The sequence below is a fragment of the Euleptes europaea genome, chromosome 5 (assembly GCF_029931775.1).
Source record: "Euleptes europaea isolate rEulEur1 chromosome 5, rEulEur1.hap1, whole genome shotgun sequence".
Lineage (NCBI taxonomy): Eukaryota > Metazoa > Chordata > Lepidosauria > Squamata > Sphaerodactylidae > Euleptes > Euleptes europaea.
Window position 1 is genome coordinate 111,494,334 of NC_079316.1, and position 144,179 is coordinate 111,638,512.

At 47.3% G+C, this 144,179-nt stretch overlaps 1 protein-coding gene across 1 annotated transcript; it reads right to left on the reverse strand.

The window, feature by feature from the left end:
* Positions 1–65,974: 65,974 nt before the first annotated feature.
* Positions 65,975–117,575, reverse strand: FGFR3 (fibroblast growth factor receptor 3). The gene is made up of 16 exons (XM_056849454.1): positions 117,421–117,575; positions 108,670–108,723; positions 99,851–100,020; positions 93,696–93,819; positions 91,843–92,033; positions 83,792–83,936; positions 81,758–81,942; positions 79,082–79,230; positions 78,849–78,970; positions 77,482–77,592; positions 76,455–76,645; positions 75,566–75,688; positions 71,407–71,477; positions 68,829–68,966; positions 67,291–67,396; positions 65,975–66,172 (listed from the first exon to the last, which is right to left on the reverse strand). Exons 1-16 carry the CDS (start codon positions 117,449–117,451, stop codon positions 66,011–66,013), a joined length of 2,073 nt encoding a protein of 690 aa, XP_056705432.1. The 5' UTR covers positions 117,452–117,575; the 3' UTR covers positions 65,975–66,010.
* Between the last annotated feature and the right edge of the window lie 26,604 nt (positions 117,576–144,179).

The following is a 144,179-nucleotide window of genomic DNA, read 5'->3' on the forward strand; positions in this document are numbered from 1 at the left end:
GCAGGGAGTTCCTGCTTTCCAACCCACTTGCAAGGGTCGGATTGGGGTATCTATGTACCCCAGAAATAACGCAAACTTGGATTTCTCCCAGGACAGCCTGGGGAAATGGAGTGCTCTCTCCAGCGGCACCACCGGAAGTCCCCTCTGGCTCTTCCTTCTTGCTAGTGCGGGGGCCTCTGTCCCCAACGTCTGGGCTTGACTCCCGTCTAGTGTCGGTGACACGTGTCTCCAGGTAGCACAGGCTTGGAGGAGGGCCACTGCTTGGCTACAGTGGGGCGGTTGATCGGTGTAATAACGACACTGCCAGGGACACTCTAGCACATTCCTCCAAAAAACTCTATGGCAACTAGGGTTGCCGGCTCCAGGTTGGGAAATCTGGAGATTTTGGGGGCAGAGCCTGAGGAGGGCAGGGTTTGGGGAGGGGAGGGGAGGAACTTCAGTGCCATAGAGTCCAATTTCCAAAGCAGCCATTTTCTCCAAGGAAACTGATTTCTATCACCTGGAGATCAGTTGTAATAGCAGGAGATCTCCAGCTACTACCTGTGGAGGTTGGCAACTCTAGGAATTTCCCATAGCTGAAGCCAGTAACCCTAATTGTTTTTTGTCATTGTTTGTTTGTTTGTTCATTTAGGGGGTTTTACCCTGCTTATTCTCCCCAATGATGACCCAAAGCAGCTTACCAAAAATAAAATTTAAATTATCAAATAAAGGGGGGGAATCCAAGAGTGAAATAAACTATCCTGAATCTATAGGACTGGCTCACTCAAGGCCACAGGCTGAGAGCCAAGGGAAAGAGAACCTCAGCCCAATTTTATGCATCTGGCAAAGATGTGCCCACAAATCCCCCTCCCTTGCTAGAAGAGCCTCCAGCCATGCCTGGATTTTTAATACCAGCAACAGGAGGGGAAAGAGAAGCTCAGCTGAGATCATTAGGGTTGCCAGCTCCGGGTTGGGAAATACCTGTAGCTTTTGGGGACAGGGCCTGAGGAGGGTGGGGTTTTGGGAGGGGAGGGACTTCAATGCCATAGAGTCCAGTTGCCAAAGCGGCCATTTTCTTCAGGTGAAATGATCACTATCGGCTGGAGATCAGTTGTAATAGCGGGAGATCTCCAGCTAGTAGTATTGAGCCTCGTGCTGGTTGTTGGCTTTAGCAGTACCTGGAGCTTGGCAACCCTATGAATCAGGGTTCCCCAACATGGTGCCCATGGGTGCCACAGCACCCACCAGTACTTCTCTTGGTGCCCACAAAACCTTTCAGAAACTCAGTGGGAGCATTGTAAGGTAGGGTTGATGGCTCTGGGTGGCAATAATTTTAGAAGATTTAGGGGTTGAGCATGAGGTGGGTGAGATCCCATGGCTAGTAAAATCAGAACGAACTGGGGTGTTGTGGAATTTGTATTTTGAACATGTGAAAATTAAAAGAACCTCATTTTTGTTTTTTTTATTTGTTTGTTTGTTTGCGATGGGGGAAGATTCTCATTTGGAAGAGTATAATTCCGATGAAGAGCCGAAATAGTCGCTGGTGTTAGACCAAGGCAAATAATGGGGAAAGAAGGTGAAGCAGATGGGGGAAATGCCAATAACAAGATTTATGCGACTCCAAGGTGATTAAGTTGCAATTACCGAAGCTGACTTGCAAATATTAGCATAAAGTGTCCTTCCCAAAGCGCTTAAATGCCTAAATGCACCGTTCTAAATCTCTTTAGGTGTTTCACATTGGCCGCTCGTGCCCGCATTCCAAATCCCAAGCATAAATTTTTGTCTTGCTATAGATTTCTGAAGGCTGACAGTTGACTACCTGTATCTAGCAATGAGCACACACACACACACACACACACACACACACATACACACAGACCAACACATCTGATTAAGGTATCTGACGAAGGGAGCTTTGGCCTTCTATGCAGGGACATTTCCCCACGGTCACTCCCGCCAACTACTTCGGGACTTCCTTGTGATTATGCATGCCTTTTCCACCCGTCAGAGTTCACCTTGCTCTCCCCGTACGTTTTGCCCGTGTTTTCCAAATTCTGGCTAAAACAGCACCTGGAAAACATGTGCAAAAAGCGCAGGGAGAGCAAAGCGACCTCTGACCGGCGGGAAAGGCATGCATAATCACAAGGAAGTCCCGGCGAGGGTGACCGCGAGGAAACATCCATGCATAAAAGGCCATTGATTCTCAAAAGCTCATACCCTGAAAAATCAAGTTGGTCTCTTGGTTGTGACTGAACTCAAATCCAGCTGTTCTGCTGCAGACCTACACGGCTAGCCTCTGGAATATACCGACACAGGGTCTCTTCCAGAAATAATCTAGGCAATCAGATTAACTTCCTGGATGTCTTCTGAATGAGATAGATAGATAGATAGATAGATAGATAGATAGATAGATAGATAGATAGATAGATAGATAGATAGATAGAGTAATGTATGTATATAGTTAGGCGACATGCAGGGGGAAACTTAGGAGCTTGAGTCCTGGACGAAGGATCCTAAGTCCTGCATGCGCCATTGGTCCAAACCGGCTCGCGCCATTGGCCCTAAGCCAGCACGCGCCATTGGTAACCCGGGGTTGTTTCCCCCTATCACGGATCAGGGGGGGAGTGGCGCGGGCTGGCCAAGGGAGCATATAAGCAGGGCCGTTTGCACTGAGTTCTCCAGTTCTGTTCTGTTCTACAATAAAGCGTTGTTGTTGGAACTCCATCTCGACCTCGTGTGTCCTCCCCACGCTGACTTAACAGTGGCGACAAAGGCTGGTAGGCAGTCCGGCTTGCTACCGAAATCACTCTCGCTGAATTCACTCTCGATTCGCCGCGACTTCATGGTAGGCAGTCTGACTCGCCTTGCTGAAATCCCTCGACACACCTGAGACGCAACACTTAGCTACGATGGCCACCCGAGGATTGCTGGAAGCGTTTGACTCCACCAACCCCAGCGAGTGGGGGAGCTACGCGGACCGGGTTGCGTGTTTCATGGACGCCAGCAACATTGACGACGAGGGCAAGCAGCAGTTGATGTTCCTCAGTATGTACGGGCCGAAGACCTTCTAGCTCGCCCAATCCTTGATGGCCCCCACCAAGGTGATCACGGCGCCATTAAAGGACATACTGGCCACGCTGGGGAACCTTTTCACACCCCAGCCAACGCTCGCTGCCTGCAGTTCCACCTCCGGGACCAGGAACCAGGAAGTCCGCCGCCAACTTCCTCGCCGCACTCTGACAGTTGGCCCATTTCTGTGAATTCCCAGACCTCAAAAACTCCCTCCTAGACAGGTTCGTCTTCGGCCTCCGGAGAGAGATGGTGCACTGCCGTCTCATCGCAAGAAAGGACGTCACCCTCATGGCGGCCGTCGAGGAGGCCACCGCTGCTGAGGCCTCCGCCAGGGCCGACCGGGGGAGCTGCCGGAGTGCCGCACCTCCGCCACCGATGCCGGCGACCACCCACCACAAAAGCGCCAGCGAGGAGGACTGCAAAGTGGAAGCCCACAAAATGTCCGCCAGACTGCACCGGTTGCAGGGCCCCATGGCTCACTCGTGCGCCAGCTGTGGCGACCAACATGATCACCGTTCCTGCTGGTTCCGCGACACCAACTGCCAGGCGTCATCGCTAAGGTCTGCCGCTCGGCAAAGAAGGGCCGCCCGGCGGGCCCAGCCAGAAAAGATGGCCCTGCCCTGCCCGTCCACGACCTGGTCGATGTCGAGCACGCCACCTCTTGCCGTTGCCGGCACGACTCGCAGCTGCACAGCATCACCCTCCACAAAGTACATAGCGTGGAGAAGGTCATCTCTGTGGAGGTCAGAGGCGCCCCCTGCGAGATGGAGGAGGACTTGGGCTCTGCCCTCTCCATTATCTCAATGGACACATTCCGTGACCTGGGCTGCCGCGCCTCCCTCCCCAAGCTGCAGCCGACCAGCGTCATTATTTCAAACTACCAGCAACGTCGGGTCCCGGTCCGGGGAGAAGCCCACATGCCTGTCCGATTCCAGGGTCGTTCCGCCCGCCTCCGCCTCATCATGGTCGACAGCTCCTGCGCCAGCCTCCTGGGCCTCGAAAGGTTCCCGGCCCTTGGGATCCATCTTGCTGGCATCCACCGCATCAGCCAGCCCACCCTCCATGCCATCTGGTCAGAGTTTGAGGATGTTTGGAAGGGCCCGCTGGGCTGCTACAAGGGACCACCGGTCCAGCTCCATGCTGACCCCACCGCCACCCCCATCCGCCTCAAGCCTCGCCGGGTCCCCTTCGCACTCAAGGACCGGATCGACGCTGAGATTGACCGCCTCATCACTCAAGGCGTCCTGGTGCCGGTGCCCAATGCCAAATGGGAGACCCCAATCGTGACACCGTTGAAGGCGAACGGTGAAGTCCGCATCTGTGTGGATTACAAATGCACGGTGAACAAGGTGCTCCAAAGCCACGCGTACCTGGTACCGGTGGTCAGTCACTTCCTGGCTTTTCTTGCTGGGGGCCGGGTCTTTGCAAAGCTCGACCTGGCCCAGGCATACCAGCAGCTGCCTGTGGACTCTGAGTCGGCAGAGGCGCAGACGATTGTCACCCACTGGGGTGCCTGCAGTTTGGGGTCAGCACGGCCCCAGGCATCTTCCAGAACCTTATGGAAGACCTCCTCAAGGGGTTACTGGGCGTCGTCCCATATTTTGACGATGGAGCGCGTCCGCCGGGTGCTCAGCTGTTTCCAGGACGCCGGGCTGACGGTCAAGTGGGCCTGCTGCAGGTGGAGTTTCTGGGATACCTGATCGACGCAGATGGCATTCACCCCACGCCCGACAAGATCAAGGCCATCCACTGCGCCCCGCCGCCCCGTTGCAAGTAGGAACTCCAGTCATTTCTGGGGCTCCTCAACTTCTACCACGCCTTCCTGCCCAACAAGGCGTTGGAAGTGGAGCCTCTTCACCGCCTGCTGGACAAAGCCGGCCCGTGGTCCTGGGGCTCGATGCAGCAACGGGCCTTCGAGGCCACCAAGGGTCTTCTCTCCTCCTCAAGCCTCCTCGTACACTTCAATGAGCGCCTGCCGGTGGTACTGACTTGCGATGCCTCACCCTACAGCATCAGTGCTGTCCTGAACCACCTGTTGCCAAGCAGTTGGGAGGCCCCAATCACCTTTTACTCCCGGACCCTCTCCGCGGCAGAGCACAACTATGCCCAGATTGACTGGGAGGCCCTCGCTGTCATGGCCGGCATAAAGAAGTTCCACGACCACCTGTACGGTCATCCCTTCACCATAGTCACAAACCACAAGCTGCTGTTGGGTCTGTTCGTGCCGGATCACCAGTCACCGCAGATCCTGTCCCCCTGCATGCTCCAATGGTCAATTTTCCTGAACGCCTACGAGTTCAGGCTGCTGCATCGCCCCAGGACCAGCATCGCGGACGCCCTCAGCCGCCTGCTGCTCGAGGACACTGATCCGGACCCGTCCCCTGCCTAGGACGTCATGCTGCTGGAGACCCTACCAGAGCCGCCCCTCCATGCCTCGGACATTGCCGCCCACACTGCTAAGGACCGTACCCTCGCCCGTGTTCTCAACTGGGTGGGGAAGGGGTAACCGGCCGCTAAGCTGGACGGTGAGTTCAAGTCATTCGCCACGCGCCAGCACGAACTTTCACTCAACAAGGGGTGTTTGCTCTGGGGGAACCGCATGGTAGTTTCTGCAAAGTTGCGCACAAAGGTCCTGAAGGCTCTACATGCCTGCCACCCGGGAATTGTGCGCATGAAGACCCTGGCACAGAGCTACGTATGGTGGCCAGGCATCGACACGGCCATCGAGGAGTGGGTGAGCCGTTGCCGGCCACGTCAAGAGTCACAACCAGAGATGCCACGAGCTCCGACCCACCACTGGGAGTCCACACATACACCCTGGTCCCGCATCCACATAGACTTCGCGGGGCCTTTTCAGGGTAAGACTTTCCTCATCATCGTGGACTCCTACTCGAAGTGGCTGGAAGTGGCCAATGTTGGATCCATAACATCGCATGTTGTCATCTGGGAGCTGCGCAAAGTTTTCGCCACCCACGGCTTGCCGGACACTGTGGTCTCCGACAACGGGGCCCAATTTATGTCCTCGGAGTTTATGGAGTTCCTGGACAAAAATGTAATCCGCCACACAACCTCAGCTCCGTTGCACCCCGCCACCAACGGTCAGGTGGGGAGAATGGTCCGGACGACCAAAGAGGCGTTACAATGCACTGATTGCCATGATTGGGACCGGAGACTAGCAGAATTCCTCCTCATCCAGCACACCACTCCCAACTCCGCGACCAGGAAGTGTCCTGCAGAACTCCTCATGGGCCGCCAGCCGAAAACGCCGCTCAACCGACTGCACCCCGACCTGGCACCAGAGTGTCCCCGTCACAAGTCCCCAGTGGCCGCCCCAAGAGTCATGGCACAGGATGCTCCAGTCTATGCCCGCAACTATGGGGCGGGACCCACATGGATCCCAGCCACCATGCAGGAGTCAACAGGACTGGTGTCTTACCGGGTCACCACCCCGGAGGGGCAGCTGCTGTGCCGGCACATTGACCAGCTCTGCCGCCGCCCAGTGGACCTGCCCATTGTTCCTGTCCCAGCGACACTGACGCGTCCTGATGGCCCAGCTCAGGAGCCAGCGGAAACACTGGACCACGAGCAGCTGGGGAATCTATCGTGGCCCAGTGATGCGGCCCCCATGGACGACCCAATGGAGGATGCCCCTGCTGCCACTGAGGCAAGCCCCGAACCAGTTTCCTCGGTGGCAACTCCCGTTCCCGTGCCATGCCGTTCCCAGCGCACTCGAGCACCCCCAAGCCACCTGAAGGACTTTGTGTGTTCCTGCATTGTCCAGACTTAGGGGGGGAGGGGTATAATGTATGTATATAGTTAGGCGACATGCAGGGGGAAACTTAGGAGCTTGAGTCCTGAACGAAGGATCCTAAGTCCTGCATGCACCATTGGTCCAAACCGGCTCACGCCATTGGCCCTAAGCTGGCACGCGCCATTGGTAACCCGGGGTTGTTTCCCCCTATCACGGATCAGGGGGGAGTGGTGCGGGCCAGCCAAGGGAGCATATAAGCAGGGCCGTTTGCACTGAGTTCTCCAGTTCTGTTCTGTTCTACAATAAAGGGGTTGTTGTTGGAACTCCGTCTCGACCTCGTGTGTCCTCCCCATGTGGACTTAACAGATAGATAGATAGATAGATAGATAGATAGATAGATAGATAGATAGATAGATAGATAGATAGATAGATGAAGGGCTGTGGCTCAGTTTGTAGAGCATCTGCTTGGCATGCAGAAGGTCCCAGGTACAATCCCCGGCATCTCCAATTAAAGGGACTAGGCAAGTAGGTGATGTGAAAGACCTCTGCCTAAGACCCTGGAGAGCCGCTGCCGGTCTGAGTAGACAATACTGACTTTGATGGAGCAAGAGTCTGATACAGTATAAGGCAGCTTCATGTGTTCATAGAGAGAGAGAAAGAGATTAGGGTTGCCAGCTCCGGATTGGGAAATACCTGGAGATTTTTGGAGTAGGGCCTAAGGAGGGTGGGGTTTGGGGAGGGACTTCAATGCCATAGAGACCAATTGCCAAAAGCGGCCATTTTTTCCAGGTGAACTTATCCCTATCGGCTGGAGATCAGTTTCAACAGCAGGAGATCTCCAGCAAGTATCTGGAGGTTGGCAACCCTAGCCATGGAACTCTGACTCTAGGAGTTGAGACAACTGGATTGGTCCTGCTCATACACCTCTATGCTGAAATGAGACCCACTGAGACTTTTGTTAGACTTTTGTAATTCTGCTGGTCATGTACCGAATAAAATTGTACTACGACCCACTGAGATCTCGACAGCACTTACGCTCAAGTAAGCGTATTTAGAATTGGTGCCTAACATTCTGAGCTGTTCGTGGACTCAGTGAAGCACAGAGCAGCCCTGATGTAGCTACAGAGACTCCATTTAGCAAGCAGGGAGTAGCCATCCTACTAACTGGAACACTTGCTAGATAGGTTTGAGTGCTAAAGTGGCTGCGGTGATGCGGCACATCCAGGGGTAAACCCAAAAGTGACGTAATCGCATCACACATGCAATCACCCCAGCCCCGCCCCCTAAAACCTCCCATTGATAGAAAGGAAGGACCTGGCAACCCTCCCCTTGACCCACCTCAAACCCACAGCCTGGCTCTTGTAGGGTTCCTTCCACAGATTATTCTGACAGTTTGAGAGCCAGTGTCGCATCATGGTTTACTAGGGTTGCCAACCTCCAGGTGGTGCAGGCAATTATATCACAAAACATGTATTCATAAAAAGTGCAAAATATTAAATGACAGCAGTGCTTGTACAAAGAATCACAAACATTCGCAATAATACAACTATATACAAAGCCATGCACAATGTGAAGGACAATATTTCAATAAAGCCCAAAGGCTATCTTCCAACATGACAAGTTCAAAAGACAAGTCCAAATACAAGCTTCAACAAGCTTCAAGAGTCAATGACTACTGGAACACCTCTTGCTGCTCCAAATAGGTGACAGAGGGAACGCTATCCCAGATATTTATAGCGCTTTCACCAATAGTTTGGCTTCATCAGCCTGAAATGTTAAAATATATTTTAAATTGTATATTGCCATGCCGACTTAGCTTGTCCTTTAAGTTTATCCGTTAAGGAATTTAGTTCTGCTTCCTCCAACTTTAAGTTACAGCATTTTTCTAACTGTGCCACGAGCCGTGTCGTGTACGCGGTCACGTGTAAATGCTCGAAACTTTACATAGGCAGCACGACACGCAGATTAGACTGCGCATAGGGGAGCACAGATCTAGGATACGTGCGGGAAATCTAGAAGCTCCCCTTACAAATCATTTTCTAGAAAACAAGCATTCGGAGAATGACTTAAGATTCTTTGTGCTATGGAAATATAGAGATCATCCCCATGATACTAAAGATATGCAAAAAAATCCTTCTCCAACACGAAATGAGGTTCATCCATCTTTTTAATATCTTGACCCCCTATGGATTAAATAATGAAAGTGATCTGTCCTGTTTTCTTTAGGTTGTTTTCTTTAGGCTTTTTTCTTTACAAAATGGATCTGGTCCCCTTTAAGAACTTTAACCAGAGAGTGAGTTACCAAACACGTGATCGGACTCAGGAAGTGTATGTGCTTAACGCCACAAAGTGATTTCTAAACATTAGCAGCCCATTTCGCTGGGATCCAAGAAGTAAAAATAAAAAATAAAATAAAAACGAATAAGTTGAAGAACTGTTGAATTCAACCAGAACATATCTCCTATAAGGAATGTATACTAGTGGGCTTTAACCTAATTGCTGAGGTAAGAATGACTAGCTATAGACACTTACCGTGTATTTTGTATCTTGTTTTGTGTAAGCTAAGTCGGCATGGCAATATACAATTTAAAATATATTTTAATATTTCAGGCTGATGAAGCCAAACTATTGGTGAAAACGCTATAAATATCCGGGATAGCGTTCCCTCTGTCACCTATTTGGAGCAGCAAGAGGTGTTCCAATAGTCATTGACTCTTGAAGCTTGTTGAAGCTTGTATTTGGACTTGTCTCTTGAACTTGTCAAGTTGGAAGATAGCCACTGGGCTTTATTGAAATATTGTCCTACACATTGTGCATGGCTTTGTATATAATTGTATTATTGTGAATGTTTGTGATTCTTTGTACAAGCACTGTTGTCCTTTAATATTTTGCACTTTTCATGAATACATGTTTTGTGATATAATTGCCTGCACTGTTTTCTTCTTGCCAATACTACGTAACAGTATTAATTGAGTTGTTTTTTTGGTTGTAACCTCCAGGTGGTGGCTGGAGACCTCCTCCTATTACAACTCATCTCCAGCTGATAGAGATCAGTTCCCCTGGAGAAAATGGTCGCTTTGGCAATTGGACTCTATGGCATTGAAGTCCTTCCCTTCCCGAAACCCTGCCCTCCTCAGACCCCCCCCCCAAAAAAAAATCTCCAGGTATTTTCCAACAAGGAGATGGCAACCTTACTCTCAACAGATCTCGTGTTTTTGTTTGAAACCTTCTTAGGCAGACTCTCCCCATTCTGATATATTCAAAGGGATTCAAATTCCACTGAATCAGTTGCCTGACCCTCCACCGTCTACGGTTCATCACTCAAAAGCAAGAGCGACCTGCTATCTATTAGGGAAATGCATCCATGTGGGTTTACTGCTGATACTTTAACAGTATCAAATCCCAGCACTTTCTTGATCTGCATGCTAAATTATCTTCTGCAAACAGAGCATCCGGTTCAGAATTTTAAGTAAAGAATTGTTGATAAAGGCTACGAGCAGAGACACTGTGATACAGTATACTCTCAACTCTGGAACTCCAGGGAGGTGCTTTGAATGTACTTCAAATGCAAGGCTTTGCAAGGACCTCAATATCAGGCCTGCTGCATTTACAAGAAAGCTGAATGCAACTCACCAGACATTCATACATGGTGCCATCAAGGCACAGCCAACTTATCGAAAACCCCTCAAGGGGTTTACAAGGCAAGAGGCAATCAGAAGTGGTTTGCCACTGCCTTCTCCCGCATAGCTACCCTCGACGTTCTTGGTGGCCTCCCATCCAAGTACTAACTAGGGCTGACCCTGCTTAGCTTATAAGATCTGAAGAGATCAGGCTAACCTGGGCCATTCAGGTCAGGGCAGATGAACAGAAGTTGTTTGCCATTGCCTGCTTCCACGTAGCGACCCTGGACTTCCTTGGTGGTCTCCCATCCAAGTACTAACCAGGGCCAACCCTGCTTCGTTTCAGAGATCTAATGAGGTCAGGCCAGCCTTGGCCATCCAGGTAGGGCTGTTGATTCGGTTCGGCCCGAACTGAAAAACAGCCGAATTTCCCCTGATTCGGTGGTTTTTAGTTCGGGAGGAACCGAACTCAAAAATGGCGGGGAACCGGGGGGGCGAATTCAGCGAGTTCGGGAGTTCACGAATAAATCCGGCAAATTCGGCCGTCAGTAAGCAGCATAACCGTCAGTAAGCAGCATTCTCCTCCCCCGGCCAATCGGTGGCCAAGCTGGGTCTTCTTCTGGCCAATCAGTCAGGATTGAGTACTGGAGGAATCAGCTGATGTGCGGCCTGGCCGGGGAGAGAGAGAGAGAGAGAGAGAGAGAGAGAGAGAGAGGGAAATCTTCATATGTGTGTGTGTGGGGGGGGTGCTTGTGCACATTTGCTCTTTCTGTGGCTGCAGGGAGTGTATTTTTTGGGGTACAGACACAAAACTTTCAGCAGAGATTCAGACAAGCCTTCTTAAGAGGCCAACCAAGTTTTGTAAACATTGGGTCAGGGGGTCCCGAGATATGGGCTCCCCCCTTTTTTCTTTCCATGGCTGCAGGGGGCGCATTTTGGGGGGTACAGACCCCAAACCTTCAGTGGAACTTCAGATGAGCCTTCTTAAGATACCCCCCAAGTTTTGTAAACATTGGGTCAGGGGGTCTCGAGATATGGGCTCCACCCCTTTTCCCTTCCCCCCTTTTCCATTTCCGTGGCTGCAGGGGGCGCTTTTTTGGGGATACAGCCCCCAAACTTTCAGCATAACTTCAGACAATCCTTCTTAAGATACCACCCAAGTTTTGTAAAGATGGGTTCAGTGGGGGCAGAAATATCGGCTCCCCCTTTTCTCTTTCCGTGGCTGCAGGGGGCGCATTTTTGGGGGTGCTGATCCCAAACTTTGAGCAGAGCTTCAGACAAGCCTTCTTAAGAGACCACCCAAATTTTGTAAACATTGGGTCACGGGGTCCCGAGATATGGGCTTTCCCCTTTCCCCTTTTCCCTATTGGGATGAATGGGATCCTGTATGCATCTCCTCGAGCAAAACGTCCAGTGCCTAAATGGAAACGTCTTGGATTACCCAGTCCTCCTACCAGCCCCTCCTGCTGGAACAGAAGACAGCCACAGTAAGACCCCTTTGGGGGCTTTAACCTATAATTTTTCTCCTGTGTGTGTGTGGGGGGGGAAGCAGAGTCTGTGTGTGTGTGTGGGGAGGGAGCAGTTTCTGTGGGGGGGGGAAGCCAAAGGGGGCTTTTGCCGGTTCTGCCTGGGGTGTGTGTTCCCCCTCGAGTCTCTCTCTCCCTGGTTTGAGGGGGGGGGTTTCATTTGTGTGTCTTCAGGTTTTCCCTCATTCATAAGAGCGGTTAGTTCTATTTGGATGCTTGCTCAAAACTTGTTTTCAAATGGTGACTTAAAGAATGCATTTGGAGTCCCATGCAAAAGGGGAAATTCCACCCCTGCTCATTATGCATAGCTCTCTGTCTCTTTCCATGGTTTGCAAACTCCCAGGTGTCAGGTGTTGCTTTGCACAGTTGCAAAGGTGTTGCTTACAAGGTTGTGTTGCTTTTGCAGTCGTGTTGCTTGCAGTTGTGTTGCAATGCTTTGCAAACGTATCAGCTGTTTGTCGGGGCTGGGAGCTTTGTGCGTGGGCGGCAAGCTCTTCTCAGAGATGCACATTAAAGGTGGGGGGACCCCTTTCGGGGCCCATATCTCAGCCCCCCCTGACCCAATCTTTACAAAACTTGGGGGGTCTTTCAAGAAGCGTCCTTTGAAGCTCCGCTCAAAGTTTGGGACCTCTACCCCCCAAAAATGCCCCCCCAGAGCCGTGGAAAGGCACGGTTGTGTTTTTAATGGCTTTATTCGGCCGAATTTTTTCCCCGAACTTTGAATTCCTGCCGAATTGCATGGACCCGAAGCGGGGGAGTTCAGACTTCGGCATATCCCGAATCTAAATGGGCCAAATTCAGCCGAATCCGAACTATACCGAATTTTTTTTAATTCAACAGCCCTAATTTTGATACCACTTGGGTGGTATCTTAAGAAGGATTGTCTGAAGTTATGCTGAAAGTTTGGGGGCTGTATCCCCAAAAAAGCGCCCCCTGCAGCCACGGAAATGGAAAAGGGGGGAAGGGAAAAGGGGTGGAGCCCATATCTCGAGACCCCCTGACTCAATGTTTACAAAACTTGGGGGGTATCTTAAGAAGGCTCATCTGAAGTTCCACTGAAGGTTTGGGGTCTGTACCCCCCAAAATGCGCCCCCTGCAGCCATGGAAAGAAAAAAGGGGGGAGCCCATATCTCGGGACCCCCTGACCCAATGTTTACAAAACTTGGTTGGTCTCTTAAGAAGGCTTGTCTGAATCTCTGCTGAAAGTTTTGTGTCTGTACCCCAAAAAATATGCTCCCTGCAGCCACAGAAAGGAGCAAATGTGCACAAGCACACCCCCCCCACACACACACACGAAGATTTCCCTCTCTCTCTCTCTCTCTCTCTCCCCGGCCGGGCCGCACGTCAGCTGATTCCTCCAGTACTCAATCCTGACTGATTGGCCAGAAGAAGACCCAGCTTGGCCACCGATTGGCCGGGGGAGGAGAATGCTGCTTACTGACGGTTATGCTGCTTACTGACGGCCAAATTTGCCGGATTTATTCGTGAACTCCAGAACTCGCTGAATTCGGCCCCCCGGTTCCCCGCCATTTTTGAGTTCGGTTCCTCCCGAACGAAAAACCACCGAATCAGGGGAAATTCGGCTGTTTTTCAATTCGGACTGAACCGAATCAACAGTCCTAATCAAAATAGACCTAACCGTCGTATGAATGAGGGAAAACCTGAGGACATGCAACTGAAGCCCCCCCCCCTCAAACCAGAGAGAGAGATCTGTACCTGTTGCTTCTTCAATAAAGTTTACCTGCTTCTTACTTGACAGCCTGAGCGAGTGGCTTTTTGGGAATTGCCCAGGTTGGCTGGAGAACCTGACACTCAACACCCCTATTTTTGAAGTCCCAGGTAATCAACAAAATGATAGGGCTGTCAATCAGTTTCCATACATGGCTTGTGGCTTATGGACCATGTTCAGCTTGGTCAGACCCAAGTTGTGTAGCCCTACGATTCAGGTTTCCACATGGGCAGGAAAAAATATCCCAGCCCTCAAAATTCAATATGCAGAAATTGACAATTGAATGTTTTAATGGCATGGAGCTAAATAACATCACCTGATAATTCCTGCAGATCAAACTGATATTGAAGGGACAGCTAGGGGGGGTTGCCAACTGCAGGTTCAGAAATTCCTGGAGATTTTGGGGCAGAGCCTGAGGAGGGTGGGTTTAGGGAAGGAGTTTAGCAGGGATGTGATGATATAGAGTCCACGCTCCAAAGCTTCCATAATCTACAGGGGCATAGATCCCTGTACATAAGAACAGAAGAAAAGGCCATGCTGGATCAGACCAAGGCCCCATCAAGTCCAGCAGTCTGTTCACACAGTGGCCGACCAGGTGCCTCTAGGAAACCCCCAAACAAGACCACTGCAGCAGCATTGTCCTGCCTGTGTTCCACAGCGCCTCATATAACAGGCCTGCTCCTCTGATCCTGGAGATAATAGGTGTGCATCCTGGCTAGTAGCCATTTTGACTAGTAGCCATGGATAGCCCTCTCTTCCATGAACATGTAGCTGGGAGATCAGTTGTAATTCTGGGAGATCTTTAGGCCCCAACTGGAGGTTGGCAACCCTAGCCAGAGATGTCAGTTTAAAAGTGACAAACCCTACATATGATACATTTTTTAAAAAATCTCTGTTCTCTGTGTTATTATCATTCTGTCATTATTAGCTAAAGGGAGCTAATATTTATTAGAACGTTTAGAATGAATATGTGGTTTAAGACACATTTTCTTAAAAAAAACTTTGCATTTGTGATCAGTTGACATTCGTATTTAATTTAATGTAGCCTGCAGATTATTGCCTGTGCTTCTTTCAGGGTTTTTTTTTTTTTTTTAGATTTATTAAACAAAGGTGCTAGAGGGTAACCTTTTGCACACTGCATTTTAGGAAACGGAAGCAAGGAGGAAAATATATTCATAGACACATCCTGCCGAACCATCTCTTTGTCCCCCTCGCCTCCAAAAAACCCCAAACAAAAACAGCCACTGGGTTCTAACAGGGCTCTGATTTAATATTCTGTGCCATAATTTATGCAAAAACGAATCCCAACAGGAATCAGGGACTCTGAAAAATCTGTTGTGAAATAATTATCCTGAATGACATTGTCGAAATGGTCCGCCAGGATGTTGTCAATAATACATTACACAAAATCAGTTGGAAATAAACCTTGGAAATTACACGATATTCCCGGAACCCTGAAAGAATTATCAGTAAACAAATTTAATCAGTTTGATGTTATGCGTCCCACTCAGCCTCTTATTATCTGATCATCTCGGTTTTAGGACGCTACGGGGAATTGAATGACAATGAGCTGTGAGAGAGGACGAGGAAAGCATGCGTGCCAGGTACTCAGCTACCTGATCCGCCTTAATTTTTTCCTTTGACTGGTTTATCATTTGCATTCCTGCCTTGTTTCCAGAAAGTTGTTGGTGACATCCACCGATGGAGGCCCCGGTGTTTGCTTTGCTCCCTTGACAAGAGAGGAACTTGTTGCCCAGGAGTGTAAAATTGTTCAACAGAGCTGTCGTGGGCCAAATTAATCAAGACCTTCACTTCTGCATGTCACTCTCCCGTTGATGGCTTATTTGGACAAAGATAATCTCCCCTGAATGCTGAGATATAAGGAGGACGTTTAGTATGCACAGTCAGGACACAGTCCTAGGATTCATGTTTAAATACGAAAGCAACTCTGATGGTTTTTTTTTAAAGAGTTGAACAATCTGCAAAATACGGTGTAACAATGGTCTTTTATGCCTGGTCTGTTTCTGCTGGATCTGCCGTTCTCTAACTGCACAGTATTTGCAGTCGAATTCTCAAAACACTATGCACAGGGGCTTTTCACCCCAAAGAAATTCCAGGAGTACCTTGTGATCAATTATGCATCCCCAGCAAAAAATGGGGAGATTCTGAACCACATGGGAGTCCCTCCCACCTAAAAACACTGCTTTGTAATTAGCTGTGGTATATTTTTTTGAAATACATCACAAGCCCCTGCCAGCCCTTGCCACAGCGGGATTCTTTCATTTGATCTGAACCAAGTGGCCAAAGGTGTGGACACCCCCCCCCCAACCAATTTGTTTCTGCATAACTTAATGCAGGGGTCAGAAGAACAGAAAAACACTCGCACCGTCATTTGTGATATTCGTCATCCCATCGGTAGTCTTGCACTCACAAACAACAGCCCAAAAAAGGCTTCCATGCCTATAAGATGACGTGTATGAGGGTGGCAAATCAGCCCAGCTCTGTTCCATCCTGCCAAGAACTGAAACTGACCCACACTCACTGTGTAACTGACCAAATAAGCAACCTCATGGTATTCCAGCATTATTCTCTCACTAGTGCACTTCCAAATGGCTTCAAGGGGAGGGGTTGGATGAGGGGGACAGGCACATGGGAGGGAGAAGTGAAAATGGGCATGGGGAGAAAAACCCAAAGTGACAAGTACATACAAGATTGGCTTTTGATTTGGGATCGAGGCAGACTTTAAACTCGGGGTAAAACAGCAACCTGAAAACACAGGGAAAATGCAGGTGACTTCTGGAGTTTGGCAAATATATGCATAATTAAAACAACGTCCTGAAGTAGTCAGGGAGTGACTGCAATAGGAACAACCCGTGCATAAAAGCCCAATATGTCCCTTGATGGTTGAGGTAACTGGAATGAAATCTGATGTTCATGGTCAGGAACCCAATCTATGTTAAGACAGCTGGGGTGAAAGCAGTTAAGAGAACTGGAATGAAACGTGGTGTGCATGGCCAGGTACCCATTCTATGTTGAAATTTGAACCCAGCGCTCATTTTCAAGCAGAAGAAAGATGCAAAATGCATTGTGAAAACAGCTGGATTTGACAATCAATAGCTTTTGCCAGGGCAAGTTTGATCTCAGATCACAGAAGCTAATCAGGGTCGGGCCTGGTTAGTACTCGGATGGGAGACCACCTAGGAAGTCTGGGGTCTCTAAAAAACAAAAGGCAGGCAATGGCAAACACCCTCTGCTCGACTCTTGTCTTGAAAACCCTACGGGGCAGCCATAAGTCAGCTGTGACTTGACGGCACTTTGTACACACACAGGAACAGCGATTGTCATAAGGTCATCATAAGTCGGCTGCAACTGCACCGCGCTTTCCACCACTAAGAACACTTTCCTGAGTAGTGGGCCTGTGTAGGATTGGCTGTATTGGCCATTCATCATTTTAAAAACCTAAGTCCAATTATAAAGTTTCCACTGGGAAACACATTTCTGGGTATACATTTCTCCCACTTCAGTTGGCTCCGAAGTCAGGGAGGATGGGGGAAAGTGATAAAACATCAGAGTAACAGCACAATCTTATGCAGAGTTACTTCTGTCTGAGCCTATGGAAATGAATAGTGTTAGAAGAGTAAGTCTACATAGGATTGCAGAGTAAGACACTGGATGGGACATGGTTTGGTTCTCCTCATCCGTGCACTTTGGTTTTGTGTTAAAGAAGACTCACCAGTTTCTTCACACCCCTCTCTTTTTCCTACCAAGGCTAACAGACCTGGAGGAAAGGTTGTCCCAGGGAAAGCATAGGAGCTACTTTGTGCTTTGGCAAGAGATCCTCACATGAAATTGCAGAAATGAGGAGCTCTCCTATCCTCAGTAAGCAGCCAGGGCAATTTTGTCCATCTATAATCTTGCAGAGAAGCTGGCTCATGAGAGCCAGCATGGCATAGTGGTTAACAGCAGCGGACTCTAATCTGGAGAACTGGGTTCGATTCCCCATTCCTCCACATGAAGCCTGATGGGTGACCTTGGGCCAGTCGCAGTTCTTCTTCTTCTTCTATCAGTCAAGGCTCCAAAAATAGTTACATTGCACTTTTGTATCTTGGCACAAACAACAGAAAATTCTTCTTTTCAGTTATGCTACGTGACCCTTAGAGCATCACGATTTTGCAAAGGGGAGTGAAATGGCACTTTGTTTCAGCAACGTAACTTGTGAACAGAGCGTTACAGCAAACAACCTTGGTGGGCCCTTCTCTTGCAATTTCGCCAGAACTCTTAATTTTGTTATTATAGATACACTTTTGTCAAACAGGCTGACCAAAGTTTAATCGGGCTACCAGCCTTTCATACAAAATTCCAAGCTGGCCTTTAAGTTACCAGTCACGTGGTGACTACGCTGGAGGTTGCCTGTACTGTCCATGCCTGCTATATTATTTTTTTCTCTAAAATCTCCTGCTCGATACCATGGAAAGAGATGGCATTCTTTGCACCCTTCTTGGCTAGGATTACCAGCTCCGAGTTGGGAAATACCTGGAAATTTTGGGGGTGGAGCCTGAGGAGGGCAGGATTTGGGGAGGGGACGGACATCAGTGGGGTATAATGCCAAAGTGGCCATTTTCTCTAGGTGAACTCATCTCTGTTGCCTGGAGATCGGTTGTAATAGCCGGAGATCTCCAGCCACCACCTGGAGGCTGGCAACCCTAATTACCAAGGATTTCTTTATTACTTATGAAATTCACACTTCGCCTTTCTGTCCTCATAAGGGCAACTGAGGTGGTTAACAAACTAAAAACGTACATTATAAAATCACAGCTTAAAAACCATTACAACCATTAAAAACCACATAATTATTTCAATTAAAACCAGAGCTAAATTCACAATCAGAGACATAAGAACAGTAATTAAACATTGATCAAGATGAAGCGGTCACTGTGGGAATGCCAAAGGAAACAAAAAAGTCTCCTCCTCCTCCTCCTCCCCCCACTGGTGGAAGATGGCAAGAAAAGGGATGGATGAGTCTCCTCAGGGAGGGAGTTAGAGAGTTTTGGTGCCATGACCGAGAAGACTCTCCCGAGTTGCCACCTGCCAGATCTCAGAAGGCTGGGACACCCAAAGCAGAGCCTCCAAAGATGAGTACCGTGTAGGGTTGCCAGGTCCCCCTTCACCACAGGCGGGAGATTCATTGTGGTGGGGATGGGGAGGTTGATCAGTGTAATAATGCCACTTCCAGCGAGGCTCTAGCACATTCCTCCTAAAAACTCTACAGCTACTAGGGTTGCCAGCTCCGGGTTGGGAAATACCTGGAGATTTTTGGGGCAGAGCCTGAAGAGGGCGGGGTTTGGGGAGGAGAGGGACTTTGGCAGGGTATGTTACCATACAGCCCACCTTCCAAAGCAGCCATTTTCTCCAGGGGAGCTGATCTCTGTCACCTGGAGATCAGATGAAATAGCGGGAGATCTCTAGCCACCACCTGGAGGCAGGCAACCCTATTCTTAGCTAGGCCGCTACCTGCTTCTGTGGCTGAAAGAGGTCCGCAATGGGGACTCAGCATCTGATGAAGGATACTTATCATAAAGAAGGTTGTTGGCATGGTTAATGCTTATGTCATCCAAATAATGGGCATTTGGTGAGTCCTGCCCTTTGCTGACCCCAGCTCCATCATGGGGAATGTGATAGATAAAAGCAATAAGGCAGGATAATAACTCAGGCACCTATTTGCCAACCTGTGGCCACCTATGGTTGCGAGAAAGGGGATGAGAGTGGAATCGATGCCCTCCTTGCTCACATGGACTGAAGAATGCCTTTGATAAGCAGGAACAGCAGTGGGTTTTGTTGTTCCATTTGGGCTGACTTCTTTACTGTGTTGACCGCCATCATCCCATGCCATGTCTTTCCATGCATCCCAAGGTGAGAGCCATGTTTCCTATTACCTAATAAAGGTAAAGGTCCCCTGTGCAATCACCGGGTCATTCCTGACCCATGGGGTGATGTCACATCCCTGTTTGGCTTGGAAAGAAGGTGGCTAAGGGGAGACATGATAGAGATCTATAAAATTACACATGGTATGGAGAGAGGAGACAAGAAGAAGCTTTCCCCCCTCTCTCATAATACCAGAACCCGGGGTCATCTGCTGAAGCTGGAGGGTGAGAGATTCAAAACAGATAAAAGGAAGTATTTCTTCACACAACCCAGAGTTAAATTGTGGAACTCCCTGCCCCGGGATGTGGTGATGGCTGCCAACTTGGAAGGCTTTAAGAGGGGAGTGGATATGTTCATGGAGGAGAGGGGTATCCATGGCTCAAAACGGATACTAGTCATGATGCATACCTATTATCCCCAGGATCAGAGGAGCATGCCTATTACATTAGGTGCTGTGGAACACAGGCAGGATAATGCTGCTGCAGTCATCTTGTTTGTGGGCTTCCTAGAGGCTCCTGGTTGGCTGCTGTGTGAACAGACTGCTGGACTTGATTGACCTTGGTCTGATCCAGCATGGCCTCCTTCTTATGGAGGATGGGGCTATCCATAGCTACTAGTCAAAATGGATGCTAGTCATGATGCATACCTATTCCCTCCAGGATCAGAGGAGTATGTCTATTATATTAGGTGCCATGAAACACAGGGAGGATAATGCTGCTGCAGTCATCTTGTTTGTGGGCTTCCTAAAGGCACCTGGTTGGCTGCTGTGTGAACAGACTGCTGGACTTGATTGACCTTGGTCTGATCCAGCATGGCCTCCTTCTTATGGAGGATGGGGCTATCCACAGCTACTAGTCAAAATGGATGCTAGTCATGATGCATACCTATTCCCTCCAGGATCAGAGGAGTATGTCTATTATATTAGGTGCCATGAAACACAGGGAGGATAATGCTGCTGCAGTCATCTTGTTTGTGGGCTTCCTAAAGGCACCTGGTTGACCACTGTGTGAACAGACTACTGAACCTGATGGGCCTGGGTCTGATCTAGCAGGACTTTTTGTATGTTCTTATACCTATTCCCTCCAGGATCAGACGAGTATGTCTATTATATTAGGTGCCATGGAACACAGGCAGGATAATGCTGCTGCAGTCATCTTGCTTGTGGGCTTCCTAGAGGCACCTGGTTGGCCACTGTGTGAACAGACTGCTGGGCTGGACTTGATTGGCCTTGGTCTGATCCAGCAGGGCTTTTCCGATATTCTTACGGATCATGCAGAATCCATTTATTTATTTACTTCATTTGTACCCTCCTCAATGGGGGCCCAACATAGCTTACACCATCATTTCCCCTCCATTTTATCTTCACAACAACCCTGTGAGGTAGGTTAGGTTGAGACCGTTGGAAATACAATGTCTAGCGCACAAAGATTGATTAAAGAAAGGAAGATCAGCAGGGGGCAGCAAGTGTGAGAGTTGGACAGATAGAAAGGTTGTGATCCTTCTCCCTTCTCTTCCTGTGTTCGTTTGTTCCCATAATGCACTCTTCCTTCTAGTTACAGTGAAAGAGAGGAGTAACAGGCTGCATGTTGCCCTGTTAGTTATGGACCCTAGTTAGAAATAAGCCTGTCTCTCAGTCATTTACCAAGTTTGTGATTTCTGAATAAACTCACTTTGTTTAGTCCTTAATCAGACTCAGGATCATTCTTAAGAAAAACTCCATTTCCTTCATGGTAGCAGAGGATGGTTGTGGATTGATCTCTAAGTAAAGGAAAGAGCTCACAAGAGGCAAGATGGCTGCCTACAATAATCAGCATGCTGCTGTGATAGAAAGACTGAATGAACAGAACTACTTAATCTGGAAAGCCGGTATGCAGACTCACCTCATGGAGCTGGGAAACTGGAGTGCGATAAAGGATCCAAGACCAGCAGATGCCGAGGGAGAAAAGCAACGCAAATGGGATGAGCATAATGACAAAGCAAAAGGAGTCCTGTTCAAAGGTTTGGAAGACAGGGACATTTTGAGGGTGATTCATTTTGATAAAGCTAAAGAAATCTTGGAAGAAGTTCAGAAACTTTATACAGATATCTCTCTGAAAAGTAGAATGTTTTTGCAAAGAAAGTTATTCTCCATCAGAATGAGAAATGATCAGAGCTTGCGTGCACATTTGGACAATTTTCTGAATTTAGTGCAGCAGCTCCACTCAGCTGGAAAAGACTTTCTTGATGAGGATTTGATAATACTGTTGTTGATAAGTCTGCGCCCAGAGTATGAAAATTTTATAAACCAAGTTGAAACTAAGAAAGACTTAACCTTGAGTCAAGCAATAAGTATGCTGGAAGAGTATAATAGATACAAGGAGTTTAAGAACTCAGACAGGGGGTGTGAACTGAAACATTGTGAGAATGCAATGAGTGCTGTAAAATTAAAAAAGAAAACTGAAATCATATGCCATCAGTGTGGGAAGTGTGGACATATTAAAAGAAATTGTCCTTTAAACAAGGAAATCATTTCTCCAAGAAAGAAGGAGAAGAAAAGGGGAATGTCTCATATGAGAAATCAAATAAATGTTTTGTGCTCGCAGATTACAGATCCAGTAATCAAGTATGGCATATAGATTCTGCATGTACTGAACACATGACAGGAAACAAAAACTTTTTTGAAATATTAAAGGAAGAAAAAAGGGAGGTACTGCATGTTGGTGATGGCAGGACTGTAGAAATAGCAGGTGTTGGGTCAGGGACTTTGAGATGCAAACTTCCAAATGAAGAAATTAAAGAAATCCTAATAACAAAGTGTTTTTATGTGCCAGCCTTGAAGTCTAACCTGATTTCTGTGAGTTTTCTTATTGAAAAAGGCATGAATGTGTCTTTTGGAAAAGAATGTGTTATTGAAAAGGACAAAGAAATAATTGCAATAGCTAAGAAAAGAGATGGACTGTATGTACTGGAAACATGCGAACAAGTAGCAAGCTTTGCCAATGCAAAGGAAAGTTGCAAGCACAGATATTGTTCATTAATTTGGCACCGACGTTTTGGTCATCGTGATGCAAACTCAGTAAACCAGCTGCAAAGCAATGACTTAACAAAAGGGATTCAATTTACAAAATGTGTTTTAGAAAGAAAGAAAGAAAGAAAGAAAGAAAGAAAGAAAGAAAGAAAGAAAGAAAGAAAGAAAGAAAGAAAGAAAGAAAGATGTGAGTGACCAACCACTGACAAAGGAAGATGAAGAACAGCACCTACAAACAACAAAATTCTACATTATGGACCATGAACCTGAAACAAATGAAGAGCCAGAAGGGGCTACAGAGCCAGAAGGGGCCACAGAGCCAGAAGGGGCTACAGAAGCCAAAGAGTCAAGCATCAGGCAGGCAGTCAGAACAACCAAAGGGATTCCACCAAACAGACTTTCCTATTTGGCTAGAACAGAGACTGTATCTGAGCCTTCCACATGGGAAGACATAATAAGAAATATGCAAGAGGAAGGGCTTGTCGAGTTGAAATATTGCTGCACAGAGAAAATGATTGCAGATATACTTACACAGCCTCTCCCACAAGACAAGCTTAAAGGTCTATGCCAGAACCTCAATCTTGTAGACTTTGTACGCTAGACCTTGAGAAGGGGTGTTGGAAATACAATGTCTAGTGCACAAAGATTGATTAAAGAAAGGAAGATCAGCAGGGGGCAGCAAGTGTGAGAGTTGGACAGATAGAAAGGTTGTGATCCTTCTCCCTTCTCTTCCTGTGTTCTTGTTTGTTACCATAATGCACCCCTACTCTTCCTTCTAGTTACAGTGAAAGAGAGGAGCAACAGGCCGCATGTTGACCTGTTAGTTATGGACCCTAGTTAGAAATAAGCCTGTCTCTCAGTCGTTTACCAAGTTTGTGATTTCTGAATAAACTCACTTTGTTTAGTCCTTAATCAGACTAATCAGATCATTCTTAAGAAAAACTCCATTTCCTTCAGAGACTTTGTGACAAGCCCACCCATCCAATTGCTATGTCATGATAGCTATCAGCTAGGTGGTGGCTGGAGAATCTCTTGGTGACAGAGGTCAGCCCTTGGAGAAAATGGCTGCTTTGAGAGGTGAGCTTATATCCTGCTGAAGTCCCTCTCCTCCCCAAAGCCTACCCTCCCTAGACTCCACCCCCAAAATCTCCAGGAATTTCCCATCTAGGGTTGCCAACCTCCAGGTGGTAGCTGGAGATCTGCTGCTATTACAACTGATCTCCAGCCAATAGTGATCAGATCGCCTGGAGAAAATGGCCACTGGCAATTGGACTCCGTGACATTGAAGCCCCTTCCCAAAACCTGCCCTCCTCAGGCTCCACCCCTCATAATCTCCAGGTATTTCCCAATGTGGAGCTGGTTAGGGCTGTCGATTCGGTTCGGCCTGAACTGAAAAACAGCCGAATTTCCCCTGATTCAGCGGTTTTTAGTTCGGGACGAACCGAACTCAAAAATGGCGGGAAACCGGGGGAGCCGAATTCAGCGAGTTTGGGAGTTCACGAATAAATCCGGCCAATTCGGGGCCGTCAGTAAGCAGCATTCTCCTCCCCCGGCCAATCGGTGGCCAAGCTGGGTCTTCTTCTGGCCAATCAGTCAGGATTGAGTACTGGAGGAATCAGCTGCTGCGCGGCCGGGCAAGGGAGAGAGAGAGAGTGAGAGAAATCCTCATGGGGGGGTGCTTGTGTACATTTGCTCCTTTCTGTGGCTGCAGGGGGCGCATTTTTGGGGGTAGAGACCCCAAACTTTCAGCGGAGCTTCAGACGAGCCTTCTTAAGAGACCCCCCAAGTTTTGTAAACATTGGGTCAGGGGGTCCCGAGATATGGGCTCCACCCCTTTTCCCTCCCCCCTTTTCCATTTCCGTGGCTGCAGGGGGCGCTTTTTGGGGGGTGCAGCCCCCAAACTTTCAGCATAGCTTCAGACGAGCCTTCTTAAGAAACCCCCCAAGTTTTGTAAAGATGGGTTCAGTGGGGGCAGAAATATGGGCTCCCCCCCTTTTCTCTTTCCGTGGCTGCAGCGGGTGCATTTTTGGGGGTGCAGCCCCCCAACATTTAGCATAGCTTCAGACGAGCCTTCGTAAGAGACCCCCCAAGTTTTGTAAACATTGGGTCAGGGGGTCCCGAGATATGGGCTTTCCCCTTTTCCCTATTGGGATGAATGGATCATCCGATACTGTATGCATCTCTAGAGCGGCAAAACCTTCCGTGCTTAAATGGAATCATATTGGATTACCCAGTCCTCCCAGCCCCTCCTGATGGAACAGAAGACAGCCACAGTAAGACCACTTTGGGGGCTTTAATCTATAATTTTTCTCCTGTGTGTGTGTGTGGGGGGAGAAGCAGAGTCTGTTTGTGTGGGGGGAGGGAGCAGTTCCTGTGGGTGGGGGGGGAGCCAAAGGGGGCTTTCGCCCGTTCTGCCTGGGGTGTGTGTGCCCCCTCAAGTCTCTCTCTCCCTGGTTTGAGGGGGGGCTTCAGTTGTGTGTCCTCAGGTTTTCCCTCATTCATAAGATTGGTTAGGTCTATTTTGATGCTTGCTCAACACTGGTTTTCAAATGGTTACTTAAAGAATGCATTTGCCTGGTCCCGGGTCCTATGCAAAAGCGAAAATTCCACCCCCTCCTGCTCATTATGCATAGCTAGCTGCCTCTGTCCCTTTCCATGGTTTGCAAACTCCCAGGTGTCAGGTGTTGCTTTGCATGGTTGCAAAGGTGTTGCTTTGCAGTTGTGTTGCTTTGCAGTGCTGCTTTGCAGTTCTGTTGCTTTGCAAACATCTTAGCACCTGCCCCGCCCTTGCTCTCAGCTGTTTGTCGGGGCTGGGAACTTTGTGCGTGGCCCACAAGCTCTGTTCAGAGATGCACATTAAGGGTGGGGGGACCCCTTTCGGGGCCCATATGTCAGCCCCCCCTGACCCAATCTTTACAAAACTTGGGGGGTCTTGCAAGAAGGGTCCTTTGAAGCTCCGCTGAAAGTTTGGGACCTCTACCCCCAAAATTGTCCCCCCTGGAGCCGCGGAAAGGCGCGGTTGTGTTTTTAATGGCTTTATTGAGCCGAATTTTTTTCCCGAACTTTGAATTCGCGCCGAATTGCACGGACCCGAAGTGGGGGAGTTCGGACTTCGGCATATCCCAAATCTAAACGTGCCGAATTCAGCCGAATCCGAACTATACCGAATTTTTTTTTTCAACAGCCCTAGAGCTGGCAACCCTATTCCCAATCCAGAGCTAGCAACCCTAGCGTCAGCACTGCTTTCAAAATACATACTGCTTGAATGAACAAATTTGTATGTTTAAATTGCAGGCTTCCCCCCAACACCAACACCTTTGCAGTGTTTTCATTCCTCTTAATTCTGAGACTCATGTAATATGTAAGAGTTGCAAATCCTCCCCGTTGTCAATCCCCTCCTTCAGCATATTTAATATGTGTTTGTAAATTGGTCTCTGCATCGCCTGCTATCTTATGCTGGAGGCCTGAGTGTTGATAGAGTAATTTCTGATCTCTTCCACTGCATCAATAGACGTTCCCATAAATTCATGTGGCAGTTTAGAGCCAATTAAAATTTATAAGCCACAAGGAGTGAGTGAAATTCGGAGGATTAATTTACTCACTGGAGTATTAATCTGTGTAATGTAGTAGGTTATCCTCCAGTAATCTTGGCTATGCAGAGATAGGGAGATACATTTCCTTGCATGTTTTATTGTAAATGCAGTAATTAGTCCCACTGGGCCAGCGAACTTGAACGGCTACGGCGGGCGCTACCGGCGCAGCCTCAGCATGAACTCTGGGTAAAGAGGAAAAGAACCAAATCAGCAACTTGAAAAAGCCAAGTCAGATGCATCTGGAAGAAACCAGTTTGCTTTCCGTTCTTCACTGCGAGGGCACCATTAGTAGGGTTGCCCAGCCCCAGCTGAAAGAGATCAGTTCCCCAGGAGAAAATGGCAGCTTTGGTACTTGGACTCTTATGGCATTGAAGCCCCTCCCCAAACCCCGCCCTCCTCACACTCCGCCCCAAAATTTCCAGGTATTTCTCAACCCAGAGATGGCAACCCTAGTTGCCAACCTCCCAGTGGGGCCTGGAGATCTGGAATTACCACTCATTTCTAGATGACAGAGATCAGTTCCTCTCAAGAAAAATGGCTGCTTTGAGGGTGGACTGCATGGCGTTATAGCCTGCTGAGGTCCCTCCCCTCCCCAAGTTCCACTACTAAAATCTCCAGGAATTTCCCAACCCTCTGTTGGCAACCCCACATAGGGTTGCCAACCTCCGGTACTAGCTGGAGAGCTCCTGCTATTACAACTCCCCTTCAGTGGATAGAGATCAGTTCCCCTGGAGAAAATGGCCGCTTTGGCAATTGGACTCTATGGCATTGAAGTTCCCCTCTCCCCAAACCCCGCCCTCCTCAGGCTCTGCCCCCAAAATCTCCAGTTATTTTCCAACCTGGAGCTGGTAACCCCAGTTATATATGTTAGCCACTCTGCATCCGGCTTGCTCGGGGAGGGCGGGTTATACTTCTGCTATAAGAGTTTGCCTTCCATCCCCTCTATCCTAAGCCCCAATCTGCAAAGGCATGGCATCAACAATGTGCAATGATGTTCTTGAACTACCAGTAAGGTTGGCAGGTCCCCCTTCCTGATCGGCAGGAGGTTTTAGGCATTTTAGGGGGCGGGGCTGAAGGGACTTCAATGCCATAGAGTTCAATTGCCAAAGCAGCCATTTTCTCCAGGGGAACTGATCTCTATCAGCTGGAGATCAGTTGTAATAGCAGGAGATCTCCAGGCTAGTACCTGGAGGTTGGCAACCCTACCCGGAAGTGACGTTATTGCGCCAATCACCCGCCCCCCCAGCCCCATCACAACAAAGCTCCCACTGGTGGCAAGGGGGAACCTGCCAACCCTAATATAAGGTCTGAAATAAATCTGCCCTCTTGTTTGTATCTGACAAAGTGAGCTTTGATTCACATAAGCCTGTACCCTGGAAAATTTCACTGGGCTTTAAGGTGCTACTGTAGGGTTGCCAACCTCCAGATAGTAGCTGGAGATCTCCCGCTACTACAACAGATTGGCTGCTTTGGCAATATAGAGTCCAATTGCCTTGAAGTTCCTCCCCTCCCCAAACCCCACCCTCCTCAGGCTCCGCCCCCCAAAATCTCTAAGTATTTCCCAACCTTCAGCTGGCAACCCTGTGCTACTGGGACTGGTTATTATTCTGCTACTACTCACTAATAGGGTTGCCGTGTCCCTCTATGCTACCAGCAGGAGATTATGGGGGTGGACCCTGAGGAGGGTGGGGTTTAGGGAGGGGAGGGACATCAGCACCATAGAGTCCAATTGCTAAAGCGGCCATTTTCTTCAGGTGAACTGATTTCTATTGGCTGGAGATCAGTTGTAATAGTGGGAGATCGCCAGCCACCACCTGGAGGTTGGCAACCCTAGCTACCCACCTAAGCAGGGATATGTAGGTGGTCCCGAGAAGGAGACAGTGGGAAGGGGAGCCACTTGGTCAGAGCAAGAAAACTGATTTCCCACACTGTAAGAGAAGGGAAATGGGAGTGATCATGAGAGTGTTTCCTGGAGTTGTTCATGAAACCAAGATTATTTGGCTCATTTCTAATTTTAAAAGGGGAGGGTTTCATTAGCAAGACCAGAATGGCTCGTTGGCTCTGGCTAAGAAAGGCTATCAAGCAAACTGCTGGAGACCTTCCTTTTTAATTGCAGAAAATGCATATATGGCTCCTTGCTAGTCTTTCTTCTCTGGGTGGCTTCCTTCTCTGCCCTAGTGCCAACTGTCGGGGCTTGCAACAGGTTCAGGTGCCTTGTTGAAATGGGCCCTGAACGACCCGACCTGAAGGATCAGGAAAAGGCTAGACAATTCTAGTGGTCCCATGCCTCTTCCATAGGGTTGCCAGCTCCAGGGTGGGAAATACCTGGGGAGGGGAGGGACTTGGTGCCATACAGTCCATCTCCCAATGCGGCATGGTGCCATACAGTCCACCTCCCAATGTTCACCCGGAGAAAATGGCCACCTTTGGCAATAGGACTCTATGGCACTGAAGTCCCTCCCCATCCCAAACCCCACCCTCCTCAGGCTCCGCCCTAAAAACCTACCCCCGTTTGGAAGAGAGACCTGGCAACCCTATCCACCAGTTCTCTTAGGCTTCCTTACAGAAAAGAAATTCAGATCTCTGAAATCTGCTTCTGAGTGAACATGCTGAGGAGCAGAATGCTATGGAGAACCCTCTGGTGGCCCTAGCCCAGGCTCTTCACTGAGAAGGGCCCATGGAAGCCCTGCCCCACTCAGTCTTGTATTATTCTCAATGCAAATACCACTCATAATGCCCCAACCTGGATGGTCAGGCTAGCCAGATTTCATCAGATCTCAGAAGCTAAGCAAGGTCAGTCCTGGTTCATACTTGGATGGGAGACCACCAAGGAAGTCCCAGGTTGCCATGTAGAGGCAGGTAATGTCAAACCACCTCTGTCATCTGACCTCACCTGGATAGCCCAGGCTAACCTGATCACCTCTGATTTCGGAAGCTAAGCAGGGTCGGCCCTGATTAGTATTTGGATGGGAGACCACCGAGGAAGTCCATGGTTGCTACGCAGAGGCAGGGAATGCCTTGATCCTTGAGCACCCAACGGAGTCACCATAAATCAGATCTCCTGCTATTACAACTGATCTTTCTGTGACACATCAGTTCACCTGGAGAAAATGTCCACCTTGGAAGAGGGAGTCTATGGCATTATGCTCCATTGAAGTCCCTCCCCTCCCCAAACCCCACCTTCCTCAGGCTCCACCCCCAAAATCTCCAGGTATTTCCCAACATGGAGATGGCAACCTGATAACCCTGATCAACCAACACTTGCAAAGAACAACTGTTTGGGATGAACATCATCTGGAGTTTCTGGGCTAAATGAGCAAGTGAATAATGTCAGTTATAGAGAAAACAGCTGGGGTGGAAGCCAATAAACAGACGAGCATTACCTGGAGATGTTTTTGCTAACTGTCCCTGTTCAAGGTCACTTTATGCCTATATTAGCCTTTGAATCTTAACATTCACACACTGCAAACAAATTCACACAGCGGCCTAAGAACGCTTTCCTATAGGGTTTAGGGTTGCCAACTCCAGATTGGGAAATTCTTGGAGATTTGGGGGGTGGAGCCTGGGAAGGGCAGGGATTGGGGAGGGGAGGGACCTCTGTGGGGTATAATCTCATAGAGTCCACCCTCCAAAGCAGCTGTGTTCTCCAGGGCAACTGGTCTTTGTCATCTGGCGATCAGTTGTAATGCTGGGAGATCGTCAGGCTCCACCTGGAGGCTGGCAAACCTAGTAATGATCCCATCTTCAGGTGTGACCTAGAGATCTTCCAAAATTATAACTGATCTCCAGACTGAAGAGATTGGTTCCCTTGGAGAAAATGCCCTCTTTAGAGGGTTTACCGTGCTGAGTTCCCTCCCCTTCCCAAGCCCCACCCTCCCCAGGCTCCACCCTCAAATCTCCAGGATTTTCCCAGCACACAGTTGGCAGACTTAGTGTGCTCAAAGTATGCCCCATTCTTAGGGTTGCCAACTCCCAGGTGGGTGAATTGTAATAATGGGGGGAGTCAGGTACTAAATGTGCAAGACAAACAATTTATCAACTGGTACCCAACTCAATTGCTCTATTATCAGATAGAAGCATTATATAAGGATCTGAGGAAACTCTATATATGTACTAATATATCCCATTAAGATAGGGTTGTCAGGTCCCTCTTCACCACTGGTAGGAGGTTTTTGGGGTGGAGCCTGAGGAGGGTGGGGTTTAGGGAGGGGAGAGACTTCAATGCCATAGAGTCCAGTTGCCAGAGCGGCCATTTTCTCCAGGTGAACTGATCTCTATCGGCTGGAGATCAGTTGTAATAGCAGGAGATCTCCAGCCACCACTTGAAAGTTGGCAACCCTACATTAAGATCCAATTCAGGTACAATACTGTCATACATCATTCAGAATGTGATTTGTTTTCTGTAATTTTGTTAGAAAGAAGTTTGAGAATGTTCTGAGGAAGTTAACCTCTATGAAAAAAGGGAGACCTAGGAGCTTGTTAACACAGAGTTAACCTGCTACAAGAAAGAGGCAACTTGCTGCACATAGTACTTGAAGAATTGTTGTATAAAAGAAAGAAAAAGCAACATACCGGTAGCCTCCATTTATTTTGTATTTAGTCTGGATTAAAAAGTGTTCATTTGTAAGACTTGTATTACAAATGTAATATGTACCTTTGTTACTATTGAATTGATGTCCATATATACAAATACATGAATACATTGTGAATCTTGAATATAATTTCATACCATAACGTGAGTACCAGTTGATAAATTGTTAACCCCCAGGTGGCAGATGGAGATCTCCTGCTATTACAACTGATTTCCAGGTGATCAGTTCACTTTGCAAGGTGGACCCTGTAGCATTGAAGTCCCTCCCCTCCCCAAACCCCACCCTCCTCAGGCTCCACCCCCAAAATCTCCAGATATTTCCCAGCCTAGACCTGGCAACTCCACCCATTGTCAAGAGCAGAGTCAGATTCTCAGTATGCCTCTCAAGTTTTGCGATGGTGGAAGTCCTTGTGCATATTGTTCCTAAAATGGGAGAGGCATTTTAGCCATGATACATATATTTTTACTCTTTAGTCGGAGATATATAGCCTGAACTCTTAACAGCACCTTAATGTTATTTGTCTGGGACTAAAGAGCTGAACTCTGAATTGATGGGGTTTTCATTTCCTCTTACCGAGATATAATTAATGCTTCCTGAAACCAGCCAGGCTCAGGATATTTTAATTTAATTGTAGCTATGCAAGACACTCCACAATTAACTCTGTGAAGCAAGGCTGGCCAACTGGGATCTTTAGTACTATGTTTTAAACCAAGGACGATTTTTTTTTCTTTTAGAGAGAGGGAGAGACAGAGAGGGGGAAAGTGTACAGAAAGAGCAAGTAATTAACTCTGATGGAAGAATATGGCATTATCTCCCAACTTTCTGTAAAACTTGCATTGAATGATGGATGAGAGGGACCCAATTAGTTGCCTTAGTTGAAAAGTGACTGTGGTTCAGTAGTAGAGCATCTGCCTGGCATGCAGAAGGTCCCAGGTTCAATCCCCATCAGCATCTCCAGTTACAAGGTCCAGGCAGTAGGTGATGTGAAAGAGAGCGTCTGCCAGTCTGGGTAGACAATACTGACCTTGGTGGATAAGTGGTCTGATTCAGTAGAAGGCAGCTTCATTCGTGTTCATGTATTAAACACTGTTTTAGGGGAAGGGCTGTGGTTCAGTGGTAGAGCATCTGCTTTGGAAGCAGAAGGTCCCAGGTTCAATCCCCAGCATCTCCAGTTACAAGGTCCAGGCAGTAGGTGATATGAAAGACCTCTGCCTGAGACCCTGGAGCGCTGCTGCCAGTATGAGTAGGTGGTGCTGACATTGATGGACCAAAGGCCTGATTCAGTATAAGGCAGCTTCAAGTGTGTCAGGAGCTCCCATTCCCTCCCATCTGCCTGTGTGTAAGACCACCTTCCTTGTTTCCTTGTTCTTTGTGTGCCACAACAGTTTCCACTGAGCCACAACCTCTCTTCTATAACATCTCTGTGGGGGTAAGGAAAGCTGTCTGGTAGGGTTGCCAACCTCCCAATGAACAAAGCATGTAAAAATCCCAGAATTTTTGGACAGAGAAAGGAAGAATCAGCTTACAGATGATACACCCTGGCCAACTCTTCACCTAATCATTACTGCACTATACACATGCACACGAGGGTTAGGGTTGCCAACCTTCAGGTGGTGGCTAGAGATCTCCCACTATTACAACTGATCTCCAGGTGACAGAGATCAGCTCACCTGAAGAAAATGGCCGCTTTTGAAGGTGGACTCTATGGCATTATATCCCATTGAAGACCCTCCCTCTCCAAACCCCGGCCTCCACAGGCTGTGTGTGTGTTAAGTGCCGTCAAGTCACTTTCGACTCATGGCGACCCTATGAATCCGTGTCCTCCAAAACGTCCTGCCTTTGACAGCTTTGCTCAGATCTTGTAAACTGAGGGCTCTGGCTTCCTTTAGAGAGTCAATCCGTCTCTTGTTGGGTCTTCGTCTTTTCCCGCTGCCTTCAACCTTTCTCTTGCATGATTGTCTTTTCTAGTGACTCTTGTCTTCTCATAATGTGACCAAAGTACGACAGCTTCAGTTCAGTCATTTTAGCTTCTTGGGTCAGTTCAGGCTTCATTTGATCTACAACCCACTGATTTGTTTTTGTTTTGGCACTTCACAGTATCTGTAACCCTCTCCTCCAACACCACATTTCAAAGGAATCTACTTTCTTCCAACCATCTTTCTTCACTGTCCAGCTTTCACACCCATACATAGTAATAGGGAATACGACGGCATAAATTAATTTAGTCTTGGTGGCCAGTGACATATCCTTACACTTCAGAATCTTTTCTAGCTCCTTCCTGGCTGCCCTTCCCAGCCTCAACCTCCTTCTGATTTCTTGGCTGCAGTCTCCCTTTTGGTTGCTGATGCAGCCAAGGAATAGAAAGTCTTGAACAATTTCAATTTCCTCATTGTCATCCTTAAAGCTGAGTAATTCTCGTATAGTCATTACTTTTGTCTTCTTAAGGTTCAGCTGTATTCCTGCTTTGGCACTTTCTCCTTTAACTTTCAGCAGTAGTCGTTTCAAGTCTCCTCAGGCTCCACCCCCAAAATCTCCAGGTATTTCCCAGCCCAGAAGTGGCAACCCTACCGTATGGGCGGTTTCCACTTCCTGCTCCAGTGATTTGACCGCCTCCCAGTCCGTCCATGATGGGAAAAGAAAGCCGACATTTTTATAGGGAAGGGTTTTCACTTTCTTCCATCTTGGTGACTTATGAGACACGCTGCCAAGTGATGGAAACCTCATTGCTCACCCTTATCTTAGGGATATCCTCTAATTTGAAAGGAAAGTGTTTTGAAAAATAGATCTCGGCACAATTTACCGCAGATGCCCTTCAAGCCTCTGCCAGAGGAACCATTCATCAACCATGCGGGGAATGTGTCACCGCAAGGATTTTCTGAGCCTTATCCTAAATTGCGTTTTATATATGGATTAATGAATGAAGTAATAAATCAGGAAAGATTGCCGATTGCTCTTGGTTCAGTGGCTATGGCTCCTTTTCAACATCCTGTCCCGCAAAGCTGGGAAAGAGAGAATGTCGGGAAGACAAAGGCTGAAAAAGATCCATCCCTGCTTGCAATGGAGACTGGCCGTACTGCTCTCTCTGTCTCTTTGTGAGTACAGATGTAATATTTGTAGAGCAGAGAGGTCAGTTTGGGAGCTCTCTCGCTGAGTTCGACACAAAGTTAGCTGTTCCTCTCAAGGGTTGAGGGTAGGTGTCAGCCCTTGGCCCACAGAACCAGAAATCACCACAAAGTCATATAGAGTCCAAGCAGATGGCTTTTACTGGTCAAATAGGCATACAGTGCAAACGAATAAAATGACAGCTATGAGAGACTCAGTAGCTGGGAGATAATATAAAGCAGAAAAGGCGGGAGATTACAAGCATAGGCAGAATACAGTTTCCCAGGAGCTGAGTTCCCAGGCCTAGGTATGCGACCTTGAGGGCCAGACAGTACAGCGCAGAGACAGAGGCAATAACGAAACCGAGATAGCAGCCTGACATTCTGCTCCCCTCAAGGCCCCCTCCCAGTTCGCAAGGGGGCTGGCTTATCCGGGTAAGCAATGTGAAAGGCGTTGACGAGGTCGGGGGCGGAGACATCCCGTGCGCGCACCCATTCGTCATAGGCAGGGGGAAAATGTTTCCAACGGACTAAATACTGCAGGTTGCCATGGTGAACACGGGAGTCAAGGATCTTGGAGACTTCGAAGTGTTCCTCCCCCCCCCACCATGATGGGTTGCGCAGGAGGTGGATCCGGATGCCACTGTGGAGAAGCAACATGGGGTTTGAGGAGGCTAATGTGGAAAACAGGATGCACACGCCTCAAGGATTTGGGGAGAGCCAGTTCCACCGTGACAGGGTTTATGACCCGGGTGATGGGGAAAGGGCCAATGAATTTAGCACTGAGCTTATGGCACGGACGGGTGGAACGGAGATTTTTGGTGGAAAGGTAAACCAAAGCACCCACTTGCAGATCACCCCCGGGGGAGCGATGTTTGTCAGCTTGCGCTTTGTATTTACGCTTGGCCCGGTCGAGGTTGCTAACGAGCCAGGGCCAAGTGGTACGGAGGGCGTGTGCCCAGGAGGCAATGTCGGGGTTCCCCTCCCCCTCTACATCATCTGCAGGAGCAATAGGACTGAAATCTTGTCCATACACAGCAAAAAATGGGCTAAAACCTGTGGATTGATGCATGGCATTATTGTAGGCATATTCTGCTAAAGGTAACAGTTCCACCCAGTCATCCTGGTGGTAGTTAACATAACAGCGTAAATAACATTCAAGTACAGCATTGACACGTTCAGTTTGACCATCAGTTTGAGGATGGTATGCACTAGACAACCCTTGTTCCACTCCCACCAACTTGAGGAAAGCTTTCCAAAACTTAGAAACGAAACCACTTCCGCGGTCACAAATTATCTTACGCGGAAACGAATGTAAACGAAAGATATGCGTCACGAAGAGGCGGGCCAGTTTCTGAGCAGAGGGGATCCCTGCGCATGGAATCAAATGTATTTGTTTAGAAAACAAATCAGTAACAACCCACAACACAGTTTTACCCCCACTGAGAGGGAGATCAGTCATAAAGTCCATAGCAATCACTTCCCAAGGTTTGCTGGGCGTTTCAAGAGGTTGTAGCAGTCCCGGGGGTTTGCCCTGCGATCGTTTCGCAGCGGCACAAACGGGACAGCTGCGGATGAAGGAGTCAATGTCGGAACGCATTCCCCCCCACCAGAACTGTCTGCGCAATAAGTGAAGGGTTTTCAGAAACCCAAAGTGCCCAGCTGTTTTGGCTCCATGAGCTAAATGTAAAACGTCCTTCCGGAGAGCTTTGGGTACATACAATTTCGAGTCCTTGTACCAGGACCCTCCCTGTTCCAAAACACCAGGAGGTAGGGTATGAGCGGAGCGTTCTAAAAGGCACTGGTCCCGAAGGACATTTAAAAAGGACTCGGAGATGGGGATTTTGGAGGGGGCCCCCCCGTCGGTCATGGTGATCTTAGAAACAGTTATGGGGCTAGTGCTTACGTGCGGCGGCGCGCAGACTGCAGGCGGCTGGGCGGCCGGAGGGGTAGGAAGGGCGGGAACGCCGGTCTGTTGCGGTGGCGGCTGGGCAGCCGGTTGGGCTGGCGGAGCTTGTAAGTTGGGTAAGGCGTGCTGATGCTGGGATCGAGTTTGCACAGCCAGCACAGGTAGGGCCCCACGTTGCATAGGGGTGAACAGAGAGTTGGTGGGTCTCTCGAGTTTTACCGGATATTGTGGTAAACGGGAGAGGGCATCCGCGAGAACGTTCTGCTTCCCAGGGACGTGCTTCAGGGTGAAACGGAACTGAGCAAAGAACTCCGCCCACCGTTGTTGTTTCGCCGACAGCTTATGGGACCCCGTGAGGGCAGCTAGATTTTTGTGATCGGTCCAAACCTCAAAGGGGACTTTAGACCCTTCCAAGAATTGCCGCCATAGAGTCAGTGCATGATGAACTGCTGAGGCCTCTTTCTCCCAGATGGGCCAGTTTAATTGAGCGTGCGCAAATTTTTTTGAAAAGTAAGCGCAAGGGTGAAGAAGACCATCCGGTCCTTGCTGGAGGAGAGCCCCTCCCATGGCTACATCGGAAGCATCGACTTGCACAATGAACATTTGATTTGGGTCTGGGTGCCGTAGCACCGGCTCCGAAGTGAAGAGGCGTTTGAGGGCCAGAAAAGCGGCTTGGCATTGCTCAGTCCATAGGATTTTTGCGGAGGGCAAGGCAGCCGAGCTTACTTTTCCCTTAGTTTTCAGTAGGTCCGTAATGGGTAGAGCCACCTGGGCGAAGTTAGGGATGAATCCCCGATAGAAGTTTGCAAATCCCAGAAATTGTTGTACTTGCTTACGGTTGGTGGGGGGAGTCCAATCGAGGACGGCTTGGACTTTGGCGGGGTCCATGCGAAGACCTTGGTGGGAGATGATGTATCCCAAAAACGTGAGTTTGCTTTGATGAAATTCGCACTTAGCTAGTTTTGCGAAAAGTTGATGGTCACGCAGGCGTTGCAGAACTTCCCGGACCAGAGCCACATGCTCGTTCATAGTTTTCGAATAAATGAGAATGTCATCTAAATAGACCACCACCCCACGATATAGAAGGTCATGTAGGATTTCATTGATGAGTTGCATGAAGACCCCCGGGGCCCCTTTTAATCCGAACGGCATCACAAGGAATTCATACATTCCGAAACAGCTAGAGAAGGCAGTGAGGTGCTCATCCCCTTCGCGGATACGGACTCAGTAGTAGGCTTCCACCAAGTCTAACTTAGAGAACACACGGCCTTCCTGTAATTGTCCCAAAATATCCGATATTAATGGGATAGGATAGGCGTTGGTCTGGGTAACCGCATTGAGCTTTCTGAAGTCAATGCACAGGCGAAGGTCGCCCTCTTTTTTCCGGACGAAAAACGCGGGGGCCGAGTTTGGGGCATTCGAAGGGCGAATGAACCCTCTGGCGAGGTTTTTGTCCAAAAAGTCCCGGAGGACAGTGCGCTCGGAAGCGCTCATAGGGTAAATCTTACTCTTGGTTAATGTGCAGTCCTTTACCACTTCAATCGCACAGTCTGAGGCCCGGTGGGGGGGTAAGGCATCACATTCCCTAAGGTCGAAGACATCTTCAAAGTCCCGGTATACAGCAGGTAGAACCGGTGGTGCTGGGGCAGTAGAGGTTAATGCTGGAACGGGCGGATATAGCAGAGCAAAGTTCTGCCGATGCTGGTCGCAGGTGGGACTAGCGAAGGAGATAGTGTTTGTTTCCCAATCAATACTGGGACTATGTCCTTTAATCCAGTTAATTCCCAAGACCACTTCAAATCGGATAGGGGCTATAGTGAAGTCTATTTGTTCCCAGTGGGAACCAATTCCCATCGCTACCCCTACGGTTCGGTGATCAACTGGACCCCCCTGGAAATCGCTCCCGTCCATTTGGGCAAATTGGACAGGGTTTGGCAAAGCCTCAGATTCGGCTTTGAGAGCAGCAAAAGTGGCCTCGCTTATGAGAGTGCGACAGCAACCGGAGTCAATGAGTGCTTTGACGGGCAATTGGGGGCCACCTTTATGGTGTTGTAGAACTGCGTCCACGTAGACAGTGGTGTCCACTTCCTTGATTTTAGTGGGAGCATTCAGTTTAGCAGGGGAATCTGCAGAGGTCTGTGGAGACGCTCCATTCACCACAGACCGAAGCCGTTTTTTGACAAGTCGAGGGGAGATTCTAGGTTTAAGGCTGGAGAATTCCATGGGTCTCCTTCATCCGAGGATGGAGAGTTGTCCCCCAATGGGGCACTTGTAATCCGAGACCCGGCAGGGTCATCAGTAGTAGGCAGGGAGGTCGGGTCTCCAACGTGAAGTGCAGAGGGTGTGGGTCTTCCCGGCGCTGCGCTGCGGGTGGCCGCGGTGCCTCTGCGTGGTGGACGACCTCTGGCTCGGGTTGTCGTGCTGGGGCGAGATGCTTCCGGGCGGTACGGGCAGACAGCTGCAAAGTGACCCATTCCTCCGCAAATAAGACAGGCCCCCCTCTGAAACCGGTCTTCCCGTTCCTGGGGCGGGCGTGCGGGATTCCGTGGAGTGGGCGGTGGCGCCTTGGGCTGAGGCTTTTGGGTGCCTTTTTCCCTGTGCTTTTGGCGGACATGGGAAACATAGCGTCGGCGGCTTTCCACTTCCTCGGCTAACAGGATCCATCCCTCAAGAGTATCAGGATCCCCTCGCATGTAAGACCAGTTCAGAATATCAGGGTGTAGGGATTCCCTGAAATGATGAATTAGGGTGGCCTCGGGCCATCCCACAATTTTACTCGCCAGTCTCTGAAATTCATCGGCAAACTCTCGAACCGGAGTGGAGCCTTGCCTGAGTTGTAACAGTTCTGATTTGGCTCGTTCCCCCAGGAAGGGGTCTTCAAACCTCCTCCGCAATGCAGTCATAAAGTTGTTGAGGGTACGGATAGAGCGGGAACGGGTGTCGAACTGGAGGACCATCCATTCCGCTGCTTTACCCGTTAGAAGGGAAGCCACATAGCGCACCCTGCTATCCTCTGTGGGGAACAATTGTCCCTGTTCCCGCATATAGCTGTCCACTTGATGTAAAAAACAAGGTAGAGTCTCGAGGGACCCATCGTAAGTAGTTCTCAATTTGAGTTGCTTCCAAGGTCCGGGTACAGGCTGAACCGGTTGAACAGGCGGTCCGGGTGGGCGTACAACGGGAGCTCCGGGAGGCGGAGGCAGAACAGGCACGTTAGCGGGTGGCTGGCCGGGAACCCCCGGACCCGGGGGTAGAGCGGGCTGTGCCTGGGCTAAGAGAGCTTGTTGTAACTGTCTATTGTCCTGAAGCATACGCTCCATTAGTTCTTGGAGCTGATCGACACGGTCGGAGAGTTCCCGATTCCGGGCATGTAAGAGGTAAACGTCCTCACCTGGGCCGCCAGTGCGCTGAGGTTTACTTGTCCGAAAACTCGTGGCCCATTGAGAGGTGTCTTCATAAAGGTTCTCTTCCTCAGACTCCTCTGGATCCTGACGTCGGCCAGCAAGGCGGCGTGCGCGTTGGGTTGTGCGCGACGGAGCAAAAATTGGGGAGAAAGAGAGACCTAACGGGCCCCCTGTTCTGTCTTTGGGACGGGTGTCCATTGGTGCCCGCTCCTTAGCCCTGGCAGCTTGAGCCTCGGCCTCCTTAGCTGCTTCAGCAGCTTCCTTATCCGCAAGAACCTTGGCGTTCTCAAGTCTTTGGGCTATAGCTGCAGTAACACGCGGTAACAGCTCCGTTTCCAGAAGTGCAAGTATGGGATCGGGGGCCCCGCCCAGTAGTGGCTGTAGCCGAACTGCAATTGCGGGCGCATCGGCCTCGAATGTTGAGGCCAAATGTTGGGCCAAGGTGGCCACCGGGGTGTCCTTTGTACAGTCCACAAGGAGGAGAGCTGTGTGAACGGCAATCCGCTTGGCCTCAGCCTGACAATCGGCTGCATTAGGTACCAGGGAAAAAACTTCCGGCGCGGCTCCTGCCATCGTAGCACTTTCCCGGGTAACAGAGCGCGTCAACGTCCTGGATGGGAGAGACTCCCGAGAGATGAGATTGTCCAAAAGTTCAGTCAGTATTTGTAAATCCTCGGATGCCAACCGGGCATCATCCAGTAATTGATCAAAATCCTGAAGGTCTAAACGAGTATCAGTAGCTTCCGAAGTTAACATCCAGAGAACCCCCTTTAGAGACTGCCACTGTGTCTGCACCAGTCTCCGCAAGCGGCAAACCTCTAGGGTAGTCCGGAAAAGTTCAGCGATTAAGTCTTGTAACAGAGTAGGATCCTCAGAGAAGGGCTCCAGGGTAGTAGATCACCTGGAGAGCTGCACAGCTCCCATCCAAGTGGCAGGCGAACCCTCCTGGGCTCCAGCCTGGCTAGTAGAATGGTGAAGAGATAGCTGTCATAATGTCAGCCCTTGGCCCACAGAACCAGAAATCACCACAAAGTCATATAGAGTCCAAGCAGATGGCTTTTACTGGTCAAATAGGCATACAGTGCAAACGAATAAAATGACAGCTATGAGAGACTCACTAGCTGGGTGATAATATAAAGCAGAAAAGGCGGGAGATTACAAGCATAGGCAGAATACAGTTTCCCAGGAGCTGAGTTCCCAGGCCTAGGTATGCGACCTTGAGGGCCAGACAGTACAGCGCAGAGACAGAGGCAATAACGAAACCGAGATAGCAGCCTGACAGTAGCGTTGCCAACCCCCAGGTTCTAGCTGGAGATCTCCTGCTATTACAACTGATCTCCATCCAATAGAGATCAGTTCACCTGGAGGAAATGACCGCTTTGGCAATTGGACTCTATGGCACTGAAGTCCCTCCTCTCCCCAAACCCCGCCCTCCTCAGGCTCCACCCCCAAATCCTCCAGGTATTTCTCAACCTAGAGCTGGCAACCCGACTGGTGCTGTGTCTCAGATGTGGCAGGCCAGAATTCGAAGTATTGCTGTTGTCGTCGACATTACTTTGGAAATGGTAAAAACAGCAATGCAATATTTCCAGTTCTGAGTAGCAGCGGACCTTACACTGTTTCTATGGAAATCACTACTGATCCAAGATGGGGGGGGAAGCGTAGAACCATTATCTAGCTGCTAGAAGACAAAGCACCGCTATACCCACAGCACCAGGCTGGTTTTGTCCCCACCCCACCCCTTTGTTTCCCTCATTTGCATCCACTGTTTTATCCGCATGTAAACAGGAGCGCGGCGTTCCGACAGGTTGTCACCCGTGTTCATCTTTATCCTACGGGCTATGACCATGGCGTACGACTGTCCCCTATGGGTCCCTTTCATCTTGTCTATGCAAGAGTTCGGGGAAGGGGTGGAAGGGTTTTGCCATGAGAAGACCGCAAAGCTCTTTTGAGGCATGAATGTGACAGTCCTGGAAGAGATGGAAATAAGAAAAGCACCGAGCGGCCTCCGTCGCGACATCCTTCAGCGGGCCACAACGCAGCCTGCCTCGATACATGTGTCACCGGTCCCCAAAGAGGCTGATTATCACATCAAGTGCGTGTGTGTGTTCTTTTTCCCAGCACTTGTCTGCGTTTGTTATGTTTGAGGCGATGAAAGGGGGAGAAGAAAGTCTTTGCGTTCCTTGAAGGAAGCCAGAAGAACCAAATAAATATCCTTTTTTTGCATTTTGTTCCTTTGCAATTTAATCGGCATTCAGGGAGGCTGGAAAAGGGGATCGCTCTCTGTAGTTCACCCCGTGAAATAGCAGAATGGGCCAATTGGAGGTATGTAGGATTATCTTCCTCCACTAGGGTTGCCAACCTCCAGGTATTAGGTGGAGATCTCCTGCTATTACAACTGATCTCCAGGCAACAGAGATCAGTTCACCTGGAGAAAATGGCCACTTTGGCAATTGGACTCTATGGCATCACACCTCCTCCCCTCTCCAAATGCTTTGTGGCACCTGAATGCAGCCCCTGGAAGAAAGAGGAACCCATACGTAAACAATGGGTTGGATCCAGCCAGCTTTTTCACTCAATTTTGCTCAAGATGCAGGCTATTCCTTACTACAGTTCACATCTCATGTGCTTTTCATAGAATCATTGAGTTGGAAGGGATCACAAGGGTAATCTAGTCCAGCCCCTGCACAATGCAGGAAATTCACAACCACCTCCCCTGCTCACACCCCCAGTGACCCCTACTCCGTACCCAGAAGACGGCCAAAAAAAACCCCATCCAGGAAGGTCCCATGATCCCTGGACTAGACTTTTGGGGTGATTCACGAGCAGAAAAGCTGGTTGGATCCAACCTAATGAAGTGAACAGAGTGAACTGAAAGAGTGGAAACAGTTGCATCAGACAGTGGGTTTAGTGGTTAGAGTGTCAGACTAGGATCTGGGAGGCCCAGCTTTGCCTCCCCACCTGCCATGAAAGTTGCTGGGTGACCTAGGGCCTAGGGTTGCCAGCTCCGGGATTGGGAAATACCTGGAGGGAAGGGGAGCCTGAGGAGGGCAGGGTTTGGGGAGGGGAGGGACTTCAATGCCATAGAGTCCAATTGCCAAAGTGGCCATTTTCTCCAGGTGAACTGATCTCTATTGGCTGGAGATCAGATGTAATAGCAGGAGATCTCCAGTTAGTACCTGGAGACTAGAAACCCTACTTGGGCCAGTCACATGTTCTCAGCCTAAACCACCTCACAGGGTTGTTGCGAGGATAACTGTAGTTAGTGTGACTATCTGAATTAGGGTTGCCAGATCTGGCTTAGGAAATACCTGGAGATTTTGGGGGTAGGGCCTGAGGAGGGTGGGGTATGGGGAGGGGAGGGACTTCATTGGGGTATAATGCCATAGAGTCCACCTTCCAAAGCGGCCATTTTCTCCAGGCTAACTGATCTCTATCGCCTGGACATCAGTTGTAATCCTAGGAGAACTCAAGCCACCACCTGAAGGCTGGCAGCCCTTGTCTGAATGCAGGCCACTCTACCAACCTTGCTTGATTATGGCCCATCAACCCTGTTTCTGAAGTTGGTTTCATGACAACAGTTTTTACTATGGTTTAATGTGATGTGTAAATGCTAGACCTCTCACCCTTGCCCTCCAATTCCCAATGAGGCAGCAGGAGAAAAATGGCGGAGGAGCGCTGTCAAGCACCGTCATGCCATCACTTCCAGTCGCGTAACTGAAAATGTCCTCATGCATCACTGCAACACTCTAGCAATCCCCACAGATCTCTATGATAGAACTATAGAGACCTGGGAGATTTTGAAAATGTCCTGGTGATGCATGACATCATTTCCGGTTACTCGACAGGAAGCGATGTCACGGTGTTGAGCTCTGACCCCCAAACCTCTCAGGGGGTTGCCAGCCCTTATGAACAATGACATCCAGGCTAGTTTCCTGGAGACCCTTTCCCATGCTCTATAGTGAGCGTGCACACAATCTGTGTACAGTAGACACGATCTCTCTATATGTATGTTAAATAATACATTCTAAATAATTCTTATGCCCCATGCAACACATGTACAGCTGAGACTGTACTGGTCCTCAGTTTCATTTGTAAAGTGAATGCACATTGGCTCTTTCTTAAAAACAGATGTACATGTATTCCCTGAAATGTGAACTGGGCTACTGAATGACAGCATTGGTTCATCAAGAACCATCTGGATGTCCTAGGGTTGCCAACCTACAGGTACTAGCAGGAGATCTCTCCTGGAGAAAATGGCCACTTTGGCCATTGGATTCCATGGCACTGAAGTCCCTCCCCTCCCCAAACCCCATACCCCTCAAGCTCTGCCCCAAACACCTCCCGCCGGTGGCAAAGAGGGACCTGGCAACCCTAGGCTTTTTTTTGGCTCTGGCCTCTGTCTGGAGATGCCCCTTCCGTCTTTTGCCACTTTTCTTGGGAATCCCTGCCCTCTTCCTTTGTTTCTCTTCCAGCCGCAGGAAGTCCACCGTGGCCTTTTCATCAGGGGCCCAAGACAGAACGGGCCGTACCAGCACATCCAAATCTAAGAAATCCTTGCCGCCGCCACCGATTCCAGCCGCCGCCGTACCGCCAGCAATATTTCTCCTCCTTAAACGGTGTCGCGTCAGTCGAAAACGCTTTTCAGTCTTAATTACAAAACAACAACCACCACCAAGCTCCCACCAGCCTCTCACTGTACGCCTTTATTTACTCTCTCATCTGCTCGAGCATTTTAATATCCCCGGGTTTCGGCTCGAAAACAGATGCCTCTTTTTTAACACCCTGGTTCTAACGGCTTAATCCTCTAGGTAGGGATCGGGAGATGCGATGTCGGGGGGGGGGGGGAGGAAGGGTAGAAAGTCGCATCCATGCAACTCAGGAGCAAATGGGCCTGAATATTCATCGCGCAACATTTAAATTAAACACCCCAAACTCGGAAAGCGGCAACATATGGCCTGCTTTATTTCACATCAACCGGATAGGAGGTTGCGCCATTAGTTTCCACAGACATAACGTTCATTACCGATGAAGTATGTGTTCCTTTAGGGACTCTGCCACCATTTCGATGGCGCTCCCGTTTCCCCAAAGGGGTTCTGCGTACTTCATATGTGAAGTATCTTCTGCCACGGCTCTTCAAAATGTAAACAAAATTCCCATCAATCTTCTGCCGAGGGGGCTGGGGGGAGGAGGCCCGAACAAACAAGATTCTTTAATAGCATTTTTTAAAAAAAACAAAAGAAAAAGAGATGGTTTTCAATTGGCAATAATTCATTATGGATTGGTAAATTGTGTTAACCCTCTGCGAATAAGCCCCCCTCCCCAGCCCGTTTTCTGCAAGCACACGCATCTTCCCGACTGGGTGTCTGGAGCCTCCATGATTCCTTCTTGTGAGGCTCTGGAGTCCCCTGCTGGATAAATGTCTGCTTTACACACCTCGAAATTCCATTGCAAGTCGTTTTCCAAAAACCCAAACCAGGGGAAATGAAATTGGTCTACAGGCATGGTTGTGCATGCATGATGTACATGTATTCCCTGAAATGTATGAACTGGGCTACTGAATGACAGCACTGGTCCGTCAAGAACCATCCAGATGTCCTTGGGTTGCCAACCTCCAGGTACTAGCTTGAGATCTCCCACTATTACAACTAATCTCCAGCCAATAGAGATGAGTTCCCCTGGAGGAAATGGCCCCTTTGGCAATTGGACTCAATGGCACTGAAGTCCCTCCCCTCTCCAAGCCCTGCCCTCCTCAGGCCCACCCCGAAAACCTCCCACTGGTGGCGAAGAGGGACCTGGCGACCCTACGGTCACCCCTCCGATGACTTCGGGACTTTTGATTGTTCCAACCGTCAGAGGTCGCCTCGCTCTCCCCCTGCCTTTCCCTGTGTTTTGCCCCCATTTTCAGGGACCTGTTTTATCTCAAATTTGAAAACATGACCTCTGATGGTTGGAAACGGCCGGCATAATCAACACAAAGACCCAAACTCATCGGAAGGGTGACAGCGAGTGAAACAGCCATGCATAAAAGACCATTGTTAAAGTCCACACCTGAGTGGGCTTGCCAACTCTGGACGGGAAAATTCCTGGAGAGTTGGGGGTGGGGGTTGAAAAGGGTGAGTTTTGGGAAAGGGAGGGAGCTTAAAAAGGATGTAATGCCACCAACAGGAATACAATTTCCACCCACTTGATCTGCTATTTCTTTCAGGGGAACGGAATCTGTTCTCTGTCTGAAGATCGGTTGTAATTCTGGGAGATCTCCAGGCCCCACCTGGAGTTTAGCAACCCAAACCTGGGGTATGCAACCTCTGAAACATGAGCTAAATATCCCCATGCAAAATTATGGGGGGATTGTTTTGTTTTTTGCCCAAGCAAGACTCAGTACCGCTGGGAGCTGATGGTGAAGGAAAAGGCAATGGTTAGACTCAGATTCTACAAACACCAAGGTATTTGGCAAAATACAACCTTTGTCTGCCAGCTCAGCAGCATCTTTACAGCTTGATTTTGCAATTTTTTCCTCAGTCCTTGGGTCAAAAATGTTGCGGGGCTGTGGCTCAGTGATAGAGCATCTCCTTTGCAGGCAGAAGGTCCCAGGTTCAATCCCTGAAATCTCCGGTTAAAAGAATCAGGATGGAGGTAACATGGGAGACCCTGGAGAGCCGCTGCCAGTCAGAGCAGATAGTGCTGACATTGATGGACCAAGGGTAAGGCTGCCAACTCTGGGTTAGGAAATACATGCAGATTTTAGGGGTGGAGCCTGATGGGGGCGGGTTTGTAGAAGGGAGGGAATTCAATGCCATGGAGTCCAATTGCCAAAGCGTCCATTTTCTCCAGCCAAGGGAACTGATTTCTATTGCCTGGAAATCAGTTGTAATAGCAGGAGATCTCCAGCCACCACCTGGAGGCTGGCAATCCTAACCAAGGGCCTGATTCGGTATAAGGCAGCTTTGTGTGTCCATGTGTATCCCTAGCCCATTTGTAGTCCAAGACACTCTAGATACTAGAAATATCTGAAAATGGGTCATAAAATGGAAGCCATTTATGCATGGCTGTTTCCCTGATGACTACTTCAGGATTTTGCTTTGATTATGCACGCATTTTCTGACCGTCAGAGGTCGCCTCGTCTCCCCATGCATTTCTGTGCATTTCCCCCATGTTTTCTGGATGCCGGCTATACACAAATCTAGAAAACGCGGGCAAAACGTGAGGAATCGTCCGGGGAGGGCGAGGCGACCTCTGAGGGTTGGAAAATGCATACATAATCAAAGAATTGAAGGCTTTGAAGTCCCCTCCCCTCCTCAGGCTCCGCCCCAAAAACCTCTCACTGGTGGCAAAGAGAGACCTGGCAACCCTAGCAAGGAAACAACCATGCATAAATGGCCAGAGCATAGCTCAAACTGCACCCTCAGACTATTCTCATACCAGTCAGGAAGATAACATTTTTGTACTATCATCCCCCAAGGCATGTTGTCAACTGGCACTTTGAAAATTGGACCTCCGCTAAACTCATTCAGAACAGGAGGTCCACCTCCAAGTATGAAGCAGTTGTGTCCCACAGAGGAAGCAAAGCAGCTATGGAGTGGCACAGAGCTGAGACGAGGGGGAGGCACCTAGGACAATGTGCCAGAGGTAGAATGTGCTAGAGGTTCTACCTCTACCTAGGGTTGCCAACTCTGGATTGGGAAATTCCTGGAGACTTGCGGGTGGAGCCTGGAGAGGACAGAGTCTGGGGAAGAGAAGGAACTCAGCAGGGATGTGATGCCATAGAGTCCACCCTCCAAAGCAGCCATTTTCTCCAAGGGAACTGATCTCTGGTGTCTGGAGATCGGTTTTAATTCTCCTGGCCCCTCATGGAGGTTGACAACCCTACCTCTCTCTCTCCCCCCACCCCACCCCCAGCTGTCAGGGATGCTCTAGGCTGAACTTCATTGAGCAGGGGGTTGGACTAGATGGCCTGTTTGGCCCCTTCCAACTCTATGATTCTATAATTCTGTGCTCCTGTTTGCCTAGTAGGTAAAAAAGGTAAAGGTCCCCTGTGCAAGCACCGGGTCATTCCTGACCCATGGGGTGACGTCACATCCTGACGTTTCCTAGGCAGACTTTGTTTAGGGGGTGGTTTGCCAGTGCCTTCCCCAGTCATCTTCCCTTTACCCCCAGCAAGCTGGGTACTCATTTGACCGACCTCGGAAGGATGGAAGGATGAGTCAACCTTGAGCCAGCAACCCGAAACCCAACTTCTGCTGGGATTGAACTCAGGTCGTGAGTAGAGCTTTGGACTGCAGTACTGCAGCTTAACACTCTGTCCCACGGGGCTCTATTGCCTAGTAGAGTCCAGCAAAAAAAAAAAAAATCACTAAATTTTGGGTTCCGGTTTATTGGGCCCAATTTTTTTCAATAAACCTGGAATAAGCTGAATACCCATACCAATAAAGGGGTATTTTGGCTTTATGTCCGGGTTAACCCAAAAAATTCAGGTTCATTATAGTCTATGGGGATTTTTTGAAGCTCCTGTGGGGGCATTTTTGGAGGTAGAGTTCCCACATTTTCAGGGTAGCTTCAAGGGACTCCCCTTGCATGAACCCCAAGGTTTGGTGAAGATTGGGTCAGGGGGTCTGATTTTATGGGGTCCCGAAGGGGTCACCCCCTTCCTCAGTAGAGAAGCATGGCAAAGTTTACAATGCTTCTCTATGGAGGGGGTCAATTTGAGACCAGGAGCACCTTAGAGACCAACAAGATTTTCTGGGTATAAACTGGTCACATCATGAGAAGACAAGAGTCACTGGAAAAGACAATCATGCTAGGAAAAGTTGAAGGCAGAAGGAAAAGAGGAGGACCCAACATGAGATGGATCGACTCCATCAAGGAAGCCATGGCCCTCATTTTGCAGGACCTGAGCAAGGCTGCTCACGATAGGATGCTTTGGAGGACAGTAATTCCTAAGGTTGCCAGAAGGAGAAGGAGAAGAGGAGATGGTTTTTATATGCTGATTTCCCCTACCTTTTAAGGAGAATCAAACCGGCTTACAATCTCCTTCCCTTCCTCTCCTCCCACAGACACCTTGGGAGGTAGGTGGGGCTGAGAGAGTTCAGAGAGAACTGTGACTAGCCCAAGGACACCCAGCTGGCTTCACGTGTGGGGAAACCAACCTGGTTCACCAGAACAGAGTCCACTGCTCATGTGCAGGAGTGGGGAATCGAACCCAGTTCTCCAGATTGGAGTCCACTGCTCCTAACCACTACACCGTGCTGATGACTTGATGGCACTTAAAACACCCAACACGCACGCACACACAGCTTGACCAGAAATATGGAAACAAGTGGGGAAATAACTCAGGTTGATCTATTACAGCAGGTTACTGAAACGACCTCAAGCACGTCTTTTCCCTGTGATCAGCGAGAGCTTTTCATTTTACTCTAAATTGGCTCGCCCATTTTAATCATGTTTACCTGAACAGTTAACACGTCGGGAGTGAAACATAAAGTAAATCGATTTAAGGGGGGGGACGGCAACCAAAACCAAGTGTTCTTTTGTTGTCATTTGTGCTTCGACAGCTTAATATCTTTGGTTAGGAAGCTTCTCTGTTATACGTCTTTGTTTGAGGGGCCGCAACAGGAAATGTTGATCTTCTACTATTGCTGTGGTTATACTGGCCCCTAATGGACACGTGTTGCTTCGTTACTAAAGTGTGACAGTGAAATTGCATTAAAAAAACTTATTTGTGGATTTTTCTTTGTTTTGTTCCACCAGAGCTATTCAAGTCGTTAAATTTAGGTTGCTCAGAAAGTTTTGAGATTACCAAATAGAGGATCCAGCTTTGATGTTTTGTCAATAATAATTCCAATTAATTAAAACACTAAAAGACATTTTTACTGACTCTGTAACCTTGTGTCATATTGCAGTACTTTCTATAAGGGAAAAAGGGTCACTTTAGAACTCAGCGCTTTGTGAAATTTTTATAAAGTATCAGCTGCTTACAGGACTGAATGTCAGATTGGGAAGAAAGGATTCCTGTCCCCCTGCCCTCAACCAACACAAACACATTTTTGTAGAATTAAATGTAGGTCCCTTTGCAACCTATTAGAAAAGTTCCCTACCATCCACCTATAAGATTAGTTGAAATTAATTACTTTCTTGAAAGAACGTGAGCTTTCAAAGGAAATTCCCTGCTCAGGGGATACGAGAATGCAACTCCAGGCTTTGTCAGAATGTGAGAAATCTCTGCTGGATAAAGTTGCCAACACTGGGATGGGAAATTCCTGGAGATTTGGGGGTGGAGCCCAGACGGGGCAGGGTTTAGGGTTTGGAGGGATCTCAGAGCAGTACAATGCCATAGAGTCCAGTCTCCAGAGCAGCCTTTTTCTTCACAGGGAATAATTTTCGTAGTCTGGAGATCAGCTGTAATTCCTGGAGACCTCTAGGCCTAGGGGTTGCCAGCTACGGGCTGGGAAATACCTGGAGATTTTTGTGGTGGAGCCTGAGGAAGTTGGGGTTTGGGGAGGGGAGGGACTTCAGTGCCATAGAGTCCAATTGCCAAAGTGGCCATTTTCTCCAGGGGAACTGATCTCTATCAGCTGGAGATCAGTTGCAATAGCAGGGGATCCAGCTAGTACCTGGAAGTTCACAATCAAAATATCACCAATACTTAGGGTTGCCAACCTCCAGGTAGTTATATAGTTTGCATCTTTTATTACAAGGCAATTCCAGCATTACTCCATGCTGTAGCCTGAACACAATTAAACACAATAGCAAAAATCCCCTAACTACCTAAGACAACCTGACAACATAAAACATACAAGGGAAAAAATTGCAATTCAGTAACGACGCGAGAAGGTCCAAGTCAAAGACAAGCAACCGCGTCCTGCACCCAATCTTGACCTCGAAGGTTCCAAATGGTGCCCAAAGGTCCAGTCCCTTCTAGGGTGCAGCAAGGTCCAGGGGAGAGCCCCAAGGCAAAACAATACAACTTGAAGAGGAGAACGTGTAGCCAGCTGTAGCATGTTTCGCTATGCTTCATCAGCTCATTCAAAGTTTATTGGCTCCCAATGCATCCTACAGCATGCAGTAAAGGGAAGGTGATTGTAAGCCAGTTTGAAAGTCGGCATATAAAAACCAAATCTTCTTCTTCTTCATTCGAGTTTGGAGACTGCTGGTGCATAGATTCCCATAAGGAAAGTGTGGGTCCAGTGAGCAACGAATCTCAGGTAAAACTCCCATGCATAAACGACCAGAGTCGGCTGAAATTGAAATTGAACCCATCAAAGATGGAAGTCCTATAGCTGGGCCTCCCCTGGCTCCATCCCCAAATCTCTAAGAGTTTCCCAACCTGGAGCTAGCAACCCTACCCTCCCATCCCCCGCTGCTGGCCAAAATGGGATCTGGCATAGGGTTGCCAGGTCCCTCTTCACCATCGGCGGGAGGTATTTGGGGTGGAGCCCAAGAAGGGCGGGGTTTGGGAAGGGGAGGGACTTTGATGCCATAGAGTCCAATTGCACAAGCAGCCATTTTCACCAGGTGAACTGATCTCTATTGGCTGGAGATCAGTTGTAATAGCAGGAGATCTCCAGCTAGAACCTGGAGGCTGGGAACCCTACTCTGGCAACCCTAGCTCTGATCATTCTACCAATACCTTTAATTAGTTAGACCTCTGGCTCTTCAGCGATTTTAACGACTTCAGAACCATCAGTTAGATTGTTGTTATTTGTTAACTGAGCCAAGAGCTTCTTTTCATCTCTGCTGGATCCGCCTTCCCTCCCAAACTTATTTTTGATCCTTCGAAATACCTGGGTGGGAACCTTACTATTTCCACAGTGTGTATGGGGCAAGCAGCAACTTGCCTTTTGCAGTTTCGTATTGATGTTCCCTTTGTAGCAGAACTTCAGAATGATGCTGACATGGACACACCCCGCCTGTGGATGGGCGGATAATTAAGAAGCAAAAATTGCTGGTGGTGTGCTGTTTATACATGCTTTTGCTTCCCAAAAAATCAGTTCATGGTTTTCATAGAATATGAAACATGATTTTAAAGGCGTGGTTTGCTGTCGATTATTCTGATCCAGTTTAAGATAGCAGTGAATGAAATGGAAGGCTTAATATTCTTTACCAGGCACTTCTTAAGAAAAAGTAATACATCATCAGATCTCAGAAGCTAAGCAGGGTCGGCCCTGATTAGTACTTGGATGGGTGACCACCAAGGAAGTCCAGGGTCGCTATGGAGAGGCAGGCAATGGCAAACCACCTCTGAACAACTCTTGCCCTGAGAACCCTGGAGATTTTTGGGGGTGGAGCCTGAGGAGGGTGGAGTTTGGGGAGAGGAGGGACTTCAATGCGGTATGATGCCATAGAGTCCACCTTCCAGAGTGGCCATTTTCTCCAGGTGAACTCATCTCTGTTGCCTGGAGATCAGTTGTAATTTTGGGAGATCTCCAGCCACCACCTGGAGGTAGGCAACCCTACTTCCCGTTGTTTCAAGTTTAGTGTCCTAAGCACCCACTCTTGTCTGAAATGAGCTAGATCCATCCAGGAATCCTGCCCTGACCTCCCTACCACTGTGGGAAGAGGAAGCAGAAAACACAAGGTTGACACAACCTCCGGTGAGCCGTTAACCAGGCCCTTTGAACGTCATTCCTCAGCCTTCCCAAGAGGCCTCCTCCTCAGAGGCGAGAACCAGGTGGGAAGAAATAATCCAGAGCTCTTCTTTGCATTGGCTCTAAAACTGGACCCCTCTTAATGTACAAAATGGGGGGGGGGGGCTACCGACAATGACATCATCAATATACTTCTCTTGGCTTCCATGGTTTGGAGAAGAGTATGGGGCTCACTGACCTGTATGGCTCACGCTGAACTTGGACCTTGTCAGATCTCAGAAGCTAAGTAGGGTGGGCCCTGATAGTACTTGGATGGGAGACCACCAAGGAAGTCCAGGGTTGCTCTGCAGAGGCAGGCAATGGCAAACCACCTCTGTGTGTCTTTTGCCCTGACCTGGATGGCTTGGGAGAGCCTGATCATGTCAGATCGCAGAAGCTAAGCAAAGTTGGCCCCTGTTAGTACTTGGATGGGAGACCCCCAAGGAAGTCCAGGGTCGCGACACAAAGGCACAGGAAATGGCAAACTACCTCTAAATATCTCTTGCCTGTACCTGGATGGCTCAGGAGAGCCTGATCTTGTCAGACCTGGGAAGTCGCCATGCAGAGGCAGGCAATGGCAAACCATCTCTGCTCATCTCTTGTCTTGTAAGCTCTATGGTCCTGGGTTCACCACGAGTTGGTTGTGACTTGACAGTACTTCTCCTCACCACCGCCAGTCTGCTGTGGCAAAAACCATCAAGAGTCTGTGGCACCTTGAAAGAGGAACAGGTTGCTGTTCTAGCATTATCTTCCCAGGGCAGGTCAGAGGCTTATCTGGTGAACTGGATTTGTTTCTTCACTCCTACACACGAAGCCAGCTGGGTGACCTTGGGCTAGTCACAGTTCTCTCAGCTCCACCAACCTTACTGGGTATCTGCTGTGGGGAGGGGAAGGGAAGGTGATTGTAAGCCAGTTTGATCCTTCCTTAAGTGGTAGAGAAAGTCAGCATATAAAAAACCACTCTTCTTCTTTGTGGTGTAGTGGTTAAGAGCGGTGGTTTGGAGATGTGGACTCGGATCAGGAGAACTGGGTTTGATTCCCCACTCCTCCACATGAGTGGCGGAGGCTAATCTGGTGAACTGGATTTGTTTCCCCACTCCTACACACGAAGCCAGCTGGGTGACCTACACACAAAGCCAGCTTGGGCAAGTTACAGTTCTCTTAGAGCTCTCTCAGCCTCACCTACCACACAGGGTGTCTGTTGTGGGGAGGGGAAGGTGATTGTAAGCTGGTATGAGTCTCCCTTAAGTGATAGAGAAAGTTGGCATATAAAACCCAACTCTTCTTCTTCCAGGAGAGATTAGCAGCAGGCAACTCTTAAATGAATGGGGACAAATCTGATATCATGGATGCTTAGCAAGCCCCTCGGGGGCATTCCGTTCCCATTCGATGGCAGCTCTTGCGCAAACATGCACTCCCGAGTGTAAATCTCAAAGAATTAGAAGGAAGGCCTGCAGGCCGTGAAGCAAATGCAGAAAGAAGGACGGGGAGCGATCTTTTCAACATGCTTGTTGACTCATCACTGTTGTGAGTTTGTGGGCGAAGCGTTGTTAGAAGTCTTTAAAAGACAGGGTGGGAGAGTTTGTACACCTTGGCAGATGGAAAGGCAGTTCTAGCATTTGGCTGATATTACTGCCTTGCAGTTTCAGGGAACTAGTCCAGTTGAGGGCCATTTTCGTATAGGTCACATAACAGTTTACTAACCTAAGAATCCAGCACAGAAGTCCAGAGACTTTAGATGCAGTGCTTCCCGTTTGAAACTCAGATGTCCCAGAAGAAGAGGAAGAGGAAGAAGAGTTGGTTTTTATATGCCGACTTTCTCTACCACTTAAGGATCAAACCGGCTTACAATCTCCTTCCCTTCCCCTCCCCACAACACACACCCTGTGAGGTAGGTGGGGCTGAGAGCATGACTCGCCCAAGGTCACCCAGCTGGCTTTGTGTGTAGGAGTGGGGAAACAAATCCAGTCCACCGCTCATGTGGAAGAGTGGGGAATCAAACCCAGTTCTCCAGATCAGACTCCACCGCTCCAAACTACCTCTCTTAACCACTACACAATGCTGGCTCTCTTTGGTCAAGCTTCTGATCTGTTGGTATGGTTGCCAACATCCAGGTGTCACCTGGAGATCTCCCGCTATTACTGCTGATCTCCAGGCGATCAAGGTCAGTCTTCCTGGAGAAAAAGGGCTGTTTTAGAGGGTGGACTCTATGGCATTATAACCTGCTGAGGTCCCTCCCCTCTCCAAGTCTCACCCTCCCCAGGCTCTACCCCCAAAATCTACAGGTATTCCCCGATCCAAAGCTGGCAACCCCATGTAGGCTCTTCTTCACAGAGAAGGGCTCGTGGCAACATTGACTGTGAGCAAATCATATCTTCATTGGAAAAGACTGGCTTCCATGCGGTCCCACTCTTTCCCAAGAAGCAAAAGGGAAACCAAAGAGCTCCATTTAAAACTGACAAAGAGCCAACTAAGAAAAGCCTAATATTGTCACAAGGAAACACAAAAGAATAATAATAAATAATATTTTTAATTTTTTATCCCATCCACCTTCCGCCAGCTAGGCCAGGGTCAGGGGGGCTAGCATCATCATTTGCTACACATTAAAATATATTCAACATAACACAGTTTAAAACATTCTAAAGCAACGCTGAATTCATAAGATCAAAGGTAAGTCAAAAGGCAGTGATTGGTGCATCGATTGAGGAGCGACGGCATATATTTGTTAAGACTGAAGTTTCCTTTGAAAAGTTAGTTGAGGAAAAGAAATGGGGGGAAACCCATATATTTAGCAGATGGGGAAGTCCTTATCTCTAAAGGCATTGGAACTGGGTCGCAGTATTTGTAAATTGCCAGCAGATGGCATCAGAGAAGTGCTTGAAACCAACTGTCCCTAAATTCCTTGGTTTGAGAACAAATCTTGTTTCTGTAACAGCAACTGGAAAAGGGGGAAGGAGGATTTTGATGAACAGGGGTGCATTATCAGAAACAAGGCTGATTCACTTGCAAAAGCTAATTTGTATAGGCTTGAACGTCACGAGGAAAAAGTACATTTTACAAAGTACATTTTATAAAGCTGCTTATAAAACTGTGGCATAAAAGCCTAGGACGCGGGGGAAATTAAAGGGCCCCCAACCTTTTTGAGCATGAGGGGCACATTTGGAATTCTGCCAGGGCACAGTGGGCGCAGCAGCAAAATGGCTGCCACAAAAATGGCTGCTGCAAGAGGTGGAGCCAGCCACCAAATGATTGCCACAGCTTAACTTCAGTAACAGACACCTTGTGAGGTGGGTGAGGCTGAGAGAGTCCTGAGATAACTGTGGCCATTTATTCATGGAAGGTTTTGCATTGGATTTGTCACTCTATAGATGCACATTTTCCCCATCTGATTTCTCAAAACTCTGCATGGCGGCTTATTGTTGAGTTTTGAGAATATGGATGGGGGAAAAGTGCATCTAAAGAGTGGCAAGTCCAATGCAAAACCTTCCATGAATAAATGCTGTGTGACTAATCCAAGGTCACCCAGCTGGCTTCATGTGCAGGAGTGGGGAAACAAACCCCTGCTTCTCCAGATTAGAATCTGCCGCTAATTTGGAGGAGTGAGGAATCAAACCCAGTTCTCCAGATTAGAGTCCGCCACTCATGTGGACAACTCTTTTCAACCAATAAGACTACTATACGATAAAATAACATGCTCTTAAATGTTTCATGTTCTAGAGGAGAACATGGAATGGCATTCTTTGCTCTTAATCCTTTGGAATTCCATTATAACCAGCTACAAACTGATACGCAGAGCTTTTCGTTGTTGCTCTTGTATAATGAGGAAGAACTGCTGAGCCATGGTTTGGAAAAAGACCAGTGTTGGGTTTGTTTGCTCTGATACCTTGTAGTGTGAGGTTGCCAGTAGGGTTGCCAGGTCCCTCTTCGCCACCAGCGGGAGGTTTTTGGGGCATAGCCCCAGGAGGGTGGGGTTTGGGGAGGGACTTCAATGCCATAGAGTCCAATGGCCAAAGTGGCCATTTTCTCCAGGGGAACTGATCTCTATCAGCTGGAGATCAGTTGTAATAGCAGGAGATCTCCTGCCACCACCTGGAGGTTATGGCAAATAAGTAATCAGCCTGCTGTAATAAACTTATAAACACAGCAGCATAAGACAACAAAACACATAAATCATACTATGCAAAGAGTTCTATATTCTATGTGCAGTAGTCAAATACAGTGAATAAATATGTACAGTGATGTTAGCTAAACAAATAGAACTATATACAAAAGTTAAACGTTCTTTTTTAGAACCAGTGTCTTTGGAGTCATTGTCCATCAGTAATCCTTTCAAGGTTGCCACATTTGGGTGCCTTGTTGTTGAAGTGCATCACCGAGTTGCATCCTGTTGATTGCACTGACAATATGAAGTTGGGGTCATAAAAATTTCACAGTCCAAGGTGTATAACAGGGGTCCGGATTAACGCCCAGTTTCAACCCGAGGTCTTCATCAGAAAATATGTTCAAGGCAGTTAATATGTCTGCTCTTGTAATGGAGGGAACTCAAAGACTACTGCACATAGACTATAGCACTCTTTGCATAGTATGATTTATGTGTTTTGTTGTCTTATGCTGCTGTGTTTATAAGTTTGTAACCACCTGGAAGGCACTGGCAAACCACCTCTGTTAGTCTCTGTTAGTCTCAACCCTAGTTGCCAGCCTCGAGGTAGGGCCTAGAGTTCTCCTGGAATTGCCACTCTAGGCTACAGAGATCCGTTTCCTTGGAGCTAAACAGGACCTTCAGAGGGTGGATTCTGTGGGATAACATCCCTGCTGAGTTCCCTCCCCTCCCCAAACTCTGCCCTTCCCAGGTTCCGCCCTCAAATCTCCAGGAACGTCTCACGCTGGAGTTGGCAACTTTAACTGTGCCAACTTTGCAACATATTCTGCCCCCTGCACAGCCTAAAATAATAACTGGGTGTGTGTGTGTGTGTGTGTGTGTTGCATCAATATTATAAAAATCACAGAGACAAGAGGCTAGAAACTATATTTATTTACAGAGTTTATCCCGTGCCTTTTTTGTCCTCAGCAGGGTCACCAAGAGAGCTAACAGGTTAAAAACATACATAACAATGACACGTCTTAAAAACCACACAAAAACATACAAAAACACATTATTCAAACAACTAAAATCAAGTTAAAGTAGACATACTATACAAATGTATAAAACCAATTAAAAACAGAAGGGATCGCTGAGGGAATGCCGGACAATTTTTTTTTTTACAAAAGAAGTCGTTACCCGCTGGCGGAAGATCGGGGAGAGACTTCCAGAGGTTTGGTGCCACGACCGAAAAAGGCTAGGGTTGCCACCTCACCTCTGGCCACTGGCATGGGATGGGTAAAGTTGCCAGATTCAGGTTGGGAAACTCTAGAGATTTGGGGATGGAGCCTGGGGAGGACAGGGACCTCAGCGGGAAACAATGCTGTCGAGTCCACCCTCCAAAGCAGCCGTTTTCTCCAGGGGAACTGATCCCGTTAGTTTGAATATGAGCTGTAATTCTGGGGGATCCCCAGGCCCCACCAGGAGGCCGGCATCCCTGGAGAAGACCTTCTCCCGGGTTGCCACATCTCTGATCTCAGAAGGTGGGGGGGCATCCAAAGCAGAAGATGGCCGTAGTAGTCAGGTCGGCTCAGAAGGGACTAGAACAGCTAGAATCCAGAAAACATGGGCAAAACCCACGGAAACACGCGGGGAGCGCAAGGCAGCCTCTGAAGGTCAGGAAAAGCATGCCTAATCAAAAGGAAACCCCGAAGCAGTTGGCGTGGGTGACCGTGGGGAGATAGCCCTGCATAAATGGCCTGAGCCTTTTGCTGTGCCTTGGGGATTGGTCATCCTTAATCAATGCTAATGTTAAGAACACAAAACAGGGTTTTTTTCTGATTAAAAAAAAATCAACAAGCGTCTGGCTTATAGATCCTATGAAAAGCACACAGGGTTGTTTCCAGGCACTAGGGTTGCCAGGTCCCTCTTTGATACTAGTGGGAGGTTTTTGGGGTGAAGACTGAGGAGGGCAGTGTTTGGAGAGGGGAGGGAGGGGCTGTGGCTCAGTGGTAGAGCATCTGTTTGGCATGCAGAAGGTCCCAGGTTCAATCCCTGACATCTCCAGTTAAAGGGACTAGGCAAGTAGGTGATGTGAAAGACCTCTACCTGAGACCCGGGAGAGCCGCTGCCGGTCTGAGTAGATAATACTGACTTTGATGGACCAAGGGTCTGATTCAGTAGAAGGCAGCTTCATGTGTTCATGAGCGACTTCAATGCCATAAAGTCCAATTGCCAAAGCAGCCATTTTCTCCAGGTGAACTGATCTCTATCAACTAGGGTTGCCTGCCCCAAGTCGGGAAATACCTGGAGACTTTTGGGGTGGAGCCTGAGGAGGATGGGGTTTGGGAAGGAGAGGGACTTCAATGCCATAGAGTCCAATTGCTAAAGCGGCCATTTTCTCCAGGTGGTCTGATCTCTATCGGCTGGAGATCAGTTGTAATAGCAGGAGATCTTCAGCTAGTACCTGGAGGGTGGCAACCCTACCCAGCGTGCATAGTAGGATGCGTCCTTTGCAATCGTGTCTCGTGATTATGTGTACAGTTTCTCTCAATTAAGAGGAGTGCCTGAACGGAAAGTTTATTTATAAACTTGCCGCACACAAATTAACTCACTCGTCCCCACCTTTGCTCAAGGCGTATTCATTGCAAATCAAGTGGAAATCATTTCGGAGCCTCCTGGAAGGCAACTCATCCTATTGGTCCACAGTTGAGTTCAGAGATGGTGAGATTGCTTCTCAGGCAAGGTGCCAAATCGTCATACCTGTAGCGAGAGGTTAACACTTTCCTACCTGAAAAGAAAGTATATGCCAGCTGTTTGGGAACTAGTAAAAATGGATACTAATCATGATGCATACCTATTCTCTCCAGGATCAGGGGAGCATGCCTATTATATTAGGTGCTGTGGAACTCAGGCAGGATGGTGCTGCTGCAGTCGTCTTGCTTGTGGGCTTCCTAGAGGCACCTGGTTGGCCACTGTTTGTATTTTAAGTAAAAAAAATAAAGCAAACATTAATATAATTAATTGGCTTTGCCTGAGTCCTAGATAAATTTTGTATCTCCGGTACATGGCATTAAATTTTATGGTAAGCATATTACAACTGATCTCCAGCCAATAGAGATCAGTTCCCCTGGAGAAAATGGCCGTTTTGGCAATTGGACTCTATGGCACTGAAGTCCCTCCCTTCTGCCAAACCCCGCCCTCCTCAGTCTCCGCCCCCCCGAAACCTCCCACCAATGGCAAAGAGGGACCTGGCAACCCTACCCAGCCCAACCAAGTGACATTTATGTCATATCCAGCCCTCGTAACAAATGGGTTCGACACCCCTGCTTCAATCAAGACATGCCGTTATTAAGCAAGAGGTGGGGGCCAGACTGGGAGACTGCAACTGAAGGGGAAGGGGGGATCACGGCGATCTCTTGGCCACGAACCTCAGCTGAAGTACCCCGGGGGGGGGGGGCTCCAATCTGCCAGCATTGTGTAGTGGTCAGAGTGCTGCACCAGGACCTGGGAGACCCAAGTCCCAATCTCCAGTCTGCCATGGAAGCTCGCTGGGTGATCTTGGGATAGTCACACACTCTCGGCGTCAGGACCCAGAGCTAGGGTTGCCAACCTCCAGGTAGTAATGCCAATATATTATAGCTACATATACACTTTACAGTATGTGGTAATGAAACCACCAACAACACATACATTCAGTACAACAGTGGATGTACAAAATTTCCACAGCTCATTTGAATTCCATCTGGTAAGTATCAAATAAGTCCTTTGAAGTAATTATCTTAGTCTTTTCTCAAAACAGATGCCACTTGAGTGGAAGGAACTCAGCATCTCACCCCTCTGGGGAAGTATTATGCACTTTATTCTGGAAAAGGTTATTCTTTGAAACCTGATATCATGGATGTTGATGTAGGATTGCATGCATTGCATCTTTTGAAGAACTGATGAAGAACTGAGCCCTTGTGCTCCGAAACGATCGTATTCTCCTTGACTGTTCATCTTGCAGCATCTGTTTTGAGAAAAGACTAAGGTAATTACTTCAAAGGACTTATTTGATACTTACCAGATGGAATTCAAATGAGCTGTGGAAATTTTGTACATCCACTGTTGTACTGAATGTATGTGTTGGTGGTGGTTTCATTACCACATACTGTAAAGTGTATATGTAGCTATAATATATTGGCATTGTTAGCAGCATTGCTCCTGTACTGGTTTTCTCATCCTCCTGATAATACCGGTAGTACAGAGGTGTCTTTTTTCTCCTTAACCTCCAGGTAGTGGCTGGAGATCTCCCGCTATTACCACTGATCTCCAGGTGACAGAGATCAATTCCTGGAGAAAATGGCCACTTCTGCAATTGGACTCTATGGCACTGAAGTCCCTCCCCTCCCCAAACCCCACCCTCCTGAGGCTCCACCCAAAAGATCTCTCACCAGTGGCAAAGAGGGACCTGGCAACTTTACCCAGGGCCCCAGGCAGGGAGGCAGGGTCAAGAGCAATCCAAAGTCAAAGCCAGGTTACCTGTAGAGTTGGGTCTCAAGTAGTAAACATAGCCCAAGAGGATAGTCAGAGTTCAACCCAGGGTCATAGGCGCACAGAGCTCAAAAATAAATATCATTGCTGCTGGCACAAAGTGGTAGCCCATGTTGCTCCCACACTGGCCTGGATGCAAGTGCCTGCTTAAATAGGCCTAGGGTGAACCAGCTGTTACTTGTTCCTCTGTCTCAGCATTCCCTGCTGGGTGCAGCTCATTAGCCTCATCACTGTCAGCAGGGAGTGCTCTTTGCTGGGCCTGCAGTCTAGCACTCCTTCTACACTCATATAGGAGTTCTCTGAAGCTTTGGTGCCTCTGCTGCAGCAGTTTTGGTCTCTCTGGTGACCCTGCCTGTGGCTGGCCCTCTGACACAGGTGAGTCCCCTGCTCTAGGTGGTTGTAGGTAGGGGGGAACTCATCTGTCTGTGACTGCTCAGTCTGCTGCTGTTCCTCCTTTCCACTGCCTGCTGTTTCAAGGTCCTCCTCATCTGAGGAAGCCTCAGCAGTCTGCCCAATGACACTCTGCCTAAACCTACCTCACAGGGTTTTTGTGAAGGTAAATTGGGGATGGAACAATGTAAATGGCCTTTTGGTCCTCACTGGGGAGAAATGTATCAACTAAGCAAATGCATAAAGAAAAACTTGGAGCAATTTGCAAGAACACCACCCCACCAGTTTGCTCTGAAGGGTAAATAGTAAACCCCTTCCCTAGGCTGCATCAGGTGAGGAAAATAGTACGGGCTGGGAGCCAGGCCGGTTCCAGTGACGGCCTTTTCCACATGCATCGCTTACCCGAGATTTTCTACATGGTGGATCTGCAATGCTTGGAATTGTATTCCACAGTTTCTGTCCGCACTCCTCCTTTTGTAATGTTGTTTTCTGTTTTCCGGTTCACTTTTAAATCAGTTTTATCCTGCCTGCACATTTCCCCCCCCCCCCTGATGTTTTCTGATGGGGGGGTATAACATTGTTCGTGATGTCTTGGACGATCGCTTTGGACACTCCCCCCACCCCAACCCATTTTTTGTGTGTGTGCATGCACTCTAGCGCAAATGCGATCAACCATTCGATGGGAAATGCTATTGCAACTAGTATTCGGAAAGCAAGCAGTAAACAATTACAAAATAAGATCTTAAATGAGGATTGGTCCTTAGTGTTTAAGGACGCAAATCGTAAATGTTCACCTCGCTTCTTCCAGATACCCTTTAACAGAACTATCTTTCTTATTGGCAAGTTATAATGCCTTAAGCTCAGCTGAGACACAAGGGCGATAAAGTAAAATTATCGCAGAAGAACGACAATGCCTATTTTGCGCCGATCAAGTAGACTCTCTAGGCCACAATGTTTTAGCATGTCCACAAAATAATACTGCACAAAATACATATATCACTCCCTGGATAAAACAGCTAAAGACACTTCCTGAGAAGCGGATACTGCATTATCTGCTGTCAAGTAGATCAGTCAATTGAATGAGAGATGTGGCAACTTTTCTCTTTATAGTGTCAAGGAAAAATTTAATTTAATTTCCCCTTTTTTCAAAAAAGTGTGAAATGGTAGATGAATAGCCAATGGCTGTTAAATCTAGGGAAAGGAATCCCTTTTGTGGTTACATGGAACTATTGCAACTATAAATTAAGCAAATCCGGATCTCAAACCTTTTGAACCTAAGGGCACCTTTGGAATTCTGACACAGCGTGGTGAGTGCAGCCACAAAATGGCTGCTGCAGGAGGCGGAGCCAGCCACAAAATGGCTGCCTCAGCTTACTTTCAGTCACACAGTGAAGATTATTGTGCTGTGGTGGCAAAGGCCACCAAAGCAATGTTTTTAAAAATCTGCGCAGCCAATCAAATCTCCAGCGGCCAATCAGAAGCCTTGCTGGGCAAAAGCCCATCTGGCCCGGCCCACTCTTTAGACCTGGGCACCAGGAAAGGTGATGCCCATGTTGAAGACACTGGAAGTAAATAAATTATCTAATTGTAACGTGTACAAGAAATGTTAAAAGGCATCCAGCTTTGCAACTGTCCATACGGACAACCAAGTGCCCTACTAGGGGATCTTGTCCTATTGGGTGGAAAGGAGAATTGTACCCTATATCAGGTTGCCAACCTCGAGGTGGTGGCTGGAGATCTCCCACTATTACAACTGATCTCCGGGCGGCAGAGATTAGTTCCCCTGGAGAAAATGGCCACTTTGACAATTGGACTCTATGGCATTATACCCCTCTGATATCCCTAGGTGGGAAATGGGGCCCTAAGTAGGGCCAGAATGGGATATCATATATGAGTAGGGTTGCTAGCTCTGGGGTGAGAAATACCTGGAGATTTTGGGGGTGGACCCTGAGGAGGGCGGGGTTTGGAGAAGGGAGGGACTGAGGTGTGAATCTCCACTCTTGCTGGGTGACCTTGGACCAATCTCACGCCCACTTAGCCTAATGGATCTCACAGGGTCATGGTGAGGATAAAATGGAAATGAGATTAGTGTAAGTCATTTAGTCCTTTTATGCAGGGACGTTTCCCCGTGGTCCCCCCCCCCGACTGCTTCGGAGCTTCCTTTTGATTATGAACGTCTTTTCTGCCCATCAGAAGTCGCCTCGCTTTCCCTGTGCGTTTTTGCCCGTGTTTTCCAGATTCTGCCTAAAAAAGCATCTGGAAAACTCAGGCAAAACGTGCAGGGAGAGCGAGGCGACCTCTGACCGGCGGGAAAGGCATGCATAATCCAAAGGAAGCCCCGAAGCAGTTGGCGGGAGTGACCGCAGGGAAATGTCCCTGCTTAAAAGGCCTTACTGCCCATTCCTGAGAATTGGCATACGGGAATGGTGGGGAGAAGGCGCAGGCAAGCCGTCTCCTAACGCCGTACAACAAAACAAAAAAGCGAGGGGCGAGGTGCAGCTCCACGGCGCCGGTGAAACTTCCCTCGCCGCCAGCGGAAGTGCGTCCTGATGCATGATTAGACACACTAATGCATGATTAGACACACTCGCCGCCTCCTATGAGGACTTGCCCCCCCTCAGGAATGCGCAGTAAGGGTCTCCCTTGGGGAGAAAGGAAGTGTAGGTAGCAATGTAGTTAAATAAATAAACACATAAATATGTGAAAGCAAAGGTTTATTTCTTAAAGGGACTCAACAATTGCTGGGAAAGGAGAAATCACATTCAATTATCACTTATATTTTATTTATTTATTTGCCAGGTAAACAATATCAAAATAAACACACACACAAATACCTTATTTCATACCTTCCACAGTCATACCGTCAAGCAAATAAAAAATACAGCACCTAGAAGACATTAATTCAGGGGCTCTTTCCCCTCACCGCTGATGTAAGGAGCCGCGCAATTTTGAGAAGCAGCGTCTTGGCTCAAAATGAAAAACTTTTTAAAAATCCTGGCTAGAATGTTATATGAGAACTGCATAAGAAATGTTAAAAAGAATAAGTTTACAGCCAATACCTCTTCGTAAAAACTCAATAAATTATATATATTATATATATATAAACGTGTGTGTGTGCATATACATTTATAACGAAGGAACTTAGGCACACCTCTGTACATTATGCTGGACAGGAATAGAGTTTTCAGAGTCTTGGAACATACTCAAATAAGAGACATAGTAAGAAAAATATCAGAATTATTTTAGAAAGTATTTTTTTAAAAACCACTCTTTGATAATTAAACTATAAATTAATTGTACTGATAAAATTCTTATGGTGTTACAAAAATGATCCCAACACTTGGATGGGGGGGGTGTCACCTTTTCACTCTGATGAAATAACTAATCCGGAGAGGGAGAGAAAAGACCTCTTTTGGCATGCAAATGCAGTTTCCTCAGTCCTCTCGCTCAATTCTATGCCTGGTATTTATCGAGAGTGTTTTGATAGAATTACCAGGCACATAAAGCAAAGATAGATTTGCTAGCTGGAAGGCAGCATTTTCCCAAAGACGGCCCAACCTCTGTCTCCCCCGCCCACAATCACATTTAAATATTATTTTGCTGAGTTGTTTCTTCAACATAAAAACACAAACAGATCAGTAAGTGGAACGTTCAAATGTGTGTTCTTAGTTTCCAGTGAATATTTAGTTCTGCTTGTATATTTATTAACCACAAAGAATCTTTTCATTTAAAAAAAACACAGGGAAAAAGCTACACTCACACTGCCTTAATGCACATTGGTAAAAGTGATGAACGTTTTCTTGCCTCTTATATAGAAGTTAAAATGATTTCTGCTGTCATTTATTTGGATTTCTCCACTACTGTAGTGTACGCAGAATGCTCACTGCAATCTAGAATTAACTTTTCTTTGTTAAAAAAAGAAAGAATACATAGCATTGCATATTGTTGAGTGACTGTACAGCTAGCTATACATTCTCTTAATATTTCCTGTAAACTCAACGGAAAAATATCGATTAATATATCTTCTCCCACTTTCAATAAGTTAAGACTTCAAATGGTGAAAAATTAAATGTATACATTAACGCTAAACCATTTAAACAAAAAGTGTTAATATCTATAAATAATTTTACAAATATACATCAAGTTAATATATAATTTTTAAGGCAAGTTATAAAGAAAATCTCGCTGCCCAAATCACTATATCCTAGATTAAGAAGCTTCTTACTTGCAGAATTTCTTTCAATCTCGCTGACAGCTGCATTTACATTACAGACTCCTATACACACACTCACACTCTTATTTATAGTTATAAACACAACTCTAGTGAATAAACCTTTTTGATATATAAAGGCGATTGCCGACAGGTACCCGTAATTATTTTACCCAAGTATTGGTTGCTCGGTGGGGAAAACCACCAGATTTCAAGGGAAACTTGTTGCGAGAACCTTTAGACCCTAATTCAGCAATTACATATATAGGAGATAGCCAAGATTTGGGTCCTAGTGTTTATTAATTATCCTGGAAAAACATGCTGGTGTACAAAACAGCCCCCCGCCCAACCATTAACTACTCCCTGGCACTCCCAAATTCTTTGGGCTTACCTGCCTGCATATTTTCAATTATTCCATTCTTGCTTGTAGCGCAAGAACCAGCTGTTTTTCTGCCAGGTTAAAACCAAAGCAACTTTTTTACGATTCATGTTTTGTAAAAGTGACTAACTTCAGAATGGCTGTAATGGTCCCCCTCCCCACCCCCAATAAATTAAACTTTAGATGTATGCAAGCGAATGAATCCCTGCAAGCAATGTGGCTTTTGATCTCCACCAAAAAGGTTCACATATGTACTCATTGCATAATGAAACAAAGGCTACATTCTTGACACGCTTTTCTCGTAAAAGGCAGACAACAAATTCTCCCCCCTCCCCTATTGCAGGCACGGAAAAGTGGCTGTCGCACTTGTGCTGGAGTACGAAGTTTCAGCAGTCTTTAGGAGCTAGCACTCTGCTTGCCTGGATGCAACTCTCTCTCAGCCAAAAACCCGGTTTCTTCAGGACAAACCCTGCTTCTTGACTATTTTAGTAACACAACAGGGACAGCATGTGCTCTACGGCTCCGCGGGGTTTCTTCCTGGCCTCACTGAAGGATAAACTCCAGAGTCTCTTTTCCCCAGGTCCGCCCGTCATCATGTCAAGATGATGCCATTGGCTTGCTGTTTTGGAGGACAGGGATCATCAGACAGAAGATCATGCGCAAAGACAGAATCGTCTCCTGAAGAGCAGGCACTGGGTGTGTCCTGGCCTACCGGGGAATACTGTTCAAAAGGCACCGACAGGTCGAGGTACTCCTGTAAGTACAACAATTGGGTGAATGATAGAGAGGAAGAAGGCGACTCGCTAACAGTGCAGGAGTGGTATCTAATTCCCGTGCGTATCCAGGTTAGATCTGGAATTTCCACATATAGATAGCAAACTTCCTGGCCTCTGTTCATGTTTGATCTGTGGTAAGGGTACCCAACCTTTTTGAATTTGTGGGCATCATGCACAACGTGGTGGGCACAGCCATAAAATTGCTGCTGCAGGAGGCAGAGCCAGGCACGAAACGGCTGCCACCGCTTAATTCCAGTCATGCACAGAAGATCCATTCCATTCCATACACCTTTAATGGCATAGAGCACAGGAGATCCTTGTGCTGTGGTGGCAGCTGCTACCAAAGCAATGTTGTTGTTTATTAAATCAACACGATCCAGTCTGCAATGGCCAATCAGAAGCCTTATTAGGCAAAAGCCCACCTGGCTCCGCCCACTCTAAAACACTTGGCAAGCACCAGGGAAGGTGTCGGCATATGCCCTGGCGCCCAGGACATCTATGGAGAGGGCGCTGACATTGCAAGTTAAATCATTTCCAAAGGATACACCGTGTTAGTCTGTTGTAGCATAACAAAGCAGAACTCAATTGGCACCTTTAAGGGTAACCAAGTTTATTCCAGCATTGCCTATTGTGAGTCAAAGAATACGGTGAGATTTGAAGGGTCAGGGTGATGTAATTTAATGACACCAGGACTTATAGGAACCTGAAGATCATCCTAGGTTTCTACTGCATTATGGAACAGATGTCATAGCAGACCCCCTAGGTGCAACCCATTTATACTTAATAATAAGCAACCAGCAAACAACGGTTGATGTTTAAATTCTACATTCCATATATGCAGACGTATGCTGCTGTGAAGCATAGCTTTCTTTGCAAATAATTCGCACTGCTTACAATGCTGTGAAATCTGAGCAGAAGTTGGAATAAACCGCTGTGTGAACAGACTGCTGGACTTGATGGGCCCTGTTTTTCTTATGTTCTTATCAGCAGGGCTTTTCTTATGTTCTTATCAGCAAAAGAAAATGTACAGGGAGGTTATTGAGTCCACCGCTGAGTCTACTCTCTTCCCAAACAAACAAAGAGAAAAGGTACTCACATCAGTTGAGGTCACTATTAAGATTCTATCCAGGTCCTCCACTAGCTGCTTAAAAGTCGGCCTCTGAGAAGGAACTGCATGCCAACATTCCCTCATGATCATGTACCTGTGGGGAGAGGAGGAAACAGGGAGCCTTGTAGAGTTTTATTTGGAAAGCATATGACAACACACATCCCATAAAAAGGGTTGGGGGCACTGCTTATAGCAGGACACTTCTATAACCTTGCACGCGTGAAGAAAAAGAAGGAGAAGAGTTGGTTTTTATATGCCGACTTTCTCTACCTTTAAGGAGACTCAATCTGGCTCACCTTCCCTTCCCCTCCCCACAACAGGCACCTTGTGAGGTAGGTGGGGCTGAGAGAGTTCAGAGAGAACTGTGACTAGCCCAAGGTCACCCAGCAGGCTTCATGTGGAGGAGCGGGGAAACCAACCTGGTTCACCAGATTAGTGCCCGCCACTCATGTGGAGGAGCGGGGAATCAAACCCGGTTCACCAGATTAGAGTCCGACGCTCTTAACCACTACACCACACTGGCCATGAAGCCAGGTCAATCCCAAGACAAAACCATGCAGAATCTTATTTGTCTGCAAAAACAGTTACAAAACCAATCTATAAAACAACCAGAAATCCTTCAGGACTGGGTGTAGAACAGAGACCACTTTACTGGTGGACGATCTTCATTTAAGCAGGACATGGTTGGATCTCAGGGGCTGTTGATACAATTGACCTCATTGGCTGGACTGTGGAGTTGGCATTAATGGACTAGCCCTTTGGTGGTTTCGGTCTTTTATGTCTCCTCCGACGTAAGGAGTTTCCACCAGAGGAGCGAAATCAATTGGGTGGGATTTGTCTTGTGGAGCGTCACTGGGTTCTATTCTCTCCCCCACCCTCTTTTCTATCTATAGGGGGTTGCTGAATTAGACCAGGACTTCTGGGTTGGGCATCATCAATATACAACTGAAACTCAACTCCATCACCTAGGCCTCCAGGAAGTGTCCACCTGGGGTCTGAAGCTGTGGTCAGATGGATAAGGCAGAACAAGCCAAGTTGAATCCAGACAAGACTGATCAGGAAGGCTGATGCTTTAGAGAGACTGGATCCCCGTTTTGGATGGAGTGGAGTTGGTATTTGCAGAGCAGGTTAAGAACATGGGGTTACTCACGGACCAAGCCTTGTTGTTTAAGAAGCGGGTTGGCATAGTGGTCCAGAATGTTGTCTTATCAGCTACATTTGGTTTGCCAACACTCTCCTTTTTTAGACCCACCTGACCTAACCACACTAATCCATACTTCTGTAATCTCGTGGCTAGATTGCTATAATGTGACTGACGTTGGGCTGCCCTTGAGGGAAGTAAGCACCTTTGCAACAGGGACTTGAGAGGGGGCTAAACAATATTTAACATAAGTGGGGTAAAAACCCAGTTACTGATACTTAAACATATGGATGGTGAAGAAACTACAGTAAAAGACCGACCCCTTTTCACTCTCCCATGCCTTCCAAGACCAAAGATTTATTTATCCTCATTTGTCACAACTTACAAATCATGGGTACAGTTTGCTGGCTTGTCCATCCGGTGACCTTCCTTTAAGAGTTTAAATAGCTCTTCAACTGGAATTCCTGGGTAGGGAGACCCTCCTAAAGTGAAGATCTCCCAAAGCAGCACTCCAAAAGACCATCTGGGAACCAAAAGAAGATTTAAAATCCCATGAATTTGAGGGATACAAAGTGAAAAGATTCTTTGGTTCTTGTAGGTTATCCGGGCTGTGTAACCGTGGTCTTGGTATTTTCTTTCCTGACGTTTCGCCAGCAGCTGTGGCAGGCATCTTCAGAGGAGTAACACTGAAGGACAGTGTCTCTCAGTGTCAAGTGTGTAGGAAGAGTTATATATAGTCAGAAAGGGGTTGGGTTTGAGCTGAATCATTGTCCTGCAAAAAGTATCAAAAGTAATGTGCTAATCATTGTCCTGTAAGTATCAAGATAATGTGCTAATGAGGGTGTGGTATGTTAATGTTAGCACATTACCTTTGATACTTTTTGCAGGACAATGATTCAGCTCAAACCCAACCCTTTTCTGACTATATATAACTCTTCCTACACACTTGACACTGAGAGACACTGTCCTTCAGTGTTACTCCTCTGGAGATGCCTGCCACAGCTGCTGGCGAAACGTCAGGAAAGAAAATACCAAGACCACGGTTACACAGCCCGGATAACCTACAAGAACCAATGAACTCTGACCGTGAAAGCCTTCGACAATATTTTGAAAAGATTCTGTTTGCATCTGTGCAGCCACCCATCTCTATACTGATAAAAGCAAGCATCAGTCTGTTTGTCCGTGATACACATAACTCATCAGAAAATAGAGCTGAGAGCCTCAAAATTGGCCAATGGCTTCAGGATGATCGTGGCAGTTGCAGCGCCAAACTTGAAAGAAATTGGAACCTCCTTTCACATTAATTCCAGAAACCCACCCACCCCCAAGCTATCTGCAATGGAATCTAAGATTGTCTCTTTGTGGCAGGCATAACCCATCAGAAAACAGAGCTGGCAGTCACAAACTTGGCTTCAGGATGATGGTGGAAGTTTTAGTGCCAAAAACAAAGGGAATCGGAACATCCCGACACAGATTAGCTCCAGAACATCCCTCTAACGACTGGCAATGGAAGAAAGGTTTTACTCATGAGAAGTCAGGAAGGTGCAAGAAGTACAGTACTCTTTTACAAAACAAAGGGGGTTTAACAACTTTCCTAATCTATCTGAGCTTGTGTGGTATAGTGGTTAGAGTGTCTGACTAGGATTTAAGAGACACTGCAATTCAACAAGGATAAATGCTGAGTTCTAAATGCGGCTAACAGAAAGGAGGGACATGATTACTGGATTGGGGGGGATACACTTCTGGGTAGCAGTGTGTGTGAGCAAGATATTGGGGTACAGGTGGTCCATAAGTTAAATATAAGCAGCTGGTGTGACGCAGCGACAAAAAAAGCTAATGCGATCTTGGGGTGTCTCAACAGAGGCATAACATCCAAATCCCAAGATGTCCTAGTTCTGCTGTACACAACATTGGTCAGGCCGCACCTGGAGTACTGAGTGCAGTTCTGGAGGCCTCCCTTCAAAAAGGATGTGGACAGAATGGAGCGGGTGCAGAGGAGAGCGACGAGGATGATCAAGGGCCTGGAGACCAAGCCCAGTGAGGAAAGGCTGAGGGAGTTGGGAATGTTTAGTCTGGAGAAGAGGAGGTTGAGGGGGGGACACGATTGCTCTTTTTAAGTATTTGAAGGGCTGTCACTTAGAGGAAGACAGGGAGCTGTTCCTGTTGGCAGCAGAGGATACGACTCGCAATAATGGGTTTAAATTGCAGGCAGCGTGGTACCGGCTGGATATTAGGAATTTTTTTTTACAGTAAGAGTTGATCGACAGTGGAATCAGCTACCTAGGGAGGTGTTGAGCTCCCCCTCACTGGCAGTCTTTAAGCAGAGACTGGACAATCACTTGCCAGGGATGCTCTAGGCTGATCCTGCATTAAGCAAGGGGTTGGACTAGATGGCCTGTATGGCCCCCTCCAACTGTATGATTCTATAAATCTCCACACCACCACAGAAGGGTTGCTAGCTGGCCTTGGGCTGGACACACATTCTCAGCCAAGCCTAGTCTACCTCACAGGGTCGTTGTGGGGATAGGGGAAGAATGTAAGCCACTTTGTGAGAAAAGGCAAACGTTCGTTATTGATATCTCTAATTCGCCCCATCTGCAGATAGATTACTTAAAGTTTAAACCCACAGACTGGGGCCATGTTGAGAGATGAGAGATCTTTAAAAGGCCTCTGCAAATCTCCCCTGAACCAACTCAACAGAAATTCTGGGCATCAAGTCTGAAATTAATATAACTATTTAATTTGACAGCTGACAACCCATCTATTCCCTTTTGCTGCCTGTGCTGTCTGAGAACCCTTCCGCCAGCTCTAGCACACGAAACAAGTCTATTCATGTACAGACTGACGGGTTTGCAAGATTCCATCTGTGTGTTGATGCTGCAATTGTTTTCATAAATCTCTATGCTTTGCTTCAAAAAAAACCAACACACTTCTATTGTTAAAAAAGTGTGGGTAATGCTTACACATCGCTCTGATGAGTGTAGACCCGATCAAACAATGCTTCTGGTGCCATCCATTTCACGGGCAGCCGACCCTGTAATTAGAAGGATAAAAAGGAAATCTCCATCAGCTATTTCGCTCCGCCACTCCGGCACCACCTGAACCTTAGTTTACAATTCAGTCTGAAACATTTCCATGACTGACCAGGTCAAACAGATGAGACCACTGTGTAAAGTCACAATGACTGTGGGTACATGAATTATTTGACCACACGTTCCACACTGGGTATCTTTACTGCAAGCTTCTTCGGTATGGAAGGACATTGTTGTTTTGGCTAATTGATACCTATACCCACCATACCTTCCCCAGACAATGGATCATGGGAAAATACCATCATTCCTAGTGGGCTCTGCTGTCATTCTCCCCAGCATGGTATAGTGGTTACGAGTAGTGGACTCTAATCTGGAGAACCGGGTTTGCTTCCCCACTCCTCCACATTAGCGAAGGACTCTAATCAGGAGAACTGGGTTTGATTCCCCACTCCTCCACATGAGCAGCAGACTCTAATCGGGTGAACCGGGTTTGTTTCCCCACTCCTACACACGAAGCCTGCTGGGTGACCTTGGGGTAGTAACAGTTCTCCCCAAACTCTCTCAGCCCCTCTGACCTCACAAGGTGTCTGTTGTGGGGAGAGGAAGGGAAGGTGATTGTAAGCCGGTTTGAGACTCCTTTCGGTAGAGAAAATCGGTGGTATAAAAGCCAACTCTTCTTCTTCTTCTACCTAAACCCACCCTACGTTGCCAGTCAATGGATTGTAGGAAAACCCCATCATTCCTATACAGCTCTGCTGCCCTTCTCCCCCCCCCACCCCCAAAAAACATGCACCCATGTTGGCAAAGACTTCACAGTCTTCAGGATGATATTTCTTTATAAAAGGAACAGGATTTCAGCCTACTCCAGTGTGCGCTGTATGTTTTATCCTTTTTTTAGTGAACTAATTTTTTAAAATTCCACTTTCTGCACTGTTTATGGTATATCATGTCTTTTTTGTGTCTTTTTCACGTATTCGTCTTTTTTGCACTGTTTTTCTAATTTTGGTCCATCAAAGTCATTCTTGTCTACTCAGACCGGCAGCAGCTCTCCAGGGTCTCAGGCAGGGGTCTTTCCCATCTCCTTCTTGCCTGGTCCCTTTAACTGGAGATGCCGGGGATTGGACCTGGGACTTTCTGCATGACAAGCAGATGCTCCACCACTGAGCCACGGCCCGTCCCACAATCTATGTGGGTGTTTTTTAAAAAAAAATCTTTACCACATTTTGAGCTCCTCCTTCTTTTAAGAAACACAGGCTGCCATTGTGCATGGATGAGATTAACCCATGTTGTCCTCTACAAAGCCATGTGAAACGGAGAGATATAATGAGTAGAAGCCAAGTCTCTGCAACCCAACTTTCTACCCTCCACATACGTTTCATCTTGATTCTCGTGAAGCTTTTGTACAAACACATCATAGCTATTTTATCCAGATACCCCAATTTATTTTACTGTGGCAGGAATTTTTTTTGAACTTTTAGAAGAGCCTAGTTTTCACTCATATAGTAACCCTCAGCGGAAAAGAAGAGCTAAAATGAAATACAAAGTGCCCTGCAAGCCGGGATTGGCTCTCTTTGGGAGTGGCCGCAGAGGCGGATCTACTGTGAAACTAATGAAGCTGAAGCTTCAGGGCCCCCTAATCCCAGAGGGGCCCCCCGAAGCAACGTTTTTTAATGAGTGAATTTCTCAACAAAATCGATGGAGTTTTTTAAGTGATAGAATCATAAGCCAATGGGTTGAAGTACTTAATATTGACTTTAGAATATGCATTAATACCCATTCCATATGGGCTCAAAATGTCCCATGTAATTGGTCAAATTTCAAAATTTTCTCAGGGGCTTGCAGTACTCGAACCCCCAGCTGTAAGGGCTCACTGAGCTCGCCAGAATCTATTCACAGTCTACATTTTGGCAGCTGTATCTTCAAATGCTTTGTTGGTGCATGGCTTAATAGTGCTGTAGTTTTATTTCATCACTGTATGGCCCATTTTCAAGGACTCCACCCCACCACCCTGTACTCCACCATTTCGGCCTCAAGGTCCTCGCAAGGGCAGCAAGGCCCTTTGGACCTTGTTGGACGTTGTCCTATTGTTGCTGGTTGCGAAGGGCCCTCCATAACAGTTCAAGCTCCAGGGCCCCAAAAATGTAGGTCTGCCACTGCGTGGCCGATTAAACTTTAAGAGATACTCGCTTTCTTTTTAAGCAACTTGAACACAGCACACAGTGTAACACTGAAGAGAGAAAAACAACAAGGAAGAGAAAATTCAACACGGGTTGATGTAGATACATCCAGAGACATTGATCATTCTACACCAGCGCGAGCAACTATCCATGCCAGGATTTGCATTAAGTGTTTACGACAGGCAACACTAGATATAAGATAAAAATACCTCATAAGGTTCATTTCCGAATGTGTTTTTAATAATCAGTTTTGGTATTTATGACCCCTGAGGAAGGACTATTCAGGCCGAAATGCGTATGGTCCAGTATCGATTTTTTATATTGAATGTATATCAACTGCGTATGAAATTTTTGTAACTGATTTTATATGTCGTTTTTTAAAGATTTCCCCCCTTTGTTGTTGATGTAGTATATGTTTGGGGATAGTAGTTCATATTAGCTGGTTTATAGCAAATTGTTAAACATAATGGATTTACTCAGCTGCTCTGATGAACAAATAGCCTCCTTACTAGAGCAACCATCATTTTTTAACACGAAAAGACACGGAGATATATGCAGTCTACGGGAAGTGATTTTATGTCGTATTGTGTTATGTGAGAATGTCAATTTGGTAGGCTTTTGCAGGGCCTTATATGTGTTATACATGGTATTAGATTTTATCCTGAAATAAATAAATACATATTTTGTACTGACATAATTTTTAGATTGTATAACCTTTGGCCTTGGATGTTTATTTTTTTCTTGACCTTTTGGGTACTTAATTCTGTTGTTTAGGGTTAAGTTTTTTCCCCCTTATTGTTAGTGCCCGCATCCCAGGCCCTGTGTTTTTAACAAATTTATAGTGTACACCTTGTAATAAATATAATTATTTTGTTCCAGTTTATAGTTTCCAGCTTGTCCTCTGAAGCTCTCTGTAACTTACCTGGTTGAGGTTCCTCTGCCTTTTTTTGTTGTTTTATTAAGAAAAAAACAACACTCAGAAATGGAAGGCCCTGATCCCACCACTCCTGGGTCCCATCCAGATAGGCTCTGAGAGCGTCACTGTGCCAGAGAGGGCAAAAAGACAAGCAGCTGGCTAGGGAAAGAATCATAAAGTTGGAAGGGCCATAGAGGCCATCTAGTCCAACCCCCTGCTCAATGCAGGATTAGCCTACAGCATCCCTGACAAGTGCTTGTCCAGCCTCTGCTTGAAGACTGCCAGTGAGGGGGAGCTCACCACCTCCCTAGGTAGCCCATAACACTGTTGAACAACTCTTACTGTAAAATAAGATATCTCTACTATCCAGCAGGTACCTCTCCGCCCGCAATTTAAACCCATTATTGCGAGTCCTATCCTCTGCTGCCAACAGGAACATCTCCCTGCCCTCCTCTCAGTGACAGCCCTTCAAATACTTAAAGAGAGCCATCATGCCCCCCCCCCCTCAACCTCCTCTTCTCCAGACTAAACATTCCCAAGTCCCTCAGCCTTTCCTCGCCGGGCTTGGTCTCCAGGCCCCTGATCATCCTCGTCGCTCTCCTCTGCACCAGCAAAACTATGACCCTGCTGAGGTCACAGCATGAAAGGATGCTCAGGCTTTCCCCACATCTCTACTCCGAAGCATCAAATGAAGGCAGCGCTGAACTGTTGCTTCCCCCCCCCCCCCGCTGAAAATTGGACATTTTTTAGTGATATTACAGTAACGTGTTTTATTTCTTGCCTCTCCCCTTGGCTGGCTGGGAAGGAGACACCACGCCAAGGGCTGTCAATGACTCTTAAAATTCAAGAGGTATTCTGAGTTCAGCAGATGATTGAACAAGCAAATAAACTCCCTTTGTTGGGCCGTTTTTTAATCGCCTTTAAGAAGTGGCTTGTTACCAAGATGGCAAACCTCTTGGGCAGTAAGAATGGCCTCCATTGGGAATTGTGTACTCACATTGGTCGTTTTCTTGTAATAATCGATGTTGTGAACATCTCTAGCCAAACCAAAGTCAGCGATTTTCATGACGTTGTCCTCGGTGACTAAGACATTGCGAGCTGCCAAGTCTCGATGGATACACTGCAAAAGGAGACACAGCTCAGCAGGAGGTGGGAATTTGTGAGCCAGCAGCCAGGATGCAACAGGCGACAGGATGCCGCACAGTGCCTTGCCCTTTGGCCCAGTGGAACTCTGACTGCTTCTAAGTAACATGGAAAACCACGGGCTCTTACTTTGACACTAGTGGCTCAGCATGTGCCCATCATGGCTACCAAGCAGCATGCACACACATTCCAGATGTCACAACCCTCAAGAAAATATAAACCTTCTGAAGCAAACAGGGGGAATGAGAGAATAAAACAAACACAGAGAAAAAAAAAACAAATAAAATGTTATTTTAATCTACACAGCCGATTAATTCTTCAGTGGCAAATCAGAATCCCTATGTCTCTCCAGGACCAGAGGAGCAGGCCTATTATACTAGGTGCTGTGGAACACAGGCAGGATAAATGCTGCTGCAGTCGTCTTGTTTGTGGGCTTCCTAGACTAGGCACCTGGTTGGCCACTGTGTGAACAGACTGCTGGACTTGACAGGCCTGGGTCTGATCCAGCAGGGCTCTCCTTATGTTCTTCTGTTGTAACACTATGGATATGAGCCATATTTTTTTTCTTCCCAAAAGATACAACTACTTTTATTCTGCGTCCATTTGGAAATGGCAGGAAAAGACAGCATTAACCAGAAGTTCTAAAGCTCTGGTACAATTTTTGCTTTGAAAACAAAATTGGTGTCCTCAGGTATCAATACCCAGAAAGCGCTTCCCTTGCCAGGTTGTCACTTGCTACTCACTTTCTGAGAAGCCAGGTACTCCATCCCGCGGGCCACCTGGTACGCACAAGAGACCAGGTCTTTAAATGTTAACTGCTCTTTGGGCAGCTTGCAGGTATCGAAGGAGTAATCCATGCCAGGAGGGCGTCGAGCTCGCAGGTATTCCCGTAGGTTCCCCTTGGATGCGTATTCCACCAGCACATAGAGAGGGCCTACAGTCAATGCAAACAACAATAAACCACAATAAAAAGGCATGAAGACATGAAGCTGCCTTATACTGAATCAGACCCTTGGTCTATCAAACTCTACTCAGACTGGCAGTGGCTCTCCAGGGTTTCAGGCTGAGGTCTTTCATATTGCCTACTTGCCTGCTCCCTTTAACTCCCAAAAGGGGGGGAACTCAGCCCTAAAAAACAGAATAAATACTGGATAACTACTCCAGACTCTAAAACTATTTTGTGACTGTGAGATGTTGACGTTTTATTTATGGCTGTAATTTTCATTTGTAAGGAAGCCTTAAACAGAGGAAGAAGTTTTGCAGTTGTATATATTAATTGTGTTCCTGCAAACACAACACACATATAGTCACAAAGATTTTTAGTAATTTGATGTCTATTTTGTAGTCTGGAGTGGTAATTCTTTAGACCACTGAAGAAGGCAGTCTGGCTGAAACACATATGATCTGAGTTTGATTGTATGATTCTATGTCTAATTGTTTTATACGAGTATATGTATTTGGTAGGCTTTTGCAGGGCCATATATGTGTTATACATGTGATTAGATTTTAACCTGTCATAAATTTATATAGACATGGTGCACTGACATAACCTTTTAATTGTATAACTTTTAATTGTATAACTTTTGGCCTTGCACGAGTCTTTCTTTTTATCTTGATCTTTTGGGTTCTTAATTCTGTCACAGAAAGAGCCAAAGAGAATTGACTGGGAAAACCCACAGCTGTACACCCGTTATAAACCCGGAAAACAGACCATGCCCTTCCGTGACTGACAACATCACCTTTCACACCCTCAGAGTTCTGGGAACGTACCGTCCTGGGTGCAGGCGCCCAACAGGTTGATGATATTCTTGTGCTTGCCGATCATCTTCATCATTTCCATTTCTGAGACCAAGTCGGAAAGGTCTTTATCCGTGGCGTCGTCTAGAGGACACACAGAAAAAGAAGCAGTCAGAAAAAGACAGCCAATTATTTTTGTCAAGGGACATGCATGGGAGCTGCCTGCCGGCCCACTGATGTAGACGACAAAGAAGAAGAAGAGTTGGTTTTTATATGCTGATTTTCTCTACCTTTTAAAGGAGAATCAAACCGGCTTACAATCTCCTTCCCTTCCTCTCCCCACAATAGCCCAGTGAAGTAGGTGGGGCTGAGAGAGCTCTAAGAGAGCTGTGACTAGCCCGAGGTCACCCAGCTGGCTTCATGTGTAGGAGTGGGGAAACCAACCCGATTAGAGTCCACCACTCATGTGACAGAATCAAACCTGGTTCACCAGATCAGAGTCCACCGCTCCAAACCACCACTCTTAACCAGTACATCAAGCTGGCTCTCACAGTGAGCAATGAGGAAATAAAATCGTTCAAGAATTTCTATTCTTTGTCTCCATCATCAACCAAAAGGGAGACTGCTACCAAGAAATCAGAAGGAGATTGAGACTGGGAAGGGCAGCCATGAAGGAGCTAGAAAGATTCTGAAGTGTAAGGATGTCTCACTGGCAACCAAGATCAAGTTAATTCATGCCATCGTATTCCCTATTACTATGTATTGGTGTGAAAGATGGACAATGAAGAAAGCTTACAGGAAGAAAATAGGCTCCTTTGAATTGTGGTGTTGCAGGAGAGTGTTATGGATACTGTGGACTGCCAAAAAGACAAGTGGGTTATAGATCAAATCAAGCCTGAACTGACACTAGAAGCTAAAATGAGTAAACTGAGGCTATCGTACTTCGGTCACATCATGAAAGGAAAAGAGTCACTGGAGAAGACGATCATGCTAGGAAAAGTTGAAGGCAGCAGGAAAAGAGGAAGACCCAACAAGAGATGGATTGACTCTATAAAGGAAGCCACGGCCCTCAGTTTGCAAGACCTGAGCAAGGCTGTTAAGGATAGGACATTTTGGAGGACGTTGATTCATAGGGTCACAGTGAGTCGGAAGCGAGTAGATGGCACTTAACACACACACACACAAATAACAAGAGATGGGCAAGCTAAATAGGGCCTAGAAAGGCTTGGAGACAGCAAAAAAGGAGAAGACAGGAAAAGTCCGGGAAAGACTGGTCTGTAAGAAAGTGTAGAGAGCTGGGGACCAGGAAAAGAGAAGGGGGGGGGAGTGAGAGAGAGAGAGAGAGCAAGAGCGAGCATATGCTAAGCAGTCTCTTTCCTGTGAGCTGTCGCTGTAGTCACCTTTCAGCATCTTGACAGCTACGGTTATCGGCTTGTTTGATTTCTCTTTATCGATCCCAATAGCTTCTGCCATCACCACTTGACCAAAACAGCCTTCACCCAGCGGTTTCCCCAACGTCAGGCTGAAAAGGCAGATGGAAGAAAGGTGTCAACACTCGCCCGTTGACACGATGCGAACAACACGCATTCTGCTTAGCTCAGAATCCTTTTTTTTTGGCACACAGGTCGCTTACCGTGACCTTGCCAACTCCCACTTGGGATCGGCAGGCAGTTCGAGCTCCGAAACGTGGGCCAGCATCGGGCCATCGCCGGAAGACAGACGGGTGACCCTGACCAGTGGAGTATTGGAATTCATGGAAGAGTTGGATTCCAAAGACACCTGCTTGAATAGAGCAAATGAAGAGTTATTGCCACCCGCTTCTGAAGTAAGCCACCAAAAGGAATTGGCGGAAGGGAATTTGCTGAAGGTACAGATTGTTAAACACAAAAACTAAACAGAAGTTGCTCCTTCTCCAAAGGTTCCGTTTAAACCAGCACAGCAACCAATTTCAGCCGCATGATTTATCTTGCAGAGGGCAGAATTCGAGATACACACGTTTAACGTGAAGGTACAAGTTGAGTATCCTTTATCCGGACTGCTAGGGACCAGATTCCGATTTATTATTAAGGCATATGCCGATACAACAACAATACATAGCTTGGGATCAGAAGTGTTCCGTATTTTGGATCGTTCCGTATTTAGGAATATTTTGGAATTTTTGCATATAGAAAAAGAAGAGTTGGTTTTTATATGCCAATTTTCTCTACTTCTTAAGGGAGAATCAAACTGGCTTACAATCACCTTCCTTTCTCCCCCCCCCCCCCACAACAGACATCCTGTGAGGTAGGTGGGGCTGAGAGAGTGTGACTAGCCCAAGGTCACCCAGCTGGCTTCATGTGTAGGAGTGGGGAAACAAATCCAGTTCACCAGATTATTGTCGGCCGCTCATGTGGAGGAGTGGGGAATCAAACATAAGGAGATATTTTATATATGTATAATATCGACTTTATACATATAGCCTGAATGTAATGTTGAGGGCCTGTGAATAATGCCTGGATGCAGGCTCAAAATGACTGGTTTTCGGATCAGTCGGAATATCGGATGTCCGGATAAGGGAAACTCGACCTGTAATGTAATCAGTGAAGCTAGCCAGGGGTTCACAACCAAGATCACATTAGCTTTTTTGGTCACTGCATCACACTGGCTGCTCATATTTAATTTACGGTCCACCCGTATCCCAAGATCTTGTTCACAAGATCTTTCTGTCCCTTGCTTGTGCCTCCAGCTCCTGTCATTGCAAAAGGGAATCCCCCATCACACGGGGGCCACTTCAACACTGGGTCACCTGTCCGTCAGCATCATTCTGACACCCTCCTGACTGGCACATGGCCCCTTCGTGGGACTCTTGGGAGAAAGAAGGTCCCGCTGCTACATCCCCTGCATTTGGCTCACGTCAGCTGGAGCAGGATTACACCCGACTGCGTCTTCCTCTCTTTATGCTTCCCTGAAGGAAAGCTGGCCTTGTTGGCAGAAACGTGTCCTGATCTCTGGGAGGTCTGTGTTGTCTCTCATCGCCACAAAGGGTAGTTCGGAGGCCTTTTTAATATGCTAATGAAGTGGTACCCATGGCACCCACCACAGGGATGCCAACCTTCAGGTACTAGCTGGAGATCTCCTGCTATTCCAACTGATTTCCAGCTGATAGAGATCAGTTCACCTGTAGAAAATGGCCGCTTTGGCAATTGGACTCTATGGCGTTGAAGTCCCTCCCAAACCCTGCCCTCCTCGGGCTTCGCCCCAGAAACCTCCTGCCGGTGGCAAAGAGGGACCTGGCAAACCTAACCCCCCAACACCTTTCCTGGCATCTGCCAGGCATTTTTAGGAAAGTGGGTGGAGCCGTGTGCAGCTTTTGCCTGACAAAGCTTCTGATTGGCTTGACAGATTTTTTTTTAAATGTTGCTTTGGCAGCAGCTGCCACCACAACGTAAGGATCTTGAAGTGACTAAAGACTAAAAGATAAGCTGTAGCAGCCATTTTGTGACTAGCTCCAGCAGAGGCAGCCATTTTGTGGCTGAACCCACCACCCTGTGCCAGAAATACAGTTGTGCCCACAGGCTCAAAAAGATTGGGGACCCCCACACTAATGCAAGTCGGAGTTAATAGGTCTGACTAGCAGAAGACAATCCAAGGATAAACCTTATGGTTTTCTAAATTGCCAGTAGATTAAGGCCATGATTTACATATTTATTTACACGCTTTTCAGCAAAAGCTGCTGACAAGACCATCTTCTTGTTGGGTACCCAAGGTTGGGTGAGATGGAAAATATTTATATAAGAATTAAAATTATTTAAAAACCATTAAAATAGCACAATGGCATTTCTTAAGGTTGATGTCTGTCACCACAAGCCAAACACGTTTCAGCCTCTATGGCCTTCCTCAGTGGTCTATTTAAATCATATAAAAACATGCACACACATTACAAATATATTTACATGTACAGGCAATATACAACAGACCAGGCATGTAATAGGTTGTATATATTACCAATTACACCAACATCTGGTGGTATTGACAGGTTTTTATGCTGGGCTGTATATGTCTCCCGCATAAGTTGTGTGCAAGTATCAACCTATTCAAACAGTCCTTATGGTTTTCTAAATTGCCATTAGATTAAGGCCATGATTTACATATTTATTTACACGCTTTTCAGCAAAAGCTGCTGACAAGACCATCTTCTTGACCATCAGCACAGGGGGGGGAAATTACTCAAGACTTCTGCGGGCCTAAATTAACCAGACCTTGAACTAAGATCGTGAAGGTGAAATGAGGGAATAAGGAGAGTAGGAATCTTGTATCTACTTTCTGTTACCTGTCTCTTGAGTGGGAATTTGGAGACTTTTTGGATGGTGGCAGCGCTCATGGCCTTTTTGGCGGGCCTTTTGATCCTATAAATGATCACCACCACGGCCACCAGTATGAACAGAACAAAACCAGTCCCGTAGCTCAGGATGCCTGCGTAAAGAGAGCCGGAGTCGTCCATCGCTACCCGCTCTTCTGCTGTGGAGTAACATAAGTATGTTAGGAACCTGAAGGGGTGATGTCCTCGTACATCATATAACTGGCTCAAACCAGGGCTGGTTCCAAGGCTTGAGGGGCCCTAGGCAGAGAGTTCCTAGAGTCCCTCTCCCTTGTTCCACCCAACACTGCCTCCCGCATGTGCCCCCCTTCCTGCCCACCCACCCTCAAGCTTTTCACCTTCCTGTGTGCCCTTCCCCTGGCCACATGTGAGCTTTCCCGTGCCCACCAATGCCCACAGTCCTTTCCCCGGAGGCAGTGAGCATAACTGGGAGCAGAGTTGAGTGCTATCAAATAAGTGAGGGGGGAACAGCAATGGCCCCTACCAGAAGCCCTGGGCCCTGGCAACTGCCCCATCTCAGGGTATGATGACATCAACCCTGGCCCAAATTACTATATATACATATACGGTTACATAGTGAATCTTTGCTTTCATGCAATACATACAAACAAGGCAAGAGAGAGGAAAACACCAAGCACTCTGGATCGCCAAAGCTCTGGTTTGGTTTCGTTTTTTTCTAAATGCAGAATGGGTTCAAGGCCCATCCGAAAATTGTCTCTTTCACACGCTGGGACTGTTGAAGGCAGGATGAAAGAACGCCCTCTAATCCCTGCGGAACCTGCACAGACCAAGTTAATGTGGACAACAGACTCCCGTGGCTGTCGTGATGATGCTATTTGTTTTACACGGGGTAGCAACATCCCCGCCCAACAGACACCTGAGGATGAGTGGCTCAGTGGTAGAGCAACTGCTTGGCATGCAGAAGGTCACAAGTTCAATCCCCAGCATCTCCAGTGAAAGGGACTAGGCAAGGAGGTGATGTGAAAGACTCCTGCCTGAGAACCCGGAGAGCCGCTGCCGGTCTGAGTAGACAATACTGACTTTGATGGACTAAGGGTCTGATTCAGTAGAAGGCAGCTTCATGTGTTCATGTGATGTTGAAAGAGCCCGACACTTACATCCCACGACAGCAGGGAAATTGTCGCACTCAGAAGAAGAAGAAGTTGGTTTTTATACCCCGCTTTTCTCTACCTTTTAAGGAGGCTCAAAGCGGCTTACAATCACATTCCCTTCCTCTCTCCACAACAGACACCTTGTGAAGTAGGTGGAGGCTGAGAAAGTTTGGAGAGAACTGTGACTAGCCCAAGGTCACCCAGCGGGCTTCATATGGAAGAGGGGAATCGAACCCAGTTCTCCAGATTAGAGTCCACTGCTCTTAACCACAACACCATGCTGGCTCTCTCAGATGGCAGGCTGTCAAACTCGAGAGGCATTCTGAGTCTGGTGCCCAACGTTTGCATTCTAATACCAAAAACGAAACCAGCCAAAGAGGCACTTTCAACCCAATTTGGAGATATGAAAAACCACATTATCCACTTAAAATTAAGGGTTACAAATCTCTAAGCTGCACACAGCTTGAGAACAGAAGAAGGCATCCCTCGGTTTGATATATAGCGAGGATAACAAACACCCCTAAATCCATGGTGGTGCATTCATTGAGTATGCTTTAAAAGCTATGGTTGTCAAAGTTTGAATCAAGCCAAAGGGCTGCCATTGGAGACTGCTTAGGCAGAATATCCACTCCCTAGAACGCAGGCTCCGCACTGGATTGAGAAATAAACCTGCCACTTTGATATTGAGTTCCAAGTGTCAAGAACAGTGAACTTGACTTTTTTTAGTCCAGGAAGACCATCCCCTTTGCCTCAACGAAGCAGCTGAACATAACTCAACCGCAACATTTACAGAATATCAAGAATTTGTGTTTCTCGAGTGGTCAATAAGAACTCCATCAAGAGGGAAAATGAAAAAGGGCCAGAGCGGAAGTACCTGGTAATATCGTCAGCCAAGCAGAATGATGCGTATACCCAATAGAATTCCCAGCAAGACAAGTATATTCCCCAGCGTCATCAAAAGTAACATTGCGCAAGTACAGAATTTCTAGCTCTTTATCCGTTGTGTTAACACCTGCTGTCTACAGAGGGAAAAACACACACAGAGAGAAGGAAGGAAAGACACCGGATAAGCCAAATTCCCAGAGAAGGTAACACAGACAGATGCTCAGGGAAATTTCAAAAGTGAATAACGATGATTTCGGCAGTATCGCTGGCTTGCCCTTGTTCCGTCATAACCAGGTGCATAAAAAGGGGGGGGGGGAGAGATACCATTCACCAGGTTCTTACTCTGTCCCACAAACAACGCATGCAAGCAAAAGAATCAAAATGAAAAATCACCTCCACAATATGACTGTCTCTCAGTTAGTATGGCAGAGGGGGGGGGGGCGAAGAGGGAAGACAGAAAGGCAAGGGTTAAAGCATAGCTTTGGTCAGAGAGGGGTTAGCACAACAAACAAGGACAAAGGGGTTTTTATTTCATCAACAAACCAGTAGGATTGTTTTAAAGGCATTTCCCCCTTCTATGGAGCTTCTGATGGCTTTGGGGCAACACGACTAAAAGAGGACCGGTATACAAAGGGAGTCCAAGCTCCCCAAAGGGGTCAGTCTCTTGTGACTGCATGTAAAAGATGTTTTTCTTTGAAGATATGAAAGATGGCTCTGATTCCTAATACGTGATCTACTATGGGCCAAGCTAGAAGTGAGGGCAGCTACGGGCCCTTTACAAAGGCGTGGGGAGGGGAAAATAAGATCCCCCGTTGCCATCATGCCACCGGTCTAATCCAGATCGGGCCCTTGTAGCAATTTTGAAATGGCTATATTCTCCCCTAAAATGGTGGTGGCCACGGGTTGGCCCTGTCGTCACCATCCCGTTGAGTTTGGCCCTAAGAGAGGCTTGGTTTGATGAATACCCGCACGAGGGAAATCAGCGTAGATTCTTACAAGCAGTCAAGTCAACGGCATGCAATGTTGCTACGAGCACTAAAATGCAAGGGAAAGACAAATAAGCCAACTTTAGCAGACAGTCATAAATGTGGGGATTTTTCGAGGCAGCTAGATTTTAAGCATTTAATGAAGGTGAGCAAAGAAGTATGATCAAGACACACAATATCAGTCGACAGGATGGAAAAACAAAACAGGAACAGCGATTTTTAATTTCTAGTGCCTTAAGGACATCACAGCTCATTCATGCCCTTTGCTAAGCCTTTGGGACAGAGTCTAGCGTTTACCTGGGTCTGGTTTGCGAATGTGGAGCCAAAATGATTTTTCGGCTCTGCCTACGAAATTGTTGGCTCTACATAGATATTCGCCTTCATCTTGCTCTGTCACACTGAACAGATTTAGGTTAGCATCGGCTTCAGCGTTTTTACTGATCCAAGACTGCAGAATAGACAGAAACCTGAACTTCAGTAAAACCAAACAACACGTCTCCATCACTCGTACGACAGACAGGACTGGCATTTGTTATACTATACCTTGCATTTTCTGTCAGAATACAAAAGACCATCCATAAAGAAACCCAGAGATACCCCACACATTTCAAATGTGTTAATTCTACAGATTTTACTGAGAAGCTGAGTCCCACATTCACCCCCTTTCCTACTGCAGTGGCTTGTTTGAATATCCAAATGTAAAGTTCTAGTACTTTTAAAGGTCTGGTTCTGAACCTTGATTCAATTTTCTTCACTTTTCACTCGCAGGGACTAGTTTCTAACTGAGATTTCCTGCCAGGCTTACGCCAGGCAAGCAGGGTTTCCCCAGAATGATTTCCTGTCATGTCAATTTGCCTCATGAGCAACAAACTTGCTTGCTTTTTAGTAGTACTCATTCGACACTCATCTCTGCTACAAACCTTTTTTTGCTTTTCACTGAGACACGGCTTGGCGGTACAGCAACTGTTTGCATGCAGAAGGTCCCAGTTTCAATTCCCAGCATTTCCAGTTTTTTTTTTTAAAAGGAGGATCAGATAGTAGGTGATATGAAAGACCTCCACCTGAGACCCCAGAAGGTTGCCTCCAGTCAGCAGAAACAATACTGGTGTTGATACACCAGTGATCAGACTAGTAAAAGGCAGCTTACCATGTTCATATTTAGTCAATGGAATGCCTTTTTTTAATTACATAGCTAGAAATTTGGAACAGAACTGAATCAAACTTAGATAAAATAAAAGAGTTTTAGGTAATAAGTAATAAATGTGATAACTGGTATGGAAGAATATGTGATAAACCAAGAGTAATGCAATTCAATAAGGTTGACAATAGAGTTGTAATTTTGAATGGTAAGTTTCATATACATTGTTATATTGAGTTTAAGTTTTAATGCGTTTATGGTTGTTTGAGTTTGTTAAAATAAAATTGTGGAATAATTTTTTAAAAAAGATTTTTGTCACACACACACACATAGAACACAGGTATTTGTGTTCAGGTATGAAATCATGGGACCCAGGTACTGTTAAAACCAAAATTCTCATCACAGGAAGAAGTGGCCACTTCCACAATGCAAAGCCCCACATTCCTAAGAGCTCTGGGAACCCACGGTTTTGCTCTGTGTAGTCCATCAGAAGCCTGTCCCAGGGGATAGGGGTGGAGGGAGATGTCAGTGACTGGAGCAGAGAGAAAGACATCCCTTTCCCCCCCCCACCACCCTAATGTGTACAAAGTGTCCAGGAATGTGAATCCAAACTTTCACAGCTTCCTGAGAAAAAAGAGAAAAGACGGCCACTCTGTTGCAATGCGCGGTTGACTCCAAGCAGATGCCGGACTTGCAGTGCCGTTTACTCCGCCTCCTCGGCGAGTTTCCTGAGGGCTGGCAGAACTACATTTTTGAAGGGGGGGGGACAATTCAGATTACAGGTTGTAATGCTGGGTTGGTTTAATATGGCCACCACACACATACACATACACAAGGGCCCTTGGGATTGTTGGAGACTGAACAAAACGTCGATGTTGTAACAATGCAAACAGCCGTATTGTGAAATGTTGTGTCATTTATTCACAAGGTCAGCGTAAGTCGAATGCAACTTGACAGACTGCCATAATACACTTTTCACTGGTGAGAATTTTTCTCCAAAACCAAGTACTGCTCATGTTCTGTATTCGCAATAAAGCGCTTAGAAGTGCTGCTTATGATTCGATATTAATGGCCGAGTGGGGCCAGTGTTATTTATGTGTATAGAATCCTACACTGTATTTACATTGTGCATTTTTTTGGTCACTGTATTATCAAATATGGGATGCAGAATGGTACAGCATAACCTGATCTCATCAGACCTTAGAACCTACGTAGGGTCAGTACTTGGAAGAGAGACCACAAGGAAGATTCTACACAGGAAGGCGATGGCAGACGGCCACTGCTTCTCACTTGCCTTGAAAGCCCCTTGGCTGGGGTCACCATAAGTCAGTTGCAACTTGATGACACGTGTGTGTGTTTAGTGTCCTCAAGTTGCTTCTGAGGTATGGCTACTCTATGAATTAATGATCTCCAAAACGTCCTTGGGTTAACAGCCTTGCTCAGGTCCTGCAGACTGAGGGCTGCAGCTTCCTTGATTGAGTCAATCCATGTCATGTTCCGTCTTCCTCTTTTCCTGCTGCCTTCAACTTTTCCGAACATTGTTGTCTTTTTCTTCTCATAATGTGATCGAAGTACGATATTCTCAGTTTAGGTCATTTTAGCTTCTAGGGAGAGTTCAGGCTTGATCTGATCTAGAACCCAGATATTTGTCTTTTTGGCTGTCAGCAGTATCCGTGAAACTCTCCGCCAACACATTTCAAATGAATCAACTTTCTTCCAGTCTGCTTTCTTCATTGTCCAGCTTTCACACCCATACATAGTAATGGGGCATACCATGGCATGAATTATGTTGATCTTGGTTGTCAGAGGCACATCCTTACACTTAAGAATCTTTTTTAGCTTCTTCATGGCTGCCCTTCTCAGTCTCAACCTCCTTCTGATTTCTTGGTTGCAGTCTCCCCTTTGGTTGATGATGGAGCCAAGGAATAGAAAATCTTTAACAATTTCAATGTCTTCATCTTATCAAATGTATAATAATGTGCTCTACAGTCGCTTCTGTATAGGCTAAAGTGCATTTGATCTGTGTATGTTTCACAACATACCTACTTTTCTCGTTAGAGCCACTAGTACTTTTGGAGTTTGTTTTTCTGTGTCTTCATCCATTTCCTGGTGGCAGATCAGCCCAACACCAGTTCTTAGAACTGGTAAAGAACAAGAGATATTTGGAGACCAAGCCCTATCAGGAAAGGCGGAGGGAATGTTCAGTCTGGAGAACAGGAGGTTGAGGGGGGGACACGATTGCTCTCTTTAAGTATTTGAAGGGCTGTCACTTAGGAGGGCAGGGAGCTGTTCCTGTTGGCAGCAGAGGATCATAGGACTCGCAATCATGGGTTTTAAGATATGAGTGGAAAGGTACCTGCTGGATATTAGGAAAAACATTTTTTTACAGTAGTAGAAAAGAGCAAGAGTCCAGTAGCACCTTAAAGACTAACAAAAATATTTTCTGGCAGGGTATGAGCTTTTGTGAGCCACAGAAGTGAGCTGTGGCTCACGAAAGCTCATACCCTGCCAGAAAATATTTTTGTTAGTCTTTAAGGTGCTACTGGACTCTTGCTCTTTTCTACTACTGCTGACAGACTAACACGGCTACCCACTGTGAATTTTTTTTTACAGTAAGAGTTGTTCAACAGTGGAATCAGGTATCTAGGGAGGTGGTGAGCTCCCCCTCACTGGCAGTCTTTAAGCAGCAGCTGAACAAACACTTACTTGTCAGGGATGATCTAGGCTTATTCTGCATGAGCAGGGGGTTGGACTAGATGGCCTGTATGACCCCTTCCAACTCTATGATTCTATGATTTTGGCTCAACATCAAATTCCATTTATACACCAAATATAAAAGCCGTCAGTGACACCCTAACGTGGATGTGATATTTCACTAACAGCCAATCTAATCTGGTGAACTCTTTTTGGTACTGGCTACACTCAGATTCCTAGAAAAACACCCAAAGAGAAACAAGATTGGGATATTCTGGTTGCCCATATGTTTCTTTTAATATTGTTAACAAATTAAGATAACAGAAAAGGATTGGTAATGCTGTAATGATTGGGATTTCGTGTAAAATAATATTTTTCTGCTGAAAAAGAAACTGCATGGCAAAAGAAATCTAGCATTTTAGACATTTCAAAGCAGAGCTTCCATTAATTTCATTGACACTATTACCTTCTTGCTTTTCTTATATCATGGGTGAAAATAGTTTGAGATGACTATGCAGGGCGGAGAATATGTTAAGAACATTTACCCTATGACATTGTTAGAAATGTGCGGTTACTAATCAGTTACGTTGTATTGCTTATAATTCTTTCTCTATACAAAGTCTATGTAGATCAATTTCACTGTTCCTTTAAGCAGATGAGAAGTTTGTAAGAGGATATATGCAGCAACCGATTATTTTGGCAAGGAAGAAGGAGAAGAGTTGGTTTTTACATGCTGACTTTCTCTACCTTTCAAGGAGAATCAAACTGGCTTACAAATATTTTTCCCTTCCTCTCCCCACAACAAAAACCCTGTGACGTAGGTGGGGCTGAGAGTTCGGACAGAACTGTGACTAGCCCAAGGTGAAGGAGTGGGAAAACCAACCCGGTTCACCAGATTAGAGTCCACTGCTATTAACCACTACACCACATTGCCATGTCCCTTCATACAACTGAGAAGGTAACCTGGACACTGCTAGTATTCCACCTGGCCTTCTCCCTCCTCTTTGGTGGTTGTGCAAAGTGCTGTCAAGCCACAGCCGACTTACGGTGACCCCGCAGGGTTTTCAAGGCAAGAGATGACCAGAGGCGTTCCCCATTGCCTGCCTCTGCGTAGCAACCCCGAACTTCCTTGGTGGTCTCACAGCCAACTTATGGTGACCCCGCAGGGTTTTCAAGGCAAGAGAAGAACAGAGGTGGTTTGCCATTGCCTTCTTTCATAGTCTTTCTTGGTGGTCTTCCATCCAAAGACTAACCGGGGCCAACCCCGCTTCTGAGATGTGACGAAACTGGGCTAGTCTGTCCAAAAGCAGTCAGCGGCCGCTCTGCTGGTCCTGACTGATGCTTGGATGGCTTCAATCACTTTTTGTGGTGAGCTGCACAGGGCCCATGGCCATGATTCTGCACGTTTCTCTCTTGTAAACCATGAATTCCATAAAGCCATCACCTTATTGAGGATGGAAATGAAATGGTCACTGTCCTTGAGCTGCCCTCTCTCCCAAGTGAATGCTAGACACCAAATTCTGCCCCTTCAGTGTTTGTTTATTTATTTGCTTACATATGTAGCTGCCTTAAACTGAATCAATCCATAGATCCACCAAGGTCAGTACTGTCTATTCAGACTGGCAGTGGCTCTCCAGGGTCTCAGGCAGAGTTCTTGCACATCACCTACTGCCTAGGCCTTTTAGCTGGGGATGCCGGAGAATTTGGGACCTTTGGCATGGAAAACAGAGGGTCTTCCACTGAGCCACACCCCTCCCCTATCTCCCCTTATTTCATTTATACCCCACCTTTCTCCCCAACAGGGATCCAAAGCAGCTCATGTATTTCCCCTCTTCTCCGCTTTATCCTCACAATAGCTCTGTGAGGTAGGTTAGGCTGAGGTAGGTTAGCTTCCATCGCAGAGTGGGGGTTGGAACCTGGGTCTCCCAGATCCTAGTCCGACACTCTAACCCAGGGGTACCAAACATAAGGCCTGTGGGCCGGATCCGGCCCCTTGAGAGCTCTTATCTGGCCTGCGAGACAGAAGAGGAAGCCACCTTCCCCAGCCTGACCAAGTGACATTTCTGTCATATCTGGCCCTCGTAACAATTGAGTTTGACACCCCTGCTCTAACCATTACACCGTGCTGGCTCTCACATTTAAAGTATGGATTCCAAGCTGCACCTTTTAATCAATGTAAGGATTCTTCAAGGCAGGAACTAATACTCCCTTTTATTCAATATACTCTGAAGGTAATCACAGGCTTTAGGCCACTGGTTCCCAACCAGGGGTCCGTGGACCCCCAGGGGTCCGCGAGAACTAAATTAAAGTCCGCGAAACAAAATTATAAACCCATAATAAATTAATATTTTCAATTAAAAGTTCTCTATTATAAAATATATATTCAAATATTATTCTAAGTTTAATGTTTAACTAACAGTTATGATTAAAGTTTATTTTCAAATTCTCAGAATTTTTATTTTGAACCTTGGGGTCCCTGCACCGAACAAAAAGTCCTAGTGGTCCCTGGTCAAAAAAAGGTTGGGAACCACTGCTTTAGGCTGACAGATATCAAATGCTGAATTCATCATTCCCAAGTGGACTCCCCCCTCGTGCCCCAAACAAGCAACAAACCACTCCATTTGACCTCCTTCATTATTAACCCACAAGTCAATATCATGAAACAAACAAAAAATCCACCTCTTATAACAGTATAATAATATAATCTTATGGAACGGAGAGTCTTATGGCACTCAAGAACGATGGTAAATCAGTAGGGTTGCCATCCTCCAGGTACTAGCTGGAGATATCCTGCTATTACAACTGATCTCCAGCAGACAGAAATCAGTTCCCCTAAAGAAAATGGTCACTTTGGCAATTGGAGTCTATGGCATTGAAGTCCCTCCCCTTCCCAAACCCCACCCTCCTCAAGCTCCATCCCAAACACCTCCCACCAGTGGTGAAGAGAGACCTGGCAACCCTATAAATCAGGCTGTTTAACAGTGGTTCGTTAAAGTACTGTTTTGTTTTGTTATCACAGACCAGGTAGGATTTTCCTGCTGGCGTTTCCATAAAGACCAACTTTGTCGGCAGAATGTTTTATGTTACCGTCTGGGGTACTGCCCACGTTAAAGCACGCACCTTTAAAATCAACACGTTCTGGATATTCCAGAAATATCTCAAGAATACAGGCCCCACCACTAAGGTGCAGCTGGCCAAGATGAGATGTCGCCAGGTACCAACCTTCAAGACCGTGACATAGGGAGTCCCATCCGGTCCATATTTGCTGCCGTTCACCTCCACATGTTTCAGCCACTGGATGTGGGGCTGAGCATCGCTGTACACTTTGCAGTGGAATTCCACGTCACTTCCAACCACCACCGTCTGGTTGGCAGGCAGTCCGGCCTGGAGGATGGGACGATGGGGTGATCGTTCTACATAAGGGGGGGAAAAAGCAGAGAGGTTTACTCTAGATCAAATCAAGCCTGAACTGACCCTAGAAGCTAAAATTTCTAAACTGAAGCTGTTGTGTACTTTGGTCACATTATGAGAAGACAAGAGTCCCTGGAAAAGACAATCATGCTAGGAAAAGTTGAAGGCAGCAGGAAAAGAATAGGACCCAAGAAGAGATGGATAGGCTCTATAAAGGAAGCCATGGTCCTCAGATTGCAAGATCTGAGCAAGGCTGTTAAGGATAGGATGTTCTGGAGGACATTGATTCATAGGGTAGCCATGAGTTGGAAGTGACTTGACAGTGCTTAACACACTTAACACACAGTTTCCAGCGGAGGTTTCTTCACTGTGCACTGAAGAAGGGAAGGGGAGAAGCAACATATGCGCAACAGTCCAACAACTATCAACTGGGAATCAGAAGGAATCTCTTCTCCCATACGTTCCTGCCCGGGAACGACCCACAGGCACTCCTGACCATCCCACCAATCAAAGAAGCTCATCTGATGGGCACACAAGAGAGAGGGCCTTTTTGGTGGCAGCCCCACAACTACGGAACAACCTCCCAAGGGAGATGTGCCTGACCTCCTCACTTTCGATCTTTAGTAGGCAGCTGAAGACAATTTTATTCAGGACTGCCTTTGAGTAAATTAGTTTTTAATTGTTGGCAGTCCTACTTGGAGATTTCAAATTGTGGTCTGTTATGTATAATTGTTTTATTTACATTGTAAGCTCCGCAAGGGAGAGGCAGCTAACAATAAATTAAAAGATAAAAACTAGCCAGACACACACCCAATGTAACAGACGATGGGGAGGTTTGTGGTCTAGAAACAGCCTGTATGTTCAGATTCATTGGTATGACACAATCTCTCTTCTGGATTCTTCCTTCTGTGTCCAGGCCAAAAGCCAAGGGCATCCCTCAGTGGCTGCCCTCAAGGGTGGTAAAATAAGCTAATTCCAGGCAGGCCATGGTGACTTTTCTGACAAAGGTGAAAAAAGCATTTTTCTCTGTAACATATAATTACAGCCTACAACTTTTTGGAAAGAGAGGGAATCCCCAAACAGCCCTCTGGGTCAGGAGCACCAACAAAAACATAAATTCCACGTCAAGGAAGAAGAAGAGTTGGTTTTTATACCCTGACTTTCTCTCCACATGAGTGGAGGACTCTAATCTGGTGAACCGGATTGGTTTCCCCACTCCTCCACATGAAGCCAGCTGGGTGACCTTGAGCTAGTCCCAGCTCTCTCCGAACTCTCTCAGCCCCACCTACCTCACAAGGTGCCTGTTGTGGGAAGAGGAAGGGAAGGAGATTTTAAGCTGATTTGATTCTCCTTAAAAGGTAGAGAAAATTAAATATAAAAACCAACTCTTCTTTTTTGCACTCCACTACTTTTCTCGTGGTCAAGCGCCATCACAGGTGAGGCCATTCCCATGGGAACTGGCCCTAGATATTTGCCCAGACATCTCCCTCACTTTCTGTCTATGGGCAAAAACGCATGACCGCTTTAGCCTCCTTTATTCCCTGTTTCAGCCAGGATTCAGCCAGGATCGAACACATGCAGACAGCACTTGGTGTAAAAGACCTAACTCTGCCTGAAACGCACACTGATCCCCCTGGCACACACAGGGAGGAAAGCGCACTCACCAAGAACATCAAGTTGGTACGTATGCTGGATGCGGCCATATTTATTCTGTACGACGCAGGTGTAGTTGCCTCGGTCGGATGGAACCACGCTCTCCATGACCAGACTCCACTGTTGATGCCGCAGCTGAAAAGGGAAACACACATACACCCAAATTACCAAATTTGGTAAGTTTGCAGCCTTTGCCTCAAGAAAGGAACGAAGAGGGTGAAATCCAGTTCAACTCACTAATGCCTTTAATATCAGGAATATGGTAGATGAAGGACGAAGAAACCTCAAAATAACAATAAATTGGTCTGTATTTGAGCAATTCCTCACAGCAATCTTCTTTCAAAAATACAGGTTGAGCATCCCTTATCGAGAATGCTTGGGACCAAAAGCGATCTGTATTTCGGGTCTTTCCATATTTTGGAATATTTGCATAAACGTAATGAGATTTGGGGATGGGACCCAAGTTTAAACACAAAATTCATTTACGTTCTATATGTGTTTTATATACACTTTATACACATAGCCTGAATGTAATTTTAAACAATATTTTTAAATGTTGTGTACATTGAACCGTCAGAAAGCAAATCGGTGTGCTGCTGAGGGCCTGTGAGTACTGCCTGCATATCAGCTCAAAAAGTTGGTTTTCGGGTCAGCCCAGATATCGAATGTCCAGATAAGAGTTACTCAACCTGAATGCATCCTCTTAATGGCCGCCTTTTCTTACAAGGCTAAATACACATGGAAGAGGATGAAGAATTTGCAAACTATTTCCTCATATGCTGCATTAAGCCTGCCATTGGGTATCCCAAGTCTCCACTGGACAGGTTACCAAGCACATGAACACATGAAGCTGCCTTCTACTGAACCAGACCCTCGGTCCATCAAAGTCAGTATTGTCTAATCAGACTGGCAGCGGCTCTCTGGGGTCTCAGGCAGAGGTCTTTCACATCACCTATTTGCCTAGTCCCTTTAACTTAGGGGTGGGGAACGTCAGGCCCGGGGGCCATTTAAGGCCCGCAAAGTCACTTGGTCTGGCCCTTTGCGGGTCCTGGCAGATCTCTAGCTCAGAAGGATCTAAGGCTGGCGATCCGCCCCCTCCCGCGGACAGGAATAGCCTCTATTCAAGGCGGATGTGAGTTTGTTTTGCTGAGAAAAGGAACCATTTTCCCCCTTGCAGAAGAGTCATTAGCTATGGAGCTGCTAGGACCGCCCAAGCAACTGTGTTAACCCTTTCCCACCCAGGCTGTGGAGAAACGTATTCCCTCTGTACTACAAGGGGGCTGGGGTGGAAATGGAGACAATGGAGGGGTTAAAGGGGCAGGGCCAGAATGTGTGCACGCACACGGGGGGGGGGGGTTGAGTTCTTAGCCAGTGTGTCCTCATTTCATCCCTGCAGGCGGAGGCAGCAGGGGCCAGCTGTAGAATCTGGCCCAGACCATGCGGAGCAAGAGCAACTCTGGCGTGCGGCTGGACGGCTAAGCCCGGCTGGTGCAACAGACCATCCTGTGCCACCAGGTGGGCGAGTGCACCACCAGTTGGGTGCCTGCCTGCTTGCCTGCACCCCGGGGGGGTCATTTGGGGCAGCTGCCTGTTTGGGGCTTGGTCGGCTAATTTTTAAGTTGATAAATTTTGTATGGTCCGCGAATGATGTTATAAATATCCAAATGGCCCTTGGTGGAAAAAAGGTTCCCCACCCCTGCTTTAACTGGAGATGCCGGGAATTGAGCCTGGGACCGTCGGCATGCCAAGCAGATGCTCTACCACTGAGCCACGGCCCCTCCTTGACTTTGCCCGCCTCCTTCTTCCTCCATTTCTTGACAGGCGGCCCCAATCTTTTTGAGCGCCTTTGGAACTCTGACCCAGGGTGGGAGGCCCAACCCACAGGAGGCCGAGCCGAACAGACGAAGTCAGGGAGGCGATGCATCATTCATAGGAACTCTTCAACGTTTCCAGCAGGGGCTCCACTTAACATGAGGCCTTTTTAAAGGACCGCGAATCGGCACAGCGCATAGGGTTGCCAGGTCCCCCTTCTCAACCGGCGGGAGATTTTTGGGGCGGAGCCTGAGGAGGGCGGGGTTTGGGGAGGGGAGGGACTTCAATGCCATAGAGTCCAATGGCCAAAGCGGCCGTTTTTCTCCAGGTGATCTGATCTCTATCGGCTGGAGATCAGTTGAATTAGCAGGAGATCTCCTGCTACTACCTGGCAGGTGGCAACCCTAGCTGCGTGTGTGACACTCAAGAGAGTAATCCTTGGGAAGTTTACCCAGAATCTTACTCAGGTCCATTCAATGGCGCTTATCCCAGGAAGGTGTTCTTTGGATTGCACTGTTAGGGCCAAACTACTCGTTTAGGTTTTAATGCGTTAGGTGCAGGTTCTCTGCAACCACACGGCAGCTGCAGGGAACGGCTTTAAAAAAATAAACGAGAACCCAAACGTGCGGCGGAGGCTAATCTGGTGAACTGGGTTGGTTTCCCCACTCCTCCACACAAAGTCAGCTGGGTGACCTTGGGCTTGTCACACTCTCTCAGCCCCACCTACCTCACAAGGTGTCTGTTGTGGGGAGGGGAAGGGGAGGTGATTGTAAGCCGGTTTGATTCTCCCTTAAGTGGTAGAGAAAGTCGGCATAGAAAAACCAACTCTTCTTCTTGCTCTGCCTGTTTTTGACCTGCACTTTGGGCCATGTCCAGAATTAGATATGATGGTTTAAAAGCAACAAAATGTCATGGCGCGTGACATATATATGGCTGTATCCACAACCACAGCTTGATTTTCCTGTGTGCATGGCTGCCATAGCACAAAGTCCACAGTGTATGAATCGTTGCGGCAAGCCATGAAGTAAAACGCATTTGTACCTCAGATGGCACCTGGCCAGAAAACCCCTCCCTGAGGAGACTATTCCTCCCTTCGTGTCTCATGACCTGCAAGAATGTCTGAATGAACTTCATTCTTCTAAAAATGACAGGTTTGAGACTGCGCCCACACTGGATGTCCAAACATCGAACACAAGATACCTCCTCGGCTCCTTCGGACTTTTGCTCATCGCTGAGAAAGGCCTGTGTTTCCTGGAAGTGCAACTCTCAACTTTGCAAGATGACAGAAGCGTGGAGGTGGCATTTGTAGGTGTCAACTGGGGAAGGGCTGAGGTAGAACATCAGTGGAGGAACCTCTGCCTGGCATGCTGAAAGTAAATCCCCAGCATCTCCAGTTTAAAAAGGACCAGGCTGTAAGTAGGTTATGAGAAAGAGCTCTGCCCGAGACCCTGGAGAGCTGCTGCCAGTTTCAGTAGACAATACTGACCCTGATGGACCAAGGGTATGATTCTGTAAAAGGCAGCTTCATATGTTCAACTGTGACTGGATTGGAGAGAGATGCTTAACCTTTAGGACATTTCACACCTCAGGATCTCTTACAATTTCAAAACTCAGTTACGGTGCTCCAAAGAAGAAGGAGAGTTGGTTTTTACATACCGACTTTCTCTACCTTGTAAGGAGAATCAAACCAGCTTACAATCACCTTCCCTTCCCCTCCTTACAACAGACACCCTGTGAGGTAGGTGAGGCTGACAGAGTGTGACTAGCCCAAGGTCACCCAGCTGGCTTCGTGTGTAGGAGTGGGGAAACAAATCCAGTTCACCAGATTAGCCTCTGCCGCTCAAGTGGAGGAGTGGGGAATCAAACCCGGTTCTCCAGATCAGAGTCCACCGCCCCAAACCACCGCTCTTAACCACTGCACCACATTAGCTTTATATCCTTCCCTCCCCATTGATCTTTTCCCCCATCAAGAAAAAAAAATATTTAAGAAAAACTGCAAAAGTGAATGAATAAGTAAGCTGCAAGCTAAAGTTTAAGTTTACAACCCAAAACAAATGGGTTATTGGTACCTATGGAGTGATTTTTTCAAACAGAAAGTGCTTAGAAGAGGAGAATAAAAAGCAAAAATCTATAACCTGCTAGCTTACAAGATACAAATAAAGATGGCTCCACTTATGCCAAGTTAAAATTCACTCACATGGGGTAGGAACAAGAAGCACAAACAAACTTCTTCACCACTTGAGGAATGGACAGACATTACAAGTATGTCAGTCATAGCAAGCGTGCTCATCATAAGTAATATTTTGCGGGAGTCATGCTGCATTTGTGGGGGGGGGGACAGCAGACACATTCTCGAAGAAAACCGCCACAAGTTAGTGAAGCGGGTCGTGCTGTTCAGATGACAGGCTCTTAGAACGTTTCACTTACTGAGAAGTGAAGGTATCTTATTCCGCCAGTCATTGATTAAGCAGGACTCAACAACTTTACTTACTTGATATACTTCTAGTAAAATATGTATAAATGCAGATTATCAAGTCTTTAACACTTCTATAAAAACTCTTGTAAAAATACAATGTATGTATGTACAATGTATGCAGTAAAAGCAATGTATGCAGTAAAAGCAAGCAAGTTCTTACATACTATTCAGTTTCAAAATCCAACTTCTAAAATATAACAGTCAAATTATTCTGATTCAGTTCAAAGTATCTAATTCACAAAGTCCAGAACAAAGTATTTAAACCATACATACCATTCAGCCTTTTCTGAGAGCCTTTTGGAAGGTTCTAAATCTCTGGCTGTACTGTGGCTGTATTTATACTGTTTCTAGACTCATTAAGAGTAAAGAGAAATCTTTTATCCCCTCTTTCTTATCCATCAAGAGGAATACCTTTTATTCCCTCTGTCAGATATGATGAGCAGTGCAGTAATGTTTTAGTAGCAGCTGCTCATGTCTCCATGACCATATATGGGCTTCCTTTCCTTTCAGCCCACTTTGCTTAAAGTATAAACACTTATTTCTGAGTTTCATGATCACATTATGTACTTAATTTTTATACCATCCTCTTCGTTAGGACAATACGCATTAAATGGACCATTTAGAATTCTGTAGCACAATGTTTAACTATATAATAAAACACAATTATTGTTTACATTGTCACTTTGTGAACATCTGTTAGTAATACACAGCCTTGAGCAGATTACAGAAGGCAAGAAAGCATATTACTTGATAGGACTGCAGGAACCTTTAATGCCTTTAAGCTATAAAAAGCACAGTTTAAGCAACTAATGCACTCTTAGTACATTAAGAAGGGCAAAAGTGTTCTGCCTTTGAGATTCTGACAGCTGGCAGCTGAGTCAGAAAGGTGATTTTAGTTACATCTGACTGGTAGATGGAAGATGCTCTGCTCTTCCCCCTTCAAGGACAAGATCAGAGTGACATAGTTAGTTAGCTCTTGAAAGAGCTGACCTTGAAAGAATTCTGTCAGCCTGTTTGCATTACACAGGCTTTTCATTACACAAACCTCTGCAGTGGCTCAGTTTGCATGATGTGTACTAACTCTATATGGAATTAATTCTGCACATGTTCACAGAATACCATAATTATGTCAGAGACAGTGACATTAGAATGCCAGTTACGCTCGACAGCAAACTTTATTTTAGCTAGGTTATATAAATACAACACAACTTTTAGGTTGTACAATCATAAAACGTGGCATGTTTTTGAAGCATGCTGGAATTTGAAAATATGGAAGAAATTTCCCAGAGCGTCAGCAGAAGTTTGCAAGAAAAGGTCAGAAACCGAAAGTAAGAATTTATCGATAATACTCAAAATATACCTTTCCTGGTTGCCCTTATTATCAGTGGTCAAACCTCCAAGGGATGTCCACATCCTTGGGACTGCACAAACTGAAAACTGACACATGCAACTGGACAAGATGGTACCCGGGCACTATCTGACCCTGTCACTGCCGACATAGACTCCAAGTTACATAAGAACGTAAGGAAAGGCCCTGCTGGATCCTACCAAGGCCCATCAAGTCCAGCAGTCTGTTCACACAGTGGCCAACCAGGTGCCTCAACCCAGTTTGAGCCTCACAGAGGGGACATTCCCAGAGTTTGTACCTGGAATCCTCCTTAACTGGAGATGGCAGAGGTTTAGTTTCAGGTTCAAGTCTATTGCATTTGGCCAAAGGCCATTACAAGAAAATATAAAAGTCCATATAACAATAATTGATAAATGTTACATTTTGGTAACAGATTAAAACTCAATAAATAGCCTTCCCCAAAAAGGTGTCAGTTCTAGAGGTCAATAAAGCAGGATTAAAGAACAGTCCGGTACCAAGAACAGCCTTACTTTGATTCCCCCAATCCGGTGCTCTCCTTTAAATTCTCTGCCGTTTTTCAGCCAATGTATGGAAGGGGGAGGATTGCCGGCCGCCGGGCACCGAAAGCGAACCGTGTTGGCAGCGGGAACCGCCAGAAGTTTCCGTTCCATCCTCTCCCGACGAGTCCAGTAAGGGGCAGCTGCAGACACAGAAGAAAGAGAGCCGCTGAAGAAATGCACCACGTCAACTTCCTATTGCAGGAGTCCCCATCCTTTTTGAGATGTGGGTACCTTTGGAATTGTGGCACGGCGTGGTGGGCGAAGCCTTCGAATGGCTGCCGCAGGTGGTGGCTGCCTCAGCTTACCTTCAACCACACAGTGAAGATCCTTGTGCTGTGGTGGCAGTTGTTGCCGAAGTCAACGCTTTAAAACATCTGCACAGCCAATCACATCTCCCACGGCCAATCAGAAGCCTTGCTGGGCAAAAGCTCGATCTGGCCCCTCCCACTTTCTAAAAGCACTGGCCTGGTGCTAAGAAAAGTTTTGCTGGGCACGACAGCCACGGACCCCACGCTTGACGAACACAATACCCGTGGACACCACGTCGGGGACCCGTGATCCGCTGGATATAACTGCTGCTAAATCACCAGCGTGGAGTAGTGGTTAAGGTGTCGGACTAGGATCTGGGAAACCCAGGTTTGAAACCCCACTCTGCCATGGAAGCTTGCTGGGTGACCTTAGGCCAGTCACACACTCTCAGCCCTGACCCTGGCTAGTATTTGGATGGGAGACCCCCAAGGAATACCGGGGGTGTGACGCAGAGGCATGCAATGGCAAACCACCTCTGAATGTCTCTTGCCTTGAAAACCCTACGGCGTCACCAAAAGTCAGCACCCAAATCGTTCCGCATGTATAAATATAAGGTGGCTGCATTTTAAACTGATTCTGAGAGGTCTGCTTCGCGCTCAGGAAAAACGTAACTGCTTCCAAAGTATTCTCAGGGCCTGGTATGCAGAAGGGTTCTGCATGATTGGCTTCAATAGGAAGATCCTCAGACTCTCAAAATGTACAGACCCCATCTCTAGCTTCAATAACCAGGCTGTGCTTAGCAGCCAAGAACCACAGCAGGCAAAAATGTGTCAGAACAGAAGCGAGAGAGAGAAGAGAGACAGAGGACTTTTATGCTTGGCTGTTTCTCTCGCGGTCACCCCTCCGACAACTTCGGGTCTTTGTGTGGATTACACATGCCATTTCCGACCACCATAGGTCGCCTCCCTCTCCCCCTGCGTTTCCGCACATTTTGCCCGTCATTTTCAGGGACCTGTTTTATCTCAAATTTGAAAACGTGGACAAAATGCGGGGAAATGCAGGGGGAGAGCGATGCAACCTCTGACAGTCGGAAACGGCACCCATAATCAATAGAAAGCCCCAAAGTCGTCAAAGGAAGCAGCCAGAGAGAGGCAGAGAGAGAAACCAGATGGTCGAGCAACCAGCCGCACAAGAAGGGGATATTCTCTCCACTCCCAGGGGCATTTCGTAACAGCTTCTCTAGTATAACACAGCAAGTACTTCAGAGAAATGCCCTTCCTACTGGGCAAGGCAAAGTGTGGGACTTGGGTTCAGTCCTACCACCAATGCACTGCGCATAAACCGATCCTGCCAATCTCGTTCGGCAGCAATCGGCACGTGGGCGGCAGGCCTGCCAAATCTGCGTGCCTACTGCTTGCTCGCTACTCGGTCTGAAGTGTTCCAAGGAACCCTGGCCCACAACGGAGGAGAAGCCAACTGGGCGTTTGTGTTGACATTCTTCCTTTATCTCTACTCTGCTCTACAGGTTCATAAAACCTTTCAACCCCAACTAAAGGATGATTTAAATCACTCGTCAGGTACATGGATTTAATCGAGATTTTCTATTAAAAGTTTGTGCCTGTTCTTTGATGGAAGCGTAATACGTATTCTTCCCAACTCAAGAGACAGGGAGAGGTTTCGTTCTCAGAAATGTGATAAGAATACATGCGCTAAGAATTTTAACACAACTAACTAGTGCAAATATACAAAATGAGAAATGTTACAGAATAAGAAAAGTGAGTTTAGAAATATAAGAAATACATAATAAACAGTGGATAGGAAAAAAAGAAGTAAGGTCAAACTAACTTATGAAGATGATATAACTATATAATCATTGTAGTAACAGCATGGGAGAAGCATAATTGCTTTCTTTATTCTCTTTTTCTTTTATTTATATTATGAGTAAGATTTGATAGAAGATAAAGCAAGATTAAGATGCAATAGTCTGTATTGTAGGGTGTTTGTGTGGTGTTAATGTTTGTGTTGTTTAATGTTTGAAAAATAAAAAAATTATCTTAAAAAAAAAAGAAATGTACCCGCAATATATTTTAGAGGAGTGATTTATTTTGGAATCTTTTTGTGCCAGCATCAGAAAATGGAACCGCCAGAGGTCGCCTCGCTTTCCCCACACGCTTCCACACATTTTGCCCGTGTTTTCTGGATTTGTGTTTCGCCCGCATCGCAGAAATGTGCGGAAAAGCAGGGGGAGAGCGAGGCAACCTCTGAGGGTCAAGCGAAGTCCCAAAGTAGTCGGAGGGATGACGGTGAGGAAACAGCCATGCATAAATGGCCTAAGAGACCCACCCCCCAACATATTAAATATGTTTTTCAATACTACCTTTACAGCTAAAGGTAAATACTACCTTTACAGCTAAAGGTAAATAAAGATATGTTTTTCAATACTATCTTTTCAATACTACCTTTTCAATTCTAACAACCAAATGTTAGCCCCACTGCCAAAACAAAAAACAAAAACAAACAGTGATCAGTTCAGACCAAGGTGTTCTAAAAGCTTCCTCCACACTTAAAAATCTACAGGTGTGAGGGTCTCTGTCTTTGTGTCTCTGCTTTCCATCACCTGCGGTGTTATCAGTGAACTCGTAAAAGCAGTTCACACCTTCTGGTCTCAGGCGCCAGGCCTGATGGCCCATGTATCTTCCCCCCCCCCCGCTGTTCTTCCTGCCAGTACTCCCTCAGGCCGGTGCGGCCTTGGAAGTGTGATAGCCGCACCAGACTTCCTGGGATCCGTCTGATGTTTTGTATTATGCCAAGCTTGTAACTTCCCATAACAATAAGTGTGAACCCCAGTGCCCCAGTGCCCTGGAGTCAATATATTCTGTAAACCCGTATAGCCCCTCACTTGCAACTTTCTACCTGTGCCTGTCTCATCTCCTGAAGGCTTCAATAAATCTATTGTTTCTGTATCAACGTCTGAGCAACTGATTTGGAGAAGCAAACTCAGAGAGGGGGATCTCTCACATTAAGTTGCAAGTCCTTGCCTCTCGGACTGCAGCTGTACCGCTTTGGACAGAATGTCAGCCGACGAGGACACCACCCCTAACCCCGATGCCCCCAAGGAACCGGACGAGCCGGAGAAGCCGGACCCGAAGGAGGAGGGAGCCAAGCCAAAGAAACCGAAGGGTCGTGCCCCCGACCAAGATCGGGACGAACGTCCCCGGGGGCTTACTTATTGGCTGGACTCTCCCAAGGGCTGGTCGCTCTCGCGGACTGCGGCGAAGGATCGCCGGTTGGCCTTCCCCAGCACGGGACTCGAAGGGGACCCGGCCCGCAAAGAGGCCCTCATGGAGGAAGAACGAAAGCAGTGGCAGGAAGACCGCCGGGCTATGCAGGAGCAGATGGAGACCATGCAACGCGTAATGGGTGAGATGGCCACGGCCCTAGATGCGCTGAAGTTGCAACCTCCAGCCGGTGCTCCCCCAGACGGGGCGCCGGTAGTTCCGCCCGCAACCCCTGCCCCCCCGGCCCGTCGGGACCTGAAAGTCACGTATGACGGGTCGGGAGACCAGTTGACCTTTTTTATGGTCCAAGTAGACATTTTTATGCGGGAACAAGGTCGAACCTTCGTGTCTGAGGAGTCCCGGGTGCAGTACGTGGCTTCCTTACTGCAAGGGGAGGCGGCTGCCTGGATGGTGTTGCAGTATGAACTCCGCTCGCCGGTGCTGCGAACCCTGGACGAGTTCATGGTAGCACTCCGAAACCGTTTTGAGGACCCGACTCTGGGTGAGCGGGCTAAAGCCTCCCTGATGCAACTGCGCCAAGGGACTAAGTCGGTGGCGCAGTATGCAAGTGAGTTCCAGTCACTGGCTAGCCGAATTCTGGACTGGAGTGAAGCTACCTTGGTACAATGTTTCAGGGAGGGTCTCAACCCAGACCTCCAACATTGGGCCTTCATGCAAGGGAACCCCCCGGATGTGGAAGGTTGGGTTCGCCATGCTGCTGACATCGAGAATCGCAAACAACTCCTGAACTTGTCCAAGCAACGGCTTGGGCGAGACCCCAGGCCCCGAGGTGATCGTGGCCGGGAACTCCGGCAAGGGGGTGGCGGGGGTCTCTCGGCCGCGGAACGCCGCAAGCGGTTCGAGGCCGGCGTCTGCCTGATCTGCGGGGGAAAAGGTCACTTTGCATCGCAATGCCCCTCTCGCTCAGGCCGTCCGACCCCCCCCCGCCAAACCCAGGCCGAGCCGACGAAACCGGCCGCCGACAGCCAGCCTCGCCGCAGAAGTGGACCACTGAGCCGGCGCTCCGGCGCACCCTCCGCTCTCCACGCGCGCCCCCAGGATGGGGCATCCGACTCTACGGTCCCATCGGGGTCCCGGATTACAAATACCGTCTTTGATTCGGACGGCTCCCCGGAAGCCACCACCCCGTCCCCCTCTTCCAGCGAAGAGGAAGAGTGGGAACAGCCGGCAAAAAACGCCGTCGGTCTGCTGTAGAGGGGGCTCCGCAGCAGACCGTCCCTATCGTTGTGCAAGGAGCTCCACCGATGGTAAGCGCCCAAGAGGACAATGTATTTGTGCGTGTTCATCTGTCCCTACCCAAAGGGGGCCCCCCGTTAGAGGTCCCCGCGTTGGTCGACTCGGGGTGTGCCCGCACCATGATAAATGAGGAAACTGCCAAGAAGTTGGGTGTCCGGCGCAAGCGGCTTCCGGGACCCCTCCGTTTTTCCCAAATGGACGGGAGTGACTTTAAACGGGGCCCTGTGACCCACAGAACTGCAGCCGTGATTATGTCAGTGGGGGAACATTGGGAACGGTTGTATTTCACCATCGCCCCTATTGTAACCCCTGTGGTGTTAGGGATGAACTGGTTAAGGGGACACAATCCCTCCATTGATTGGGTTAAACGGGTGCTCTCCTTCCCCGAAAACCCCTGTGGGTTGCATGACAAGGAACGGGTACTCAGAACTCCAGCCGCCGCATTGGTAGGGTCCCCCGCCCCAGTCTCTCCTCAATTACCCTCTGAGTACTCGCAATTTACTGATGTTTTCGATGTTAGAGAGTGCGACGAACTGCCTCCCCACAGAGATACGGACTGTGCCATCGAGATTGTAGGGGACGGCAAACTGTCTAAGGGAAAGGTTTACCCCATGAGCCCTAGTGAAAAGACTGTATTGCGAGACTATCTGGATGTCAATCTGGCGAGGGGTTTCATACGCCCCTCCAAGGCTCCTTATTCAGCCCCAGCTTTCTTTGTAAAGAAAAAGACGGGAGACTTAAGACTGTGTATTGACTTTCGCAGACTGAACGCAGTCACCCAGTCTAATGCTTACCCCCTCCCTCTTATTCCTGACCTTCTAGCACAATTAAAGGAGGGCCGAATCTTCACCAAACTGGACTTGGTAGAAGCCTACCACCGCATTCGCATCAAAGAAGGAGACGAACCCAAAACGGCCTTTTCCAGTTGTTTTGGGATGTTTGAGTACCTGGTCATGCCGTTCGGACTTTCGGGGGCTCCGAGTGTCTTTATGCAATTAATTAATGAAGTTTTGCATGATTTACTGTTTCGGGGGGTGGTGGTATTTCTCGATGACATTCTTATTTACTCTGAGACCATGGAGGAACATGTGCGCCTAGTGCGAGAAGTGCTCCAGCGGCTGCGGGAGCACAAACTGTATGCTAAGGTGTCCAAGTGTGAATTCCACCAACCTTCTATTACATTTCTGGGGTATGTGATTTCCCACCAAGGGTTGGAAATGGACCCCGCCAAGGTCCAGGCGGTGCGGGACTGGGAAACCCCCACTACCCGCCGCCAACTTCAACAGTTTTTGGGGTTTGCCAACTTTTACCGGAATTTCATTCCCAACTTTGCCCAAGTTGCGCTTCCCCTCACTGCCCTGTTGCGTACCAAGGACAGGGGGGCTAGCGCCGCACTCCCCTCAGCCCGTCTGCAATGGTCCCCCCAGTGCCAGCAAGCTTTTGAACGTTTAAAGCTACTTTTTTCATCCGAACCCGTTTTGGCTCACCCGGATTGCACCAAGCCTTTCGTGGTGCAGGTGGATGCCTCGGATGTAGCCATGGGCGGGGCCCTGTTGCAGAGGGATGAGGGGGGACGGTTGAAGCCATGCGCCTACTTCTCCAAGAAGTTTTCCCAGTCCGAAATCAACTGGGCCATTTGGGAGAAGGAGGCAGCAGCGGTCAAACATGCCCTTACCATATGGAGACACTTCTTGGAGGGGGCCGAGCTGCCGTTCGAAGTGCGCACAGATCACAAGAATCTTGAGGCTCTCAAGGGAGCTAGAAAACTCAATGCCAAACAAATTCGGTGGGCCCAATTTTTTGCTAAATTCCGGTTCACCCTCAAACATGTCCCTGGCAAAGAAAATGCCCTAGCTGATGCTTTGTCACGACTTCCCCAGTATCGCAACGATTTCGATCGCCCCGTCGACTCCCTGTTCACTCCCGAACAGCGAGGGGAAGTCCCTGGCTTGGCCGTCACCACCCGATCCCAAGCCCGCCAACCGGAGACCCCCCCTACGCTCAAAGGTATCCCGGAAGCATTCCAACAGCGACTCCGGGACGCCTCCTTACAGGAGGAGGAGCACCATCTCCTCCCCACTGGCTTGGAACGAACCAACACTTGGTGGGTGCAAGGGGGGAAACTATATGTCCCATCTTCCCTTCGCAAAGAAGTATTGGGACTTGTACATGGGGCCAGGCTAGCGGGTCATTTTGGTTTCGTAAAAACGCTTCACCTGGTTCGAAGGCAATTCTGGTGGCCCGGTATGAGATCTGATGTGGAGTTGTATGTGCGCAGCTGCCCCACCTGCGCCACAGCCAAGAAACGGATGGGAAAACCCCCGGGGCTTCTCAAGCCGCTTGAGAACCCCTCCCGTCCCTGGGAAGTCATCGCCATGGATTTTATCACCGACCTACCTCCAAGTCGGGGGAAAACGGTTCTCTGGGTTATCACAGACCTCTTTTCCAAACAGGTTCATTTCGTTCCATGTGCAGGTCTTCCTTCAGCCCAGGGCTTAGCTAAACTGTTCATCACGCACGTCCTCAGGCTACACTCGATCCCGAGGAAGGTCCTCTCCGACCGGGGGGTCCAGTTTGTTGCCAAATTCTGGCGGGCCTTCCTAAAGTTAATGGGAGTGGAGGAACAGGGCCTTTCTTCCGCCTATCACCCCCAAACGGATGGTCAAACAGAACGAGTAAATGCGGTAGTAGAATGTTATTTGCGTTGCTATGTAAATTTCCACCAGGACGACTGGGTCGACCTGCTGCCATTTGCCGAATATGCATACAACAATGCGCCTCATTCCTCTACCGGCTTTAGTCCCTTCCAAGTTATATACGGGACGGATTTTGGCCCTTTCGGTTCTGCCCCCGTCTCGCCAGAGCTCCAGTCTACCCCTGATCTTCAGGAGTGGATTCAGGTGGTTAAATCCACCTGGCCATGGTTGCTTAAAAATCTGGAAAGGGCAAAAAGCAAGTACAAGGAACAAGCAGACAAACACCGGTCTCCGGGATGGGAACTCAAGGTGGGGGAGCAAGTCTATCTGTCCACCAAAAACCTCCGCTCTCTTCGCCCCTGCAAAAAACTGAGCGACCGTTATGTAGGACCTTTCCCCATTACCAGAGTAATCAACGAGGTTACCGTGGAACTGAGTCTCCCTAAGACACTCAAGGGAGTTCATCCAGTCTTCCATATAAGCCTCCTCAAACCTTATGTAGCAGCTCCCCAGTTCCACCCCCCTCCCGCTCATGAGATTCCTACCGTAGTAGGAGGGGATACCCATTTGGAAATATCCAAGGTTTTAGATTCCAAATGGAAGAAAGGGAAACTGTTTTACTTTGTTCGCTGGAAAAACCTTGGCTCCGCTCATGACGAATGGGTGGCCGCACCCCACATGGCAGCTCCTCGCTTGGTCCGAGAATTCCACCTCGCTTATCCCGATAAGCCTCGTCCTCCCGGAGGGGGGCCTTAAGGGGGGCAGAATGTGAGGGTCTCTGTCTTTGTGTCTCTGCTTTCCATCACCTGCGGTGTTATCAGTGAACTCGTAAAAGCAGTTCACACCTTCTGGTCTCAGGCGCCAGGCCTGATGGCCCATGTATCTTCCCCCCCCCCCGCTGTTCTTCCTGCCAGTACTCCCTCAGGCCGGTGCGGCCTTGGAAGTGTGATAGCCGCACCAGACTTCCTGGGATCCGTCTGATGTTTTGTATTATGCCAAGCTTGTAACTTCCCATAACAATAAGTGTGAACCCCAGTGCCCCAGTGCCCTGGAGTCAATATATTCTGTAAACCCGTATAGCCCCTCACTTGCAACTTTCTACCTGTGCCTGTCTCATCTCCTGAAGGCTTCAATAAATCTATTGTTTCTGTATCAACGTCTGAGCAACTGATTTGGAGAAGCAAACTCAGAGAGGGGGATCTCTCACAACAGGTTTATTTTTTTTTAAGTGAAAATCCCGTGTATTAAATCCAGTTGTTTCGAGCTTTTCTGGTCAATAGCACGGGTCCCCCAAAGCCCAGACATTTACCTCCATCTTCAGATTCGTCATCATCATCTTCATCATCACCCGATGATAAAGGATCTGAGGGGGGCGGGGAGGACAGAAAAAAGGAAGTTATGTGTTGTGGAAGCTCTGATCTCATTCCTGCGATGATACGCTATTCATGCAAGCATGACTGAAGTTTAATGAAGCCCTTTTCGGTCACCATGATTTTGGCGCTTCCACCTTGCATGTTGAGAAGTGTCCGTTCTCAGAAATGTGATAAGAATACATGCGCTAAGAATTTTAACACAACTAACTAGTGCAAATATACAAAATGGGAAATGTTACAGAATAAGAAAAATGAGTTTAGAAATATAAGAAATGCATGTTCTTCCTTCATACTTGAAGCTGCCATTTTGTGTGAACGACATATTTTCCAGCTTTGGTACGCACAAACAAGTTTCACAAAATAATAATAATAATAATAATAATCTGGGTTTCCTACTGGGTTTCCTACCCAATCTGGGTTTCCTACACAAAATGGCAACCATGCGTACGGAGCGGATGTAGTGCGCGTTCTCACCACAAATATATTCATGGCATAAAGATGTGATCATCTGAACGGAACAAGTGTGGCTGCAGCTTCACAAATACAGATACTACAGGGTTTCCAAAACATTGTTAATCGATTTGAAAAGTGCTAAAATATTGCCAAAGACAAAGATCCATTAGAAATCACCTGGCAATATGGCAGCGGATGGGGGGGGGGGGGGAAGGAATGAGAAGATGGAGACTTAATGATAATGTATTATTTACAAGAGGAAATGTTGTAAAGATTTAAAAGAAATCTTCATTTTAAATAACACTTCAGACATTTCCAGTGCAACGATCTGGGATACTAGGAAAACTTACATGAGAGGCAATTCATTAGCAATAACAGCTAAAAAGAAGAAAGAGAATCTAGAACAATTTACAAAATTATCAGAGAAGATCAAAAGCTTAAAAGAGCAACACAAATACAGATACTGAAAAGGTGGGGCAGAAGGCCGTACAGACTGTGACCAATTGTTGTCCGGTATCAAATTCGTTGTTTCCTCACCCCAGAAAAAGAGAACAAGACAAATCTCAGGTGTGTCCTCAGCACACTAATGCGGCTAGAGAATCCTGACGGGTCCCCACACAATCTAAACGTGCGTCATCTCTACTTTCAACATTTTGCACCAGAATTTGTTGGAGGGCTTTGGGGTTCAGCCAACCCAGCCCAGGGTACAATTCAGGGGGAATAATCCTGTGCTGTAGCGCTCTTTCCCACTTTTAATAATTTCTGCTTCTGGGTTCCTCTTTATGGCTAGATGTCTTCCCGTTAGCTTGACACTCCTGCATCTACACTGTCTTCCTGCTCCCTAATGCCAGGTGGATAGGATTGCCAACCTCCAGGTACTAGCGGGAGATCTCCTGCTATTACAACTGATCTCCAGCCGATAGAGATCAGTTCACCTGGAGAAAACGGCCACTTTGGCAATTGGACTCTATGGAATTGAAGTCCCCTCCCCAAACCCTACCCCCCAAAACCTCCCGCCTGTGGTGAAGAGGGATCTGGCAACCCTACAGGTAGGGCTGCCAACAACTAGAAGAAATGTCCGGACCCTTTAACAGTCGCTTAAGGTGTGGAAACGAGCCATTGAAACTTTTCAGGGCAAAGAGGTAAATAACATTGCCTGGTAAATATGTGTGTTAACTGCCATCCAGTTGCTTCCAACTTATGGTGACCCTATGAATTAATGTCTTCTAAATGTCTTGTCCTTAACAGATTTGCTCAGGTCTTGCAAACTGAGGGCCGTGATTTCCTTTATTGAGCCCATCTATCTCATGGTGGGTCTTCCTCTTTTCCTGCTGCCTTCAACTCTTCCTAGCAATTTCCCCAGTGAGTCTTGCCTTCTCATGATGTGACCAAAGGATGACACCCTCATTTTGGTCATTTTGGCTTCTAGGGAGTGTTGAGGCTTGATTTGATCTAGAGCCCACTGACTGGTCTTTCTGGCAGTCCACGGTATCCATAAAACTCTCCTCCAACAGCACATTCAAAGCAATCAACTTTAAATTGTGGAAGTCCCTGCCTCAGGATGTGGTGATGGCTGCCAACTTGGAAGGCTTCAAGAGGGGACTGGATATGTTCATGGAGGAGAGGACTTTTCATGGCTACTAGTTAAAATGGCTACTAGTCATGATGCATACCTATTCTCTCCAGTACCAGAGGAGCATGCCTATTATATGAGGTGCTGTGGAACATAAGCAGGATAATGCTGCTGCAGTCGTCTTGCTTGTGGGTTTCCTAGAGGCACCTGGTTGACCGCTGTGTGAACAGACTGCTGGACTTGATGGGTCCTGGTCTGATCCAGCAGGGCTTTTCTTATGTTCTTATGTTCTTAACTTTCTTCCTGTCAGCTTACATCTCATTAAGGCTTTTTAAAAAGAGGATTTTCAAGGCAAGAGGCGACCAGAGGTGGTTTGCCATTGCCTGCCTCTGGGCAGTGACCCTTGACTTCCTTGGTGGTCTCCCATCCAAGTACTAACCAGGGCTGACCCAGCTTAGTTTCTGAGATCTAACGAGTTTAGGCTAGCCTGGCCTATCCAGGTCAGGGCACATGTTGGTACAAATGTATATATTTTAAAAATCTTAATATTAGCAATGTCAACAAATCCAGAAACTATTTACAAGACAAAAACCTCACAAGCTTGAGTAAACACAGGGGCTCATAGGCTCCATCGCCAGGGGGCTTTGGTATTTGGGCCCCTCTGCCGAGAAACCTCAGCTCCTGCTCTGACTCGCCCGAAAGCAAAAAAAGGCCGCTCAGAGGACATGGGACCGATTCCCACATCTGGACTTTCGCTTTGGCATGACGGAGACCAAACTGCTCTGGCAGGCTCCAGCCTGTTCGGGTGTCTTTTGCCGCGCATCAGTGCCTAGGCGCCTCCCTGCCTCCTCTGGTTTCTCCAGTGGAGACGGAGCCCTCCCTGCCATTCCTATGAAGTCATCTCTGCGCCTGCTTGTTTGTGAAGACCCATCCGTGGTGGTGAAGGATGCGATCAGCAAAAAGGCTTGGATTAAAAGCTCAGTTGTCAGAACGTTCCAGGGCAGGATTACTCTCTCTTGTGGGACAGCATGGCGCAACACCTGGGAGAATCGTGGTCTTGTATTGTTAATTCAGCTCCAGAGCACGCTATTATATCATGGTCAGAATGAACAGGGAAGGCAACAGCCTGCGCACCTGGAGAATTACGACACATTGCAAGAGGGTGGATGAGAAAAAGAGAACTGATTGAAGAGGCGGGGTTATTAGTAGGGTTGCCAACCTCCAGGTGATGGTTGGAGATCTTAGAGTCACAGAATCATAAAGTTGGAAGGGACTACCAGGGTCATCTAGTCCAATCCCCTGCACAATGCAGGAAATTCACAACTGCCTCCCCCCTCCACACACACACCCCAGCGACCCCTACTCCATGACCAGAAAAGGGCCAAAAAAAACAAACCCTCCAGGATTCCTGGCCAATCTGGCCCGGAGGGAAATTGCTTCCAGGTGGCAGCTGGGGATCTCCCACTATTACAAATGATCTCCAGGCGACAGAGATCAATTCCCCTGGATAAAAATGGCTGCTCTGGAAGGTGGACTCTATGGCATTATACCCCATGGAAGTGCTTCCCCTCCTCAAACCCCACTCTCCTCAGGCTCTGCCCTAATTCTCCAGGTTTTCCCCAACCCAGAACTGGCAACCTTACTTACAACCCTTTCAAATTCAGCTGACAGGGACTGAACATCCACCTACAAGTGCAAAGAAACATCGCACAATAATTTAGAAACCAATATTCAAACAATCTATATTGAGTTTACTTAGCATGTTCTAATCATTTTTATTTCCCTTTAAAAAAATAAACTAGGCTAATTGGTTCTCGTAGGTGTATCCGGGCTGTGTAACCGTGGTCTTGGTATTTTCTTTCCTGACGTTTCGCCAGCAGCTGTGGCAGGCATCTTCAGAGGAGTAACACTGAAGGACAGTGTCTCTCAGTGTCAAGTGTGTAGGAAGAGTAATATATAGTCAGAAATCATTGTCCTGCAAAAAGTAACAAAGGTAATGTGCTAACCATTGTCCTGTAAGTATCAAGATAATGTGCTAATGAGGGTGTGGTATGTTAATATGGAACCATTGTATCCTGTGAAATCCAAAGCTAATCTGCATGGCTATTGTTGACTGCAGTCTTTGTTAGTGTGGAGGTTTTCAAGACAGGAAGCCAAGCCTTATTCATTCTTAAACTCTCTTCTTTTCTGTTAAAGTTGTGCTGATGTTTATGAATTTCAATGGCTTCTCTGTGCAATCTGACAAAATAGTTGGTAGAATTGTCCAGTCTTTCAGTGTCTTGGAATAAGACCCTGTGTCCTGTTTGTGTCAGTCCATGTTCAGCCACTGCTGATTTCTCAGGTTGGCAGAGCTGCTGGCAAAACGTCAGGAAAGAAAATACCAAGACCACGGTTACACAGCCCGGATAACCTACGAGAACCAATGAACTCTGACTGTGAAAGCCTTCGACAAAACTAGGCTAAGCTACACAGATTATTTCTTACAAGTAGCCCACTCCTAAAATAATTTTGCTCAGAAAATTGACAGCCCTACTTGGCAGAAGGGAATTTTAATAGTGTATTTTTCATCTTGCCGAGGGCCAAACGCGTTCGATTGCAGGACTTCAAATGGAAATACAAGCAGGATCTTGTTTATTTCCCCAATGCAACTACCTGGGCTTAATATACTGTTGTAACATGAACATATCTTCAGGTATTTTTGCTGTTCCTTCTCTGAATTTTCTTCTTCTCTTATGAAGTGCCTGAAATTCAGATTTCTTTAGAAACCTCAAATGAACACAACATTCCAGTCTAGGGCTGGGTACTGAATACATGTAATGCACAGCAGTATATTATTTTTGGTATCCGTTTCTCCACTTTGCTTTATACTACACAATATGAGAGCCAAGCTCAACACAATACCATTCTAGAATCAGTTGCCATTTAAAAAAAAAAAAATGCCACAAGGAGCCAATCCAGATCAACAGGTGCAGCCCCAGGAGGTCTTGGAATCATAGATGTTGGAATAGATGGACTTTGCAGGGTCACTTAACATCAGATCTAGAGGGGGTCTTACCACAGAGTTAGATGGGCAGAGAGGACAGGGGGCAGAAGGGTCATCTGATAAGTATCCCTCCCTCTCTTCCTGTGCTTTGATGTTGTAGACTGATATTCTCAGGGACTTTCATTTCCCTCTCTCTCTCTCCTTTGCCTTCTTCCAGGCTAGAAGCCAGAAGCCGTACGCTCCGGTGCACAGGCTTTCCCCCCACCCCACCCCACACACACAACAATGGGAGGGGAGGCAGCTACCTTTTTATATCTACAAAGCTAGAAAGTTAGATTAGCTTAGTGGACTCGTTTGTCCTTTGCTATCAGTGATGCATTTCACCAGTAAATGAGTTATTCGTGTGATTAGAACAAAAGCCTGAGTTTCTTTTGCTCCTGAGAGCACACACACACGTGTGACCATTTTAAAGGAGTAATTTCTGCTGCGCACATTTGCCTTGAGCACTCTGCTAATTAATAGGAATATCAGGATTAAGATATTCCAACAATAGAATCATAGAGTTGGAAGGGACCACCAGGGTCATCTAGTCCAACACCCTACACAATGCCTCCCCACACACCCCCAGTGACTCCTATTCCATGCCCAAAAAACGGCCATAAAAAAACCTTCCAGGATCTCAGGCCAATCTGGCCTGGAGGAAGACTGCTTCCTGACCCCAAAGTGGCAATCGGCATTACTCTGGACATGTAAGAAGGGTCCACAAGAGCCAAACAATGACACAACCCTTCCTGCCCTCCCTCTAGGGATCTGCCCTTCACAGAATCAGCATTGCTGTCAGATGGCCATCTAGCCTCTGCTTCAAAACCACCAAGGAAGGAGAGCTTACCACCTCCCGAGGAAGCCTGTTCCACTGAGGAACCGCTCTGTTAGAAAATTCTTCCTAATGTCTAGACGGAAACTCTTTTGATTTACTTTCGACCCGATGGTTCTGGTCCAACCTTCTGGGGCAACAGAAAACAACTCCGCACCATCCTCTCTATGACAGCCCTTCAAGTATTTGGAGATGGTGATCATATCACCTCTCAGTCGTCTCATTTGTCTCCTCTTGTACCCCCTGCACCTTTTCAAGTGCCCAAAAGACCCACGAGTAGGGAGAAGAGCTCCTGGGTCCACCACACTGTGCGCCAAATCAAGATCCGGGCCTTGCAGCAACATTTGAAGAACGACAACTGCTTTCATATCAGCACAGAATGGCTGCTTGGCTGACATCATGTTTAGCTTGGCTCTTAAACTATTTGACCGACGGTCAATGAAAATGGACCCTCCTTGCCCTTACTCCTGCTCAAAGACTTCTATTACAACACTGGAAAGATAAAGCCCATCTCTGGTAAATCGATGGATTGAGGACCTTAGAACTCTATCAATATTTAAATTTAAGGCATGTAGTTGGCAATTGTGCATGGACTTCTTTTTAGCTATTTGGAAACAGTTTAAAGAAACTTATGTCTAGATCCGCCACCACTGTTATTTTTTTTGTCTTTACTTTATGTATATTTCTACTTAAGTTTTTTTCTTTTATTTTTTCCCCTGTTTGATAATTCCATTTTGATAATCCCTTCGGATCCATCTTGGCCTACTGGACGAAACAGAAGGGGGAAAGACCCAACCTAAAAACAAAGTTGGGTACCCAAAAGGTTGGGTGAAACAAGACCTCAGTAAAACAATGAATATAATCAATATATTTCATTGTTTTATCAAGGCCTTGTTTCATCCAACCTTTCGGGTACCCAACTTTGTTCCTACTCCACAGACGAGAAAGTAAAACAAAACCCCTCGCTGTGTGTTTAACTTAAAAAATAAAATCCTCCCTCAGATTATTTGGAGGTTCACTTGGTTGTCTCTGCTTGTTCTTATACCACTGATATCACCCGATTGTGGTAAAATGGCTCCTCCTTTTTGCCAAGGGGTTGAGTAAATTCCTCATTCAACAGGACCTGAGGGGTTGTTTTGTCACCTGCCAGGTGGACAAAATTCACCCTGCCATACTGCTTACCAGCTGCAGTCCATTTACTGATGGGTCTGTTTTTCTGTTTCCTTGAAAGACGTATTGGGGGTGAAAAGGGTAGACATATTTATTTTATTTGTTTGATTTGCACGCCCCCCTTTCCTGAGCGACTCACAACAACAACAGCACACAATAAACAGTATAATTAAATATGGAATTAAAATTACCTTCCATCAATTAAAACATCGATTAAAACATTGATTAAACGGCGTTGCCGGACTATCAGCAATAAAAGCAATGGCAGCTATCCGAGGAGACATCAGCTAAGGGCAACCCTGAACCAAAATGGAAAGGGAAGGGAGGCCAAAGAAATGGAAACTGTTGCTACACTCAACCATATGCCTGGCAGAACAGCTCGGTCTTACAGGCCCTGTGGAACTGTTTAGAGGTCCCACAGGGCCCTGATCTCACAGGCACAGAGTTGCATCCACTAAACCGGGGCCAGGGCTGAAAAGGCCTGGCCCTGCTGGAGGACACCCAGATACTTTTCGGGACATGAGAAAGCCTGGAAGCTGCTTGCTTCAGAAAAACATCTGCCCTAGTCGAGGGAAATCAGAGAGGCCGTGGACCTCCAAAGCTGCCTCTGTCCGCCAACCAACCCCTAGACCCAACCCTCATTTCATAAGAACATCAGAAAAGCCCTGCTGGATCAGACCAAGGCCCATCAAGTCCAGAAGTCTGTTCACACGGTGGCCAACCAGGTGCCTCTAGGAAGCCCCCAAGCAAGACGACTGAAGCATTCTCCGCCCTATGTTCCTCAGCACCTATTATAATAGGCATGCTCATAAAGAACATCAGAAAAACCCAGCTGGATCAAACCCAGGCCCATCAAGTCCAGCAGTCTGTTCACACAGCATTATCCTGCCTGTGTTCCTCAGCACCTAATATGATAGGCATGCTCCTCTGATATAGGAGAGAATAGGTATGCATCATGACTAGTATCCATTTTGACTAGTAGCCATGGATAGCCCCGTCTCTATAAGAACATAAGGAAAGTCCTGCTGGATCAGACCAAGGCCCATCAAGTCCAGCAGTCTGTTCATGCAGTGGCCAACTCGGTGCCTCTAGGAAGCCCACAAGCAAGATGACTGCAGCGGCATTCTCCTGCCTATGTTCCACAGCACCCAATATAATAGCATTGCTCCTCTGATACAGTAGAGAATAGGTATGCATCATGACTGGCATCCATTTTGACTAGTAGCCATGAATACCCCTCTCCTCCATGAACATGCCCACTCCCCTCTTAAAGCCACCCAAGTTGGCAGCCACCACCATGGGGCAGGGAGTTCCACAATTTCACTATGCGTTGTCTGAAGAAATACTTCCTTTTGTCTGTTTTGAATCTCTCAGCCTCCAGCTTCAGCAGTTGACCCCGCGTTCTGGTATTATGAGAGAGGGAGAAAAGCTTCTCCCTGTCCACTCTCGCCACACCATAAATAATTTTATAGACCTCTATCATATCTCCCCTTAGCCACCTTCTTTCCAAGCTAAACATCCCCAAACATTTTAACTGCTCTTCATAGGGCGGTTTCTCTAGCCCCCTGGTCATCTTTACAACAACACGGACACAAGTTAAGAAGCAGAACAAGCATCATTATCATGGGACTTACCAGTTACTCTCACCGTGAAGTTCCTGAGCATTTCGAGGGAGTGCCTCGTCTTACAACTGTACAGGCCCGTGTCATCGTAGGACACGTTGATAATCCTCAACAATTTTTGTCCAATATGAGTCCGGTTAGTAGGTGATATCCCAATGCCATCTTTATACCAGACGACGGACACAGAAGTCCCTGGAATGTTACAAGGGAGCTCGATAGTGTCTCCACTTCCAAACACCAGTTCTTCAAGGAAATCAGGTTCCATTCGTAAGTCATCTACAGAGGGAGGAAATTGAGAAGGCGTTTACTTATTTATTCCAGGGTGGCTTTTCTCATGAATAGGGTTGCCAGCTTTGGGCTGGGAAATATCTGGAGATTTTGGGGGGCAGAGCCTAAAGAGGGTGGGGTTTGGGAAGGGGAGGGTCTTCAATGCCATGGAATCCAATGGCCAAAGTGGCCATTTTCTCCAGGTGAACTGATCTCTATCGGCTGGAGGTCAGTTGTAATAGCAAGAGACCTCCAGCTAGTCCCTTGGCGGTTGGCAGCATTACTCAAGAAGGACTCAAAGTTGGAGCACAATAAAAACACAAAGCAGATATGCAACATCTTAAAACAGATTAAAAATACCCAAACAATGATCCGTAAAACTATTCAACCTTGCTAAATGGCTGAGGAAATAACGTTTTTAATTGGCATCTGGAACTCAGTAGGGGGGATTGCTGGATTTGTGGAGCTGCTAATGCAAATTTTATACATATGTGGTAGAGAAGTAGCAGGGTGGATTTGATTTAAATTAAATCAACTTAAATCACTAGTCAGGAAGACTAGATTTAAATCATGCTTTTCTACATAAAGATTTGTGGGATATTCTGCTCAAAAGGTGTCACTTTCATTTTTACTGCTTGCCCCCTCCTCACACTGAGCTCCTTGTGCAGATCTATTCCGCTCTAAACAATCTTCTATTCATTGAACTTCTTGAAAGTTAGCACTTAAAGGGAAAGGGGTTGATTCTGTGTACATAGATTTGCAAACGAACAATGGGATTAAGGTCTTTTTCTCAACTCTATATGTTTATTTTATAACTCTTCAGCCCCATGAGTCCAAAAAAAAGCATTTTACTTCACAATGGATGGGAAAAATAGCCTTATAACAAACGGAAGAGACATAATGAACTAAATTTTGCCTTGCATGCTAATTAAAAACAGAAGCCTCCAAAACTCCAGAGCCAAGATACAGGCCAAACCAGGGGAGGAATGTGGATTGGGGGGTGGGAAAAACGCTCCCGTTCTTCCAGTATCCAAAACCAGCTTCCAGCTGAGATCCTTCTTATGCCACCTTAATTGTCATTCCAACTACAACCGACCTAGATTCAAAGTTAAATTTACTCTCCAATAAAAAACACCATTTTCATTGTCTTGAACAGCAGACCTATCCCTCCCTCCCAGTTCAAGCTTCAAAACCCTGGCCCAAAACTTCTTCTACTTTTCAATGCTTAAAAAATTAAATCCCAAACCACATAAACTTTATGCTAACTTCTGTTTGTAGTGTTGGCAAGTGTCGTTAATTCAGATATATTTTAAGGTACAGTTTTCCTAAAAGAGAACAAAGATTTGTGTCAAGAAGAGAGTCTTTCTAAGGAAAAACTATTGTCGCTGGAGTATATTTGAAGCGTCCACAGTTATCTTCCAATAAACTGCAGGTACACATAAACATAATACTTACAATTTTTAAAGTACAAAATAAAAGTAGTTGTTTTTTTAAACTGAAAATACAACCCCCCAAAAAATCTGTGCATGAAGACACACACAAAAATTGCCCAGCTGGCATCTTGCTAGGACAATAACCAACATTTTGTAGGGAGAGCCATCTCCTCTCTTTGACTGGCTCGGGGAAGGCTGGACGTGTCCATTTCAAAAATACCCCTAAGTTGGCAGCTACGTACCCAAGATACTGGGAAGAGACTACTCCTTGGCAGACCTAGCATGAAGAATGGGGAATCTATTCACCGGTTTTACCACAGGGAGTTGAAAGGAGGGAGGGTTCTTCAAAGAGGACTTGGCTGGAGATTTGGCTTGGCGACAAGTGAGCCGGGGGTTCCCTATGCACGCCACCCCCTTTCCTAGTGAAGGCTTGCTTGCATGGCCCAAAACGCCCCCCCTCGCAAAAGTCAGCCCTGCCCAAATGCGATACAGTGAATTGGAAGCTGACAAGCCTGCACACACACACACACACACCACCACCACCACCACCACCACCACCACCATGTAACTTTGCTCTATCCGATTTTGGCTTTGCACCAGGATAGCAGCTGCGCACACATGAACGCGTGAAGCTGCCTTATACTGAATCAGGCCATTGGTCCATCAAGGTCAGTATTGTCTACTCAGGCTGGCAGCAGCTCTCCAGGGTCTCAAGTAGGGGCCTTTCACATCGCCTACATCCCAGTCCTTTTAACTGGAGAGCCAGGGATTGAACCAGTGGCCTGTTGAATGCCAAAAGCAGAGGCTCTGCCACTGAACCACAGCCCTCCCCCTAAACCAGGGCTTTATACATGAACACACATGAAGCTCCGTTATACCGAATCAGACTCTTCCTGTTCCATCAAGGGCAGGATTGGCTTCTCGGACTGGCAGCTGCTTTCCAGAGTCTTGGGCTGAGGTCTTTCACATCACTTCCTGCCTGGTCCCATTCAACTGGAGATGCTCTGCCATGGGAGCTTGCTGGGTAGACTTGGGCCTGTCACAGACTCTCAGCTTAACCTACCTCACAGGGCTGTTGTGATGCTACAGTGGAAGAGAGGAGATGAAGGGAGGGGCTGTGGCTCAGTGGTAGAGCCTCTGCTTGGCATGCAGAAGGTCCCAGGTTCAATCCCCAGCATCTCCAGTTAAAGGGGCCAGGCAAGTAGGTGATGGGAAAGACCTCTGCCTGAGAGCCCGGAGAACCACTGCCGGTCTGAGTAGATGTCATGGGCCCTGCCTTCGGAGCTGAGGACCCGGAGGACTCTGAAGCTGAAGTGGAGGAACAGGTTGCCTCTGGGCCTTCAGTACCTCCATTGCAGTCAGTAGTACAGGAGCCTGAAACAACTCAGCAGGAACCACAGCTAGGCAGAGAGATGGAACAAAGGCAGACAGAAGCTACTTGTCCCCCAACTCCTGCAGTGGAAGCTGAGAATGGCAGCCCTCCAAGCTCACCTGAACCTGATAGGCATATCAGGACTCGCCAGTGTATAGTTTTGCAGGGTAGGCGAAGGAGTGCTCGCCTGGAAAGCCTAAGCAGACAGAGAACTGGTGCTGAGTCGTTGCAGGATGAAGCCTAGCTTGGAAGTGCACTGACTGATAAAGGCAGTGCAGGCACGCTTTCACTTTGCGGAAGCAACCGTGCAATTTCCCTGCCTTCTTGCTACTGCTATGATTGATCTTTCCGGCCGTTGACTCCTGCCTGTTTTGACGACGCCTCTGAATACTGACCTTGGGAGATAGCAGAATCTTTGTTGCCTGCTCCGAAAGGGGCTAGATACCCCCCCCCCCGCACGTCTGAGGACTGCGGGCACCGCCCAGCCCTTGACCTACGCCGGCACAGTAGACAATTCTGACTTTGATAGACCGAGGGTCTGGTTCAGTATAAGGCAGCTTCATGTGTTCATGTGTTCAAGAACATAAGCCGCTTTGGGTCCCCGAAAGGCGGGATGTAAATGAAGTAAATAGAAAATAAAAATAAAGCAAATATCCGACGCTTCACATCTGCAACCGCTAACAGCAACTGACATGAGTAAAGCAATAAGGTCTCATTCTTCGATTGCCAACATTTTATTGCTAGAGTCAAATCCCGTAGCACCTTAGAAACCAGACCAGCAAGATTTTCGGGGTATGAGCTTTCAAGAGTCAAAGCTCTGATTTAAGATTATATTTTTTTATATACTTCGCTAAATGTGATGTGAGGGTCTATATATATGGGGAGAACATGATTTTTATGTCAAAATATCAGGTTTAATAAGAATAATTTTTATATAACACCATGTATGTAGAAGTTGGATGTAAATTAGCACAATTAAGAGGTGATTAAATAGATTGATTTAGTTACAATTTGGTGATTAATTAAAACTATGTTTTATATAATGTTCAAAATTTAGAATTAATTAACGTAATACCTAAAATAAAATGCCTTATATATTCTATCTTTCTCTGTTTAACTCTAATAGTAATTAGAGTTAAACAGAGAAAGATAGAATATATAAGGTATTATTTTCTCAGGAATATATTATCTAAAAATGTACAGGGAGTGATGTTAAGTTATGCAGCGGTAGCAGAGTAAATGAAAGCATGAAAGAAGATATAATTTTTCAGGTTAAAAGTAGATTTTGTAGTAAATTGAGTTAGATTCCCAATATTTGAAACTTGTATGTTACAAATCTGTATTTGTTTGGTGTTTTCTATTCTGTACTTTCTATGTTTTTTGTTCTGTTTCTATGAGCAAATAATAATAAAAACAAGTTTAAAAAGGAGAGTCAGACCTCTGATGAAGGTATCTGTCGAAAGGGAGCTTTCGCTCTCGAAAGCTCGTACCCCGAAAATCTTGTTGGCCTCTAACGCGCTACTGGAATCGAATCCAGCTCTTCTACGGCTGCCCTCGGAAAGTATTTTACTGTTGTTGTTTGTTTGTTTTTTTAAAAAACTAAACAAGGAACAATTGAGTAAATAATAATGATAATTAACTGTGAAAAGAAATGCCAAAAAAAAAAAAAGGACACAGAGGATGGATCATGAAAGAGTATAGGTTGCAATATTTTTGTTCTTCTGGAAAAAGTAACATTCACTCACAATAGGCCTTATTGAATCCATTACATAATAATGAAATCCACCCAAAGAGCCTTTGGTCTTTGCTAATGCGAGCAGCTTTCTCCAGTTCAGCAAAGTGATCCGAACAAAGTAGGGCAGAACAGCTTTCTTAGCCCTAGTTTTCTGCTCAAATTCTCAAGAAGATAATCTACAGGGTAATACCTTTGCTAGAGACTAAACTACATCAGAATGTTGGTGTTAACCGATTGGTCTCCCCGGAGGAAAAAACACGGATGTCCCAAATGCATCAGGAAATCTGATATAATTGGCTTATTAATAAACCTCCATGCAGAGAGAACCTCCTCCCGAGCGCCGAATTCCCGACAGCCACAGATTAACCCAAACAACCAGGCCCTGGCAAAAGGGCGTGGATAACATGATCTAGGATTCCTCAAGCTACTAAACTCGGAGTGCCAGTTCAGGACAGGGTGGGTGGACTCGAACCGAGCCAATTGTAATCGCCAAGGGAAAGAGGGGATTTAGCAGTGCAATCCTAAGCAGAGTTACACCCACGGACACCAATGGAGACAGAAGGGAGCAACTCCATTTAGGACTGCAGTGTCAATCACGGATTTATATCAGGTTTCCCATTAATACTTGTTTCACATCAACAATGTGCAAATCCAATCAGTAGAACACACTAATTTAGAACTAAGACTGATTTATAACTAAGCTTTTGGGCCCCAAAACACACGTTACGCCATCTTCTTGTCTTCACGCCATCTTCTTGTCTTCACTTCTTGGAACTCCCAGACATGTGTTTTATATGATCCTTCGTTTACAAGCGGGTATGAAACAGTTAGCTACTCTGACTTGGGCTACTGCTATAAAATTTAGATCATCAATCTTTTCGGATTCTCTTCCCCGTTTACTGGAATTACAATTTTCTGATCTTTGTGTCAGTCCATGGAGTCTGCCAGGTTTTTCAACATCAAACTTTGCTGTTCTAGGGCTGAACAGAGCTTTGGTGAAAGCTCAGCCGGAAACACTGAACTAGCAACTTGTCATTTTTTATTCTTACTTTTTGTGCCGTCAAGACACAGCTGACTTGTGGCAACCCCCTTAAGGTTTTCTAGGCAACCATGATCAGAGGTGGACTTGCCATTGCCTACCTCTGCGTAGCAACCCCAGACTTCCTAGGTGGTCTCCCATCCAAGTACTAACCAGAGCTGACCCTGCTTCGCTTCCAAGATCTGATGAGATAGGGCTAGCCTGGGCCATCCAGGTCAGGGAAGAAGAAGAATGTGCCATTAAGTCACAATGGAGGAGGAGGAGGAAGGAGAAGAAGAAGAGTTGGTTTTTACACCTCAATTTTCTCTACCTTTAAGGAGTCCCAAACTGGCTTACAATCGCTTTCCCTACCTCTCCCCACAACACCTTGTGAGGCAGGTGGGGCTGAGAGAGTTCGGAGAGAACTGTGACTAGCCCAAGGTAACCCAGCAGGCTTCATGTGGAGGAGTGGGGAAACAACCCCAGTTCTCCAGACTAGAGTCCACCGCTCATATGGAGGAGTGGGGAATCAAACTCGGTTCACCAGATTAGAGTCCACCTCTCCAAATTCCTGCTTTTAACCACTACACCATGCTGGACTCTACTCTGGAGAACCGGGTTCTATTCCCCGCTCCTCCACAAGAAGCCTGCTGGGTGACCTTTGGCTAGCCACAGTTCTCTCTGAACTCTCTCAGCCCACGCAGAGGCAGGCAATGGCAAACTACCTCCGGCAAACCACCTCCGGACATCTACGGGGTCGCCATAAGTCAGCTGTGATTTGACAGCACACACAAACACATATATGACTCGCATTTATATGACTGGGTGGTGTGAAGCAAGGAGCAGGAAGGTTTGGGGCAGTCATGATCTGGGCTACCCCTACCTTACAAGGACGGGAACCGAAAAAACCTTGCCTACTGCGGTCCGATGCTTTTTGCACACACGATTCTGCTGGTCTAGAACAAACAGCTTTTTGTTTTCTAGGCAATTTTCAAACTTTTCCAGCAGTAAGAGCTGGTAGTTTTCCAGGCAGACTAAAGCTGTTTTCATGGGCAGACTGATTTCCAGGAGATGAAAAAGGGAAATGGCTGTCCGTGGTTGCTAGTTAAAGGATAAATAATGTGAGAAGACAGTCAGTTGTTTCCCCCCACACACACACTTTATATAGAAAAGCAGCCTTTAGCAAACAGAGACCCAGTCACTGGTTCATTGTTAAAGAGTTCAAGTGTACATTTAGCAAGCTATATTCAGTAGGCTTACCAGGTCCCTCCTCTGCTCCGGCGGGAGGCTTTGGGGCTGTTGGTGGAATTGCGCACTCCTGTGCACGGCACTTCCGGTTGTAAACCAGAAGTGCCGCGCGCGCAAGGTGGCAGTGGGCAGAGGGGCAAATTGCCGAGGGTTTGCTCACCCTCAGGTGGTCGGTGGACAGAGGGGCGAATTGCCAGAGGTTTGCCCACCACAACTGGGCACCTGGCAACCCTAATATTTAGATTTAATTTTAACCACGTCTAGGGTTGCCCAGGCTAGTCCGATCTCATCAGATCTTGGAAGTTAAGCAGGGTCGGTCCTGGTCAGACCTTGGATGGGAGACCACCAAGGAAGTCCAGGATCCATACACAGGGGCAGGCAATGGCAAACCAAGCTCAGGTTAGCAAATTCCTGCAGATTTGGGGTTGGAGCCTGGGGAAAATAGGATTTAGAGAGGGAAGGGACCTCGGCCGTGCATAAAGCTGTGGAGTCCACCTTCCAAAGTGGCCGTTTTCTCCAGGAGAACTGGTCTCTGTCATCTGGAGATCAGTTCTAATTCCAGGAGATCTATCTAGAGGCTGGCTCCCCTAACCGTGTCATCTTTAAAACCAGAAGTGTGATATTTGAATTTTTTTAACGGGGAAAAAAATCCAATGCAAATATTTAAAAACCCGAAAGCAAGAATTGGTGTTTATCCACCCTGGTTCAGAATAGCAAACCTGAACAGCCAACGATCCGTGACCAAAGAAACAAAAGTGTTACTCGAGCAAAGGATCCAAACAACACAGTATCAGCCGTTCCGGTCCCAACTTTCCAGTCACGCTTTAAATAATGTTCAGGGACTCTGATAATGTCAGCAGCACATTGGCTTTTAGTCACAGCGTTAGCCTCCCCACACACTCACCCCCGCCTCGTATTCTCAGCTCCGCCAAAGGATGGGGACTGGGGAGAAGCCATAAGCCCCTGGATATCCCCCCAGCAAAGTGGGAGAAAGTGATTCAGCTCCACACCTTTCGTGCCAGCCCAGATCTACGCCACCCTACAGTGTGATATAGAAGGAGTGTCATTTAAGGTCTGCCCTTTGGAGAATTATAGAATCATAGAGTTGGAAGGGAACGCCAGGGTCATCTAGTCCAACCCCCTGCACAATGCAGGAAATTCACAACTATCTTCCCTCCACACACCCAGTGACCCTTACTTCGTGCCCAGAAGATGGCCCAAAACTCTCCAGGAGCCCTGGCCAGTCTGGCCTGGAGGAAAATAGCTTCCTGACCCCAAAGTGGCGATTGGCATTACCCTGGGCATGTAAGAAAGGGCCACGAGAGCCGAACACTGACGCAACCCTTCCTGCCCTCCCTCTCATGATCTGCCCACGTTCACAGATTCAGCATCACTGTAAGATGGCCATCTAACCTCTGATTAAAAACCTCCCAAGAAGGGGAGCCCGCCACCTCCCGAGGAAACCTGTTCCACTGGGGAACCGCTCTGACGATTAGAAAGTTCTTCCTACAGTTTAGCGGGAAACTTATTTGATTTAATTTCAACCCATTGGTTCTGGTCTGACCTTCTGGGGGAACCAAAAATAACTCCGCACCATCCTCTCTATGACAGCCCTCAAGTACTTGAAGATGGTTCTCATACCACCTGTCTCACATCATCCCCATCATGAAGAGAAGACCCATCCCCTTGAACATGGGGTTGCCAACCACCAGGAGGGGCCTGAAGATCTGGAATTTCAACCGATCTCCACTGGACAAAGCTCAGTTGCCTTGAAGGAAAATGGCTGCTTGGGAGGGTGGGCCCTGTGGCGTTATACCCCGCTGAGGTCCCTCCCCTCCCCAAAGCCCACCTCCCCAGGCTCCACCCCCAAATCTCCAGGAATATCCTTCCAGAGTTGGCAACCCTACTTGAGCCTTGTTGAGACAGATAAAAGTAAGTATTTCTTCACGCAATGCATAGTCCAATGGTGGAACTCCCTGCCCCAGGATGTGGTGATGGCTGCCAACTGAGAAGGCTTGAAGAGGAGAGTGGACATGTTCATGGAGGAGAGGGCTATCCATGGCTACTAGTCAAATTGGATACTAGTCACTATTCATATCTATTCTCTCCAGGATCAGAGGAGCATGCCTATGATATTAGGTGCTGTGGAACGCAGGCAGGATAAATGTTGCTGCAGTCGTCTTGTTTGCGTGCTTCCTAGAGGCACCTGGTTGGCCACTGTGTGAACAGACTGTTGAACATGATGGACCTTGGTCTGATCCAGCAGGGCTGTTCTTATGTTCACACAGCCAGGTGGCTGCTACTCCTCACTGGCTCAGAGAAGCATGATGGAGAACGTTCCCACACACACACACACCACCCATAAACCATCCCTTTTAATTGCTCTATGTACGCCCTCGTCGAAGTTGCTCCCAAGAGCGCAAGAACTTGAAGACCACCAAGTCATGTCGTCCCTCCCTCCTTTCTACACCAAGGCAGCCCCGTCTGCTGGGACATACGGGAGTGCTGTCGGCAGGATTTACCTCTGAGGAAGCCCATGCCAGCAGCCTGATTTGAAAAGCACTTGACTGGGAGGTAAACTACAAGGACAGCAACTCAGTCAATCAATATTTATTTCAATACTGCATCAGCTCCATATATGTAAAAAGCAATGAAATTAAAATCAGATTAAGAGTAATAATAATAATAATAACAATAACAATAATAATAATAATAATAATAAATTTTAAGTAAAGGGGGAAAGCTATAAAAAGGAAGGTAGTGCCATCTGTGGAATAGGATTATTGATCTCGGTCAGCTGTTTACATATCTAGGTTGGGTTTTATTCCCCTCTTTTTTCTTCTACATATCCCACACATCCAGAGACAGAATTTGTCTACTTGGATGGTTATCTCCTGAGAAGAGTTTGTGCGGAGAAGGGAAACATAAAATCCTCCAGATCTTCGGGAAAAGGTTGACAGAATCGGAGCAGATAGCACAATCAAATATTGTTGGGAAAAGGGCAACACAGCAAGACATGTTCTATGGTTTCCATTTTCCCTGCTCTGCATGGACAAAGTCATTGGGAAAGGGGAATGCAGTGATATCTGCCAACCAGCAGGGCCGAAGGTAGAACACTGAAATGTGCAAGGGTAAAAGTCCTCTGGTATTTAGGAACTTCAAGGGATCTGAGAGAGTCTGCCGGCTGACAATATTTGCCCTACATTATATCATGTGCCTTCAGGAAACCTGGGCAGCAACTCAAACGAGAGTGTTATGCTGCTGACGTAGCAGCCGGAAAGATGGCAAGTTTCCTGCGAGAAATAGGGTTGCCAGGTCCCTCTTAGCCACCGGCAGGAGGTTTTTGGGGTGGAGCCTGAGGAGGGCATGGTTTGGGGAGGGGGGGACTTCAATGCCATAGACTCCAATTGCCAAAGCGGCCATTTTCTCCAGGGGAACTGATCTCGGCTGGACAGCAGTTGTAATAGCAGGAGATCTCCAGCTACTACCTGGAGGTTGGCAACCCTATCTAGGATGCACAATAGCCATAAAGACCTTCCTTCCCAAATTTTGGCTTTCCTCTGAACTCTCCCCCTGCCCCTTTGCAAGATAAAAATTCTCCATTTTGCCCTTGCTATAATTATTTGAATGTTGAAATGGCTTTTTCCAGTGTAGGATTTAGTGGGGGGGGGGGGTTGGTTGTTGTTTAAACAACAACAACCAAAAAAAAAAAACCCCACTAAATCCTACACTGGTAAAAAGTGACCCCCGTCTCCGTGCACTCGGGTTTATTTGTTTACTGGCAAAAAGTTTTGGGAACTCTCCGCTCAGAGTACGCAGTGTACTCAGGGACCCTCTTTTGTGGCGCGGTGTATGCTCGGCTGAAAGCACAAAACATTACCCCATTCACTAAAGCCCGCAGTCCGCTATTCCTATGCAAATTGCAACAGTCTTGTCAAACTCCTCGGCCGAGGAGCAACAACCGCCCTCCTTGCTCCACGCATGGGGACGGCCAAGGACGGCCGTGACTCAGCTACGCCACCTAAATGGGATATCAGCATGTTCCCCTTGGCAGTGCTCATCCTTCAGGTTTGAGCCCCAAATGTGAACGCTGTGACTCGCCGGGAAGAAGGACACGTCCAATTTGAGAATCTCGTCAAGACAACAGCGACTGACACTCAGCGAGTTCTCCGACCCTCAAACTAAGCACACCGGTCAAAACAGGCTTTGCCTACGGTTGCCATACTCCAGGTGGTGGCTGGAGATCTCCCGCTATTACAACTGATTGCAAGACGACATTGATCAGTTCCCCTGGAGAAAATGGCCACTTTGGAAGGCGAAGTCCCTCTCCTCCCCAAACCCCCACCCTTGTCATGCTCTGCCCCCAAAATCTCCAAATATTTCCCATCCCGGAGCTGGCAACCCTAGCTTTGCAGAAAACTATTTTATTTATTTCCTTCATTTATACCCCACCTTTGTCCCCAGAGAAGACCCTAGGTGGCTTATGTAACTCTCCTCTGCTCCAGTTCAGTTTATCCTCGCTACATCCCCGTGAGGTGAGTTAGGCTGAGAGCGTGTGTCTGGCCTAAGGTAACCCAGCAAGCTTCCACAGCTGTGGGGATTTGAACCTGGTTATCCCAGAGACTAGGCCAACACCAGCGTGGTGTAGTGGTTAAGAGCGGTGGTTTGGAGCTGGGGACTCTAATCTGGAGAACCGGGTTTGATTCCCCACTCCTTCACATGAGCGGCAGATGCTAATCTGGTGAACTGAGTTTGATTCCCCACTCCTCCACATGAAGCCAGCTGGGTGACTTTGGACTTGTCACAGTTCTCTGAGCCTCACCTACCTCACAGGGTCTGTTGTGGGGAGGGGAAGAGAAGGTGATTGTAAGCCGGTTTGATTCTTCCTTAAGTGGTAGAGAAAGTCAGCATATAAAAACCAGCTCTTCTTCTAACCACTACACCACACTGGCTCTCAAACTAGATGGTAGACGTGACAACTACACTCAGCAGGGAAAGGGGAAGAGTGTCCAAAGAGAATCTTTCCCCTAGTCCAGGGGTGTCAAACATAAGGCCGGCGGGCCGGATTTGTCCCCTTGAGAGCTCTTACCTGGCCCGTGAGTCAGCCAAGGCAGCCCCCCTCCACTCTCGATCTGGGCTCAATTGTTACAAGGGCTGGATATAACCAAGTGACATTTATGTCATGTTCAGCCCTCGTAACAATTGAGTTTGACACCCCTGCCCTAGAGTCAAGAACAGTAGGGAAAATATACTCCAAACTTCTTCAAAAGTGGACCACCTCACCCCCCCCTAGCCAGAAAGGATGACTTTGACCAGCCATCTCTGCCATGATGTCGTGGGCACCGCAGCACTGACCTCAGAACCAAACCCGTTTCTTCTCACATCGCTTTGAGAGGCTTTGCATTGTCGACACTACTTGGTATTCCACAGGAGATGGAACAGTCCCCTATTTAGGGAGAGCCAAGCCCTGGCGTCCATCCTAGAAACTTGTTGATCTTAAGAAAGGTACCCAGGGGTATTGTACCCTTTTCATCCGAGTTTCCTGTAGTAGGCCGGCATGGGTTCGGAGCGCGCAGCTCACGCATTGCTGAAGGGGAACCACTGGCATCGAATGAGTGACTTTCACACTTCACAGCCATCCTTCTACCCACCACCCAGGTAATTTCAGGATATCCAGCCAGCATGTTTAGAATTTCTTACCCTGGAAGTTATACCGCTTGAACTGCACAAATCACATGGGGGGAAGCCCTTTCCTTTTTTATTTGAAAAGAAAACACGCACCCAACTGCTGGGTCTACTTTGGAGTTCTCTCTCGCACCGGCTTTTTCGACAGGCCAACGCTACTAACCATGGAATATGAGGACCAAGTCCAGATTAAATTGGCAATTGCTACTGATGCTCCCTCGTGCCAACCTTCAGGGTCTCCTATCCCCCTCCCCCCCGGGAGAAGCGTTTTGTGGAGACCGGAGCGAGTCTGGAAAGGACTGTTCCACCACTGGAAAACTGAGTCTGGGGTCTTTTATGCATGGCTTTTTCACTCACCATCACCCCTCCGACGACTTTGGGTCTTTGTGTTGATTATGCCTGCCGTTTCTGACTGTTAGAGGTCACCTCGCTCTCCCACTGCCTTTCCCCGCATTTTGCCCGTGTTTTCAGAGACCGGTTTTATCTCAAATTTGAAAATGTGGGCAAAATGCGGGAAAAGGCAGGGGGAGAGCAAGGAGACCTCTGACGGTCAGAAACGCCATGCGTAATCAACCCAAAGTCATCGGAGGGGTGATGGCGAGTGAAACAGCCATGCATAAAAGACCTGTGCTACCATCACAGGTGCACAAATTTTGATCCTATTGCTTTTCTCTATTCCACACCTATGGAGCAAACCCCTATGGAACACAGGCAGGATGGTGCTGCTGCAGTCGTCTTGTTTGGGAGCTTTTGTTCCAAATAATTCCTGAGCTGTTTGCAAAATGCAACTGCCAGCAAGGTCACTAACATGAAAATGCAGTTTCCCCTGTTTAGCTAAATTATTTAATGACGCAATTTACACAGCTGGCAACAGGCAGAAGGTCCCAGGTTCAATCCACATCATCTCCAGTGCAAAGGACCTGGTGAAAGGTGATGTGAAAGACCTCTGCCTGAGACCCTGGAGAGCTGCTGCCAGTCTGGGTAGACAAGATGGACCTAAGGCCGCTTCACGAGTTCAACAGACGTGTGTCCCTTTGGCTCCCTCTCATGCTCAGATTGTCTCCCTCCTGACTTCTTTCTCAGCAAGCACCAGCAATATCAGTTAGCATGTAACAGCAAACCACGGTTTGATAAGACATGGGAAGGGAACCTGAGCATTCTTGGAGAGGGAGAAAGAGAGGGTTGGGTGCATTAATTCCAAACAGGCCGCATCTGTGTATCGATGTGCAAAGAAAGGGTATCGGTTACAAAAGCTCTTCGGTTACAGAGAAGCCAGAATGGCATTTTAGAAAACAAGTTAATTTGGGGCTGGTTCCAAAATTGGTGATGGGTAGAGGTACCTTTCACAGGCCTCTGTAAACCTGCAAAGTTGGGCATGCAACCCTTCTTGGGTGTTCTATGCAAAATGAAAGTGGTCCCTTTGCCACTTTAAAAAGCCCAGGTTGGCCCAATCTCGTCAGATCTTGGAAGCTAAGCAGGGTCAGTCCTGGTCAGTATTTGGATGGGAAACCTCTAAGGAAGAAGAAGGTTGGTTTCAACACCCCAATTTTATCTACCAATAAGGAGTCTCAAACTGGCTTACAGTCGCCTTTCCTTCCCCTCCCCACAACAGACACCTTGTGAGGTAGGTGGGGCTGAGAGTGTTTGGAGAGAACTGTGACTGGCCCAAGGTCACCCAGCTGGCTTCATGTGGAGGAGTGGGGAATCGAACCAGATTAGAGTCCGCCACTCGTGTGGAGGAGTGGGGAATCAATCCCGGTTCTCCAGATTAGAGATCACTTCACCATGCTGGCAGGGTCACTAAACACAGGTAGGCAATAGTAACCACCTTGAAAACCCTACGGGGCCACCAGAAGTCAGCTGTGACCGGACAGCACTTTCCACCACCACCAAATGCCTGCCACCCTCTGGAACCCCTTTAAGGCTCCAGAAGCCACGCCTGTCTTCTCTGGGTTGCCACCTTACCAGGGATATATTTGGAAGTAGCTGGTACTTGGAGTGGGATCTTTCTTCCACAGGAGGACTGATTGTCCTTCTTACCGGAATGTTCTGCTGCTACTATTCTCTCCAGTACTAGAGGAGCATGCCCATTATCTTAGGTGCTTTGGAACGCAGGCCGGACAATGCTGCTGCTGCAGTCGTCTTGTTTGGGGGCTTCCTAGAGGCAGCTGGTTGGCCGCTGTGTGAACAGACTGATGGACTTGATGGGCCTCGGTCTGACCCAGCAGGGCTTTTCTTATGTTCTTAAGTTACAATAAAAAGTTAACTTCCAAAAAGAAAAAAAGAAAGAAAGAAAACCTTGGGAACTTAATAATTTTCAGAAACAGACTCAGTCATAGATGCTGACTTCACACACTAAGAAACTGAGCAAATTCATTCCTTCCTTCCTTTCTTCCTTCCTTCCTTCCTTTTACATGGGAGTTTATACCGAAGGCAATTTGACAGAGTTAAATAACTATCCACGGCTACTAGTCAAAATGGATACTAGTCATGACGCATAGCTATTTTCTCCAGACTCCAGTATCACCTGGTTGGGTTGGCCCCTGTGCGAACAGACTGCTGCACTCGATGGGCCTTGGCCTCATCCAGCAGGGCTTTTCTTATGTTCTTTTGCTCTCTTCGCCTGCCTGGATTGCTCACTCGTTAGTAGATCCACAGGAAGGAAGGGTTCGTAACGTGCGCTGGAGCCTTTCCCAACCGGCTTAGCTAGAGAAAATATTTCACAAGAGGTTTTTCACTCAGAGTGATAACCAAAACACTTCCACGGTGGTGTTTTAAAACGGTTACAGGCCAATTCATGCCACTGCCGATCCCTCGATCCAAGTCAGTAATCCTAGTACGACTATTGTATTCCACATGAATTACTAAACAAGCAATATTCTTTTCATTTGATGTTAGGAGACAGTGATTTCAAATGCTGCGGATCAGAGAACATCTGTAGGTACTTGGCACAGGAGTCTGCCAAACACGTTGTTCCTTCAACAGCACAGGGAGAACGGCAGACAGCACAACTCCTATCTTTTGCATCAAGGGGAGTGGGCTGGTGGATGTCTGAAAATGTCCACATGAATGAAGGCATGAAAAACTGAGAGGTGTGTTCAAAAAATAAAATTAAGTCCCTTTTCTAGAGAAAGCCCGAAGTTAAAGGATGATGGATCTTTCAGACACTGATTCTGATTGGAGAAATAAATTTGAGTTATACTAGCACTTTCAGGAATATATCATTTAGAAGAAGAAGAAGAGTTGGTTTTTATACCCTGCTTTTCTCTACAATTTTAAGGAGACTCAAAAAGGTTTACAATTGCCTTCCTTTCCTCTCCCCACAACAGACACCTTGTGAGGTAGGTGGGGCTGAGAGAGTTCGGAGAGAACTGTGACTAACCCAAGGTCACCCAGCTGGCTTCATGTGGAGGAGTGGGGAATTAAACCTGGTTCTCCAGAGTGGAGTCTGTCGCTCATGTGGAGGAGTGGGGAAACCAACCCGGTTCTCCATATTAGAGTCCACCACTCTTAACCACTACACCATGCTGGCTCTCACATATGAACACACATGAAGCTGCCTTATACTGAATTAGACCTTTGTTCCATCCAAGTCAGTAGTGGCTTTGGCACATCATCTACACCCTGGTCATTTTAAGTGGAGATGCCGGGAATAGAACCTGGGACCTTCCGCATGCCATGGGGATGCTCTACCACTGAGCCATAGCCCTTCTCCATTAGAAACTGATTTGGACTGACTCAGACCCTTGTTCTATCAAGGTCAATATTGTCTATTCAGACTGGCAGCAGCTCTCCAGGGTCTCAGGCAGAGGTCTTTCACATCACCTCCTTGTCTGGTCCTTTCAACTGGAGATGCCGGGGATTGAACCTAGGACCTTCTGCATGCCAGGCAGACACTCTACCACTGAGCCACAGCCTCTCCTCCATTCTTTGATGTGTAAGAAGCATAACTAAACAGGCTTTACATCTGGACTGGGGCACAGGGTGAAACACTGCCACACACACAATCCCGATCCTCTTTCTGGAAGACAATGCAGGTTTACTCGGATCACCTTTCACATTGATTTCCCCTGTTTACCTAAGGCTTTGCTCTTCTCGTATCGCAGAGCTGTTTGCTTTTGATATCACAAAGCCTTACCTGGTGACCGAGAGCAAACTTTACTGGGGCCGCCCAGAAGGAGTATCAAGTTCACAGCATGAAGCACGCCTTGCCTGACCCAACGGCACCTCCCCGCCGACTCCACAGCCTTACCCACAGACAGTCCAGCGCACGGAAGGGTAGGGGAAGACAGGACAACTCGACCAATACTCTACACGAAAGAGATCCCCAGGTGTCTACAACAGACAGGCTGCTACAATAGAGTGCAATACAACGTACTGAAGGGCAGGGAGGTAGTTGTGAATTTGCAGCATTGTCCAGGGGATTGGACTAGATGGCCTTGGTGGTCCCTTCCAACTTTATGATTCTATGACCTCGGGGAGAAATCCCACAGACAGATGGGAGCAAACGGAACCCGTAAGGACATTTATAGGTAGCAGGAAATGCTTGGTGCTGGATTTATAAAGAGAGGCAGAATAACCTCCCCAACGAAAGCTCACTTGAGAAGATTCTGGAGAGACAGGACAGAAACGAGCCAACATCTACAAAGCCCTCTTGGTGTTCAAAGCCCTTCACGTAGATCATCTTGTAGTCCAGGGGTCCCCAAAGTGGCACTTGTGGGTGCTATGGGGCCCGCCACACCTTTCCTGGTCCCCACCAGGTGTTTTTAAAAAGTCAGTGGGGCTCCTGCCCAGCAGGGTTTCTGATTGGCCACTGGAGAATTTGATTGGCTGTGCCGATTTTCAATAAGGTCCCTTTGGCGGCAGCTGTCCCCACAAGAAAGGATCGTCACTGTGTGACTAAACGAACGCTGCAGCTGCCATTTTGTGGTTGGCTCCACCTCCTATGGCAGACATTTTACGGCTGCGCCAACCATGCAGAGTCAGAACTCCATCGGTGCCCACAGGCTCAAGTATGTCGGGGACCTCGCTATAGTTTATTACAACAGCCCTCTAAAGCGGGTCAGCGTTATCATACCCATACTGGGAGGAGGGGCCCCAGGTTGAGAGAGAGCGGCTTGCCTAGAGAGCTTGTGGCGGAGTAAAGATTTGAACCCGAGCCCTGGCAGCCTTCTTCAGTGGCCACTATGCCACAACTTCAACCAGTCCGCTGAAATAAAACATAATGGTGATGATGATGATGATGATGATGATGATGATGATGATATTGCCACAAACAGAGCACAGTTAAAATCCCGTAGTGAGGAAACCTGAAATCTACAACCAGGCATGAACAAGCAAATCCACACAAAAAATTCCTCACACAAAAGAAGAGGATTTTTTTCATGGACTTGCTTTTTCAGGTCTGGTTTTGCTCATCGTGAAGAGAGGGCAAGAGTCACAGAGATAGCCAACAGAGATCAGTTCACCTGGAGAAAATGACCACTTTGGCAACTGGACTCTGTGGCATTGAAGTCCCTCCCCTCCCCAAACCCCGCCCTCCTCAGGCTCCACCCCAAAAACCTCCTGCCAGTGGCAAAGAGGGACCTAGAACCCTAATCTGCAATTAGGGCCAATGGCCAATGTTGTACACACCTCTTGAACACACATGAACACATGAAGCTGCCTTATACCGAATCAGACCCTTGGTCCATCAAAGTCAGTATTGTCCACTCAGAGCAGCAGCGGCTCTCCAGGGTCTCAGGCAGAGGTCTTTCACATCACCTACCTGCCTAGTCCCTTTAACTGGAGATGCCGGGGATTGAACCTGGGACCTTGTGCATGCCAAACAGATGCTCTACCACTGAGCCACAGTCCCTCCCTCCTCTTGTCGAAGGCAGGCTAGAAGAGATTGATGGGAGGGACGGTGTTATGCAGAGCGTGAGTAAATATTGAGAAAGGCACTCCTGTGCAATCCCAAAATGCAAAGGTCAAAACAGGCCCCTTCAGCTAAGCCTGAAAACCAACAGCAAAGCCAGCAGGTCGATCCTTCAGAACTGGCAACAGACAAGTAAAATGACTCCCCACTAGTTAATAAATAAGCTGCAGCCTTTTGTACCCTTCACGTTTCCAAGTGGCAACCCCACAGTCATCAAGGTTGCTGGATGTAGGTGGAAAACCCCAGGAAAAAAAATACAGATATTCATTTATAGTCTCTGTCTTTCTTATTGAGACCCAATTACATAGTGTATGAAATCAACGGGATGGGAGCAGCCATAAGCAATGCAATAGGGTCAGGATTACCGAATCTTGAAACAAGGACTGAAAGAAAGCAGAAGTATTAGTATGCCCTGTTAAACAATGCAGAGCTAACAGAGTAGGATAATACTCTGTCCCCAACATGGTTCCCATGGGTGCCATGGCGCCTGCCAACACCTTTTTGGGCACCTGCCAAGTGGGCGGGGCCAGGTAGGGCTTTTGTCCTGCAAGTCTTCTATTGGTTATTTGATTGGCTGTGCAGATTTTAAAAAATATATTGCTTTGGCGGCAGCTGCTAGCACAGCGCAAGGATCTGTAGAATCATAGAGCTGGAAGGGACCACCAGGGTCATCAGGTCCAACCCCTTCACTACCAGCGGGAGATTTTTATGGCAGAGCCTGAAGAGGGAGGGGAGGGACTTCAGTGCCATAGGGTCCAATGGCCAAAGCGGCCATTTTCTCCAGGTGAACTGATCTCTATCGGCTGGGGATCAGTTGTAATAGCAGATCTCCAGCTAGTACCTGGAGGTTGGCAACCCTACCCACCATGCCGTGTCAGAATTTCAAATGTGCCCATGGGCTCAAAAAAGTTGGGGACCCCTGACATACAGCAACAGATAGAGGGGTTTTTTGCCATCAAGTCACAGCTGACGTATGGCTAGGGTTAACAGCTCCAGGTTGGGAAATACCTGGAGATTTTGGGGGTGAATCCTGAGGAGGGCAGGGTTTGGAGAGGGGAAGGACTTCAATGGGGTATAATGCCATAGAGTCCAATTGCCAAAGCGACCATTTTCTCCAGGTGAACTGATCTCTGTCACCTGGAGATCAGTTGTAATAGCGGGAGATCTCCAGCCACCACCAGGAGGTTGAAAAATCTACTTATGGCAACCCCATAGGGTTTTCAAGGCAAGAGATGCTCAGACATGGTTTGCCATTGCCTGCCTTAGGGTTGCCAGGCTCCTTTTCACCACCGGCAGGAGATTTTTGGGGTGGAGCCTGAGGAGGGTGGGGTTTGGGGAAAGGAGGGGCTTCAATGCCATAGAGTCCAATTGCTAAAGGGGCCATTTTCTCCAGGAGAACAGATCTCTGTCGGCTGGAGATCAGTTGTAAAGCAGGAGATCTCCAGCTAGTACCTGGAGACTGGAAACCCTAGCCTGCCTCCGCGTCACAACCCTGGTATTCCTTGGAGGTCGCCCATCCAAATACTAGCCACTGCCAACCCTGCCGAGATCTGATGTGATCACGCTTACCTAAGGCTATTCAGGTCAGGGCCAACAGATAGTAAGTAGTACTTATTTATTTATTTAAATGTTTATATCCTGTCTTTTCTTATGGTTCAAGGAAGCTTACAGTCATAGTTAAAAACATGTTCAATTTAAAACAAAAAATAAAAAAGCAAAAAATGGCTTCCTGAACAATTCAGTTTTGCATTGTTTGCAGAAATCCCCTTGCGGACTTTTTTCAACGTTTCCAGTAGAAAAATTCGGGGACTAAATAAACAACAACTGTGAAACGTTTTCTCTTTTGGAAAGAGTGAAATGCTTTAAGTTAAGAGTTGACTCACACAGAATGTACAGGAAGAAGATTTGGTTTGTAACGCAATCTACAGCGTTAGATAATAATCAGCGAGTTTTACTGCAGAGATATTTCCAAGGTTATATTGTTCAGATATGATGAACTTTGTCCACAAATAGCGGGCTGTAATGTATGTGACAAAATACAGTTGAAGAAAGTAATAGTTTCAATGCTATAAACTTGCTATTCAAATATTCTCCTAGCCCTAGTTTGATGTGTCGATGCTGTTTCTCCACTTCCTTTTATTTCCTACGAATTTCTCTTTTCAATTTTTTCTTCTATCTCTCAGGTGGCAAAAATAGGGGGGGATCTGCCAAGGTAGGACAGGGTGCGGACCCTCGTATTGGCTGTATTCACAATTCTGCAGCGGACAGGATTGTGACGCTTCTGGTAGGAGTAACAGTGCAAAAGTCCATTCTCGATCTTTCAAAACAAGACAGCAAGGGAGCAGATGTTGCTTCATGAAGGCGGAAGTTTTGCTGCCAAGGGGAAGAGTAGGGTTCCCAGGTCCCCCCTGGCCACCGGCGGGGGATGGTGAGGTAGGATAGTCAAGAAGGAGAAGAAGAAGAGGAGGAGGAGGAGTTAGTTTTTATACCCCAATTTTCTCTACGGGGGTTACCACATTATGTGTTCCCAGCGATGTATTAAGAGTTTGAAAATGTTATAAAAAATACTCTTCGCACTTTGTTTGGCCCCTTTAACTGTGAAGATGTCTTCCAACCATTTTTTAGCTGTGGTATCCAAAAACCCTTTTAAAGTGATGTTTTTTATAACATTTTCAAACTCTTAATACATCACTGGGAATACATAATGCGGTAACCCCCAACCTTTAAGGAGACTCAAGCTGGCTTAAAAATGCCTTCCCTTCCTCTCCCCACAACAGACACCCTGCCCCAGGATGTGGTGATGGCTGCCAGCTTGGAAGTCTTTAAAAGAGAAGTGGACAAGTTCATGGAGGAGAGGGCTATCCATGGCTACCAGTCAAAATGTATACTAGTCATGATGCATGCCTATTCTCTCCAGGATCAGAGGAGCATGCCTGTTATCTTAGGTGCTGTGGAACACAGGTAGGATGGTGCTGCTGCAGTCGTCTTGTTTGTGGCTTCCTAAGAGGCACCTGGTTGGCCACTGTGTGAACAGACTGCTGGACTTGGTGGGCCTGGGTCTGATCCAGCAGGGCCTTTTCTTATGTCCTTATGTTCTTATGAGGTAGGTGGGGCTGAGAGAGTTCAGAGATCCATGATGGCGATCTCCTGGAGATTTGGGGACGCAATCTGTGGAGGACAGGGACCTCAGTTGAGTACAATGCCATACAGAACCTCCACATAACACTCTACAGAGGAGATCACGTCTAGCACAAGACCACTTCTGGAGGCATGAATGCCAGTTCCACAGTACCTGGAAAAAGTGGATGAAATGGTCCAGGTGGCAACCCTAGAACTATTCTTGGGAGCGTGCAAGGACCACTGGGAAGTCCGGGCAGGCTGTAAACCCTGAACAGAGGGCCTTCTAGAGGCAGGCCAGCATGTGGCATTGTAAGACCCCTCTCCCAAGAAGAGTGGAGAGTTCAACACACATTCTCTGCTTTCATCCTATAAAGGCGATTTTTTTTAAATGACCAAAACCGCTGTATGTACCAGCATTACAAATCGTTCTCACAATGGCATGTTAAGAAAACTTCATTTCATCATTTCAAAGTGATCCTCTTTTAGAATGGATGACGCAACATGGTGGCAATGGTGGTGGAAAGTGCAGGGTTGCCGGCCTCCAGGTAGCAGCTGGAGATCTCCTGGGATCACAACTGATCTCCTGAAATTAGAGATCTTTTTGCCTGGAGAAAATGGCCGTTTTGGAAGGTGGATTCTAGGGAATCTTACCCCACTGAAGTCCCTCCCCTCCCCAAACCCCACCTTCCTTCATCCCCAAAATCTCCAGGTATTTCCCAACCCAGAGCTGGCAACATAATTTGGTGGTCTCCCATTAGGGTTGCCAGGTCCTTCATTGCCACTGGTGGGAGGTTTTTTGGGCGAAGCCTGAGGAGAGCAGCATTTGGGGAGGGGAGGGATTTCAATGCCATAAAGTCCAATTGCCAAAGCAGCCATTTTCTCCAGGGGAACTGACCTCTATTGGCTGGAGATCAGTTGCAATAGCAGGAGATCTCCAGCTACTACCAGGAGGTTGGCTACCCTATCCCGCATCCAAGTACTAACCAGGGCCAACCCTGCTTAGCTTCCGAGATCTGACCAGATCGGGCTAGCCTGGCCCATCCAGGTGAGGGTCGACACAACAATACAAAAGATAAATAAATATGGGGTATTTTTTCAACAAAAAACCCCCATGAAAACAGCAAAGCAAGGGGTCACCTAGTACGGCCATTGTAATGGCATGGAGGGGAACTCCCCAGCCAAAATTCAAACGCCATTTCAATTCTTGTAAAAATTTCACTCATCTTGCAACTTCTGGCTCTTTACAGACAATAAGGTTGCAAGACATTTATATAAATTGTAGCTACTATGAAAACATTGGTTGTAACAAAAGTTCAAAGAAATTGAGAGACATTTATTGAAGTACACATATAATAAGCAAAAGCAGAAGCACTGATAATATAACACAAAACCACAACAGTGATAGTATGCTGGCTAATGTCTCGTTTCACTATTTCTTCTTCAGAATGGAACCGTGGGATTTGTAGCTGTTATCCAAACTGAAGAAACAATTCTTTGCGACGTACAAGTAGTGTAAAACAATAAAGTCATAAATTCAAATAGTCATATGCAGTCCGGAAGGCAATGGATAATAGCTACAAATCCCAAGGTTACATTCCGAAGAAAAGATACTGAGATGGGACATTTGCCAGCATACCATCACTGTTGTGGTTTTGTGTTATATGATAAACGCACATTATATGTGTACTGCAATACAAGTCTCACAATTTCTTTGCATTTTTTTGTTACAACCCATGTGTATGTTTTCATAGTAGCTACAATTTACATAAATGTCTCGCAACCACTGCTATCAGGCACATTTTTGTCTTCTTCTTGCAACCTGCCAGCATGGTATAGTGGTTAAGAGAAGTGGTTTGGAGCGGTGGACTCTAATCTGGAGAACCGGATTTGATTCCCCACTCCTCCGCATAAGCAGCAGATGCTAACCTGGTGAAGCGGGTTGGTTTTCTCCACCCCTACACATGAAGCCAGCTGGGTGACCTTGGGCTAGTCACAGTTCTCTCCGAACTCTCAGCCCCACCTACCTCACAGGGTGTCTGTTGTAGGGAGGGGAAGGGAAGGTGATTATAAGCCAGTGTGATTCTTCCTTAAGGTAGAGAAAGTTGGCATATAAAAACCAATTCTTCTTCTTCTTTTTCTGTTTCTCCCTGCTCTTTTTTTTTTAAAAAAAAAGACACTTACAAATCATGATAGCAGCATCGGATGTTCCAGCAGTATTCCTGGTTTCCTTTCAAACACTCCCAGATCTTTTTCTGGCACTGGCATGCACCGGTACAGAGTAGTGGCACCTCTTTTGGCCAGCGGAGATAGAGGCAGCCGCCTGGGGGCAGGCAAAGAAGACGACAGGGCAGCCAATATATTCCCTCATCAACAGGTGCAACACTGGGATGAAGGAAGGGCACAGGAACGAAGGAGGTCTGCCAAGGTACGGCTGCTGAGAAATTGGTCCAGGCCCTGGAAGACAGGATGGGCCAAACCGTCGCTTCTGAGCAATCAGCTCAGCCGGGCCGCAGCAGAAAAAGATGGCCAAAGTTCTGGCAGAAAGGATTGGTCAAGCGGCCTGCCAGGCATAGGAGAACAGTCATTGCGGGAGGTAGTGAACCTAAAGAGAGGGTCCATGAACCATTTACTCCAGGGGCGTCGAACTCAATTGTTATGAGGGCCAGGGATGACATAAATGTCCCTTGGCCTGGCCGGGCCACGCCTTGCCAGCCCAGATCAAGAGTGAAAGGGGTGGCTGCCTCAGCTGGCTCGCGGGCCGGATAAGAGCTCTCAATGGGCCGGATCCTGTCCTCGGGCCTTACGTTTGTGTGAGCTCTAGTCCTGTGGCAAACCCATAAACAGACTTCAACAGACAGCAAATCCACGAAAGCAGTTTTATTGGGAAGAATCGACAGGTTTCAGAAGCCATACTCAAAAGGATACTAGTAAGGGTCAAAGGCAAGGCACATAGCATATATGGGAGAGCAAAAGGAGATAACCGGTTACCCAGGCAACCCCCCCCCCTCCAACAGGCAGGAAGGAGCACTTGGCGATTCCCACACTATGGGAATCTATGAAGACTAAACACGGGGCATAGACTGGCCTTGGACAGAATAGCACAACAGCACCTGGAAGCAGCACAACAGCACTACCGCATACCATCCTCATGGCCTGCTCCTGACATTCTGCCCCCCTAAAGACCCCCCTCACCCTCCCACCGGGGGTTTGTGAGGGTAGGTGGCATGCAATTCTTGTACAAACAGGGGGCGGACACATCATAGGTGCGCACCCATTCATCCTGGGCGGGACCAAAATGTTTCCAGCGGCCCAGGTATTGAGGGGTACCGTAACAAATGCAAGAATCCAGTATTTTAGCTACTTCAAAATGCTCCTCCTCCCCCCCCCCCACCATTTTAGGCACTTAGGGTTGTGGCTCAGGATGCCATTTTTGGGAAGGAACATACGGTTTTAAAAGACTGACATGGAACACAGGATGAATTCTTTGTAGAGACTTGGGCAAGGAGAGTTCCACAGTCACTGGATTAATAATCCAAGAAATGGGGAACGGACCCACATACTTGGCACTGAGTTCATCGCACGGGCGGGTGGATCGCAGGTTCTTGGTGGACAGATAGACGAGATCCCCCACTTTGCATTCCATACGGGGGGAGTGATGTTTGTCAGCTTGAGCCTTGTAACTCTGTTTGGCTCGCTCCAGATTTGTAACCAGCCATGGCCAGGTTGTTTGAATTGTATGTACCCACCCGGCCACGTGAGCTCCCCCCCCCTCCCAGAAACATCAATATGACCAACGGGGCCAAACTCTTTACCATGGACAATCTGGAAAGGGCTGAACCCTGTGGAGTGGTGAACCACATTATTGTAAGCATATTCGGCAAAAGGCAAAAGGTCTACCCAATCATCTTGATGGTAATTAACATAACAGCGCAAACAGCATACCAACACCGCATTCACCAGTTCAGTTTGACCATCCGTTTGGGGATGGAAGGCACTAGACAGTCCTTGTTCCACTCCGACCAATTTGAGAAAAGCCTTCCAAAATTTGGCCACGAAATTTGAACCCGTCCGTCACTATTTTGCACGGAAAGGAGTGGAGACGGAAGACATGTGACACAAAGAGGCGGGCCAATTTCGGGGCGGAAGGGATACCTGCGCAGGGTACAAGATGCACCTGTATCGAAAACAGATCAGTAATCACCCAAAGACCTGTCTTTCCCCCACTAGGGGGTAGGTCCACCATGAAGTCAATTGAAATTACTTCCCATGGTTTAGAGGGGGTCTCTAACGGTTGTAAAAGTCCAGGCGGCTTGCCCTGGGGTCGTTTGGCCGCTGCACATATGGGGCAGCTGCGGATGAAGGAGTCCACATCTGATCGCATGCCCGCCCACCAAAACTGTCTCCTTAGCAAATGCAATGTCTTGAGAAATCCGAAATGTCCGGCAATCTTGGCGCCATGAACCAAACCCAAAACCTCCCCCTGCAACACTTCCGGAACATACAATTTAGAATCCTTGTACCAAAACTCTCCGCGTTTAAGTAGAGTAGCCAGAAGGGTCTGCGAGGAAAGTTCTATTTCATAACTGCGAAGAAGAGTCTCCTTAAAGGAATCAGTCAGTCCTTCCACCCCCTCCGGAGTAGTGCCGGCGGGCAACTTATCCAGGGACGAGCCAACACAGGCACAGGGAGCAGCTGAACGGGGCGCTCGGGTCCCCGCACCTCGGGAACAGTGGCTGAAAGTCGCTCAGGCAGAGGAGGAAGCGAGGCGGGCAGCGTTGCCGGCTCAGCCGGGTGTGGGGCTTCCCCTCCCACCGAAAGCAGCGGTGGTGGAAGTCAGATCTGAGAACGAGTTTGTACAGCCAAAGTGGGCAACAGACTTCGTTGGGAAGGGGTGAAGAGCAACTCTGTGGGTCGATCAGCCTTGGTGGGATATTGGGGAAGTCTAGATAAAGCGTCAGCCAGTAGATTTTGCTTCC

Bases quoted from the DNA above. Each gene is read 5' to 3' on its own strand.
- FGFR3 (XM_056849454.1), bottom strand. From the start codon at position 117,451: ATGCTCAGGAACTTCACGGTGAGAGTAACTG. The intron at 81,943-83,791 runs GTACTTCCGCTC...ACTCCACAGCAG, and splicing joins TTGGCTGACGATATTACCAG to AAGAGCGGGTAGCGATGGAC. The intron at 68,967-71,406 runs GTAAGCATTACC...TTTGGTTCCCAG, and splicing joins TACACTCATCAGAGCGATGT to ATGGTCTTTTGGAGTGCTGC.